General features: G+C 40.8%; 1 protein-coding gene across 1 annotated transcript; it reads left to right on the top strand.

The window, feature by feature from the left end:
- Window positions 1-11,073: 11,073 nt before the first annotated feature.
- LOC126469709 (tyrosine-protein kinase transmembrane receptor Ror2) lies at window positions 11,074-61,664 on the top strand. The gene is made up of 8 exons (XM_050096894.1): window positions 11,074-11,207; window positions 27,421-27,591; window positions 39,217-39,416; window positions 50,400-50,676; window positions 55,532-55,774; window positions 56,968-57,161; window positions 59,559-59,714; window positions 60,420-61,664. Exons 2-8 carry the CDS (start codon window positions 27,513-27,515, stop codon window positions 61,272-61,274), a joined length of 2,004 nt encoding a protein of 667 aa, XP_049952851.1. The 5' UTR covers window positions 11,074-11,207; window positions 27,421-27,512; the 3' UTR covers window positions 61,275-61,664.
- The last annotated feature ends 60,879 nt before the right edge of the window (window positions 61,665-122,543 follow it).

Below are 122,543 nucleotides of genomic sequence, written 5' to 3'. Positions count from 1 at the left end.
AATATAGGGGTCTATCTGACAGTCGTTCATGAAAAATAACTGATCTGTACTTTTATCCAGTCACTTGGTACACTACGATAAGCTGTTATTAGAATAGGAACATGTTCTTTTGTATAATCTGTTTAGTATCTCACAGGTGTCTCACCTGATCCAGAGGCCTTGCCATTGTTAAGCTTTCTGTTTGGAACAGTCACACTCCGCAAGCCACCCAACGGTGTGTGGCGGAGGGCACTTTACGTGCCACGGTCATTACCTCCCTTTCCTGTTCCAGTCGCGTATGGTTCGTGGGAAGAACGACTGCCGGAAAGCCTCCGTGCACGCTCGAATCTCTCTAATTTTACATTCGTGCCCTCCTCGGGAGTTATAAGTAGGGGGAAGCAATATATTCGATAACTCATCCAGAAACGCACCCTCTCGAAACCTGGACAGCAAGCTACACCGCGATGCAGAGCGCCTCTCTCGCAGAGTCTGCCACTTGAGTTTGCTACACATCTCCGTAACGCTGTCACGCTTACCAAATAACCCTGTGACGAAACGCGCCGCTCTTCTTTGGATCTTCTATATCTCCTCTGTCAACCCGACCTGGTACAGATCCCACACTGATGAGCAATACTCAAGTATAGGGCGAACGAGTGTTTTGTAAGCCACCTCCTTTGTTGATGGGCTACATTTTCTAAGGACTCCCCAATGAATCTCAACCTGGCACCCGCCTTACCAACAATTAATTTTATATGATCATTCCACTTCAAATCGTTCCGTACGCATACTCCCAGATATTTTACAGAAGTAACTGCTACTGGTGTTTGTTCCACTGTCATATAATCACACAATAAAGGATCCTTCTTTCTATGTATTCGCAATACATTACATTTGTCTATATTAAGGGTCAGTTGCCACTCCGTGCACCAAGTGCCTATCCGCCGCAGATCTTCCTGTATTTCGCTGCAATTTTATAATGCTGCAGCTTCTCTGTATACTACAGCATCATCCGCAAAAAGTCGCATGGAACTTCCGACACTATCTACTAGGTCATTTATATACATTGTGAAAAGCAATGGTCCCATAACACTCCACTGTGGCACGCCAGAGGTTCAAAAAATGGCTCTGAGCACTATGGGACTCAACTGCTGAGGTCATTAGTCCCCTAGAACTTAGAACTAGTTAAACCTAACTAACCTAAGGACATCACAAACATCCATGCCCGAGGCAGGATTCGAACCTGCGACCGTAGCGGTCACGCGGTTCCAGACTGCAGCGCCTTTAACCGCACGGCCACTTCGGCCGGCACGCCAGAGGTTACTTTAACGTCTGTAGACGTCTCTCCATTGAGGACAACATGCTGTGTTATGTTTGCTAAAAACTCTTCAATCCCACCACACAGCTGGTCTGATATTCCGTAGGCTCTTACTTTGTTTATCAGGCGACAGTCCTGGCTCTCAGCAGCCTTGCCAGCACGCACTACACATAACAGGTGCTAACTGAGTGCAAAGCAATTCGTGGCCTAACAGCTTCCACTGTGTGCACCTTACTGCTTGTTCTCTCGTGTTACCGTTTAACTCAGACAATTCTGCATGCCCATCAGCCTTCAGAAACTGCACCTTTAAAGACAAATGACCATCTATTTTCTCCATGATGTCTGCACACAATAACAGTGTAGAGTCCACTCAGCACACCGTGCTGCAGACTGTAGCTCGTGATGACGTCGCTGCTGGGGCGTCCTCTCCACAAATGGCAGCCATTGACGTTTTGATGACCACTGCTGTCACCAAAATCTTCTGACACCAAAATGTATGGGTGCAAGAAATCAAGAAATCACTTCTTATCCACAGATGGCGGTTGCCATTGTTGTAGCGGCCACTTCTGATACCAAAATGTATAGGTCAGGGTGTGACGCCCTATGTTGGCAGGTGAACTGGGCTGCTGGCAAGTCGGGATGGAGTGCCATTCCCGCGCATGCACGCTGATACAGTGGTGGTTGCTGCTGATGTTGAACAGCAAACTGTCACTAAAACATCCCTAGTAAAGGCAGTCTTTAATTCATGACAGTTACAGAAACGAAGTTGTAGCTGGAGAGGGAGTTGGTTCCCGCTGTGATATAGTCTGCCTCAGTTGCTGGAGTCAGGGATTGCCCACCAGGGAGGTTGTGCTTGTTGGTGGCGGCGCCTGCTCCTGTCAGTACAGCCATAGAGAGCTGATGTAAGGCAGTACATCAGAGACAACAGATGACAGGCGCGGGCCTGGCTGCTTGGTCACTCCCATAGCACAAACGTACTGCACACCAGAACAAGCAGCGTTAAACCAATGTTCCAGCATGACTGGAGATTATACCATGTGCCCACTCTGGGCGATGGACAGTGACAATGCAGGCCTGAATGGGCCAGTGGACAGCGACAGTGTATCTGGGCAGCTAACTGACCCAAGCTCAAACCCACATTCCTGTAGGGAGGTGGCCCTCAACAGAAGGTAGTCACCCAGAAGGTGATTCATCTGTGCAAAGTGACCAAGTTGACTGCACACAGCAGTGGCTGGCTACTTCATCTTGAACTGCTGCAAGCGTTCTTCTTCGCACAGTTATCGACTGATGTCAACTGCGTCTCTCAGTATACATACACTCTTGGATACCAATCAGTACAATGAGCATACTGAGATTGAGGTCCTAAATTAAGAGGCATATATGTTAGCTAGGATGGCTAATGTTCCTCCAATGGCAGTACCTCAGCCCAGAAATAATAACAGGTGGGAGCTCTGGGTGTACCTGTTAAACAACAATAACTTCGTCCAGACTTGTTTTCCTGTTCAGTCAGCTCTTCCAGACGCCCTGACATAGCTGTAAGTTGACCCAACTTCGGCTTTCATTGTGATTCTGACACTTCCTCGTGTAACCTGTATCTACTTTAAGCAGAAAACCACCCTACCAGCAGAGTTTCTAAGACTCCAGTTGCGAATAGACTGGGTTGATATTGGGAAATAGCATTCAAATTAATAAACAGCTAAAGTAGAGTAAGGAGAATCGGAGAATATTGTATTTTTATGTCAATCCATGAAACATGTGTACTGTCAAGCATCGGATCAACAGATTGATGTCGTAGGAGAAGAAGCTACTATCAGCCCAATGACCAGGTGCTATGGAGCAAGGGAGCATATTCAGGACAGCGGCCGGCTGGAAAGTTTGGTTCCGTGTTGGTAGCATCTCCAATGTGTTTTCCTGCCGGTATAGTGAGGACTGTGTCAAATTTAGTACTGTGGTTACAGTGATAATAGCTGGGAGGCGAAAAGTAGTTGCCACTATATCACAGATTTACCTTTAAACAATGACATGCTACTTTGCAATTCCAGCCTCATCATTCCTTTGGCTCTTCCCCGCTCGTATCAATTTATAATCACTATCTTAGGTGCAAACATAGAGTAAATCCAATGCATGTCGGCCCTTTGGAAGTAAGGGTGCGGGGCCAGGGCATCCTTTTGACGTCCTCCTGCGTTCCTTTCTCTAAGAATAACTGCATTTCACATGTTTTCATGTGGGTCTGGACCATTCTCATTAGGTGTATAGTAACACTTCCCTCCGGCATCAACATAACTCATCAGCCGAGGTCAACATCCAACTTCCCCTTTCCTTGGAGATCAGCATTACTTCCTGCGTCTTAACCTGTGTGTAGTTGCCCAAAGCTTCCCATTTTCCTGGACAGGGGTGCACGGTAAAATATTTGCAATGTACATCAACACTCATTACTGGAATTGCAACTAGCATATGAAGTCGGACTCGGTCTATGGTAATTTCTACCGTCACCATATGGTAGAATAACAAAAAGTTCCGCTCTTTTGGTTTCTCTGCATGCTGCAGGCTTGCTATAAGATCTTTCTGGAAGTTCTGCAGGCGACCCAAAAACTGTAGAGAAGGTAGCAGTGTAGTACCCAATTGCCCATGTACTGCTGTTACTTCCAATATTGCATCCCCTATCCTATTCACTAGTGATCTTAGGGGCCTTGCTAGTAAAATGCTATTATCTAGAGGCTCAGACGAGTCTGTATCCCAATATGATTGCTTTAATATACGATGTTAGTTCTTTAGTCAATGTCAGCAACATTTGAGTTTTATACCCCTGCTCAAAGGTTGTTATTTGTGTAGTATTCCATACTGTAACAGCTCTATTCCTATTTGATATTTCTTGCACTTGTCCCAGCATGTCATCCAATTTCCAGGCATCGTCAATATTTGTAGTTCCAAAGTCTCTTTAATAATTTCCCATCTGCATCTAACCATCCCAAGTTTTTCAGGCAACAATATGTTCGGCACTAGATCTGTCACTTGGTGACTGTTCCCATAGTCAGTCATACAAGAGACGGGACCTTTGGCATTCTCCTCATATATCCTTCAATATTCCCTTACTCATGGCCTCGAGATGTAATTCAGCGAATGTCTCCTCCAGCCTCTGCACCTCATTCCCTGCTTCTCATGCATTGCAAGTCAACCTCAGTATCTAATGGTGGCTAATTAATACAACGTCCTCCTGCCCGAAGAGCAGTACTCCTCCTTTGAGTTGCTGGTACTGTAGTGCATCCACAACTTCTCCATTGCAGAGGTGTTGAGTTACCAGAATTGTCACACATATTACAGTTGTCCTCATTTGTAATGCAACCTGGGAGGAAGGAAAACCCATCACTCTGCTTCTCCCTCTTGAAAAACTGGACGCCTCTGGCCCATTATCACATACCAAAAATGATACATCTCGTCCTACTACGTTGACATACCTCTGTTCCAGTCATGCATTGTAATACCTGCCCCATTACAAGGAAACATCAACATGAAAATACGAACCTCCCTATACCAACAAAACATGGCAACCCAAAAAATAAGACAATGATAAGAATATAACAAAATTTACCACAAAGCTTCACCATATATTCTGAAAGCCTCATCACTTACTGGCATGGTCTAAGTGTGTAAGGTACCTCACGTGCAGCCTACTCGCGAACTTCTGATTTCAAAAATGTTCAAATGTGTGTTAAATCTTATGAGACTTAACTGCTAAGGTCATCAGTCCCTAAGCTTAAACACTACTTAACCTAAATTATCCTAAGGATAAACACACACACCCATGCCCGAGCGAGGACTCGAACCTCTGCCAGGACCAGCTGCACAGTCCATGACTGCAGCGCCTTAGACCACTCAATGATTTCTTTCTTCATTTATTGCCCCCAATCTGATTTGCAGGTAGCGACGTTGGCACTTGTTGAAAAGCACCTTGAGCACCCTTGAGTTGTAAACAGCAATGACACAGGGTAGATAAATGCCTCAGTTGTTGTGGTGACTGTTTACATAATAGCTTAACAATTTATTGATGGTATGGTGAACACGCTCAGTCCTCCCTTTAGCTTTTGGGTGAAAGGGACTATTTTTTATTTTCCAGATTCGCACTAGTTGACACAGATGTTTCATTGATTTGTATATGAAATTGGTGTCCATATCAGTAATCATTGTGTGGGATATGCCAGACTCCAATAACCAGTTATTCGTCATTGCTTGTGCTACTGTATACACATGCTGATTTGAAATGTCAATCACCACAACATCAGAACATAACACGAAATACGATAGTTAACATGTATTGGTTACCAAATGGTGTTTGGTTAAATGAACCCAAGATGTCCATCACTACCAGTTCAAATGGCCTGGATGCCTCTACAGCCTTTGAGGTGACATTTGCTGATGGCTCATATCGGCATGTTGTACATGTGGCACACAGTTCCTCAAATAAAGTCAGTGTCCTATCTTTGCATCATCCATCAATATCATTCACCTATCCTACGATCTGTTATTCTCTATCCTCCATGTCCTGATAACACATGGCCCTGAACTTCCTTTAATGCATCTTCTCTTAGTGCTGCAGGCACCACAATGTGTGGCCAAAGCTTAGTTGTCCTACATAGCAACCCATCATATACAGCAAAGTGTAGCTGTTTTTTAACAGCTTACTGTCCTCATCAGCAGTTTAAGCCTTCTGTCATTCTACAAGGCTCCATCCAAGCACTCATACGACGCTAATCTTTCTGTTTAGCCCATCTGCATTGCCATTCTACTTGCCCAGTTTTTGGACTACCTCAGAGTCGAATTTGCTTCATTTCAATGGCCACTGAGTCAACCAGTTCAATGGCTCATTTAACCCGAATAGTCATTTTGACACTGCATGAACAGTTAAGACTCTGAATTTTCTGCAGTATGGGTAACACCTCAAGTGTGTGACACTGCGTATTAAGCTCAACATTTCGTTTTCTGTGGTTAAGTAATTTTTCGTGGCTTTATTTAATTGTCTTGATGCCGACACTATTGGGTGCTCTTTCCCATTCACTTCATGAGTTACAACTTATCCTATAACCTGGTTGCCTGTCTCACAGGACAGGGTAAATTCTTCTTCATTATTTGGAAATATTAATACAGAGCTAGTCATTAGTGCCTCATTTTATTTTTTTAATGTGCCTTGATATTCAGCCATCCATTGGACTCTTGCGCCCTTCTTTGACAAATGTCTCAATGGACTTGCAATGTCAGCAAATCCCTTGAAAAATTTTCTATAATGGCTAAATATCCCTAAAGCTGTCTGTATCTGCTTCACAGTCTGCTTTGATGGGAAATGATGAACTGCATGTATCAATATTGGGGTTAGTCTTTACCCTGACTGGGCTAATCACATGACCCAGATGCATACCATATGTGGGAGAGCTTCTGAGAAGTTTGGAAGGTAGGAGACGAGGTACTGTCGGAATTAAAGCTGTGAGGACCAGGTGTGAGTCATGCTTGGGTAGCTCAGTTGGAGAGCACTTGCCCGCGAAAGGCAAAGGTCCCGAGTTCGAGTCCCGGTTCGGCACACAGTTTAATCTGCCAGGAAGTTTCATATCAGTGCACACTCCCTGCAGAGTGAAAATTTCATCTCCAATGTTGCCCAGTGCTCCAGTGCCACTGAGGTTATATGTCATCTTTTGTGTTTTATTTTCATCTTGTGTACATTAAACTACTCTTTGGTGTCATCAAACAGAACATCTGCTTATCGTACAGTCTCCATGTTACTCTTCCCACTAGCGAACAATGTTGTGTCGTCTGCAAACTGTATAATGTGCCAATCTGAATTTATGTCATTAACAAAGAACAGAAACACCATGGGACATAGTATGTATGTTTATGACACACTGTGTTCCAGGGTACCTTCGCACAAAACTGTGTCTTCGATTGTTAGAACTTGATGTCTGTTAAATGTGATTCAAGGATTACCAGGGCAGATCCCTCTGTTTTGCAGAACTTTAATTTAGTAAGTAGGGCCTTATGTGAGATGCAGCTAAAGGCCTTACCTACATCACACAGCTCCAGTGCTTTAGACTCTCTTTCTTCAAAAGCTTGATTTATCTTTACCCACAGTTGTTGTTGTTGTTGTTGTTGTTCCCTTAACGTACTGTGCACCATGAAGGACGCTGCTGTCTTCCAGATAAGCTTAAAGTTGGCGTTTCACTGTGTATTCTGTCATATTAGTCAAACTGGACCAACACTGGAGTTATGGAGCTGGATCTGTGCAGTGAGACTTCATTGTGGACTCCTTTTTAGGAAGTCTGGGAATCCACCAGCAGATAGGAATTTATTAATTACCTGAGTTAGTGTTTGAGCAGTTTCATTATATTAACATGTTCAGAAAAGTTAAAAAGACATGGCGTAAGAATTTGGGCTCATTGTTGATTTCTACTTTTTTACAATGTCATTTGTGTGTACCATCTTACACTTCTGCATACTTCACTGGTTGCAACGTTTCACAGAAACTGCAGGATCTGTTTGTAAGTCATGTAATTCAGTTAGAGTTCTTTCTACCATCCTAATAAAATATTGATTAAATTCATCTGGACCACACGTATTAGAGCCAGAAGTGGGTTTTTATGGTGATCATTGACCAGATTCCACACTGTCTTGCAAGGACTGTGAGATTTTTACATGAATTTAACATTTTTTTTCTTCTTTGTTTGTTCCATCTCCTTCCTGTAGCCTCTCTTAGCCAGAAGGTAATTTCAACAAAGTGCATTCTTAAGGTCAGTACCTATAGCTGCTTTTACCTAATCATTCAGTATCTGAACAATGCATTTGCTGTTTGCCAGTCTTGTGGTGTACCATGACTTTTTCTTGACAACTTTTTTCAGTCCTTTTGATTTGCCTATAGGATTTTTCTTATCTTTCAGTTAGACAAGTTTATCATTTTGAACTTAACATGTTACTGCACCTCTCAACCACAGTTTTATTTCACATATGACCCATCATGATACAAAGAAATGGCAAAAGCCTCAATATGTCGTACAAATCTATAGGAGCAGAATTTCATTTCTCATTAAACGTTGTACGACTGTGTACTATAAATCTGATGTTTCCAAGAGTTGTATCTCCATTACATTTATTTCATTCAGCCATATAAAATTTGTCAATTGCAGCAATAAAAAACGTGAACATCAGTACTTACACATCATGAAATTTGACATTTGCTAACAGCTATAACAACATGCCTGTAGATAAAAACGTCAAAGCTCTGTGAAGTATAAGTGTAAAATGTAAATGTCGTGTGACTAGGGCCTCCTGTCGGGCAGACCGTCCGCTGGGTGCAAGTCTTTCGATTTGACGCCGCTTCGGCGACTTGCGCGTCGATGGGGATAAAATGATGATGTTTAGGATAACACAACACCCAGTCCCTGAGCGGAGAAAGTCTCCGACCCATCCGGGAATCGAATCCGGACACTTAGGATTGACATTCAGTCGCGCTGACCACTCAGCTACTGGGGGCAGACAAGTATAAGTGTGGTATTGCACATTTGACAGCCATACAAGGTAACCTACACTAATCAGCTAATAAAGTATGACCGCTACCCACAGCGACGTTGGACGCCACCTGGTGGTGTTGCAGGCACATGACACTGCAACAGAAGTATGTAAGTAGAGCAGACATACACGGGGGATCATCCTAGTGAAGAAAATGGCTCAAATGGCTCTGAGCACTATGGGACTCAACTGCTGAGGTCATAAGTCCCCTAGAACTTAGAACTAATTAAACCTAACTAACCTAAGGACAACACACACATCCATACCCGAGGCAGGATTCGAACCTGCGACCGTAGCGGTCGCGCGGTTCCAGACTGCAGCGCCAGAACCGCTCCGTCACCAGCGGCCGGCTGCCTAGTGAAGATATTGGCTGCAAATGGGGAAATCCACTGAGATAAGGGACTTTGATAAAGGGCAGATTATTATTACACGGAGTCTGTGAACGAGTATTTCGAAAACGGCGAAGCTGGTCGAATGTTTATGTGCTACTGTCGTGAGCGTCTATGGAAAGAGGTGGATGAACAGTGAAACTACCACTAGGTGCTAAATGGCAGGATGTCCATGGCTCTTCACATAACTTGGGGTTCAAAGGCTTATCTGCTTTGTAAGGTACGATAGATGTTAATCTGTGGCATCTCTGAAGAAAGAGCACAATTCCGGTGTAAGCACAAGTGTTACGGAGCATATCGTTCATCGTACATTGTTGAACATGGGGCTCCACAGCAGATTGCTCGTACGTGTTCACATGTTGAGCCAACTACATCGTCAGTTACTATCACAGTGGGCATGGGACCATGTGGATTCTATCGTCGATCAATGGAAATGCGTCGGCTCTTCGTGTGAATCACATTTTTGGTACGCCAAGTCCAAGGTCGTCTCCACAAATACCGTCAAGAGGTGATTGGGGGTTCGAATAGTGCAGTGTGCCACAGATGCAGGTTGAAGGGAGCAGTATTATGCTATAGCAGACATTCTCCTGTGCTAGCATGGGACTTGTGGTGGTAATCGAAGACATGCTGACAGCTGCAAACCGCCTGCATCTCTTCATGCTTGATGTTTTCCCTGGAGCTAATCTTTCAGCATTATAATTGTCCGTGTCTTGGAGCCAGAGCTGTGCTACAGTGGTTTGAGGAGTTTTTGTAGTGAACCCATGATGTTTCGGCAACCAAATTCGCCTGATATAAATCCTATGGAACCCATGTGGGTCGCTATGTGCCCAATCACCACGTACGCATATCAGCATACAGTTATTTGTGCGAATTACATGACCTGCTGGTAGACATCTAATGCCACATACCTCCACGAACCTACCAACAAACAGTCGGATCCCTGATACGCAGAATCAGGGATGTATTTTGTTCCAAAGACGGACAGACAAGGTATTAAGCAGGTGGTCATAATGGCTTGGCTCATCAGTGTAGAAGAATTAGCACTAGTGATTTATTCGCCAAATGATCCTTTTACAATGGTATAAGATCCGCCAGCGTAATACAAGGAAAACATAGGTATTAAACGCGCAAACAAAGTTGACACTCGGCGCGGTGGCTGATAGGAACGACTGTAAATGGAAAATGCATTTACGGTCGCTCCCATCGGCCACCGCGACGATTGCCAACTTTGTTTGCGCGTATGTGATATATATAACAGAAGGAATATAAACGGTAGGCCTGCGTATGTTTAATGTGGAGAGGACAGATTGTTGGCCGTAGCCTTGTTGAAGGAACCATCTCGGAATTTGCTTTAAGTGATTTAGGAAAATCGCAGAAAAGGAAAGCAGGATAGCCGGACTGAGCAAATCCTTCTGAATCTGAGGCCGGTGTACAATATACTGAACAATAAAAACGTTTATTAAATAAGTCAAGATGGATATGTTATTGGATTTTTGACTGGATTGAAGGCATTACGCGGCAAAAAGCTGCAGTACATTTCACATAGAGAGTAATAACTTCTGCCAGATAAAAATATGAACAATTTAGTCCCCAGAATTGCAAAATGGATGTCAAAAATTTTTATTCCGACACGAAATGTATATTTTGTCTTGTTGCCGCTACATAGTTCATTGTCTTTAAAACTGACTGTAGGCTCAAGATGAATATGTCACAGAAAAACAATATTTTTTCTGGAGGGTTAGTTGCTTCTCTTTCGCCAGACAACATTAACAAACAACAAACACCAATTTCACTCACTGATCCTACGCTTTTGTGTGTATGACGATGCAAAGATATTACGTGACACAATAGTTCGGGCGTGTTTGCGGTGGAGAAGTGGGTACATTGAAGTGTGGATGATGTTGTTTGTGGTTTTAGGATATAGCGGTGAGACGGTAGCAACATGAAGTGCATCACAACAAAAATGAAAAATAAGTATGGTGTGTAATGCGTTGTTTACAACCACATAATTGAAAGTTCTATAATACACGAGCCTGTAGTGTCAGTAATTTAGTGATATGCTGTCTGCGATGTATATTAAAACAAAGTAGTCTGATTTCATTATTTAGTTGCAGTAAAAACGATGTATTTGAATATGTGCTGTTAATTATTTATAGACTTATAGAAACCTAGGTTTCAGCCCAACTTTTCATACACAAAGCAGAAGACTGAACTGATGGTCAAGAATAAGTGTGACGCATACAAAATGTGACAATGTCTCACCTTTATTTATTTCGTGTTGCTTTATTCGGCTTGTAATATCGTCACGAGATGGCAGAGACCTGTGCCCATGTAATTTTTTTCCTACGATATTTGTTGTCACTGCTCACACGACAATAACACGAAGAAACACATCGATTATTAAGGGGGAAAACCTACCTAGTAAGTAATAGGCGTAGTCTCTTCAAATTGCTGAAACGTCAAGATCATTTAGTACAAAGGAATGAGACAACATGCATGATAACGAATTTCTGCTCAACAGAGTTTTAAATAAAGTTCTAAAGATATGACTTAGAAATAGCATGACTGGAAGTGTGTTAAAAAAACTCGAATTTTTATGTGAGATCGAGACAAGGTGCAAGTGGTTTTTGGTTACAGGTATGCAGAAAATGGAACTACACATTCAGTTGGTCACATGCCGTTGGCAGTGGAACGCATTAGAAAGAAACTGGTACTTTAGGCTTTAGTGTGAAACGTACATAACAATCGAAGTGCTTATTTATAAAATGAATGAGGTTCGAAGCTATGTATATTTTGAGTTAAAAACGAACACTGTGGTAGTATATACATAATTGGTAATGCATAAACACAAACGTAAACTCATATGCTGAAGAAAGTTTACATAAACCTCAATGTACGAATGTCACTTTGAACAAAACAAGTTGCTCTGGCGAAAATGGGTACTTTAAAGATTAGACAAATCAATGGGGGCCTTCAGTACATATTTATAGTTCTTAAAGTGTTTATTAAAAACAGCAAATAATGTTAGTAAATAGTCCCTATTCTTACAGTACACGGTTTATATTTGTGTCATTTATTTAAAAATATGATGATTGTGATTTACACTAATTATTCTAGGGAGTCATAATTATAAACAATGTAAAGACTTGTTAAGGAATTAGTTATTAACGTTCATGAACAGACATTCAGCTTCCAGACAACCGTTATAGACATAAATCCATTTGCTTTATGGAACTATGCCCTTTATATAGTCATTCATATACAATGTATCCACAATTGGTATAACTGATTTGGTACTGGTGGACTACATTTTGCTTTGTAATTATATGCATGTATGCAACTCTATTTCATGAATATATTACAGGCAAGATGTTGGGCTCATGGAAGAAACATGGAATGATAAGAAACATTTATTTTATAATGCTACTTTTTTTGCATGATAAATATTTTTCCAAGAGGTATGTCCTAAAGGGAAATCCAGTTAGTGGCTACTGGGTGCCAGCCTGGTTAGTGCACACATTTGAGTGTTACTTTCTGACAGACTTTACTAAGAAAGCAAATGTATTGTTCTGTACAAGCTGCTCAGTGTATTGATTTCCTTTTTTCTCATCAGACATGTGTGACAATGGTATATGGCCATGAACATGTCAATATACACTTTGAATTTTTGTGTGAAGGAAAGTCGAGTTGAAATATAAAATACCACTGTGGAAGTAAATATGATGCCTGTGATAACAAAAAAGCTGTTTAAAAATATACTTCTTTTGCAAAATTCAATAAAGGACACGGAATCAAGAATGTATCTACCGTGGCCTGTGACTAGGAACTGATGTGAAGTTTGGCTTAAACGATTTGAGAAAACCAGAGTGACAAATCAGATACATAATCCTGAATTGTCTTCACATGAACAGTTTTCCCTGCAGTTTAATTGTTTTTTTATTGAGTTTCATTTACCATAATGGAATTAAATCAGCCAGAATTATTTCCACATATGTTTGAAGGGGGCTTGATTTAATAACTTTTTGTTTGTTTGTACCACCCTGCTGATACATAACCTGTTGTCTAGTTACATTTCAAGAAATTTTAGGGTTATCCTTTTATATTAAATCGTGCAGTCCAAAACACAGTTAAGTAAGTGTATCTGATTTACTTTATACATGTTTGAGTGTGCTTCAGTCAGTATGTTTTACAACAAAGAGATAAAGTTTCAGTCGTAAATCTTTAAGGCAAATGCAAGACGCAAATGATTGCCTGCTCAATCCAAGCTTGAACTCTGTATTTGTAATGACCACACCAAGTACAGTATGTTAGACCCTAATTTTTCCTTCATTTTTCTTCACACAATTCAAATGCTACAATACAAAACCTTATTACATATCACTATTGCTGCTATATACATTAGATTTAGCAAAGTTCTGTTGAACTGCACCTCACAGAAGATATTGTAATAGGTGGAAAAATTGGTTGCATGATACCGAGCATGGTGGTGCAGTGGTTAGCTCACTGGACATCCATTCAGTAGGATTATGGCTCAAATCCCTGTCCAGCCATCCAAATTTAGGTTTCCGACGATTTCCCTAAATTGCTCCAGGCAAATGTTGAGATGATTCCCTCGAAAAGGCTTAGCTTATTTCCTTCTCCATCCTTGAAACTACTCAAGCATGTTCTCCCTCTCTAACGACCTGGAAGTCGATGGGACATTAAACCCTAATCTTCTTTCTTCCCCCTCCACCGTGTTTCTTTTTCTTTCTTTTTTTCTCAATAGTTTGGTGCTGTTGTGTGGCAACAGCAGAAGTGCATCATCATTGAAATTACCTGTCCAAATGCAAATAATACTCATATGGAAAAATGATCATATGGCGTTGTTGGCCGGGAGACCCCATTCGGGTAGTTCGGCCGCCGTATTGCAAGTCCTTTTTAGCTGACGCCACTTTGGCGACTTGCGAGTCAATGATGAAGGAGGACACACAACATTCAGTCCCCTGTCGCGAATAGAACCCGGTCCCCCTCCGTGGTAGGCGGTAATGCTACCGCTATGCTACGGAGGCGGACAATACTCATATAAATTGTATTTGATCATGCAGTGGCTATCAAGGTAATGAGCGTTGTGGCAAAAATTATTTATTCTTGGCCTTCTCTCCAGCTGAGTATTATTTCACCACCCAACATTAGTAGTTTACAGTTATGTTTAACATGAGCCATAGGATAACTGCACTCTACTCCTCATTCATTCATACTTACTTTTTTCATGGTCACTTTTGTGTTCCAACAAAATATACATCACAATAGGAACATGTTGTGAGAGAGAGAGAGAGAGAGAGAGAGAGAGAGAGAGAGAGAGAGAGAGAGAGAGAGAGAGAGAGAGAGAGAGAGAGAGAGGGGGGGGGGGGGGGAGGGAGGGAGAGAGAGAGAGAGAGAGAGAGAGAGAGAGAGAGCGCTACTGGATGGATTATGGCGTACATTGAATCTTGATTCACTTAAGTGTGATTTTTAAAGTTATTTTGATTAAAATTTATCACAATTTCCATCATATTTTTAGTATTTCAGAACTGTGGATAAGTAACTTTGTCTAATTTTTAGAAAATCATTGTAATTTTTGAAGTATACTGTGTGAAAACATATTTCATTTATTTATCTGATGGGTGTGAACCCTATAATTCTCATCTGAGAACAGTTACCTATTTAGTATTCATACAAATCTTGAAGTAGAGGAATAAGGCATTACACACTTAAATATCTCCAATTAAAACTGTTGCAGATCACCTCACTGGGTTCAGAGGTTGGTATACCCCAGAAGACATGGTCGTCTGTCAACGTGGCTTCGTACATGCACACACCTTTGGTGGTTTTGTAAATTGTTAGAGCTGCAATTCTCTATACAGGTAGAATGGCCACTGGACTGCGTTAGTGTCATTCGTGTCTAGTGATGTTACTAGGCTTGGTAGGGTGTATGAAATGTCAGACGTTGAGTGATTACTGTGAAGGACAAGGAAGTGCCACATACTTGTCTGGGATAGTGTTACCAGCACCTGACAGAGTTTTAAAGGGGCCTCATTGTGGGACTCTATTTGGCTGGCTGGTTGAATCATGCAGTATCCAGTTTTGTGGGGCATTCGTATGTGATAATAGCCCCATGTTAGACAGGCGTATTTGTCATCAAGGCTCTGCTCAACCATGTCTGACTACAGAACGGAGATAGCCGTATTGTGCACCAAGCATATTATAGCTTCTTCACATCTCTGCCTCCCATCAAAGAATGAGTAGTGGAGTCTCTGAACATTCTGTTTCACTCCACATCATTGATCGAAGACTAGCAACAGCCAGACCAGGGAGTTACTGCCCCAGGCAAAGGCTGCTGTTAACACAACACAAATGACTGTATTTGGAGTGGTGCTATGACCGCGAAACATGGATTGCTGATTAATGGCGTTGCATTGTGTTCAGCAGTGAATTGTGGTTCTATACTACCCTGTAAAACCTCCGTCAGTAAGTAAGACACCATTCTTACAACATTTTGGAGAGTTACAGCAGTGTTACTCCCAGTAAAACGGCCATCAGGTATGAATTAAGGTAACGACTGGTAATGATTGAAGGGAATCTGACGGCACCATGATATGTCGCAGACATCCTGTGCCCTCATGTATTACCTCTCATATAACAGTATCATTGTCCCTGTTTTTCAACAGGACAGTGCTCGTCCCCACAGGGCACATGGCTCCATGAACTGTCTGCATGATGAGCTATTTTCATGGCCAGCAAGACTCCCAGCTCTGTCCCCGATAGAACAAGTGAGAGAGTAACTAGGATGTCAACTCCATCCCAGTGCTAGTATCCAGAATGCTGAGGAATACTTACACAGTGGTGGGCCAGATTGCCTCAAGATAGGATATACTGGCTTTATGAGACACTTCCCAAACACATTAGTGCATGCTTCTTGGCCACAGAGGGTGCAATGTCATATTGATAAGTGGGCTCATACTGCCAAGTTATTAATAAACTTCAGTCAATTTTATAATCACTGAAATAACATCACATACCCCTTTAACACATGTGGTTTCATTTTGTTTCCTCCTCCCCATCTGAATGCTTTACTTTTTTTCTTTCAGGCAGTGTGTGTTGATATATTGATTTGTTTGGTTGTGAGACTAGTTCTTAATATTTTTGTAATATTGTAATCAAGCTCAGTTACCATATATTTGTTCAGTATGAGGCTTCTAAGCATGGGGATTCCATATTTATGTCTTCAGAGGCAAGAAGACAGAATTCAACTGAAATCCTTGAATAACACAAAAGATAATAAATTTAATTCATGGGAGAAATGGAAGTATGCAGCAGGCACTAGATAATACAGATAGTAAAATATGAGACTGGTAGAAAGTAGGAATGACAGGGTAATAAATGCAAAGCTGTTAAACCATCCTTGTCTAAAAGAAAAATATATGCTGTGTGTAGGAAAATCAAAGAATCCTTTGGCGATAAGAAAAGCAGCTGCACCAGCAGTGTCGTGCTAGTACTGAGAAAAAGAAGAGAAGCCTAAAATACAGGATCTAGGAGGGCCATGTGAAGACAATATTATGGAAGTGGATGAAGAGATGGATAAGTGGAAACTGCAAGAAGAATATGACAGTACGTAAATGTCTGGGTCTAAACAAGGCACATGCTGTAGGTGAAATTTACACAAAATTATTAAGATCTTTGAGAGAACCGACCATTTATCTTGACTGTAGCCTTGTACGGAAGTGAAACAGTATAGACAAGAAGATAATAAAGTTTTTAAGTGTGCTACTATAGAAGAATGCTGAAGAATCTGATATGGGTAGATCATATAACTACTGAGGTAGTATTGAATAGAATTGTGTGTGTGGGGGGGGGGGGGGGGGAGATTTGTGGCACAGCTTGACTAGAAGAAGGGATTGGTTGTCAAAAGCATGTAGATTGCAGTATTTATTCGGAGATAAAGAGGCTTGCACAGGATAGAGTAGCAGGGAGAGCTATATCAAAACATTCTTCGCACTGAAGACAGCAGCAGCAACTGTAATGAACACAGTAAATCCACTTCGTAATTTATAATGAAATGAGTGGAAACAAATTCCCTTAATATAGCTAAGAATGAGGCATTACGTATTTATATGACTTCTTCATCTAACAGGAGGATTTGTACTTGATATGTGGGGCAACCACAGCTCTAGTATTGCATTTCAAATGATAATACCACAACAGCTATTGCAGTTTAATCAGTTGAAATGTAACTGAGTGTGTTTTATTTTGTAGTGGGAAGTCATACCTTTGTTACAGCAAATGTTATGTGAATATGTGATGGCCTCTGAGCTGGTGCTAAACAGGTATAGTGGAACTTTTAGTGATAAAATGAAAAGGGTTGACACCCATGATGTATTCGGCCTTGATGTGCAACTAATCATGCTACTTTTCTCTGTATCTTCTTAATACTCTTATTTGTAAGCATATCATTTGTGGACTGTGTTCTTAAAACTGGGATGCTCAAAGTGTTTGCTTGAGAGCCGAAGTGTTATTCTTCAGAAATTTGACAGAAAATCTCTGGACTATCACCATTGCAATGTGACTCTTAGTTAAAATACTGTCTTACCAATGATACACATCATTGTCAATTCTAGCCCATATTTCCCAGTTTTTCATTGCTAAATCTCTTGATCTGATTTTTTTAATGGTCACATGGCAGCCATATTCAATCATGAAATGGTGATTTTGATGACTCCTTGGTGTTGTTTTGCTTATATTGCAGTATAGTATATTGGTTTGTGTTTATACGGTATTGCATAGAAGATTTAAGATACACGTTTGAGGTAATCATGCCAGCTTTATGCTTCATAATTAATATTAACATTCATAATTCATTAATATTTACAATTTTGTACATAAATACTCATCAGCCATGAGTTATTCTTCCCACAAACATTTCATTTTTAAATAGTTTTTATGCTTTGTGCAAGGGACCTTTTTTATAGTTGACAGGAGTGATGTGGTTGGAAAAACAAATGTCAAAAATGTATCTCATGCAAGTGTTCATCGCCAATTCCATTTACCTAGAGCTCTCATATGAAAGTCCTTGATGATTAGCATCACCATGGTTGATTCTGTAAGTTTCTGTTTAAGTTCAGTGTATGAGTAATTAATGCTAGTGACTTCTGTTTCAAAATAACTGTTTCCATTTGCCTATATTTACCTCATGTTACTCCCCTCCCCTTCGGGATCAAATTAAGTGATGTCATTCATATTTCACGATGACACACTGTGACTGTCTTTAACAAAGTGCTACAGACAGGTAATTTGCTGTGAACAACAGCAATTCTGAGATGCTTTGTAGTATTTTCTCCTGTAGCAATTTGTCAATTATGTAGCTGAGGATAAAACTGCCTTATCAATTTTTAACACCAGAAACACTCCTTGAGATATGTGAGAGATTTCTCCCATGTCATCATCTTGTCAGTTTGAAAGAACTAAGTGGTTGTGCTTCACCAATCAGTTCAGGTAACTAAATAATGAACATCACAGAATTACGGTATAAACATATGGTGTGTTCTTATGCAACCACTGAATTAATTATTTGTTCGTTCTGCCGGCCGAAGTGGCCGTGCGGTTAAAGGCGCTGCAGTCTGGAACCGCAAGACCGCTACGGTCGCAGGTTCGAATCCTGCCTCGGGCATGGATGTTTGTGTTGTCCTTAGGTTAGTTAGGTTTAACTAGTTCTAAGTTCTAGGGGACTAATGACCTCAGAAGTTGAGTCCCATAGTGCTCAGAGCCATTTGAACCATTTGTTCGTTCTAAGTGTAGTGATTTATTTTTACAAGGATCATGTCACCTTAATACAAGGAAAATGCAAATGGTATGTACAGGATGATTGTAATTAGTCTTTTACTATTTTAGAGCCCCCCCCCCCCCCCCCCCCCCCATCCATGACAAATGAATGATTGTAGGACAATGAAACTTTGTGGAAACATTTGTAATGACATACAGAAGAGAAATAATGAATAAACCATTGAAATAAACAAATTTTAACTTCCACATGAGAGGATTACATTTGTTAATTGCATATCATGATTACATTCCAGGTTACAAACGCTGCTCAGTGTGATGACCATCTACATCCATGATAGTGTGGAAACACACTAGAGATACCATTTCACAGTTACTCACAGCACTGTTTGAATGCTGAACCATGGAATGTTCAGCTATTGTGACACAGCATGTGCACTGCTTAAAGATCACATGCGTCAATCATTCTCAGCCAGGGGAACACTAACTTTTTCAACAGTTAGTGGCACTCCCAGAAGCTATTCTCAAATTTCCAGTTAATTTGAACTTCCAAATCACGTTGTTCAACCCCGGTGCAGAAAGACGACCTTTCTGTTTTCCTCCTGGGACAGCAGCAGCACTATAGCTGTTGTTTTGATGAAGCAGCTTTACGAGTAAAGCCTTGACCCCCTTGCCCAGACCACTGTTGACCATCTGCAACTATAATTAACACTTATGCTTGTCCTTCAACCCTTTGTCACCATACCAGTACCAGTGCCTAGTGGCAAGTCATGACACTAATATTACTAAGAAGAGACAGCCTGCAAAATGCAGGCTGGGCGTCATTCCTATAACGTTGGGTACCCATACAATGAATAGTTTTCTGCCTACACTGGCTCAAGTAGTAAAATTTTAATTATAACCACATATATATTCATACACACACATTTAATGAGCAGAATACAGATAGTTAGATGTGGGCTTCTTGAGGGAATCATCCTGGAATTGCTTGAAGTGATTTGGGGAAACCTGAATCAAGATGACGGGACAGAGCATGAGTCTCCCTCCTCAATCTGAGGTTAGTGTCTTAACAAATACCCTACCTCATTCAGTTATATGTAACACACAGTTGTCCTTTTTTTGTTCACACTTGGATTAAATTATCTTAGTTACATGAAAACTTATAATACACTATTCACTTTGTATCTCCACACTGAACACACCACAAGCAGCTGCAGATGACTTTAGGACCATGACTGTGCAGTTGCACCTTTGATATGTCTCCATGTCTTCCCTTCTGCCAATCTAAAAGACTAACCAATATCACTTCATGATAGGTTGAGATGCTGAACTCAGAAAAATGGTGAGAAATTAGTATTAACAGCAGCATCCACTTTTTGCTAATAATAATACTCTGTTACTTTATTATTATTATTATTATTATTATTATGTATTAACATCCCTGCTTATTCTTTAATTGTGTTGTATGCATTATTTAAGTGGTATGGTTTGACTGCCAATTTAACTAAAGGACATTAAGTATCTCATCTCTTTGGGTAAATTATTATGCAATTTTAATACCTGATAGAAAATGCTGTGTAGTTCCTCCTCCTCATCCTCCTCCCCCCCTTTTTTTGATAAATGTAGATCCAAACTGACTCTAGTTCCTTAATTGTGTACAGAACTATTTGTGAAAATTTTCTAATATATTTGCTGATGCCTACAACAGATTGGTAGTTGAACTGACTTAGCAAGTAACAATGCCATCTTTTAAAACTATTTTCTTACAGTGACTCCAAATACTATTTTTTGTAGTCTTCTGTTATGAACCTTTTCTGGTGTTTGAAAATTGTGCTATCATCTGTGCATCTGGTCCCTAGAAAAGAATCCTGTAGTTAAGAACTGAGTGTTCGTAGGAATAGTATATAATGACTGAAAGTCTATGTCTGGTACCTTCATCAGTTCTCCATCCTATATTACTTCTTATTTTTATTATTCATTCCTTAATCCAACTGTCTTTTGTCCATAAGTAACTGCTGAAAGTATTTTTTATGTAGTACATATGTAACAGGCATATATGATTTTAATTTCCAATTTTTACAGCAATAATCTGCGTTTTGCAGCCTTATATTACTCTTGTCACTTTTCTACTTCATCTGCATGCCTGTGTCTTCTGTTCCTTATATCTTTCTCATACTCCGGATTGTCCACTCTTCACCTGTAATTTTTAGTCACTGTTTCTCCTGGCAGCCTCTAACCTTTTCCCGGTCCCTGCCTTTCTGCCTTGTTGCCAGCAACCTCTCCTGCCTATTCCTGCATGGTCACACCATCACAGTCTTTTGTAACCGCCTTCCTATCTGCTGCCCCCCCCCCCCCCCCCCTTTTCCACATGCGCTCTCTCTCTCTCTCTCTCTCTCTCTCTCTCTCTCTCTCTCACACACACACCACTATTTTCTTGCCTCCACCATGGCCAAGATTGCTTCAGTACATATGATTTTAACGACATTTATTTGTCTGTGTTTATCTCTTACCTAATGTTAAAAGGTGTTACATGCCCTATCTCTGGAGCTTGCTAGTAATTGTTTTCTCTCCATATTCACACTGTAATTTATTCTTACTTTTCTATATACACAACTACTCTGTAGCAGCAGAATTTCGTACTATCCTTCATTTATAAGAATGTGTAGCATAGTTTCTGAATCGATGTGGAAGTAGGATACTCTGTCTGCTCTGTAGCATTAAGCAACTTAGCAGTAAAACTTAAGGGGCCAGGAATTGCATCCTACTGGGAATTATTTTAATCCTGTATAAAGTTATACAGGTCAGTATCTAAAGTATGCAAGAATTATGTTCCTACTAAAGAAAGATAATGCAGAAAATACGATAACTGCAGCCCATTTCCTGTACTCTCATCTGTCTAGAAAGTAATAGAATCAAGTATGAAAGACAGACTAATTAGTTACTGCAATAAATGCAATGTTTTTAATGAAAAGGAGTTTGGCTACCGGTCTAGCAGAAGTAGGATTGGCTATGACACAGTTTACAAATGTACAAGAATTTATGAAAGTAGAGCTTGAAGCTTTCAGCTGGGATGACTGGTTACAGTTACATTTTTAGATCTAACCAAGGCTTTTGACTGTATTGAGCATAAAATAATAAACAAACTGAGGTACTAGAAAGAAGAGAATAGCCAATGAGTGGTTCTAGTCATACTTGCGAAATACGGTGCAAAAGATTGTCTCTTTAAACGTAAATAATAAATCTACAAACTGTCTAGCAAAGGCAGGAATGGATATTGATTGTTAGGTTATATGGATTTAACAAACAGGATACTACTGAAGAATATGTCATCAATATGTTATGTCCTTAGGGCCCATTCATCATCGTGTAACAGCCACTGGCTTGTAGTGATGTGGAATTCCTAACTAGACTCAATTCTTATCTATGGGATTCTGTTCTTGGGATCAAATACATAAAAGTGGAACACAGTTTTCAAACTGCATAGAAGAATAATAACTAAAAGTAGTAGTCAGGCTCATTGGAAGGATTTGAAAGAAAAAAAAATTAAAAACATCATTTTCTGTCGTAGATTATGATTGTATAAGTATTTTCCCAAGGAAATGAAAAAGAGACCTAAAATGCATTCATTTAGAAAGGAATTCAGAACAGTTGCATACTACACTGATAAGGCTTACTTATTAATTCCAAGTAGAGCTTAATAATAAAATAAAAGATGGTTACTAGCACGTAACTCTAATATCTATCCTTTTTATTCAACATCTCACTCATCAATAGCAGGTGCTGACTCAGTTTGTCAGACTGGTGTAAGGGGAGACATGGAGATGTAATAGAGCTATGGTCCTAAAGTCAACTGCAAGTATGTGAAGTTGTGTGCAGTGAAAAGTTTTAAAAGACAAAATGACAGTGCATTTGTTAAAACATTGGCCTCGGAGTCTTTTGAGAGGTTGGAGGTTCTTACTCTGCCTGGCCATCATTGTTTAGTTTCTCTATAGTTTTCCTAAATCATTTAATATAAATGCCAGGCTAGATCCTTCATCGAGGCCATATTTCTGTCTATATGGCTTGTGTTTTTCGTATATTCAGCTGACACAGCCTGTATCATTGTAAAATAATCCGTGGACAAACAAGTTAATCATATTGACACTGAGTGGTATAAGTTACACAACTCTACAGACAGGAATAAACATTTAAGTTAAATGAAAGTTCTGCTTTTACACTCATAGTGTGCTGCATATGTGATGTTGCAGTGTTTTGTAAGTGTATGCCAGAGACACCCCTCTTAACAAGCATTCTGGCCAGAAAATGTTGTGGTATAGCTAGTAGTGGCCTCCTCCAGTTAATATTTTTCAGTTTTCTGTAATTTCTGTTGTTTAACCCTTTCAGTTACAAATTCATTTTTTTTCTAAAAAAAATGCCTTTGCTATCCTGCTATCCAGTTCTTTGAATTAAATTATGATTTTTCAGATTTGTAAAATATTTGAAGATGCCCCCCAAGAGGGGATCAATGCATCCCCAAATGAGGACATTGTGTTCGAGTGGGTGAAGACTAAGGCAAAAAGTCAAAGTATTTTATTTGATGAAAATACATAAATTACACTAAGCTTACTTAATGATTATACAAATAAACTATGATTTAACTTGTGAAGAATGATAGTGAAAGAAACATTTTTTTTTCTATACAGAGGGAAGTTAATGTTACATTTTACACAATAACATTTGGTTTTGCCTTTGCAATCCAGTTTCTTCCACGTGTCAAATGATTTTTTGTCACTGACCACTGGAAGATGCCCAGTGTTGTCCAAACAAACATCACCTTCTGGACAAACTTCCGTATTGGCTCGTTTTGATGTACTTGCAGATGGCATTGGACTCTCACTAGTGGGACACCCCTTTATCCTGGCAGCTGGCTTATCTATTTTTGTCAGTACTTTGGCCATGCTTGCCCTAAAGTGAAGCAAATCAAGGGTCTTATTTTTAGGAACACCTAACTGTGATGCATTTTTCTTGTACTCAATCCATGCATTTACACATGCGATACCATTGCATGGGTAGACATGCAAATTGTCCACTTTCATGATCCGATGAATGTGCAGCAAATTGTGATCAGAATATCCATCTTGTTGACCCCTCCCATATGTTGATTGTAAATGTCAATAACTTATGGCCGGTCAATTGTAACATATTTCTTTTCAGTTTTATCCCATCTTTTACACACACATTTGTTTCCAGTTCCCACAAACTTCGGTGCCATTACCAATGGCTTGTTGTCTTACCATTGTTTTACTATAACTTATGTACCCGCAGCTCCCAGTAATATCTAATCCTGGGGTATCTCAAATTTCCCATCAGAACGTGAATTCCTATAAGCAAAAGAATTCTTTTTCTGTCGTAGGAGCAAAATTACCTACACTTCTGTAAACTACGGAAATATTTGCACATTCCACACATTTGTGCACAAGAACATTAGTGACATTTTTGTTAAAAAAATTGGTAGGGACTCTCAAGGTTATTCACTGCCTCAGAATAACATTTGTACCATTCGATAAAAGGAGATATATAAGTGACTCCTCTTTTCCTCCACCGAATATCTTTATTAGGTGTTAATTGTCCAAAATTATGATGCCACTCTAGATCAACAATGTCCATCACTGCATAATATCTATTTCAGGGTGGTCTTGTTCATTGTCATTGTTTTACGCTCCAATGATAAGGGATCTCCAGAACCTATAATGAAAAATGCTATTACAAAAGTAAAAACTCATAAAAAAGCTTACATCTGAGTAGCCCAGATGAAAAGGCAGTTAAATTCATTATATGTTGATATTGAGGTGGACACACGGTCATATAGATTTTTTGAGCACCTACATGATGGCCGTTTGGATGGGACTAGTGTTTTGTTATTATCTCAGTGTCACTTATCAGTCAGTTAGCAGGCTTTGCGTCTAGGCTACTGAGCTTACAATATACAGTATGATATAAAATGTGTAACACTATCTCCATCATTGTCCTCTTATTCAAAATTATCGCCAGGATCGTCGGATAGATCATCAATTTCAGGTGAATTGAGCTCGATAACTACTTCTTCCGTAAGTGGCCTTCATCTATGTTGGACTCGGGGCAATGTACTAAATTTCTATGGTATTACAACCTTCCAATCACAGTGTCCTTATTTGGAGACATTTATAAAGCTATAAATATGTCACTTACCTTTCATTCTGAAAGACACCTTTAGTTTTCACCTTCAAGAATGCACCTTTCTACGCACAAATAATTTATTTACCTAAACTCAGAAGATATGAACTGGCTGATTGGAGGCACAAAGATTACTGGAAGTGGCCGTATGACTGTGCACATTCATTTTTGTTTTGTAGTACCACACATAGACAGGAGACATTGACATTGTTCTCAAATAAACTCTCTGCTTGTGACAATATGAGGACAACAGCCACAAATGATAAAATTTAACAAATTTTTATACACTAAGCATTTATTTAGTATGTCCTTATATGAGGACACCATGACCGAAAGGTTTAATGAAATGCTCAACTGTGTTGTTGTTAAGGTCTTCAGTCCAAAGACTGATGACATACATCTCTATGAACAAAAATAAATAAATAAATAAAATAAATAATTACCAGTAGAGAAGATCAAAAATTTTTGGCCAAACTTACAGTCAAAAATACATTTACTGCAGCTGTGATTTTTGCACATTCTATTTGAGATACTGTTGTTAATCACAGTTTGTAATTAACAGGAAATAAAGTATGAAACTTCCAGGTAGATTAAAACTGTGTGCCAGATCAGGACTTGAACCTGGGACCTTTGCCTTTTTCGGGCGAGTGTTCTACTGATTGAGCTATCTGAGCATTACTTATTAGCTGCACTCACTGTTCTACTTCTGCCAGTACCTCATCTCTTACATTCCAAACTTACGGAAGTTGCTCTGCATAGCTTGTGGGACTAGCATTCCAATAAGAAGGGATATTGCAGAAACATAACTTAGCCAAAGCCTGGGGGGATTGTTTCCAGAAGAAATTTGTCTCTCCAGCATAGTGTGTGCTTATTTGGAAGTTCCTGTCAGATTAAAACTGTACCAGACCGGATTTGAACCTTGGCGTATCATGGGCAAGTGCTCAACCAAGTGAGCTATCCAAGCATGACTCTCAACCCACAGTCACAGCTTTAATTCCAGTTGCACCTCATCTATCTTTGAAACTTCACAGAAGGTGTCCTGCATATCATGAGACACTAACACACCCAGATGAAAGGAACTTCTGCAAAGTTTGGAATGTAGGAGATGAGGTATTGGTGGAAGTAAAGCTGTGAGAGGTTGAGTTATGTGGGGATTGCTCAGTTGGTAGCAAACTTTCCCATGAAAGGCAAAGGTGCCAGGTGCTAGTCCCAGTCCAGCATGCAGTTTTAATTTGCCAGGCAGTTTCAAATGAGCGCGCACTCCACTGCAGAGCGAACATTCACTCTGGGTGTAGAATATGGTTCGTAGGTATTGCTTTGAATAGTCAACAGTATATTGTGTTATGTGTAATTTTCATGAATAAATAAATCGAATATGAAAACACAAAAATGAGCTGATATTGTGTGACAGTATAAAATTTTGGTACTATTGTATGAGAGGCTGCAGTTTGGTTCACTCAATCATTAAACAATGTGCAGTAAATTGTCTAGATTTTGTAATGTCAACAAACTACTATGATGAAATTATAAGACAGAATTACTGGCCAGTACTTACTTTCAGCAGGTAAAATAATCAGTACTGCCGGGAGACACACATAAAAGTGTAGTAAATTATCCAACTATATAACAGCATTGGCTTACTGTCTAAATATAGTCATCTCATTCTAGGGTTGCCTAAATATTCCTGCTACACTGTGTTTGTGTCAGAGTTTCTGAGCTTTTTTCTCTCATTGAACCATCAACCTCCAGCAGTGGTAGTCAACCTGGGCCCTACTGCCCTCTAGTCGGTTTCCATCTTTCATGGTAGGCAGTAGGGGTTTCAAAAACATTTTCATTAGATTAAAAAAAAAAAAAAAACTGACTTAAGTGTCTGGTAAGTAACATTATTATAGGCTTTAACTTGCTGGAACTCTACTTTATAATTTTTAGAAAGTAAAGTTACTTGCTTACTTTATAAATCACCAATACTGTGAAGCCAGTCAGCAGTTAGCAAATTTTAGTATTAACAGAGATACAAAAGTGAGCAGTAGGTAAAAAAGATTGACTACCCCTGGTCTACAGTGATGAACGAGATAGTGGTTAATTTTCTGCTTATAGTAATGATCAGCTTGGGAAAAAAATCCAGGTGTTAATTTGTGAGATCCTGTTACTAAACATGATTAGATATTTTCCTCGTCCTCCCTTTTTAATAGTAATTTTTTTCACTAGGTATTCTTGCTGGGAAATGACAACAGCATAAGTAGCCATGAACTGGCATATCTAATGTGTGACATGCTGTCTGATGAGGAAGCTGCTATTGAATGATGGCACCATTTCCATTGTTACTTGCAGTATGGCTATATGCACAACTGGAACTGCCAAGCAGTGTACTGTGTGCTGGTAAGTAATATTCAGCCGAAATTGGTTAATTAAGAGACTAAATGGAATTCAGTGTAATTGTGTCACAAAATTCCTAAAGCTTGTTTGTTGCCATCTCGTAGTCAGCACTCATAGTAATTATCTACTGCCAATATATTGTGAGGCTAAGTTGCTTACAGACATTGAAGAAGGAAATTGACAGTTGTTAATTTTTAGAGTCACATGAATTTTTTCTCATGAGAAATAATTGGATTTTTTAAAAGTGTCTGAGTAAATTACATGTATCACAACCTGTATTTAAGTCCCAACACTTGGATTTTTTTGCTGTTTTTTTTTAAATCATCTCATGCTAGTTGTCATCATTGCAGTACTGGTGTTTCTTATAAAAGGTTAATCCCTCTGACATAAAACATCATTGTCTATGTTGTTCTTTCAGTGCACTACAGTGGTCTGCTGGACTGGGGCTCTCAGTATGGATTTCTTGTCTGTTGCTACCCTGTCTCCCTGTACATTCACATTATGAGATGGCACTGGACTCATTTGGGAGGATCAGGGCTCAAATCATATCCAATCATCTAGATTTAGGTTTTCTCTGGTTTCCTTAGTCAGTTAAGACAAATGCTGGATAACAGAGACACAGTAGATTTCATTCACCATCATGTCTGATTAAGCTCTTGCTCAATCTTTAATGATACCATTGTCTGTGGGACTTTAAACCCCAGTCTTTCCTCTTTCCTCCCATTTTCAGTCCCTTTCTCTTTCAAGCAGCAAAGGGAAATATAAGGGATTAAACCTGTGTTTTATTGGTCAGGAATGACTACCACATTCCCTATCAATTTTGTAAGTGTTGTGATTTTTTCTACCTTTACTAGTATTAGAAACATGGGTATTTACAGAAAACTAAATAGACTTCACTTGACAGAACAAAATGAATGAAGGCAGCCCACCTCTCTGATGAAGAAGCAACTTTGAGGGTGTGTGGTTTCATAAAAAGTAGTGACGAGTGTCACTCAACTTTCACACTTCTGTACTTACTTCTAAGAGGCCACAGTCAGCACATCTACATCTACACAATTATTCTGTTTGGCAGAGGGTTCATAGAACCACTTTCTCTACCTTTCTACTTCCAAATAGTACAGGGAAAAATGAATACCAAATCTTTCCATTCAAACTCTGATTTCTATATTTTATTAAGATCCTCATTTCTTCTTTTGTAGGGGAGAGTCAACAAAATAATTTTATATTTGGAGGACAAAACACGCCACCTCGATTATCATATCTGTGACACTCTTTCTCTGATTTTGCTATAACACAGGATGAGCTGTTCTTCTTTACTCTTATTTGATGTCCTCTGTGTTAAGGATTCCATGTCATGCAGCTATACTCCAGAAGAGGATGAAAAAGTGTATTGTAGGCAGTCTCCATAATAGATTTACTGCACCTTGTAAGTGTTCTGCCAATAAAGCAGTCTATGGTTCACTTTTGCAACAACATTTTTTGTGTGATGGTTTCAGTTCAAGTTGTTAGCAGTTATAATCCCTAGGTATGTATATGAATCAACAACTTTAAAATTCATGAGATTTATTGTATAATGGAAGTGTAACAAATTTTTTTATTGCATTTGGTGTGGAGTACCTAACACGCACTGTTGCTCATATCATCATCAGCAGTAGCAGAAGCATAATACACTCCTGGAAATGGAAAAAAGAACACATTGACACCGGTGTGTCAGACCCACCATACTTGCTCCGGACACTGCGAGAGGGCTGTACAAGCAATGATCACATGCACGGCACAGCGGACACACCAGGAACCGCGGTGTTGGCCGTCGAATGGCGCTAGCTGCGCAGCATTTGTGCACCGCCGCCGTCAGTGTCAGCCAGTTTGCCGTGGCATACGGAGCTCCATCGCAGTCTTTAACACTGGTAGCATGCCGCGACAGCGTGGACGTGAACCGTATGTGCAGTTGACGGACTTTGAGCGAGGGCGTATAGTGGGCATGCGGGAGGCCGGGTGGACGTACCGCCGAATTGCTCAACACGTGGGGCGTGAGGTCTCCACAGTACATCGATGTTGTCGCCAGTGGTCGGCGGAAGGTGCACGTGCCCCTCGACCTGGGACCGGACCGCAGCGACGCACGGATGCACGCCAAGACCGTAGGATCCTACGCAGTGCCGTAGGGGACCGCACCGCCACTTCCCAGCAAATTAGGGACACTGTTGCTCCTGGGGTATCGGCGAGGACCATTCGCAACCGTCTCCATGAAGCTGGGCTACGGTCCCGCACACCGTTAGGCCGTCTTCCGCTCACGCCCTAACATCGTGCAGCCCGCCTCCAGTGGTGTCGCGACAGGCATGAATGGAGGGACGAATGGAGACGTGTCGTCTTCAGCGATGAGAGTCGCTTCTGCCTTGGTGCCAATGATGGTCGTATGCGTGTTTGGCGCCGTGCAGGTGAGCGCCACAATCAGGACTGCATACGACCGAGGCACACAGGGCCAACACCCGGCATCATGGTGTGGGGAGCGATCTCCTACACTGGCCGTACACCACTGGTGATCGTCGAGGGGACACTGAATAGTGCACGGTACATCCAAACCGTCATCGAACCCATCGTTCTACCATTCCTAGACCGGCAAGGGAACTTGCTGTTCCAACAGGACAATGCACGTCCGCATGTATCCCGTGCCACCCAACGTGCTCTAGAAGGTGTAAGTCAACTACCCTGGCCAGCAAGATCTCCGGATCTGTCCCCCATTGAGCATGTTTGGGACTGGATGAAGCGTCGTCTCACGCGGTCTGCACGTCCAGCACGAACGCTGGTCCAACTGAGGCACCAGGTGGAAATGGCATGGCAAGCCGTTCCACAGGACTACATCCAGCATCTCTATGATCGTCTCCATGGGAGAATAGCAGCCTGCATTGCTGCGAAAGGTGGATATACACTGTACTAGTGCCGACATTGTGCATGCTCTGTTGCCTGTGTTTATGTGCCTGTGGTTCTGTCAGTGTGATCATGTGATGTATCTGACCCCTGGAATGTGTCAATAAAGTTTCCCCTTCCTGGGACAATGAATTCACGGTGTTCTTATTTCAATTTCCAGGAGTGTATTTGCTATTTGTAAGTGTATGTTTTATTGTTTTATTGTTTATTGTCTTTTCTTTTAATAATATCTGTGTAAGTTAAGAGTGTATTTTACCAGGTTGTGGCACTGACAAAAGTATCTGACTGAATAAAAATTGAATAAATAACATTGGTTAGTTCACTAAAATTGTGAAAATTGCAAGTCTGGCCAAGGATTGTGTGAATGAATCTGAATTCAGAAGCTGTGCAGAGCACAGTAAGTGACAAAGATTGCAAATACAGTGGCCCAGCAGCATCTCCCTCTTGTGACACTGGAAAGGTCATTCTTACCCCAAGGTCATTGGTAGAAGCACCATCGTACAAGGTGGGAATGTGAAAGCAAGTAGCATTATACATTGGCCATGTCAAATAGTGCACTATCAGTTTGTGACTGAGTTTGCACAAGGCAGAATTATGGTTTTCTGGAGAATTTGTTTGTCATAGCATGATATTTTGGCTTGTAAAGGGCATTTTTCTTTTCTTTTTAATAAGGTCTGTGTAAGTTAACAAATTTTACAAGGCTGTGTAACTGACAGAAATGTCTGATTGAATAAAAAATAAATCACTTTGGTCAATTCACTAAAATTGTGAAAATTGCAATCCCACCAAGGACTCTGTGCTGAGCATTTGGAACCTGTGTCATACAGAGTGACAACCAACTGCAACTTAAGCATGAGATAATTGTGTTCTTGTGGAGTTATCATAAGAGACCATGCAGCTTTGTTCATAGTGATCACTGAATTGTGGAGCACAGCAGTGGCAATCTGGCCTGCTGTGTCGAAAGTTTGACAATGCTTCGAGTGAGTTGAACTTCTAGCACACCTACTGTTGGGCTGGCCTCCATTGTCTAGAAACCATAAGTGCTTTGACTGCAGTTGGCATGTAAATGTTGTTGATTTTCTTCTGAGTGGCAGAAGTTTTCAGATGAGTCCCACTTCTTACTGTCTTACATTAATGGTCACATAATGTGTCGAGTGCTACCATGATGACTACATTCTAACAGTCTACACTGTTGACAAACGTAGCAGACAGTGTCGGATTTGACGTTCAATCTAGATACTTATTACTTGAGAGCACTCTAAACGGAGACTATTTTAGGACAGATTTAAAACGAACAGTAGTACCCTTCTTCCAGTCAACTTAACATGCCGTCTTTCAAAATGAGAATGTCAGACCAGATGTGTCGAGTAATATGCCAACCATCTCCTGCTTTGTTGACCTGCACATTTTCCTGGAATTTCACCCATCAAACGTGTCGGGGGTATCTCCGGTCAACAGGTTGTTCAACAAGATTGTCTGCTGTTGGTGTTTTTGTGGAGTCACATAGAGACTGTGTTCTCATATTTTCTTGTAAATACAAAATTTGTTTTAATTCTGAAAACTAACATAAGACATGTAGTGGGATGTGTAGGCTAAGATCTGCAACCCTTAACAAATATTTAGATACCGTGTGATGTCCATATTAAAATAATAGGTGTTTACTTTGATGGTGATGCATTTTATTTCAGCACTTTCTTGGTGGAAATTATTTTCATAAGAGCTCGGCACTCTTCCAAACTTCTTCATTTAATAGACTGGATTTCTCACATGACACTTTTCAGTGTTGCTATTTATATTTGGTATTGAGCAATGTGGCACACCGGTTATGACACTGGCCTTGCATTTGAGAGGTCCATCGCTTAAATCCATCTCTGGCCATCCAGATGTAGCTTTCCCGTGGTTTCCCTTAGTTGCTTAAGGCAAATGTTATGATGTTTTCTTTGAAAAGGACACAGCCAATTTCCTTCCACGTCATTATCCATTCTGAGCGTGTGATCCTGTTACTTGTACTCTTTAATGATTTCATTGTTGTTGGGATATTAAATGCTAATATTTTTCTCTGTTCCACTATGTTTAGCTTTTAAATGCACACCATCCACAGTAAACGAATGAATTCTAAATTTTCTTGTTGCTCTTCAGTGTTGAAACTAGTTCCTCTCATGTAAATGAATTAAAAAATGGTTGTAAATACGGGTTTCAAATTTATCTTCTGAGGAAGTTGAGTGTTACCTTCAGTCATACTTACTATGTTTCAAAGTTGAAGAGTAGCAGTATGATTTGATTAGGTCTCCAGTCTCTAATAGAATGGCAGGATGATTTGTCTGCCATGTTGTAAGAGAGTAAGAGTCCTCAACAATTAAAGATAATGAAGTGTTTGAATGTTAAGGCCAATATCTGCAGTTACATTGTTCATTATGAACAGATTATAACTGCTGCAAGTCCCTTGCTCACATCCAATCAAGTGGTAGACAAATTCCTGTGGTAACTGGTAGGGTGAACACTTGCACTTTTTTAGGATGAAGTCAGTTAAGAGGTATGCCTGCACAAGTAAGGTTCTGTTATTGGTGGAAGTTGATTCAGTGTTAGGGGAATGTTTAGCAAAAGACTAAGTGAGCTGTTCAATCAAAATATGAGAAGAATTACTTTTTCCTAAGATTAGTGTGTGAAGCTCAGTCCATTAATGTATTGTATTACCATCTCTTTTGCAGTTGTTATTTTCCATATCAAATACAAATTCATTAGGGAAAACCCACATTACAAAGAAGCTATATGGCTGGCTAGTAATTACCTCCAGGGAGCAAAATTCCAGTGCTGCTGACAGACACACAATAATGGTAGAAAAAATTTATACCTAATTTTTGGAACTTCATTTGGTAAGGAGGAAAGAGGGATAGGTTTCAAAGGGTTGGGAAGGAGGTGCATGTCAGCAAGACTCCAGGATGAGAGGAACCCACATGATGTGAGGACAAGAGGAGACAAAGATGAAGGAAGAGGAGTCAGAGCGAGTTGGAGGTCAATGATGATACACTAGTAAGCAGTGCACCAGCTTTTGTCAAGGGTTAATAGAACAACAGGATGACAAGAAGAATTATTGCAAGGAATAGAAATAAGACATGGAATGAATAGTGTGGTATGAACAGTGTGATTAAGAACCAAGAGGAAAGTGTTGCCCAGAGGGGAGGGGGGATAGTTTGTGATAGGTTGCAGAGTGTGCAGGTGCAAAGTACTTCCTTTACTCACAAATACACCTTGTGATTCCATTCTTATTCCAGTTGATGCAATTAAGATCATCAGCTAAGAGGAGTGTTATCATTTTATTTTTCTGGAGTTAGCTGTGACATTTTGATGCGATGACCAAACAACGGGCACTTGAATACCAAATGTAATACTTTTCTACATAACTTCAGCTTCCTTCCATTAAAATACTCCGAATAGAAATACAGTAGTGATAGTCAACCCATATGGATGACTTGTGGCATAATGTGTTGGAAATGTTACTTGCGTTATAAGATGAAGTGCAGTCACAGTCGATTTTCTGCATTTCCCTGCAGGTAATCTTAGTGTTGAAGAAGATCAGGCCATAACCATGCATGAAATAAAAGTGACTTGTGGGGAGGGGACTGGGGCTCTCGCAACGAAATTTAACACTCTTATGTCATGTGGAAGAAGTATCAGGGCAAACAGAAGATTCTTAAGAGATTGTGTACTTACTGCAGAAAAATGAAAAGTTAGTTATCCACTACAGGTGCACAGAACATTTAACAACTATTTCTTGACATTAGTTTCCAAGTTGAATCAAAATTTTATTGTATTGCTGGATTCTTCTGTCACTGCTTTGTAGAATAATTGTGTATAAATCAACAATAAAAGTTTATTGGTACCAGCAAGTGCACAGAACTTTCATAAGCTGGCATTTCAAGACAGTTATGCCACTAAAGCTACAGGATGCAAAAAATCAATTTTTAAATCATTGCATTGTATAAAGAAATATCTACTCATTTGAAGATAAGTACATAATACACCATTGCTGTAGAAAGTGATCTGTTGATTTGTCTTGAAGGCATGTTCAGTTTCCATACAAATAAAAATACTTTTTAGTAAAGCCATGTGATTTTCTTACTGCCATTGCATTTGAAAGCTTTTGAGAAGCTACATACGTATTATTGCCAAACTTACAAGTTAGACATCTGGAAAACATCAACGAAAAAAGTTAGTTATTATGTAATATATGAGAGCAGTTGCAGTACTAAGTGAAAAATTGAGAACACTATGTGTATTTTTTTGACCAAGTAAAAGTATTTGTGTGGTCAGACCACACCATACACATACATAATTTGTAATATTATGCAATTAGGATAAAAGTTCAATACTGTTTCCTTTCACATCTAGAAAGTAATTTTTCAAAGTAAGAAACAGGAATCAAATTTTAATATGATCAGGGTGATGTAAAAAGACAAGGGGCAGGCTACTACATGAACCTGTCTCTTGTCCACAGCAGTGACCTGCCTCTAAATATCACCAGACATGAAAAGTGAGAGTGATTGAAGACTTAGATTTGTTGGAAGAGTCATGGTAAAGTACAGTGCAACTGTACAGGAAACCAGTTGCAAAGTATTGTTCCATTGTTTGGATCCTCATCAAGTAGGCATGACAATAGGCATGAAAAATTCAGACACATGTTGCTGGGATCATAACATAACCCATAAAAAGTGTAAAAAAATGCTTAGAAACTTTGATGGGAATCCTTGGAAGAAAGTTGATGTAGTTCTCACAAAACCCAACTGGGTAAATTTAGAGAACCAGTATTCAAAGGATACTGTGTTACCTTTATGCTTCTATCATTGTATATCTCACAAAGGGATCATGAGAATAAAATAAGAGAAATTAAGGCATGTGCAGAGGCATGTATACACTCATTCTTCCATGACTCAGTACACAAATGGAATAGGATAGGATTCGATAATATGGGTATGAAGTAATCTGAGCCATGCAGTGTACCATAGCTTGTGGATAATACGTGATGGCATAACACAGATTTCTCAAATAGAATTTGAGGAGCTTCCTTGTAATACACACCTTTATTCTGTACAGGAGTTCTTACATCAGTTTTGAGACATTTGATGCACTCAGATGCATGTACTGTCACAACACACTTTTTTTAAATGGATTTCTTATAAAAAAAAACCTAAGAAATTAAATTAAAAGATACACATTACTCCTTAGTTAATCACTCCACAGGGCTTTGATATGGATTTATGAAGTCTAGTAAAAATAGTGTTTAATTGAGATAGAAATGGTGAAAATTAAGTCTTACTCTCATGACAGTTACTAAAGACAAACAAAGTGTCTTCAAGTTAAGTAGTAAAGCACCTAAAGTGCTGTTTTCCGTAGGCCTATTCCACTTTTTGTGTTGCAGTTTTGTAATGAATATTGGAATTTCGGATTTCGGAGTGGTCTCTCTCTCTCTCTCTCTCTCTCTCTCTCTCTCTCTCTCTCTCTCACACACACACACACACACACACACACACACACCTAAACTCTCTGGGCTACTCAGTGATTTCTACCAATGATTTTCTAAATCAGTCACCCTATAAAATTTACATTGTTCAGTATAAAACTCCAAGTAGTGATCTAGGGTAAGATTCATTTCATTGGGTTCCAGAGTGCTGTAAGCCACGCAACAGCTATGCTCAGTTGAGAAAATTGTTCATAATGTTCATGAAACTATTCTCCTATTACTAAGCCAGGGGAAGCGTCACATGGTATTTTATGGAGATCAGGTAAGTGATAAAAATACCTGATAGATTTGGACATTATGCTGTGAAAAGTGCTTTTTGTGTGGATACCATTGCTTTTAGTGTGACACTAGCAGCTTGTATACGAGTGGGAGTTGGTAATCTGTGAATTATGAGACTTTAAACTCTCCAGTGTATTACCTGCATCAAGACAATCTGTGTGAGAGATGCCCTTGTTGTGAGAGAAGCTTTGACTTATTTGGAGGTGTGTTCTCCGTTGGAATAGCAGTTTCAAGAGCTTCAACTCATACTGTCTTAGTGATGTGTTGCATTCAGCTTAAACCCTACCTCACCTCTGTAATAGAGTATATAAATATTCCCTATTCTATATTGTATTCGATGGCTGTATCTAGATCACAGCATTGTATGTTACTTGACCCAGAGCTGTAGTTTCATCATCAACACTTGGCAAATTCTTTTAATTCCTTTGTCCTGTTATTTTGTACAGCTGAGTGAGCTTGATAGTTTCAGACCACAGTGGTATGATTTTGTAGGGCTCCTCTGAATTTCAATTATAAAGTGATGATGTAATAATTCACATCATGAGGCATGTATTTATATCATTAATGATCAGTGCCATGTTTTCTGAATACTAAGAAATGCCAATGTAGAATGTTATAAACATTCTACATCTTTATTCTACATGTCTACATATTTATCCCTCAACATTGTCACCCTGGTAATGAACATGTTTCTCCCAACAAGGGACCAGTTTGTTGATATCATCATTGTAGAATGTTAGACCCTGTTGATGGAGTCACAAACTCACTTTTGTTTAGGAAACGGATAAATCAGTTGGGGCCAAGGTGGGAAGTCCTGTATGGAGGGTGATTGATGACAGTGAACCCAAGGCATCAGATTGTTGGAGATGTTGCAGCACTCCTGTGTGTGGTCTGACATTGTCATGCTGAATATGAGGGTGCTCCTTGTGCTGATGAACTTTTCGAATTTGAAACTTTATTACAGCATGCTGTTCCCAAGCACTGACATAATTACAGTACACACTGCCATGTTACACACTACAGTTCAGAGCCTTCAAGTAGCTGAGGGTTGCAACTTGTATCAGTGGACTGGGGAAGTTGACTGAGTAATATGCAGGACATGCGACACCTGAACCAATACTGAGAAAAAAATAAAAAAATTGGAGGCATAACTTTTCACCATGCTCTTAAACATTAGAAGTAGTTTTGGATCTGACCACCTCCCCTACATATACACATATTTCAGCATGGTGCTGCATGTTTGTGAATGTTTCTGCCAGAGTACTGGGTGTGACTGCCTGTATTTCTGACAGATGTTCTCATTTAATAACTGTGAACTTGGAGGGATATAGACCTGCTTTCTTAGCAGCTCTTTGACTTGTGCTACATGTCCAGATGCCTATGATAAACAGCAAAGAGATTTCGTAGGCAACACCGACAATTGTGCCTTTACCTCACCCACACTTTCTTCCAATAACTGTTGTCAACTCCTGCTGTGCAGATCTAACAATGTTCCTTTTCTCTCCAGCTTCATCACCAAGTATTGAATGCATTGTTTAGATGGTGTATGGCGACTACAAAACATTCTCTGACATGTCTGAAGGAACCACTTATTCAATACTGTTTCACGAGAAACACACACTCTTCCACAGAGTATCGATACATCATCAGACTGAAACAACACTATCAGACTGAAACAACACTGGAAGAAGTAAGTCATGCACAATACTGTGAGCACACTGAAACATGAGCCCCACACACTGCTCATGGAACATCATTGTTGCCACATTTCACAGATGCTGTCACGGCTACAAGTTACGTTAGTTAGAACATCCACCATGAAATCCAAGCAGTTATGCCCAATACCCTGGCAGCAACATTCACAAACATGAACCACCATGTTGAACTGTGTATACAGGTAGGAGTAGGGGGAGGGGGGAGGATACGTCATTTCTCAACCATGAAAACAATGTCACGTACAAATTTGATTTCATATCCTCTTTTATTAATATCCTTGTAACACTTTTGCTGGGGCCCCTTACAAGTGGAACACTATCAGCTAGACACATCACATGCAATGAACACCATCCTCATATGTGCTAAGCCCTTACCAACACAACTTTAGCACAGTACCTCATGATCTATGAAAAGAGAAAGGTTACATCCACAGTGTCATCCTTATGAGACTTTGTGATAGAAGGAGTTGACACATATTCATACAGCACATAAGCTTTCAGTAAAGACTTAAGCTTACAGCTGAGTAAAATCTGGATCTGCAGACATTAGAATGCAAGAAAGAAAATGACAGTATGCCCTTTGGAGAGTATTGGAGCTACCAATTTCAGTTCATATCCTAGCCACATTGACACCTGGGAGTAGCTTTGGTGTCTGCATACATGCAGATGGCCCTGGTAGCGGCATTCTATTAGTAGTATTCTGATGCATCTGGAAACAACTTGACAAAAGGACAACTGTAGAGTGGACAAAGGTAGTTTCTACTTGCCAGCAACAACCACCTGATGATGTTGAGCAGTTGCCTTGAGTGAATATTGTGGAATTTATATAAAATGAGCTGGTGGCAGACCTGGAGCCATTTATTCAACATGTCCCTGGGGACTGCCTGAAGTGTCACGGCAGTAGAGCTTTATCAAAGTTTTCAACCATTAGATAATACCGTGTTATTTTTAAGGTAATTTACTAGCATCTCAGTACCATCTCCAGTAAATTGAAATTAATGCAGTTAAATCAAAGAGCACTGTTGGAATAGGAAGATACTTGGACACATTTCATCAATTTGTACCCACAGTCAAACCTATTTTTTTATTATATTAATCCTTTAATGCAGCTAGTAATAATTATGACTGAAATCCAGATATCTTTTTTTTATTGAATTAGTTGTTTAATATACATTTTACCCTTTTTTCCAGGTGACGTAGGACCAGTTCTTCCACCTTCTGGCTTCTGTACTACATACAATGGGACTGTTTGCAAGAAATATCTTAGTGGCTCAGTTTGGTACAATCAGTCAAATGATAACATGGGAAACTGGTTAAATGAGCATATTGTGCAGGGTTTGTGGCAGGAAATGATTGAAGGCTTTAAAGAACCTTGCAGAAGTGCTGCTGAGGTAAGATTCTTAGGACATATATCAGATGTCCATAAGTTTATGTATGTACAACTAGTTTTTTGTCCACTGCCTCACCCGTGTACACATATGTTAAATATATTTCATGCACGTATAACATATTTCACACATAAACACGTAATTTCATCTGTATCTGTTGCAAATTTCCCTCTGCAGTTTCTTCAGAATTCTGAAGAAACTTGTAATTCTGCCAAGAAACACTGCTGTCGGTAGTGACTGTCAGATTATCTGCTGTTTTACTGCATGCAGTGGGAGAGGATGTTAAATGTATCTTCGATATTTAGCTGTGTGGCATAAAGTTTGGCCTCAAAAGGGTGGCAATGTTTTTTACTATGTTCAGTGTTTGTTCTCACTATGTGGTTGATGCAGTGAACAACCAAATAAGAGAGATAGCACTTCATAGTTTTAAAGTATTCCAAGTCAACTAATTGCAGAAAAAAATTACAATAGATTGTTTTTTGCATGTTTCTACATGTCAGCCCTCCTCATTACCACCCCCTCCCCTTGCTACCTCTATGGTAGAAGGGGCATTTACTCTCACAATATTTTCATTCTAACAAGAAGTCAGCTATTTACCAAATTTGGTTGAAATTTCTCCAGATGTTCATGAGGTATGCTTTTTTTTGTCACCCCTCTCCACGCAAACCCTCAGCCATAGGAGTGTTTGGGAGGGGGGGAAGGGTGCTAGCCAAATATCGAAGGTAAACATTGGCTGATTGTTGTGACAAGTGAGGCCATGGTGGTCCGTGACAGGCCTTAAATCTGCTGCAAGTGTTTTGCCACCTGACCTGGCACTGGCGTTGTATCCTTGTGTGCTGCACCTAGTCACCTTGCTGGACATATGGGCAATTATATTTATTGATTTATGCATACAGTGATACTTCGAGATCCCTGCCCCCCCCCTCCCCCCCTATTTGAATCAGTCCGTAGGGGAGAATCATCCTGGCTGTTGTGTGGGAGAATGAGGTGTATGTGGCACATCCTGCAGGGAAGTCATGGATGTGGTTTGGTATGCTGCTACTGGTAGAGTAATAGAGTAGTGGCTCCTGCTTCTGGTGCTGGAGGGGCAGGAGATCAGCAGTGGTTTGAATTCACAACTTACTGCTGGTTCCGAAGAAGGCTGTGGGTCTGACATCAGACCAGGCACAGACTGTGGGGTTTCCTACGCATTGTCCAGACCCATAGAAGTGGTTAACAATGGCTGGAGAATTGGAAATGCCAGGTGCCCATTGCCTCGTATATTGCTCTGGAGCTGGAACTTACATCTGCTGTTGTTGGTCTTTGGTGTGGGGAAAGTGGGCCCTAGTGGGACTGGTGCAGGAGTCACAATGTATGAGAACCTCCAGAATCATCTCTTGACACTGACGGTCATCTCAGTTCAATAACAGATCACTTTTGAAAAGATGAAAGGTATGGCATCATGAAAAGAAACAATGCAATTCAACAGAGGCTGCCAAATGAAGGACCTGTGGCCAGCCGGTTTATATGAACTGACATACCTGTCTGAAGATTGGATCCTGACATGTGGCTGCTGTGACATATCTGGAAGTGATGGGAAGCTCTTCCACAGACTGTTCAAATTGTGAATTAATGTGAAAGCAGACAGCTTGTTGTTTATCAAATTCCTCATCAGCACCCCTAAGGAATGGTGGTAGTGCATCTTCATTTGCATGCTGGGCTGATGTATCATCATGAGTAGTGGGAATTTAATAAGAAAAGAGCCTGGGATTCTAACCTCATAGATGTCCAGTCAAGCAGTTTTGACTGTGGACCAAATACAGACAATGGCTTATAATCTGTGACCGGATGAAATTGTTTGCCATACAGGAAAATGTTTAACTTCTGTATACCAAAGATAATTGTGAGTGTCTCCTTCTGTATCTCAGAAAAGTTTTCTTGTGTTATAGTGGGTATATTGGAGGTGAACATAATATATGCCAAACAATGCAGCTGGTAATTATGCAATAAAATGACCCTGACACCATGTGGTGATGTATCCATGACCTACACAAGAGGTAAATGTGGCTGATACAGTGTCAGGCAAGAAGTGGTGTGGAAACATTGCTACAACTTACAAAATATGATCTATGATGCCTAACTGTGTGATTTTTCCATACAATATTGAGGGAACACTAAATGAGCAGACACCACATGAATTTTTGTATTAAAATGTTCATGTACAAGCAAGTGATGGGTGGTGAGGGGCAGTGTTAATGATCTTGTAAGGGAGCCAGTTTTTGCACAAGATAATAGAGCTGTAGGTTTGTAAATAATAGAAATTCTTACTATTGCTCAGGGCACTTAATGTCACTTGCTTGGAAATAGAGTGGTAAACAGTCTTGTTACACTTCCCAGTCCTCTTGAGCTTCATTGAGTGGCTGAGAAGTAGGGATTGCTGGAAACAATTGTGACATGTCAGATCCATCAACTTCTGCTCAAGATCATGCTGCTGCTCGAGCTGCTGTTTCCAAAGTTTGAAAAACTGCTGGTGCATCGTGATCGAAACACTCAGCAGAACTGTCTGGCAAGTCCAATTGCAACACGTTTGGTTGCAGTATTAAAAGATCCCTGTGACCACTCTTGTAAGCATGCTTCAACAACACATATTTTACTAAGCACAAATTATCTTCAAATAAACCATAGTCAGTAATAGTTACTAACTTCTAGAAATACACAAAATGAATAAAACTTATGTATATGGATAGGCCACTACCTCTCGACCAATGCGGTAGTTTGTGAATGGAAGTTTGTGAATCACTCGTACATTAGTGCAGGAGAATGTTGTTTGTGGGGTTTGCCTGGGAAGCACTCAAATCCAAACAAGCTCTTAGTTCATTCACTGAAAACACAGTTGCCAGTTGAATGATGTGCAGAAACAGTACTGCAGCACTAATAAAATATTGATGATGATGTAGTTACATATGTTATCTGTATTACTAAATTGGTACCCTAGAACCCAGTATGAGTTGCAGATTGCCTGTATAATGGCTCCCAGAGACAACAAAAATTGGGTTATCACTATTTCACGTGATTATTGACTGAATTTAAAAAATTAAAATGCCGTAATAATCCATTCATTAAGAGGTATAATCTTACATTAATAGTTTAACACAATAAGGTATCATAGTTAGAAACTGTTTGTCTCCGGGTAGCACAACTAACTGCAGAACACCTGAATTATATTCATCCGATATTTGAGAATGAGAGCACTAAATAACTTCCAACAAACTTCGCAATAACATCAAACCTTCATGAAACTTTTTCTTGCTGAGACACCCTCCCCCCTACACACACACACACACACACACACACACACACACACACACACACACACACACAAACAAAATTATGAATGGCAGAAACTTTTATCACTTGGTACATTTTCGATGTTGCTGCAGTCAGACTTCAGCATCAGCCATGGCATTTTAATTTATAAATTATTTACTACCAACTTTTATGAGAAACAGATTTTCCTGACAGTATCCACCTATGCCACGTAATGTACCTGCAAAATTATGTCATTGTACAATACATAGTACACAAGACAGTGTCATAAACATTGAGATGCCTGAAAAACTAGCTTTCGCTTAAAATGGAGTGCAAATTACCCAGACTGTATTCATCCAGTGTGCCAGTGGCCTTGCCACAGTAGTAACAGCAGTTCCTGTCAGATCACCAGAGTTAAGCCTGTCAAGTTTGGCTAGCACTTGGATGGGTGACTGTCCAGTCTGCCAAGTGCTGCTGGCAATTGGGGTGGACTCAGTCCCTGTGAGACAAAGTGAGGAGCTACTTGATTGAGAAGTAGAAACTCTGGTCTTGTAAACTGACTACGTCCTGCCAGTCAGTCAGTACCATTGTGCCTTCCAAGGCCTGCGCGGACCAGGTTTAGTTAGTTTTAGTATTCATTCAGTGTCTTGTAATGAGCGCACGTCACAACTTCCAACAAACTTGAAGAATAATTTCAAACCTTTCCTAAACATTTTCTCACTTAGCTTTTTTGTAATGTAATCAGCTATTTGAAGCAGTCTTTATGCATGGAAGTTCAAGTCTTGAAAGAATATGGGTTTTTTTTCGTGTTATAATAAGATAGTATTGTAATAGGATATAGTGTAGTGCTTTTCCTAAGCTAATTAACTATTGTACTACCCATTGACCCCCCCCCCCCCCCCCCCCACCGCTGTCCCCCACACACCTGTCTCTGGAAATGCCCACCACCTCTAGAAAAATAAGCTGTTTTGTAGTTGACAGTATTTTCTGTTCAGGATAAAATTTTCACTCTGGAGCGAAGTGTGAGCTGATGCAGAACTTTGTATGAGTGCTAGCCTTGCAAGGTACACAGGAGAGCTTATGTGAATTTGGGAAGATAGGAGAAGAGACTGATGGAAGTAAAGCTGTGAGAACGATTTGTAAGTCATGCTTGGGTAGGCAGAGCACTTGCCATCAAAAGGCAAAGGTTCCGAGCTCAAGTCTGTCCAGCACACAATTTTAATCTGCCAGGAAGTTTCGATGTTTTTTGTAGTTTACAATGTTTTCTGTTTCTGATAAGCTTAGGATGCCATTTTTTATCTCCATTTGTAGGAATAATTATCTGAAACTTGGTATTTAACCTGACATTAATCAAGAATGCACTTTATAGGTTTCATTTGTGTTTATATACTGTGTGTAAATTTTCCATGATTGATTCTTCAAATAGTCGCACATTACTAGATGATGATGCACTGCATTCAATACTGGTAAGGTCATTACGGTGTTGTGTATAGATTGCTTTCATGTTTAGATGCAGTGTCGGGTACATATAGGGTACATGACAAAGATCTAATCCAGTGATTACCAAGCTACTGGGTATGGCATGCATAGTGGTTACCTTCTATTAAAACAAAACAAAAAAATTAGTAACAAACAATTACATTTATCTTTTCTTTCAAACAAAGAAGATACCGTTGATCTGGATTGAATTTCGCCCAATGTTGGTGTTACGCCAGATGTGGTTGATGACAGTGAAACTGCAGTCATATTTGTAGCATTTTGTGAAATGATCAGGTGAGCTGAATGACATCAGCCATAGACAAAATAACCCTTTGTTGCTGCACTGTGATTGTATCCTTAACTATCATATGCAGAGTAAGCCTTGGCTCGTGTATCTCGACACCTCCTTTACAGTCTCTCAGACTTCACAAGATATACTTGGCTGCAGTATGAAGTGGTTCCTGGTTAGTGACAGACATGAATGCACCAGTGGTCCATCAACTGGCAGAGGGGAGGCAGATACTCCAAAGGCAAAAATGAGAAGGTATAGTGAGAACTATTTATTGCTAGGTGTGACGAAAACTACTATCAATAATGAAGAACGTCTGCAGTATGTAATATGTTTAAACATTTTATTTGTTGATAGTATGAAGCCTATGTCTTGAAGCCAAACAGCCTGAATTAATGGGAAAACTGAAAGAATTTTTTTATCAGGAAACTAAATGTTTTTTATTGTCTACCCAGAAAAACTTTGCTAAAACAGTGAATGTGACAAGTCTCTCTTAGCCTCTTACCAGATTTTGCAGAGAATTGCTAAGTGCAAGGAACTATTCACAGCTGCAGAAAATCTGGTTTTACCAGTAGTGATTGATACAGTGTCAACAACATTTGATCACTCATTTGCTCCTATTTCTAATGACACAGTGCATAGAATAATTTTTGACATTTGGCTAGTTACTTGAGCAGTTAATCAATAAATTGCAGAACAACAAGTGGTTGAAGTGACGTGATATTCATAAAGATACTCCTTTGATTGCTTATGTTCGTTTCATTAATGAGTTAACATTCGGGAGGTATTGCTTTTCTGTCAACCAGTACTGAAAACACCTACAGTTCAAAGCCTTTTTGACATTATCAATATTGTTTTTAATCAAAATGGGATATCATGGAACACGTGAATAGGAGTATGTACAGATGGAGCTCTCTCAGTGTCTGGAACTCATGGTAGATTCCAAACAAAAGTTAAATCTGTGGCTCTTGATGGAGAATGGACTCACTGCATTATACTTTTTATGGTGCTTTTTAAAGTGCTGTGTGAGGAGATGGGTGCTGAACAACACACTCAGTTGCTCTCTCTCTGTCTCTCTCTCTCTCTCTCTCTCTCTCTCTCTCTCTCTCTCTCTCTTTCTTTCTTTTCCTTTTTTTTAAGTAATAGTTAATGGCTTTCAAGAGGTAAAGAACTACACAGAACGTTTGAACTGAGGAATGAGGTAGCCTGTTTCTTAAAGGAGAAAAGTCACTCTCTGGCAGACTGTTTCAGCAACGGAGATTTTCTATTGAAAATGGCTTACCTCACTGACATTTTTTGAGAAACTAGATATTCTGAAGGCAATCAGGCAACTGCAGTGTCTTGGAATGAAAAAGTGAAGGCATTCATAAGGAAATTAGCACTGTGGCAAAACTGAATGGAAAGTGGCATGCTAGACATGTTCTCCACTGTAGTGTCACTCTTAAAGGACACAGATAATCCCATACTTCCATTGGAGATAAAAGCCTGACTACTTCGTCATCTTGCTACACGAAAAGTTCACTTCAAAAAGTATTTCAGTGGTGACTTTGATAAATTTAATTGGATTAAAAATCCATTCAAAAATGCTCTTGGACCATTGTGTCTAAATATAAAAGAGCAAGAACAATGTATTGATCTCACTTTTGATATTTCACTAAAGAGTAATTTAATGAAGTTGGAGTTTTGGATACATATTAGCAAGGAATTCCCAACACGAAGCCAAAATTCAGTGAAGATCCTGACTCCATTTGCAACAATGTACTTGCACGAGACTGGCCGTTCAGCTTTGGTGGCTGTGAAATCAAATTACCATTCAAAGCTAAATACAAGCAACGAACTTTGATTGGTTGTTTCTGCTATTACACCCGTTTTGAGAAACTTCCTTGTCAAAAGCAAGTTCATCCATCACATTGAACTTCGTGATTTAAATTTTTAATGCTCTTGTAGTCCTTGTTTGCTGAATTGTAGATATTGTTCATTTCATAGTTTTTGAATACGTGAAAATGTGAAGAAGATAAAAAAAAACTTCATATTTTTGTTATAATAATTTGTGTAGTTTTGGTTTCTGTTGCATAAAATCCTTCTACATTGAATTTGGTAAAACAAGGAATAAATATTAAAATGATTATTTTTTGTTAATAATATAGACTGGAGGGGGGTGGGTCAGATACTATTTTTTCTTCATAATGGGGACCCAGAGGAAAAAAGTTTGAGAACCACTGATCCAGAGTGAAATCTACTGAGTTTCAGTCATATTATAATTCTTATTATTAATGTATTTCTGTGACCATCTTAAGATGGTTAATTTCAAAAATTATCTTTGTAGATTTGAAAGAATTATTCCAAGTCATTAAAACAGCCTCTCTCATTCAAAGAGAAGAAGAGCATGAAAAGTTCAATGCAGTGGTGGCCACTGTCTCTTTCTGGTGCATATTGGGTATTTTGTGCTAGTTTATTTGGCGTATATGCAGTTGGCTAAAGTTTACTGTGTCCGTTTCTGTATTCAAGTGTGGTTGTTGTTGTTGTTGTTGTTGTTCTTGTTGTGGTGGTGGTGGTGGTCTTCAGTCCAGAGACTGGTTTGATGGAGTTCTACATGCTACTCTATCCTGTGCAAGCTTCTTCATCTCCCAGTACCTACTGCAATCTACATTCTTCTGAATCTGTTTAGTATATTCATCTCTTGGTCTCCCTCTACGAGTTTTACCCTCCACTCTGCCCTCCAATACTAAATTGGCGATCCCTTGATGCGTCAGAATATGTCCTACCACCCATTTTTATTTAGAGTACTATCTGAGTACATGGCATTGCCCAGGAATGTTTATTTCTTCCAATCTTCTATTAGTCCATCTTCTCCCTCCCTCTCTCTGTGTCCATTTCCTCCTTCCCTTCCTCTGTCAATTTCTTCTGCTCCCCTCCTCCCCCCCCCCCTCCCCTCTGGCCATCTGCTCCTCCCCAGTCTTTGTCCATCTCCTCTCTCTCTCTCTCTCTCTCTCTCTCTCTCTTTCTCTTTCTCTCATCCTCTCCCCTTCTCTGTTTCAACATTACCACCCCCACCCCAATAGGAGGTGGGTGGTTTCTACCCCTGCAGTGTTTCTTTCAAGATTGTAACTAATATAAGAATCAAATTTAGTTGAAATTATTCCAGGGGCTTAAGACAAACATTTTATCCATGGTTATGCTTGTGTACACACTGTCAAATATATTTCACATACATTTAACGTATTTCACTCATATTTCAACTGTATCTCTAGTGAATTTCGCTCTGTAGTTCATTTTCATGTAGCTCAGTATTTTATGACATTGTATCTCTTCAGCTATTTCATACAATGGCATAATTGTGCAAGTATATCCAGTAGTATATGTGGCTACTCGCTGCCAAATGTATTGTGAATAGAGTAAAGAAGTAATAAGAAGTCTGTTCAAAAAATTTTGACACTTTTCCACAGTTTTTCTATGCTTACCTTTTGCGTACTGTGCATGGTATCCTTCGAAATACTTTCCTCTGCAATTGATACACCACTCCCAACACTGTTTACACTTCCAGAAGCAGTCTTGGTATGCCTATTGCTGGATTGCATGAAGTGCTGTTTGCAGATTTTCTTTTATGTTGTGTATCATTGCAAATCTAGAGATGAGGCAGCACAGTGATTTCATTTTTTATACAATAGTCACACACACCAAGAAGGATGAATGTGCAGGTGCATTATCGTGATGCAAGAGACACATTTCAGGCCATTTCCGTCTCACTTTGTCTCACAACATGTCCCGATAGTACCATCGATTAACAGTTTGTCCTTGAGCCACGAATTCATGATGAACCAATCCTTCAAAGTCAAAGAAAACCATCAGCGTGACTTTGACATTTAATTTCACGAGCTTTTGTTGGTCTTTGAGAACCTTTCCAGACCCATTGTGAAGAACCTTGGTCTCAACATCATAACCGTAGAGCCACGTATCATTACCAGTTATGATTCTCTTAAGGAACATCTCATTCTCATTTGTGCAATCCAAAATCTCTTCACAGATTGTAAAGTAACGGTCTTTCTGGTCTTGAGTCATGAGCCATTGGGCGAACTTGGCAGCAACACAATGCATTCCAAGATGCTGTGTCAGGATTTCATGACATGATCCAACTGAAATGTTACACTCTTCTGCAATCTTTCGGACAGTCAGTCTTCGACTGGCATGCACAATTTCATTGACAATGCTGACATGAGCATTGTCGGTAGAAGTCCAAGGGTGTCCTGAATGAGGGTTATCTTTAAATTCCATCCAGCCATTTTTAAACCATGTGAACCATTCGTAACACAGAGTATGGCTTAAGCACTCATCACCATTGGCTTCCTGCATCATTTGATGTGTCCCTGTAAATGTTTTCTTGAGTTTCACGCAAAATATAATGCAGATGCATTGCTCCTCTAACTATGTCATCTCGTAATTCTTAAACTGTATGACACAACATTCTACTCAATAAAACTCTGAAGAATAACTAACAGACATACAACAATGAAACTTCCAGCAGTTACACATTAAGCACAGGTGTGTGCAGGGATACCAACCGCATTTTAAGCCAACTTACCATTGGCATGAAACTACGAACGTTCCCGAATTTTTTGAACAGACCTCAGAAATTAAAATGTTGTGCACAATGTGGCAGATTTCACATATCTCAGTGTTTATGACGTCGTCGTACAATAATATATTTTTGTAGGTACTTTCAGTGGCATATGTAGATACTGTTGGCGAAATGTGTCACAAAAGCAATTAGTTGTAAAGAAGTAATAAAGTAAAATGTCATGCTTCATGCAGCAGCTTTACTGCATGAACATTGAAAAATGTAGTAAGTCATAATCTTTTTTCCTTTCACATTTTTATGGGGATTATCAATGAGAAGACATTTCGTAAAGGTTTGAAATTATGTGTAACGTTTCTCTTGTTCTCTAATACTGGATGAATAAACTATGGGTATTCACATGCCATGGGATAAAGTAATTTTTTCAGCCCCATCCCTTTACATGTGTACCAAGTTTGGTGGAAATCAGCCCAGTGGTTTAGGAGGAGATATGGTACATACATACATACATACTTACATCCATTTTTATAATATATGGTGATTACAAAATTTGGCTCAGACAGTGCTGTGAGATCCACTTTGAATGCAAAAAAATGCCTGTAATACTTAAATAAATCTGTCATTCACATGCTAAACAAGAATGTGTATACAAGTAAACAGCAGAATGTGTTAGATCAAGGAGCACACTGCAAAGAAATGAAGTGGCTAATAGCTGAATAATTGGTGGAACATTGAAACACTATCAATTTAAAATTCCACCATCTCGTCTTCCCCTTGTCACAAAACTGCATGCGTGCCCCCCCCCCCCCCCCCCACACACACACACTCTCTCTTACTTTCTGTCACTGTGTGTGTGTGTGTGTGTGTGTGCGTGCGTGTGTGCGTGCGTACGTGCGTGCGTGGGTGTGTGTTGTCTATATCTATCTGCTGTTCAGTATTTTATAGATTTTTCATCGATTTTTGTTATAATAATGGCTTCAGTGAAGTTACGACTTCTTACAGGTAACACAATTTTAGATCAGTCCTTCGAATTTAGTTGCATTAAACAGTATGCCGGCTGGTGTGGCCTTGTGGTTCCAAGTGCTTCAGTCTGGAACCGCGCGACCGCTACGGTCGCAGGTTTGAATCCTGCCTTGGGCATGGATGTGTGTGATGTTCTTAGGTTAGTTAGGTTTAAGTAGTTCTAAGTTCTAGGTGACTGATGACCTCAGATGTTTAGTCCCATAGTGCTCAGAGCCATTTGAACCATTTTGAACCAAACAGTACTGAACATCTGAGAACAGCAAAACTATTTATAAACTGTGCTTTTGTTTGACCTGTATTTGAGATTCTTACTGTTGCTTGTTACTGTCTTCAGAAATTGCTGTGTACATACGCATTCCCACAATGTGGGTTGCGGGATGGGTATCCAGTGACACTTCCTCTGTGTCAAGAAGATTGCGTGGCTGTGCGGCAACTCTTCTGCTACAATGAGTGGGCACTTATCGAAGATATGAAACAGCGAGGCATCTATTTCAAGTCACGTAGACATTTCACACTGCCAGACTGTGAAGCATTACCAGTGTACAAGAACTCGACCACACCTGTATGTTCCTATGCACACCTCACAGAAATGAAGACTGATGAAATTACTTGTAAGCAAATAATTTTTAATTCAGTGATAAGTAATAATCTGTTTCCAAACTGAAGTAACAGTGGTTCTGTCATTGCAGTTTGGTGACAAGTTGTTATAAGCAGAGTGAGCAATTACTAATCTACAGGTCATCTTCAAGCTTGTGTACTGTTTCTTAATTATATTTCTCACAAAAAGCCCTGCAGCATGAGCAGATGATTTGTTTTTACACTTGGAATAATGAGTCTGTAGTGAATGGACTGAGTTCCTAAACATTTTTTAAGGAACAGTTGTAGGGAGAATTACCAGGTTTTCATATCATATATGCGCAATATTTCGATAACCCAGTGAGTTGTCGTCATCAGGTGCGTTGATGGACTGATGCTAGGAGGCTGGAACCGAAGAATCACTTCGTACACTTGTGTTATTGTGTATTAAAAATCCCATGACTTTGCACACACAGGCCAAAGATCCTACTGTAAAATAAACCTATAATCAATTGATTACAAAGTTACAACTATTTTAGTCACTGTTTTTAAGATAATCACTATTTTTTAAAAGTAATCAATGAAGTTGACATTGCTGGCTAAGTTGTGATTAATTTTCAGCTCAGATCCAATCTGAAGCGCACAAATTATGGTTGATTTTTATTTTTATCTGGTATGCTGTTGATTGTAGTGATAAAAAGTGTATCCATTTATGCTCTGATGTCATGTGATGGATGTAAGTTAATGCAATAAATCTTGATAGACCTAGCAATTCTGCCAGCTGTGATGGTGCAGGTTCTGCTATATTTCAGAGTTAACTGGTTATCAGCTTTGGGAAGTTGACCTCTGTTCATTAAGTAACTGATGGTATAGAACTTGAACAAAATTTGGTTCTGTATTTAGAATACAGACATAACCAGGACAGGCATTTACTCTATACTGCTGCTGTACAGAGAGGGATGCTACAGTTCTTTGTTAGTTCTGATGTGCTGTGAACAAGCTTTGTCCAATACTTACAGTGATTTTTGCATTGCAAGTGTAAAGCCCCGTGCTTTTTGAGAAGAAAGCCAGTGTCCTTGATAGAGGCACTCACTAATGAACATTTTTTTAAAGAAAGAAATCAGAATATGTCTACATCTACATCTACATTGATACTCCGCAAGCCACCCAACGGTGTGTGGCGGAGGGCACTTTACGTGCCACTGTCATTACCTCCCTTTCCTGTTCCAGTCGCGTATGGTTCGCGGGAAGAACGACTGTCTGAAAGCCTCCGTGCGCGCTCTAATCTCTCTAATTTTACATTCGTGATCTCCTCGGGAGGTATAAGTAGGGGGAAGCAATATATTCGATACCTCATCCAGAAACGCACCACCGAGCGAGGTGGCGCAGTGGTTAGCACACTGGACTCGCATTCGGGAGGACGACGGTTCAATCCCGTCTCCAGCCATCCTGATTTAGGTTTTCCGTGATTTCCCTAAATCGTTTCAGGCAAATGCCGGGATGGTTCCTGTGAAAGGGCACGGCCGATTTCCTTCCCAATCCTTCCCTAACCCGAGCTTGCGCTCCGTCTCTAATGACCTCGTTGTCGACGGGACGTTAAACACTAACAACCAACCAACCAGAAACGCACCCTCTCGAAACCTGGACAGCAAGCTACACCGCGATGCAGAGCGCCTCTCTTGCAGAGTCTGCCACTTGAGTTTATTAAACATCTCCGTAACGCTATCACGGTTACCAAATAATATGAAGAAACAGAGGAGAATATCTCAGTTCTCTTTCATTACATTTAATGTCACATAATTAGAAAATGTTCAGTTATCACTTAATTTTCTCAGTAACAGAGATTCAGATTGAGTGCAGCACATCTAAAAGCAGAAGTGTTGAGTTGTCAATACATGTATGCTGAAAGAAAGATCTAGAGTAAAAACACACATACTGTATTTTGGCTGGTGGATTGGTTGGGGGGGGGGGGGGGGGAAATGGAGTGTCAGATGGCATGGCTTGAAGGAGAGGGGCTGGGGATGGGTGGCTAGCGGCTCCGAGGGAGGCAGCCAGTTTGCTGGCTAGGAATGCAAGAGCTAGAGGTGGCGGGTATATGAGCTACACATTATTTGATTGTAGAGGTCAGTGGGGAGTGGCACATAAGACTACATGGGGATGTGAACCGAGAGACGGTGACAGGACGGAGGAGGGGGAACTGTTGGGTGGAGGGTGCGGGGCAGTGGGTTAACCGAGACTGAAGTCATGATGATTGCGGGAGCGGAGGAAAGTGGTGGTGGTTGGAAGGTTCCAGATAGCCTAGGTTGTGAAGCAGCTGCAGGAGCATTCCAGACACAACATCCATAAATTGTCCAACCTTTTGACAACTCACTTCTGCCTTGGGGCACCACTATCCATCAACACCCATTCTATTCACAGTGAACACCCCATTAACCCCTTACAGCCATACCCTGCCTAGCTCACATCTTCAATTTACCATTTCCTCCGAGACTCACAACACCCCACAAAACCCAGAATCCAAGCAAACCCAAAACGCTGTTGTTAACCTTTCCACTAAAACTTCAGCCCCACAGTAGTTCAGTCCTGTCCAAACATCCCACTTTTAGCTCCACAACCACTTTTAACCGTGTCAGAGTTGTCTAAGACCTACTCTCCTTTTCCTGATCCCTAAAGTGAAAACAAAACACTTCTTTGCCACCAATTCCTCCAATCAAAGCCAACCTAATCCTAACACTGAATAATCACCCTCTGGTCACCTTGCAGGAATTCCTTACCTTAACCTTGGCCTTACAATTCTTCCCCAGGTTCCTACCTGAGAACACTAACCTTTCATCAGAAAAAGGACTGCCCTATGCAGCCTTGAAAGCAGATCGTGACCTAAGCATTCTCCCTGCAGACAAAGGCTTCACCACTGTTGTGATGAGTCGCAGTGACCACTTAACGGAACGTATTCGCCAACTGTGTGACCTCTCCACCTACGAGCTCTGCCATTCCAGAAGTCCACCACAACCTCCAGTCCTTACTGAAATCCGTAGGCCCTTCCAAGAACTTCTCCCGAGTCCATCTCCTTCCTCACCCTAACAATACACCACGCACCCGTGTTCTACGTGCTCTCCCCAAAATTCGGAAACCCAACAATACTGGATGCCCTATGTAACTGGCCATTGGGTTCTCACTGAAAGAATTTCTGTTGTCATTGACCAGCACCTCCATCCAATTGCCTGAAGCCTAGCCTCCCACACCAAAGGTACTAACCACTTCCTTCACAGACGTTCTACCATCCCCCACCCCTTTACCTCCTGGGTCCCTTCTCATCACTGTTTCAATCCCCACTCATCACTGTTGAATGCAACCTCCCTATACACCAAAATCCCTCATGCCTATAATCTTGTCACTATTGAACACTACCTCTCCCAATGTCCTTCAGACTCCAAACCCACCACCTCATTCCTTATACACTTTACTAACTATATCCTGACTCACAACTACTTTTCCTGTGAAGAGAAGGTGTACAAAGCCACAGCACAGCCATGGGCACCTGCATGGCACCCTTCAGTGCCAACCTGTTTATGGACCATCTAGAGGAAACACTCCCAGGCCCTTAGTCTGGTTCAGGTTCATTGATTATATCTTCATGATCTTGACTCAGAGCCAAGACACCCTATCCACATTCCTTCACAACCTCAACACTTTCTCTTCCATTCGCTTCACCTGGTCCTCTTCTACCCAGGGCGCCATCCGAACCTCTGCCCACATTAAATCTATTAACACCAACAGTACTTGCATCTCAACAGTTGCCATACCTTCCACACCAAAAAATTTCTGCCCCACAGCCCAGTCACACGTGGATGCCTTTCACATAGAGAGAGTATCCCCCGAAACCTAGTCCACAGACAGATTTCCCATGCCATATCCTTACACACCCCAAATCCTTCCACCACCCCCAAGAATAAGCTACAAAGGAGTAAGGAGTGTCCCCTCATCATCCAGTATCACCGTGGACTGTAACAACTGAACCATATCCTTCTCCCACCTCCCTCTCACTCTACCCACCCCACGCAACACTTAACCCTGCCACTAACAGTCCACCCGCCAAAATACAGCAATGGCACTGTTAATCCAGACAGTATTCTGTTGGGGGCATAGGTGCTCGTGCATGCATGTGTGTGTGGGTGTGGGGGGGGGGGGGGTGTGGAGTAATTACTCTAAAAGAACTTTCCTACAACACAAATATGGTACATCCGATTAACAGAGAATTTTTCACATGCACACAAGCTCTGTAGACACAGTTATTAGTTTTAGGTTGTCTTGTATAGATTACAGCAGAGCTGTCATTTATTTTAGATGATGATATACACATCAAGTTATGTGTTTTGAGAATGACATTCTTGAAGGTTTTTTATGAAGTAGTTCTTTCAAAAGCAAGAGGTCACATTTAATAGGTCTCCCTCTGTTCCTCACAGCTGATTAACAGGCTTGTTAATAGGATGCAACAACTAAACTGCTCATGTAGTCCCTATTGCCTTTTTCACCACAACCTAATCTGAAAGTAAGAATGCACATGATGTGTCTTATCATTTCACGTACAAATTACAAACTAGTGTGGATGACTATATTTATAATGACCACTTTACAGTTTGCCATCAGACACATTTAAAGGGCAAATATGCATGTCTGACAATACCAGACTAGCTATCAGTAAACAGAAACAAGTTCATGTTCATTCTTCTTTGACTTCATTGTTGTAAATAAGTATTTTCACAGTACTGGATATTTAGTTCATGTAAAAAGTCCTGAAAGTTAGTTTAACATGTAAACAGTCTTATGTGTTGCACAAATATAATTATGATGCTTATACTGTACCTATGCTGAGTGCAAATCTTGTTACAGATGACTGTATACGTGGAAGAGGACGTTTCTATCAGGGAACTGTGAATGTTACAAAGGATGGCCTAGCTTGTCAAAGGTGGGACTCTCAAGTACCACACACACATAACAGGCCTCCTGATGTTTTTCCAGAGGTTCAGAATGCAGAAAATTACTGCCGCAATGCTGGTGGAGAGGAACCGTCACCGTGGTGTTACACAATGAACCAGACGGTCCGCTGGCAGCGTTGTGAAATACCTGTCTGTGGTTAGTTTCTTTCTGAAATGTACATTTTAGTTGTAAACTCAAAAACTTCATCCAAATGTTGGTACATGTGAAAGGGCAGTAACCATTAGCAGATAACGTATTGTGAACTTACCATTTATGTGGAAAAGGAAAAGGGAGAAAAGTTTATATGCTATACAGTGAGCCACTAAATGTTAGAGGTTTGAGTCAAAAGTGCTCACTGCCAGCACATTATTAGGAACTTAACATGACACGGTTGTAAAACAGTGGATTTCCGATTTTATATCTTGACGCAACTGTTCTTGTTGAGGTTTTCACTGGTTAAGTACAAATAAAGGAATGATTCATAACACCATACTTATGAGGTTCATTGAACTTCAGTTATAATTTCTTGTTACTATGATTTAGATTCCACATTACACTTTAAATTCGCCTATAACAGGCTGGATATGTCAGTTCACAGGTTGAAGGGAGCCAAGGAAATACTATCGCCAGCAGGATTACGATAAATAGAGCATTTTGGTGTTTAAACCAATGTTCAGACTGAGGACAACTTTACTTTCTGTTCCTTCCAGAAATGTGGAGTGACTGAATTTATGCCTCTGTATGAACTGTGATAAATGTAATCTATATCATCACTTATAAGTAAGAGAGAGTTACAGATTATGGCAATCAACTATTTTGTGGGAGAAACAGAGCATGATTCCCAGCCTGGCTACCCAATAGCCCTATAGTAAGTATTCTGTGAATTCTTTACATAAATTCTGGGAAATGCTGAAATTGATCCCTCAAGGAGGTGATGGCCAATTCCTCCTAAAACTGTGTCCAGCTGAGCTAATGCTTAGCCCTTAATGACTTTGAGGATGCTGTGGCATTAAATTTCATCCTGCTTTTCCCGTTAAGTTTTTCCGTGGTCAGTATTGGAGTTGTGTGTATATGTCTAAAAACTTCATTCCTCAATCAAACTGTAATTTTGTAAGTAGATTCTTGTAAGATAATCTGTTGCTTATTTTGAGTATTTTTTTTACTATAAATCCTGATTTCTATGATAATATGTACTCTCAGTATATTATTGTGCGCCCAAATTATTCTGTCATTGTCACCCAGTTCCTCCTCTAGTTGTTCTGTACAGCATTAGCAGTTTTCTACAAAACAAGATGAATATTGCAAATAAATGAAATTTATTAATGCCATGTGGTGTTTGCTGATTTCAGATAATGACACAGTAAGAGAAGAGATCGACGACGAACCTGCCATTGTGGTAATGGAAGAATTCTTCACACCTGTCTTCATTCTTTTGTTGTCGGCAGTGGGTTTAGTTGGACTGATTATTATTCTGCTACTTTTTCTGCTCTGTCATCGCCTTTACAAGCACCGTGTTGGTTACAATCCTACAGCAACTCGAGATGTGAGATATGTCTTTACATAATTAAATTTCTTTTGATGTCATTTCTTTATACACTGCCAGAAAAAAAAAATAGTGCACCTGAAAAGACTATGTCGATTTTGATCCGATGACGACATATGCCACCTGGGGGATAGTAGGTTTACCGATAATGGTTTCAACATTGTCTGCCAACAGGTAGCTCAGTGGCATAGTTACCAGAGCACAGTCTGTGTCGATTCTTTAATAGGGAATGCTCACAGCCAGAAGGCTCAGTGTGGTGCAAACATGTGAAACAAGCAGGCAACCACACTATAGAGACGCACTCATGTGTCTTATGGCCAACTTAACAAGTTTGAAAGGGGTCAGCTTGTCACCTTTCAAGTGGCAGGATGGTACTTTCAGAGAAGTGCCACACGTGTTGGACATGTTGCGTCAGTTGTGCAACGATGCTGGTATCAGTGGTCGCATAATCATTCTCACATCTGTAGACAAGGTTCTGGACATTCATGCAGTACAACCACTTGCCATGGTTGTCATAATGTATGGGCAGCAGTGGCAGATTGTACAGGTACCACAGCACAAGTAAGAGGGCTTGTTAGTCCAGATGTGTCAACACGAACTGTTGCTAACCTTTATTAGCAATGGAATTACAGGCGCACACACACTTCTAGCCCATCTTCCACTCACACCACAGCATCGACATGTACGGCTTGCCTGGTGCTGTCAGAGAATCACTTGGAAGATGGAATGGCACGCCGTGGTCTTCAGTGATGAAAGCAGATTGTACCCGACGGCTTGACTGGTGCTGTCAGAGAATCACTTGGAAGATGGAATGGCACGCCGTGGTCTTCAGTGATGAAAGCAGATTGTACCTGCACGTGAGTGTTGGTCGTTCGTGTTTACAACATAGACTGGTGAGTGCATCTCCTAGAATATGTTCGTCACAAGACACACTGGTTCCAGCCCCAGGACTTGTGTTATATGCTACAACTCTTGTTTGCCTTTGGTGTTCCTGGAGGGGCAATAACCAGTGTTTGGTAGGTTCAGAGTGTTGTTTGACCTATTCTTTTGCCGTTCTTGTAACAGGAAGGTGTGTGTCATTCCAACAGAATAATGCTCTTCACACTGCCTGTGAAACTCAACATGCTCTGCAAGATGTGCAGCAAGATCCCTGGCCAGCACAATCTCCAGATTTGTCTTCAATCAAGCACATGCAAGATAGGATGTGATGAGAAGTGACTCGTCAACCCACAACCCTTATAGAACTACATGAACAGGTCAAGCAGGCATGGCATAATGTATATCAGGACAGTATTTGCCACCTGTACGATTGACTGGGTGCCTATATGTCAACACCTGCATTGCTGCCCATGGAGGCTTCACCATCCACTAATACGGGTGTTTCAGCATGGGTTGATGTCTGATACCTCATAACTGCTTGTGCTATTGATCTGTAAATGTAATTGTTTCATGTACTTTTGTACTGTTGCAACAATAAATCTTGAGTGATTTTATTTTTCTGGCAGTGTATATTCTGTGCCAGTGCTTATAATCATCATGTCTTTTACAATACCTTCTACACTTATTATTTATTATTATGATTATTACCTAAAACAGAATTTCAAAAATTTTAAACTAGCTTTTTTAGTGGAAGATGCAGTCAGGAAGTACAGACTGCATGGTGTATGGAAGTATGTTGAACATATTATGAAATATTTTTCAGCAGTGGGTGTATACTTATCAATGTATTTGTTATGAGTGCTATTCACAAAGTAACATCCATTTTGTGTAGCATGGGAAGTATGGATTGGGGGGGGGGGGGGGGGGGGGCGGCGGGCAAAACAGTCACTATGCTGACTTATGCAGTGTGTTGTAGAGCTGTTATGGTGAGAAAGCCACATGTGCTTCTCATTTGCCTACGGTAACCATTCAAAATTAGAGCTACAATGCAAAATCTCCGAAATGTTAAATCAGTTCTGTAATTTGGTTTTCAGTGGCAGAAAATTTCATAGCAGTTGCGCAAAATCTGAGGCTTTAATGCGTTGTATGTTACGGGTGTAGTTTATTTAAGAGTGGAAGGACGAATGATGAGGATGATGTACGGCCACACTTTTCTCAGCTAACATGAAAATTGTTGCATCAAGTCAAACACAACATTTTTGAACATCTGCCATACAGCCTAGACATGGTTCTAAGTTATTTTTGCATGAAAAAGTGGCTGGGCTTCCAACACTTTGTCTCCGCCGAAGAACATTAAGTTGATGTGATAGTCTGGTTACAATCTAAGGCAGCAGACTTCTGTTTTATCAACTTGTTAAGGGATGCAATAAATGTTTGACTCTGGATGGTGACTGTGTAGAGATTCCTTTGTGAGATGTGATCAAATCAAACTTTCCTAAAATTGGTGTTGTGTTGCAGGAAGTGAACATAGATCTGGACAAGTTACCTAGCAACATGGCATATCATAGAACAGGAGCACAACTCAACCCAAAACTGGAGAAACTGGAATTCTCGAGAAACGATATAATTTACATAAGAGATTTAGGCCAGGGAGCATTTGGAAGAGTTTTTCAGGTAATCATATTTTTCTGAGACATTCACTATTACAGTCTAATCCTCGTAGCTGAAGAAACAATTGGAACTTGACAGAACTTATTCTACTGTGTGCACCCATTTCATGTAGTTCTTGACTCCTTGTAATTTGTGAGTTTTCTGTAGCTTCTGGAGCACATTATTTTATTTGCATTGCATTACATCAGAATAAATGAAGATCTGAGATGCTAAGCTCTTGAAGATATGCATATACATGTTGTCAGCACCTGATAATAGATGCAAAACATGTTTCATTTCTTCTGTTGGTAGTTCTCTGTTAGCAAGGTGAGGCTACCATCTCTTGTTTCCTGTGTAGTCACTCCAAATGGCCAACAGAAAATGTCCACAGATGTTATAGTTAATCTCTCAATGACATTATCGTAGTTATCTTAATATGTATGTGTAATACAAAAGTTGTGGCTATGTTAGTTTTTTTAAATGAATTTACGTTGCATAAATATGTGGACTCCATCTGTGGCCATCCCTTCGTGCATCACAGATATTATAAAGTAATGCTTTCTTTAGATTTTTGTATAGCTATCAGCACATGATTACCCCTGTTAAGATCATTCTGCTGTATGATAGTAAGAGTAAAAAATATTAGTCATGCAGCAGGAAATTATTCTAGCAGATTTACACTGTTTCTTGTGGAGGTAGTAACAATGCTTCTCTCATATGATGTTTCAGGCCAAAGCTCCAGGGTTGGTGAAAGGAGAAGAATTCACATTAGTTGCAGTGAAGATGCTCAAAGATGAGGCATCTGAAGATTTACAAGTAGACTTTGAGCGTGAGGCGTGCTTGTTGGCAGAATTTGACCATCCAAACATAGTTAAGCTCCTCGGAGTGTGTGCCATCGGACGTCCTATGTGTCTTTTATTTGAGTACATGGGTCGTGGAGACTTGAATGAGTTTTTGCGTTCATGTTCTCCTAGTAATTACATTGTCAGAAGTTCTGAAGGTGATGGGGATATGTTTAGAGATGTGCAACTGACTCACGTTGACTTAGTCAATATTGCTCGACAAGTGGCAGCTGGAATGGTTTACCTTTCAGATCGAAAATTTGTGCACCGAGATCTCGCCACACGTAACTGTCTTATAGATGACAGCATGGTGGTGAAAATTGCAGACTTTGGATTGTCTCAAAAAATTTACTTACAAGACTACTATAAAGGTGATGAACACGATGCTATTCCTGTACGGTGGATGCCACTTGAAAGTATCCTTTACAATAAATACACAGTTGAGTCAGATGTTTGGGCATTTGGAGTTTGTCTGTGGGAGATATTTTCATTTGCCCTTCAACCATACTACGGAATGACACATGAAGAGGTAGTGAAGTACATTAAAGAAGGTAATGTGTTACAGTGTCCAGACAACACACCAAAGTCCGTGTATGAACTTATGAAACTCTGCTGGAATCGCAAACCACCAGCGAGACCTGGTTTCCGGACGATCTATCAAACTTTGGAAACTATTCAAGACGAAGTGGAAAGGGCACAGAATTGTCGGACAAGTTCGTTTCCACAGAGAGTCCATGTCTGATGGTTCCTTCAGAATGCAAGGAGGCATTTTTCAGTCTTTCAGTGTTTGGACTTCTTCTGTGGCCTCTGCTCTTGTAGTGAGACAGTCTGCTGAATGTGTGTTAAGTATTTGGCAGATATGTTGAATTTTGCATAGTTTTATTTAAATGTGCTCATATCAGTTGTATGTCCTCTAGTCACTCTGACCTGTTTACCATTAACTTAAAAAGGTAAGCACTTGTTTATATGTGGTGGTGTTTGTAACAATTTGTGTCATGTATCTGCATGGTGAAGTTTTGAATGGCTTTTTTATACACTGTATTTATTCCACAATCATGCATTTGTAAAATGTTTGTGTACATACTTAAGAGGGCAAATGTGATTGTAAGGTACTAAAAGTTGCAGAAATGTATTGATTTATAAATTTTTTATTCTTAATAGAATTGTGTACATTTTTAATTTAATATTTTTGTATGTCATGTAGTGCAAGTTTTAAATACATTTGGTTTAGAGACACTCTTAAACTTGAGTAACATGTAATAGCTCTCTTCTCTTGTTGCTTTCCTTCTGCTGATTGCACTTAGTAATCAGAAGAGTGTTGTGAAGGAAAAAGCAATAGTTGCCAGTTTTATCACATCAACTGCGTAACTTACATATCCTCACAGAATGCAGGATTTACAGTCGACACTGTTTTAGTAATTAAAAAACACATACCTAGTGTTTGAGGTAATGTAATGGTAAAACAATGATTATTCTAATCAGCTTAGCTGTGAAATTGGTTTCAACTCCCTATGCATATATTTTATTTCCCATAATTGTGTCTGATGGAAGCCAGATTGTTTTGCAAACCAGTAGTGCAGATGATACTTTTACAGATAAGATTTTCATGCATTGTCAGCAAATTTGATTGTTTCAGAGCTGTGTTACAGCCTATAATATTTTCACCACAAATAACCAAGCATTGTAAAGCTGCAAGCCTCAGCAAATGCTTCTCTATAGGGAACTTCCTGTTGGTATTGTGTGAAAGAAAATAACTTATGGGATTTCGGTCACGTAGTGTCAGATGTATGTATTTATGTAGGTGGTTTCTGTATTGTGCATGTATGTTAGTTAGTCTTTGTTCTGTCCTCCCCTATTGTACACAGTCTGGGTTGCTGTTTGATCAACAATTTAATGTTTATAATGGTGACATCATAACTCAGATTTTCAAGCATTGTCAGCAAATTTATGATTGTTTCAGAGCTGTGTTATAGCCTATAATATTTTTACCACAAATAACCAGGCATTGTAAAGCTGCAAGTAAAGGTACCTGAGGTATGGTGCCCCTCCAGTAACAGCATCATATAGAGCACTGAATCTTGCTTAATATTGTGTAGTACTGACAATATGTGGATGCAGGCTGAGCTGCAAAGCCGGAAACTGTAGAATGTGTATCTGAGAGACTGTGTGCTGTCCGTTAGGTTTACTGTCACGATAAGGATCTTCTAGTGACACACACATGCATGTTTCTGAGTGATAAATGCCTTTTAGTTTAGAAAAAAACTGATTAGGCCACAGATATTGACAAAATGAGATGTTGGCGACAATGCTTGACAAATTAAGTCAAGTAAATACTTGAAATTTGTTTTGAATGATGCTGAAAGACACATATAGGGGAATCTATGAGTAACAGTGTTGGAATGGGCAGTGTAAGTTGTCTGTGTTGTGATATGTTACAAACGACTGGTTTGGTGGAACTGAAAGCACAAGCTGGCAAATTGATACAGACTACACCTGGTAATTGATTAGCTGAACATAAGTGGAAGAGAGGAAAGCACTTTAATGGTTAGCTTCTTTTCAGGTAAGACTTCAGTTAGAACTATTTGATGTGATCTGTTCTGCCATGACTGTCAACTAGAGGGGAGGGGGGAGAGAGAGAGAGAGAGAGAGAGAGAGAGAGAGAGAGAGAGAGAAGGGGAGAGTGAGTGAGTTTAAGTCCAGTCTATATTCCACGCTGATGCCATATGCCTGTTGGAGACAGTCACGGCAAAGCAACTCATGACATAATGCTCTCGGAGATCATGAGCCACTGCCATCAGTTATACAGTAAATTACAGTAGTGCATACAACTGAAATCCATTTTGCCAGAGGCATGTTTCAAAGCTGGAGTGAATGAACTAATGTTCTTATGTGACATTTTTAAATGGGCAAGAAAGGTGTTCTTGCTGAATAGATGAAGGACATTTACCAATGCAATTGCAATACCACCAGATATTCTTATGAAAGTGCACAGCAATGTGGTACAGGAAAATCAGTGGGTCAACATTCCATTGCTAAAAACTTCCTAGAAATATTTGGGACAAACTTTGCATTAGGACTTGCATATTAGAGAGCATTGCACTAGGCAGATACGTTTATTCTTCAACTTGGATCAAAGAGACATTCTGTTGAAAATTGATGAGCAATGTCTGCATACAAAAATCTAAAGCTGTGAAAGCTATGGACAGAACTGGATACTCAGCACCAAAAAAAGAATCAAGATCGGATCTGTCATCAAGAAATATTGTGACCTTCTATTTTAAGATGTTCAAGGATTTTGTTTGTTGAATGAGATTTTCACTCTGCAGTGGAGTGTGCACTGATATGAAACTTCCTGGCAGATTAAAACTGTGTGCCGTACCGAGACTCGAAGGCATGGGTCACGAGTTCGAGGCTCGGTACGGCACACAGTTTTAATCTGCCAGGAAGTTTCATTTTGTTTGTTGATTAGCATTAAAAGGCAAGTCAACAACAAGAAAATATTTTTTTGGTCTCTTGGGCACATTAGCTGCTAAAAGTCATAATAAGAGACATAGAATGCACAAGTATCGGTCCACAAAATTAATTTGATAATGATAAATATAAGGAATCGGGATTACGAAGACATTTGTGTACTTTTATATCTTCCCCAAACTCAAACTGAAATTACATTTTGAAGCTTTCGTAGCCAGTCCAAGAACTCTACAGATAATCTCATTTCAAGAAGTGAGGTGAGATTGTAAGGTACCTAGTTGGTTGCAGAAATGACCAAGTTGTTAGAACACACTGTGTTCACATCACTACAAGAGTCATCATAGGTTGATCATCATCTTCATTGCAAGCTCCTATCACTTAGTATTGCCATGTGAGCAACACTGTTCTAGAATGAGGCAGTGCCACTTACTTATGGACTGACCCAGATAAAACACTGTGCTAGGTCCTCTTAATTGCGTTGTGCCAATGTTTCCCCTAAAAGGGTTCGAGGTAAGCCACAAAATACGACAGATACAGTCTGCCCATGAGGGGAGTGGCAGCCACATTCACCTCTGAAACAGTGTGGTTGTCATTTGCAGATTCACTGATGGAAATACAAAATGTTGCACTGTGAAGCACCAGTACAATATTTATAATAATATGTCTATTGCAGACAAATAGCCATACAAGTTCAAAGAACTATTGAAGTAATACACGAAATTATAAATTTTACATATTGTGGTTTGCATAGTTAGTTATTTATTATGTCCTTTTGGTATAGAGTTCTATATGGTAACGTTTGCACATTCGATGACTCAGTTTACACTCGCACATTGTGTTGGTTCATGATATGACGTCACTGCGGATCAGGTGGTGGAAACCATGAATTGCCATTCTTGCGATCATGTGTGTCATCTTGAAGTTTTCCTTTGCCCATGTTTGGTTCTTCTTTCTTTCCATCACAGTATTGAGCTTATGATTTGTGTCCCTATGTTGTTCTCACTTAGAGTTCCCTCTAGTTTTTTTTTGTCACTAGTTTTCTTTAAATACTACATAAAACTTTTCTCTCTCTTGAAGGTAGCCGGCCATGGCGGCCGAGCGGTTCTAGGCGCTTCAGTCCGGAACCGCGTGACTGCTACGGTCGCAGGTTCGAATCCTGCCTCGGACATAGATGTGTGTGATGTCCTTAGGTTAGTTAGGTTTAAGTAGTTGTAAGTTCTAGGGGACTGATGACCTCTGATGTTCAGTCCCAAAGTGCTCAGAGCCATTCTCGTCAAGGTACTCCCATACGCTATTTAACAGGAGCTCTTTAGCAGGAACTGCCAGATACTATGATCGTGTGTGTGTGTGTGTGTGTGTGTGTGTGCGCGCGCGCGTGTGTGTATGTTGTCTACTTTTGACAGAGGCCTTGTTGGCCGAAAGCTAACTTTATGACAGTCTTTTTGTTGTGCCTTTCTGCGACTCAGCATCTCTGCTATAAGGTGAGTAGCAACTAACCTTTTCACTATATTGTTATCTTTGTAAATATTTTGAAAGGTAAATATTCTAATGTTATGCGTCTGTATTTGTTAGGGTTCTTGAGGTCTCCTTTCCTTTTATGTAGCATTTTATTAATTGTCACCACTGTTCTGAAATGGAGGCTGCTTTTATGCACTCATTCTAGAGTTTCGTCCACATTGACATTAGAATTTGGGCTGTGTCTTTTAAATATTCACTATACAGTCTGTCAGGGCCTGCAACTTTTTTGTTCTTGGTGCTGTTAATGGCATCGTTGACTTTTTCTGTGGCCGACAGTACTCATTCCGTAGTTGTATGTGGCAATGTCTCCTGTTTGCCATTTAGTCCTTCCTTGTACATTATGTTGTCAGATAGTGCCTCCCACTTTTTCATATTGATGTAGTGTTTTTTGTATCTTTTCTAGGGCATATATGTGTTGAGTCCTCATTGCCAAATGTGGGGTCTTGCCCACTAGTCGCGCATAGGTTGCCTAAAGGATGCTGCATTCTCGGAATGCTATACAACAATGGAAGCAAATAACGTTAATAGCTTTATTTCAATAAAGCTGATTGGCAATACTTAACTTTGTATTTAGAACAAGTGTCACAAGCGATGGGCGAGGTGCAAATAGTAATGTTTTCCGCTATACACAAAGTCCAAACAAGCCATGGACATGGGTCACTAATAACTGATATTGTAGCACTCTCGGCTAGGCCGTGCTAATACTCCACCAACGTCTGGCCGAGGCTGGCAGGAGCAGTGCTTATATTCACTTCTTGCAGAGGTCGCTCCTGTCATCGTGTGGTCCTTGTCAGCAGGCTATCGGCTGACATCGCATCACCACCTTCTCTGGTCTTGCATTCTTCCTCTTCGTTCCGGCACTTGTGGTTACGCCAGAATAATATGGGACTCTTGTGGCTTCCCAGAATGTTCACTTCTCTTCTTTACTTTTATAGTTTTCCTATAGATATATAGTTTTTTGGCAGAAGTCCAGAGGAATGTAAAGTTCTCTGTGCACCGTTTCAGTTGGTGTACGCGTTCTAGTACATCTTTTTTTAGCCTGTAATTTTTTTGCTCTTCTTTTGTTCCTGGGACTGCTGGTTTGTCTTAGAAATTTTCCTAACACTTATGTTGTTTCCTCTAATTGCGTGTTGTCTATTAGCATTTTAATTTCTTTTATATTATCTGATTTTGCTTCCATTTTCCCAATGTCTGTTGTTCTCAAAGGTGCTTTTTACTCCATTTCTTGTGTTTTGTTTTCCTATTCTCGTTGGATATGTTTCCGAAGTGGTGTGTGATTTGCTGTCCTGAGAGGTGCTCCATTATCACTGATTGTTCCTCTTATGGATGCCTTGTGTATTGTGCTTTTACCGTTGTGGGAGATACATTTTGGAATTGTTTAATAGGATAAAGACTTCTTCCTACAAATTCTCCACTACTGTTTTTTGCTTTGGAGTTTTGTATAACCATTCTGCAGTTTAATAATTAATAGTTTATCGTGTTTACCCAGAGCGATCAGTTGGACTATTTCATCTATTATATCGATGGCTGTTGTTTTATTGGTGTTAATTCCGGCTTCATGAGGACAGTTATTTCTCCTATGGGTCTTCCTCTGTTGCCTTGTTTTCCTTGAAGATGAGTGCAATAAAATTACGGTCGTTGCCAGTATTTGGTTAGAAATGTTTGTGTTAGGATTGCTATGTCATATCCCAGTATAAAGTCTCAGGGAGCCATGTCCATTGTACTTTTTAGGCCTTCTGTATTCCAGAGGAGGTTTTTTAAGGGTCCTACTACTTCCACTTTTTTTTACATTTTTTTGGGCAGTATGTTGAAGGGATACCCTCTGTTTTCTTTGGCAGGGAAGTGTGGGGGGCGGGGGGTGGAGAAAAGCAAAAGCAACTGATAGTGATCCCTGCTGGCTAGAATTCACCTTTATTCACCAGTTCTAAGGTTTGAAAGGGGATTTCTACTTTAAAAGACATGTTATTGTTGTTGTTTGCCAGTTGTTCACATTTCACATCTTATTTCATTCTCTTCTTATTGGAAAACTGTTTTATTGAATCTGGTGTTATCTCGGGTTTCAGCCGCGTCATTTGGTCCAGCACCAGTCAAGGTCTCATGCTGCTTAGCTGGTATCCTCCATATTCTACGGGTAATTGTAGTTCAGTGTTTTTCGTTTACATTTGTTTCTGTTTCTTGATCGTGTGTCATATCTCTTGTTGTAGGTGCTTCATCTTCATTCATGTGAAACACACTTTCTCTTTCCCTCTCCATGGTGTTGCGTCTTTGTCGTAGTTTTGACGTTTTTCGTATTTTCAATTTCGTCCTTTATCTTTACACGGTGAAATCCCTCATCATGATGCCTATGTTTTGCGTGAATTTTTCTATAATTTTTGCTTGTGATACTGTGTTGTGGTCAAGAGGCCAGTTGTCGTAGGTGTAGGTTTTCCAGCTAGGAGTCAGGATTTGATGGTCGCTACTCTCAGTTTCTCGTATTGAATCAACAGATCATGCCACTTGTCCCACAACGCTGTAGTCCTCTCCCTCTCTTTGTGGGTTGCTAACCTCACTTTTTAAGATTGCATTGTCTATTCTTTGCACTTTTTCTACTCACATCCAGTTTTATTATACTGAAGCATTCCTTCAAGGTACTCACTGCTTTTAAGTTGTCGTCTTTCATCTCTTACTTGAAGTACCCTCTGATACCCACTATATTTATCAAACTTCGTAGGGGACATTTAACATGTTTGTCTGCTTCATCCGCTTCAAATTTTTGGACATGTTTATCACAAGTGAGTGTTAGATGATTTAACTTTCATTACATTTGGAACTGATAGCGCTCATCAACCTCAGTATGAATTGTGAGGCCCTTGGACCTAAATACACCTCTGTATCCATTGTGGTATGGAAGCAAATGGCCTCCGAATATCATCTTGACGAATTCTTGATATCTTACTATCACATCCCAGACATGATCTATGGGTGACAAAGCAAGCGACTGGCCGGGCCAGTCGAGCCTCTGTACATTCCTCGAAATGTTTGTGATATGAATTGCAGTATGAGGGTCTTGTATTAGCCTACTGCTATATGCCATTTATACACTTGTCATGAAAGGGGAAAAGGGGTGGGGGGTCTTACCATTCTTGCCCCATCCTGCCAAGCAATCACCCTCCTTTCAACAATTACCAAATCATTTATGTTGTCATATCCAGTGGCTCCCCCCACCATGATTTCAGGAGTTGAAAAGATATATGTCTCAAGAATTGCTGCTTCCTGAGACTTTTCAACACGTCATGTGTGGACATTTTATCATCGAACTGATGCCAACAAACAGGAGGAATACTCATAGCTGAACATCATAGACTGTCACTCTCTGTCTCAGTTGACAGTGGTTCCATCCCATGCAGGTCAGCAGTAAACAACTGGTGGCTACTTAAGATCTCAATCCAGTTTCCAGTAACCAGTTCCAAAAAGTTTGTGGTGATACTCTGTCTGGATTTCAGTTGTTTTCTATTCATCAGACCTAGTCAAACAAAGCTACAATCTTCTCATGGTGTGGTCCTGGAAGGTCCTATGCCTACTCTTCTTGGCTCACTGTTACCCAGAGTGCATCTATCACCAGTTGTTCTGCAGTCATTGCACTATAACCAATCGTCTGCGCAATCTATTTGTATGGTGCTTCTATGTTCCCTATGCTAACGATTTGACCCTTCCCAGTGTCTGGAAGATGGTGATATGATGCAAGTGCACATTCTCTGTGCCTGTTGTGTTGCCATCTCCACCTGAAACATTACAGTTTTAATCAACACATCCCACAGGCATGGAAATATTGAAGTAGTCATTTGGTAGCATTCAGTCAAGGTGTTCATGATGTGTCCCCTCCCTCCCTTTCTTTTCATTTCAGTCAGTATATTTTGCAGTGGATTGTTATCACTTGTGAATGCTTCACTTTCCATATTTCTTCGTGTAAGCATTATACAGGCATAATATATACAGAGTGAATCCAAACTCCTTCAACAGAATTGCAGAGGTTGTTAATGGATATCTTCTGATTATTCTGGCATAAGGTCTCTGTGTATCATTACTTAATAATTGTGTTTTGTTTAATTTTTTATTCCCACTTGTCTTTTTATCTGTACTGCACTGAAAATAACTGCACAGCAGTGCAAGTGTTGGTGGTATATGCTTGTGTTTAGTTTGAACAATGTCATTTAGGACAGTTTGTTTCTTATTTAGTGCAACTTCTCCTGTTCTTTGTTAAGCAAGCCTGGTTACATCCTTTCCTACATCATATCTACAACAGTTCTGGATAAGGTAGTCCTTGACTTTCCTTTTTATTAATAAAAGAAATATCTCACTTAGGGCTGGTACAGTGGCAATGTTTTAACCCTCTGCATTTTTAAGGGAAACACAGCTTATTTAGTAGTTTTATTTCCTTATTCACTGGTATTGTTGGATGTGTTCCACACTTACATGTGTAGTATGCAAGTCACTTATGGTGTGTGACAGAGGATAAATTATACAATGTTATCATTATTCTTTCTTCCTTTGAATTCATTGGTAGTGCATATACATTTCCGTATGAGCCTCAAACACTAATTTCATTGCAGTAGCCAGTAACTGGTTTGTTATTTTACAACTACTTGTATTCTTTTTCAATGTTATGTTCACTCGTGTTAGAAATTCAAAGGTATGTCTTTCATAATGTGCAATGCTTTTGATTCAGTGCCTTTCATTAGAGGTAGCAGAATATACCTGTGGTATTCTCACTGTGATCAACCAAAACTGTGATCATCTTACTATATTACCTTTATTTAATCTTTGGATTAACATCCAATCTTTGTATCAAATGTTGGTTATTTGAGTCACAGGCCTGCTTGGTTGGTGACAGCTCAAGTAGAATCGTCAGGACTGATCTTGCCAAGGGTCATACTAGTGCGTGGCCTCACTGTCAGCTGGTGAAGGACTTATATCCAGTGTGCATGTGTGCTCATAGTGGGATTGATGTTCTTTAGAATTATGAAAAAAGTATAAGAAAATGTTGGCTATCAGAGAGCTGTTGCTGTTTTCTCTGGTTTTTGTACAATAAACAAACTCTACTATCACTCTGTTTTTATTGCAATTTATTATGAGAGAGAGGTTGTTAATCTACGGAAACACACTTTATAGCTGTTTTTCATATAACTATCAGTGAAAGTATTTGGCTGATCATCCTCTGAATGGTCACCCAAAGATGGCCAACTAATCTCAAGGCAGATAAAGGCATTGGTAAGCGTTTACGCAGATGACCATCTCTGCCAGATATGGCTGACTACTGGATCAATTTCAATGAAATGGGATCAGTTGGACATAGTCGATCTAACTGTATGTGGAGGCATGAGTGAGTGGTCAGGATGTGGGCATCCAGTTCAGGGTAGTCATATGAGTAATACAAAAGAACCCCGAAGGGTTTATTTCAGGAAAAGGGGTGCCTAGTGAAGTGGTCGCTGAGATCAAAATGTAGCATATGGCTCGGGAGAGTGGGAGAGGAACATGTTTGCTGTTCAGGCGCCAGCAAGCAAGTCTACTGTGAACTCATGTCCGAGGCACCGTATGACCCTCCTATTCTACCCACTGACCAAGGAGGATTAACAGAGTCCACGGAAGGGTCCCTTGTTCAGTGTTCCTTACTGTGAGAACATTAATGGATCAGTGTCTCACACTGACGGCGTGAGAGACTGGACAGTCAGCCTAGCATCCATACTTGTAGCAAATAATTATGAAGTATGAATAAAAAATTTTAAAAAATCTACTGTCTTTACCCTCTCCAGGTTTGTTGTCGCCATACACAAACGCACCTGTTCCTGTCTTTCTTTCATATCTGATGAGTTATTAGGGATGCTGAGAATCTTACAAGTTCTGAGAATGAGAATGGGCTGTGGTGATACAAGCATGACAAGGGGTATTGCCACCATGACATGTAAAGGAAATAATTGTAAAAACTTGAAAAAACATAGGAATGGAAGGTAAGTGAAGTTAGTTTGCAAGTTAGTAAGAAACATAGTGTAGTATGATCAGCAAACATAATATAAAGTGTGAAACTTCCTGGCAGATTAAAACTGTGTGCCCGACCGAGACTCGAACTCGGGACCTTTGCCTTTCGCGGGCAAGTGCTCTACCAACTGAGCTACCGAAGCACGACTCACGTCCGGTACTCACAGCTTTACTTCTGCCAGTACCTCGTCTCCTACCTTCCAAACTTTACAGAAGCTCTCCTGCGAAACATGCAGAACTAGCACTCCTGAAAGAAAGGATATTGCGGAGACATGGCTTAGCCACAGCCTGGGGGATGTTTCTCATTCTGGAAACATCCCCCAGGCTGTGGCTAAGCCATGTCTCCGCAATATCCTTTCTTTCAGGAGTGCTAGTTCTGCATGTTTCGCAGGAGAGCTTCTGTGAAGTTTGGAAGGTAGGAGACGAGGTACTGGCAGAAGTAAAGCTGTGAGTACCGGACGTGAGTCGTGCTTCGGTAGCTCAGTTGGTAGAGCACTTGCCCGCGAAAGGCAAAGGTCCCGAGTTCGAGTCTCGGTCGGGCACACAGTTTTAATCTGCCAGGAAGTTTCATATCAGCGCACACTCCGCTGCAGAGTGAAAATCTCATTCTATAATATAAAGTGTGTTTGTAGGACTGTCAAAAAGATTTCTAGTAATTGTACTCGAATACAAACTTGAGAAGAACTTCAAGAATGTGACCACGCAGTGTAATCCTAGTAATTTTCTGTGGCCCAAAGTTTATATGACACTGGGAAGAACTTCATCAGCAAACTCTTTAGGCTGCAGCTTTTATCATCTATGAGAAAATTAAGTGTCGTTATAATTGTTCTTGGGATAGTGTAACACTGTTCAATATCTTGGGTGAACAGTAATATAATCAGTGTATTAATAATTCTCTCAAGGTCACTATTTCTAGGTTTTGCTTGTGACTAAGACAAATGGAACATTTACATATCAATCGCACTTCATAACAAGGCTAGATGTGGAAAAATGCCGCCCTCACTCCCTTTACCATGATCCCCAATGTGTGTTGCTAGAAATCTATAGTCAGTTCATAAAATATTTTGTAGCTAAACAAGTGTGCAACTTGATTCCAGTGTTAAAAACAGACCAGGATGGTACTGTTTCTCCAAAATCCTATCATTTCATAATTGCCTGCTGAACAGCAAGACTAAATTGTCCACAGTTTTAATCATAACGTTTTCCATCAGTTGCACCATTTCTCTGCAAGCATTCTTTCTTGTGACTTCTCTCGTTATTTATGTAAGAAAAGGTAGTTCTTGCCTTCTTATGGGACTACTTCTTCCACTGGTATATTGGTTTCCCAATGCACTATTAATATTTTCTTGATTAACACTGAGGAAATGGGACAAGTTTTGAGGGAGGAAGAAGTACGCATCAGGATGTATTATATAACAAATCAGTGAGGTCAGATATTTAAGACCAAATCCCAACAATACTCACGTTTGTGAGTTTCAGTTATGATACGAGGAGCTCGGCGCGAATTGGACACCACATTATTAGGTAAATGACTTCAACATTATTCAACACCTGTATACCTGGGTGTCACTCTCAACTGTACAATGTCCTTCAAGAAATATTGCCATAACACCAGGCTGAAGGTCAGTGGAAGGAAGAATACTTTGAGAAAGATCACAGACACTACAGGGGATGCTAGTCCTCACCGTTGAGAACCTATGCTCTTGCTTTGTTTGTGTCTGCTGCATAGTACACCTTCTGTGTAGAGTGCATCTGCTCACACCAAGCAGGCAACGAGGCTGGTTGAATCTTGTCAGGATGTATGAAGCCAACTCCAGTCGACAAACTCTTCTCGATTGTTGGAATAGCTCCTCAGACTGTCAGAAGAGTTGATATGGAGGGGACAAAACAGATCACAATACCCATCATCCACTGCATGATTAAGCAGTAGTCTGTCAATTGAAATCTAGAAACAGCTTCATTGCTAGGACTCAACCACTGGAGGGAAAACCTAAGTCTAAGTATGTCACCAGATGGAAGAGTAAGGTGTCACTGGATATGTCTTCAAAGGAATGGCTAGGCTCAGGAAATGATCTACCTTATCCTTTTCAGAGATCACTCATTTGTTGTAGTGTGGAAATCCCTGTTGCAAGACCAACATGGAAAAAATGGGACATCCTTTCAGCTAATGGAAACGTGTCCTGCGATAGTTAAACACCACAAGATCCAGGTCACTTGCTCATATGCCCTCTACTAGAACAACCTTGCACAACACAGGACTTGATCAAAGCAAACAACAAGGCCATCAGAATTAATGCATTCTATAAATGCTGACCAGAACAGAAATGAATGAACAATGTTATGTATGGAAGATGGATAAAAGCTAAATAATTAAATCAAAGTAGTTTCTGTCTTTTCATTTGTGAAGGTCAAAGAAGCTTGAGATCCTCTTCCCAGTTCACTATTCCAGTTACTACTTGTAGGGACTTTAGTCCTGCTGAATTACGTCACTCGACAAGTGAATTGTTTTCAAGAAATGAGAAAAAACATTTTTCGCCGTTTTTGCACTGAGCGTATTTCTGAGCAAAATTTGAGGTAAAAAAGTTGATTTTTGTTATCAGCATACCAAGAAAATGCAAATGATCAGATTTTCAGATATTCTCCAAAGCTTTCCACTGACATCACAGACTGTCAGTACCATTTCATACAGTGCGCTGTATCTTCAATCATGAATGGGCCAATAGAGCTTGTGTGCACTGTTCAGCCTGTCGACATTGCGTCAAAGGGTTATTTCAAGTTCAGAATGTGCATGCCCTGTCATTTTATAGCTGGAAATGCTATCATCATGGGAAATTGGCCACTGAATTGGCATAAACCATAACATCACATAAACATTCAGCTTAAAGAGAGACAAAACATAGAATATCTCCCTGATTATGGTGAACTACTGTTAACAACACCAGCTTTTAACCAATATGTACAAATTAATGGTATGTAAGTGCCCTGCAGGGAATACCACAGAATTGTGCGCATACTTTTTGGAGGCAACTGGAAGGGCTGTTTCAATCCAGACAGTATGCAATCATCTCCACACAATCAGTTGGACCTCTAGGCAAATAGTGGATCAAGACAGGTTCTGTGACAAAGGGTCCATTGTTTCACTCTATGTAAGCAAACAGATCACTTGGGCCTATTTTGTTTAGGATGTAATTAATGGGCAATAACTGTCATTATAATTCTAATTAATGGTCAGTAACTGTCATTATGATTACCATAGTCCATAGGCAAGATGATGGCAGAGTGATGCAGTTGTATTCAAATTTACCTAGGTTTTAGTTAATGATCAAATGGTTTTAGTGTAAAGTGATAACTGTCATCATAAAGATGATAATTTGTGACCCAAAAATGCCATCTCCCCACCCCCACTGGTGCAATGTGCTCCTATAAAGAGCAGCAACAGCAGCACAAAATTCAGGTGATATTCGCAAATTCGCAGCAGAGTATGGCACCCAATGTTATTTGCTTCGTTCCCACAAATTCCCCGCTTAGTATCATACCCAAAGGTATTTTCTCCAACATACACCCTGTGTACTGTTTCATGGCTAATTTTACAGATTTTTCAAGAAGACACACACAAATACTCTTATTATGAAGACACACTTAAATATGGGGTTGCAAATACCACCGCCATACATGCACTGCAGGCACCTCAGTGTATGTCACTATTTATAGTTTTGGGGTAATTTTACCAATTTTTCAAAATGACACACGTAAACACTTTACTGTGAATGTTAAAAAATTTATCCAAAGTACCTTTGGTAAGTACACCACTGCTAGGTACTGTTTTACTGATTCCCCCCCCCCCCCAGTATTCCACAAATAGCAAATTTTCTCATGAAGTCATATGTAAAAAAATAGGGATCAAACCGGCACCTCATCATGATAATTTAAGAAAGTATGCAGATTTACAGCATTAAACAGTTTTTATTTAAATACAAATATGAACAAGGCATATATTTTGTTTAAATGAACTTATTGCCCATACATTTAGTGCGTGGCATAACTGTCAGGTCCCAAACACTCTATAATTATACCGGACTCGTAAAAATTAATGGTGGACTCACCTTTACGCACAAAGGTATACACACCGCTAATATCCTGCACTTGCGAAGCTCGCACTTGGCTGGGGGGTATGTCATGTTTCTGCACCACTCTGCAGGCACCTAGTGTGTAGACATCACTTCCAGCTCAGAACTGCTGCACGTTTCTGCCCTAGCTCCACATTTTTAAGGGCAAGCAAATTGCCAGAATGGTATGTGAACGATTGCAAAGTCTATATTGAAACATGCCAACACAGCGCAGTTCCCCAGAACACATCGATGAGTACTGCAGTTGTGCTGGTTATAGTTTCTGCCATGCATCCAGATTGTCCAGAAGTTCTAAAACACAACACCTCAGGAAACGCACCTGAAACAACAGAACCAAAAAATCTTCCTTCTGGCAGAATCACACATGCGTGACAGTGCCTGAGACAACAGCCCTCTGTGTGTAAGTGGCCTCCCACTGCCGAATTGCAAAACTAAATCACGCATGTGCAACCTATATTCTACAGACTGTATGTGATCAAATTTTCGTGGACACATGATGATGATGATGATGATGATGATGATGATAACAACACCAAAACTATTGTAGCATTGTAGAAACAAGCTCCTATTCCTAAGAGTGGCACATGTTATTGACATACTCTTTCCCGTAGCTAGGACAACAAATATTTTCCAGTCTCATGGTATCTGCTGTTTACAATAGTAACGATGAACAAATAAGTGTTGCTGCTACATCTGTGTTGTAATGGATCTCTCCATCTGTTTATAGCCAATAAGTTGCATTATATTCAGAGACAACTGCCAGTCCATGCACTTTTTTTATGGCAGTTAATGTTTCTGGCGATGATGAAGAGGATACATGGTCTTGTTTTAGGAGTAATACTTAACGTATATTTACATTCAGGTCTACTTCCAGCCCATGTACCGATCACACCACAGGTCTTTCTGTGATCGGCTATAAACTACTTATAGACAAATGCATCATCCCACATCTACATCTAATCAAATACCCTGAAAACTGCGGTACACTTCATAGTGGAGAGTACAACATTATGGTATTATCACTCCTGTAAAATAAAGATTTAGGTCCTGTAATGCCAACTGTCTAGGGCATGGGTTTCCAACAATGGTGTTTGCTGTGTTTTCCTCACTGATTAAATATATCTTTTGTCACCCCTCCCCCAAAGGTTTGGAAAAGGTTATTATTTCTTTGTGAAAGACTCTTTCACATTAGCTCCAAATTCTAGGTGGAGTTACTTCATGGAACATATGTGGTAAGAAGTAATATATTGCTCACGACTGAAGAACTAGTTCCTACATCAATCATCTATCCTATGTAAGTCTTCCTGTAAATCACTACTGGTGCTGCAGCCATCCTATATAGATAAGAGCCTACATCCAAACACACATTCCACTAGCCGCTGTACAATGGACGGAGGGTCTACGTGATTGCAATATTATCGATCACTGTTTAATAAATGGTAGGTGGGATGTACACTGTGTGTATCTGGTATGCATACTGTCCACCAGAGAGATGATAGAAAATCCAGATATGGAATACCCAGGATGGTTTCATATGTCCTCACATTGTAAATGCTACTGTATGCTTTTTATGTGCTGTGTGATATTCTCAGAGATTTTTATCGTGAACAACATAATCATTCCATTAGCTACAAAACCATCTCGATCCACAACCTGTCGCTGTCTGTGTAAGACTAATATCACAGTGAGGAAAAAGTAAACTGCTAAAACCTCTGCAAATTGCTACACGCTATTATACCTAAAGACACATACACCACAAGCCACTGTACACCGCATCCTGGGAGGTACACTGTATTTAATATGATGTATAACACAATTGCCAGTGCAATGTGTATTTCACACTGAAGATGGAACTTTGATGATGCTGTGATTATCTGAAAAATGTGTTTTTTGAGCCACTCCTTCATGGATGATACTGCTTTTCCCCATATTCTTGGCTTTAACACTTCCTCAACCAAAAATTCAGCCATCAATACATAGTTGTACAATGTAACAGTATTATTGCCTCTCTTTTCTATTCCAATCTAATACATTTATTGGGAAACAAATTGATTGTCTATATGTCTCTTTAAGTACATTAATCTCCTTTATGAGCGCTACACCAGATATAGTTTCTTTGAATGACGAGGGTAAATGTTTTGTGGATTACTATTTGTCAAACAGAGATGCAATAATTACTGTAAAGGATGCTGCAAATATTAAACCTCAATCCGATCTTCAGAAATCAGCAGCAGAACACTGTGTTACTGTGGGAGCTTCCGACAATGTTCAATGTGAAATCTTCTTCCAGAAAGAAATGGGACTACCATTTCTTCCATGCAGAGATATTGCTGCTTGCATTAAATGTGGACCTTCCCTTCCCTCCCCTCATGTGCTAGAGACCTGTTTCCGCTAAACTAAGAACATTTTTGATGAAAACTGATTTTGTAGGTAATACTATTATTTTATTATATATTTCTTTACACATTATTAATATGCACTGTAGAAAATAAACCACTGTAAGTAAATTTTTTTTCCTATGGCAACCACACTTAGGTCTGCTCATAATGTGGTATACCTCATTACACCATGATCTTACCACTGTTTGTCTATGTATGCAGTCTTTCATGGTGTTAAAAATCATCATTTTATCCCCACCAGAGTACTGTCATTAAGATCTGTGCTACACATTTCCATATCATTAGGTAACAAGTGTTTTGTGATGTGAGAATAGTACATCATCAGACTAGCTTTCAGTTTGGTAGCCTCCCAACCCAACCCCCCCCCCCCTCCCTCCCCTTATTCCAGGCTGATGAAGACTACCATGATTGATAGACAGCAGCTATGGTAGGGAGGGACTGCATGTATGTAATCCCATCAGTTCACCTAGTCGTCAGTGCAATGTTGCTGTTCACAAGAATGTTTTATTTGACCATGTGCGGTTTCCAGCATATCAGTCTTGGCATTTCATCAGATATTGAGTCAGATGGTAATTGAGATAGAGAATGTATTGCATCATAGGAAGGTTCAGCTGACAGAAGTAGAGTGGACAAGCTTGCATGACAGATCATATATTGGGAGCCAACTAATCAACAAGTAAATGACGGACCAATTCAATGTCGATGTTTTCTCCAGCAGAACCAACACCACCAGCAATGGCAGCCATCTTTGTGCCCCAACTGTAACTGTGTTTGGTGGCACAGCACTTGAGCTCTTGGATCAGATGATGATGATGATGATGATGCGTAAATAAAGGGGGTTGGAGAGATATAGTCATAAGCCATGCTCAAATAGTTTTAAGATACAGCAACTTTAAAGTTTCACAGAAGTATAAAAATCTTGAAGACAAAATAGACACTTCCTTTTTGCATTTAATTATACTTTAATGCATTGGAAACCTTGTGTAAAATACACAATTTTCTTTCTGTTACATAATATTAATTTGAGAGTCATTTTAATTATGATGTGGTCGAAAATGGCTTACGACTGTGTCACCCTGACAATAATTTAGAACAAAAATACGTTTTTAAGGTTTTATTTTGAAAATTATATAACAACTAGTAATTTTTAACAATTTTTGCACTTCAACATACACATATACATAACAGACAAGTCAGTCTAATACTTTGTTTTACACTGTAAATGTGAAATCAAGGAAGTTCTCCTACGTCGTCATTGTTCACATAATTCCCAGCACATGACCGAAGAAAGCTTTCATATGCTGCAGGAATGTATGCCATAAGAGACAGTATGTCATCAATCTTTTTCTGATTAATTTTAGGTGGCTTTGTATATTTTATTGGCAGCTGAAATAGATCTGGTTCAGCAGATCTTCCTTTCCTCTTGCTACATAGATCCATTGACGTGAAGGTTCCTATATCTCAGTAGCAGTGCTTCACACTTAGCATGAAGGGATCTTTATACTCAAACGTAAATTGAGTTGCTTCACTAAAATGAATGGGCTCTCCAATTCTGAATAGAGTGGGTATTGAGATTAATGACTTCAGATCGTCCAAGCTTCTGAAGTCTTATCTTTGCATTTTCGTCACAATGTAATTTTTTTGGACTGTAAGATTTGTCTACTTCTGCCCATTCACCATGTATATACTATTGGACATCTGTTTCTCGGATAGATTTTGATGCGACCAAAATCACGATCGCAAGGAAGGCTAGTATGATCTACCATGGGGAAATAAAGCTGCACAGATCTTTTGGTGGCAACGAGAGTCCTTTCCAGGGCAATAAGAGACCAGTTCTTTGCCTGGCCCTTACAGTTATCTGTGATTATGTGGAGAATTTTAGCTTGAGTGTTAGTTATCTCCAAGTATTTTAATAAACCGCTTCCAACTTCATCTGAACCCCTTCCTCCATTCTTCTCACTCCACAGAAACATGATCCCTTATTTGACCCCCAATTGTGGATACCATAGTTATACATCCATATTTTTCTCTTGCAGCATGCTGGGCCAACAGTTAGTTTTGGCATGGGAAACGTTTGTTGCATGTCCACTGCTGTTACGTGGTGCTCTTTCACATTCCCTTTAGCCAGAGAAGTTAAAGACACGGTCATATTTTGCCTGCTATCAGCCTTTCTTAGATGCAACTCATGTAGTTTTTACCTTTGTGTAATTTCTTCTGCACATAATTCTGGGTTACTCGTTGCTGTTAGAAAGGCATCACATGTTGTAGAGGTGTTGCTTTTTGGCAGGTTGAACCCTATGTTAATTTTGGACTTAAAAATTGCCCTGAATTTGCTTTGTGATACAGTACAGACACCCTTTCCCTTTCAGTATTCAGAGTATTTGTCCCAAAATAAAGATGCAGTTGTGAGATCACATCCAAAATATACTTTGTTGGGGTTCTCCTGCCTGCTATAGTGACTGTTATATTTTGGTATGGCATTGTTGAGGAAGTCTCTGAGACCTTGCACAGCTTTGTCTTGATAGTTATGTGGATGATTGCCATGTCTGCCCAAAAGAAAAGAGCACATTAAGAGTACATTACTTTGTGTTATTATTATACTTTAACATTATTTTATTTGGTTAAAATGGATACCTTATAGTGAAATGTAATATACAAACCTCTTCCATCTTCTCTTGGAACTGCGTGACCCAACTTCATTTGCTGTTGCAAATTCCTCACTCTTCTGATTCTATATGCCATGAACCCTGAGGAAAGCTTACTTGCAAATCATGACTTCCATTTCATTTACTTTCACATTATATGAAAATGTCACAGCTCTAGATGAAATTTGCTTTGTAGTCTTTTTTGGATAGCTGTGAAAGAAAGAAATGTGAAACAAAACAAGGAAAAGTAAATTTGTGACAATTGGTCCATTTGTGTTTAAAAAAAGTGAAACGAACCTTTGCTCTTTTGGTACAATTTTCAAACAACACATTAGGTAAGTATTCTGGGCATTAAAGTTTCCTATGTCCCAAAACGAGTGGAAAATATTTTGTTCTTCTCCGAGTAGTTTCGTATAGCATTTATTTGAACAACTACGGGGACTTCCCAAAGGTGCTGTCTGAACAATCTGCTGCACCACATTACGTCGACATTTGGCCTTAGTTTTTTTTTCACTGATCAATGTTACGCTTTCTTTTTCTCGGAGAGCTTGGTTTCTGGGGTGATACTTCATTTGCACTACTTATTTCAAGCTGTAATATGAATAGAAAAATAGTCACAGAACGTCCATGAGATATAGTCACAAGCCACACAAATCATTATATGTTGCTGAAATGGCATTGATGATAAAAATATTCTTACAAGTTTGTAGCCATGAAAACTATAACATTAACACAATCATATATCAAATTATATCATTAACACAATCAGTGGTCATTACAATTAGCATCTAAAGGTTTCTCATTAACACCAAAGACGACAACCAACAGTGAAAGCAATGTTATGAGAAACAAAGTCACAAGCCATTGAACAATAATCACCAGTAAAAAATATTTCTGTATACTTAACAAAACATCTTCTGAGCTAGTACTGTTGATTGATGGACACCAAGATTCATCACCATCACTGTCAAAAGGATCAGAATCCTCATTTACACTACTGTCACTGCCATATACACCTAGAATGTGCAAAGCACCTTCAGATGTACGTGAGCATTCAGCCATTTACCTATCTTAAAATCATGATCATGAACTTTACATTCTGATACACACTTCACAATATTGTCGAAAAGCATTTTAACACTAACTCACCATTGACTTAGTCTACTCATTGCAGCATATACCACATTCTTTAAACCATGTATGTTCACAACACTTTGATGCTTTAGAAATTTGCTCTGTAATGACTCGTGAGCTGTTAATTTTGACATAGGGCACCAAACACAATGAGTACTAATGCACTGACTATGCTGGTGTTGAAGGCAGGAGTTCAGAGACAGAATGTGCTATACTTAGCTTCAGTTTGCTGCACAGCTTCTCCCACTCTGTTTGAACAAGACTTGTCTTCGTACCTCACCATACAGTCTCAATTTCCACTATAACTCTGAAGTCATTGTTGGTTGCTATTCCAACATTAACATGCGTATACCCGTTGGTGGTCAGATGATAACTACTGGTGAACAGGAACATTGCTTTGACACCTAAATACTAACTACATGGGTGGACAGCTGGGTGTATACGTATATGCCCCACCACCATCAGCTGCTGTCTGTCTGTCATGAGAGTTCACATCTCTTTGTATTATGTGGCTGATCTCTGAAGGAAACCCATCGTGTTGTTGCTGTTAGGATTATACAGGTTGGTATACTCCAATGGAATATTTAACAGAAAAAAGCTCAGGGGAAGATGACATATTTCTCTAAAAACATAAGGGTGGATTATGGTATGTATGGAGGTATATAGACAATAATTGTTTAGTCCATTAGCGTGTGAGAGTGGGATACAAAGGTAACTGATGACTCTGGTGCAATGTACTTTGCACCATGCACTGTACAGCAGCTTGCTTAGGGCACACACTGAGTGTGAGTCATTTACAAAATATAGTATTTGGAAAAGTTCCCACATTGACGTTTGTGCAATACCTGCAGTAGCACACACTAAGGAACACCACAAGTGCATACACTAGGTATGTGGATTCTGACTAATAACAAGACAACTCAACATCACAGGTTGTGTTCAAAATTACCACATGCAGTGGCAACACATGCTTCTAGTATGTTATGAAATGACTGCTACACATGTGCTAGCATTTCAGTGGAAATGTAAGAGCAGGCTATAGTAATATGTCACTGCATACAGTTGGGTGTAGTTGGTATGTCCTTGTAGACAGCGTCTGTCAGCTTTACCCACAGAAAAAAGTCTACAGGCGTCAAATCAGGGAATGAGTCAGCCGAGGTACAGGTCCTCTGTGTCCAGTCCAGAGATTTGGAAACAACTCGTGAATACATGTGGTAGTACTTCATGCACTATGGGCTGGATAGCCATCGTGTTGGTACCACAGGTTACTCCTAGTCTGCAGAGGAATATCATCTAGCATCTGTGGAAGATGGTTGTTAGGAGGCTACAATACTTGGGCACGTTCAGTGTTTTGCCTATGAAAAATGGGCCTATGAGCTGATGGTTCACTATTCCACACCACATTCACACCCCATGGATGCTGATTTTCTACCTGATGAAGCCAATGGGGACTGTCAATAGACCATTAGTACATGTTTAATCACCTTATCTGATCATGATTGGTAAATGTGGCTTCATCACTAAATAAGATACATGATACATCTGGAGTACTACAAGGAACCCCCACTTGTACCAAATTTCCAGAAATGTCTCAGTTTAGCCAGTTAGTCCATAGATGGTGGTGTAAGGGGCATACAATATAACTGGCCACACTTTCCCGCCCGAGTTTTATGATGATTAAGCCAGTCTGTCCTTGAACTGACTTAGTGAGCCACCGCACAGGAATTCTTCCTTCCTATTATGTAGAGATGCTCTCATAGTTTTATGTCCCCTTGGAGAGCCATAGCAGTGCCATTGGATTCTGAAAGTGCAATACTATGTTTTATGTAATAAAGTGGGAAGAAGTTTTTTGTGCAAATAATTTTTACATGGGGTGCCATTAGGGTGCATCTATTTAAGAAACACCATAAAATGAACTTGTTCACACTGATTATAAGTTAACTATTAACAGTACAAGAGTATGGTCTACTGCATGACTAGATTAAAAGGCATCCTGTCAATGACTGCTGACTGCGATGCACAGTCTGTAACTTGAGCATACAATCGGTATAGGTAGCATAAGATCATATATCTTTGGTTATACCAAAGTTGTTCATTTATTTATTAATATCAACGTTTCCTGGGATTGTAATATTACTAAGAGATAGTATTTATGACCTGTAGACTCATCCTACTGCCTGAGTGGCAAAATGCATCTTTTGTTAGCAAATATTTATTAATAACAATTACTTGATTTGCGGCAGAATAAATGTACTTTCTCTGTGTATCTCTTTGCTGACATCACAGACAATTGGTGCATCATTACCCCATCCCACTGGCTCTGAAAGTGATCCACCGTCAAATTTGTCTCCATTACATCAATCCATTACAAAGATTTGGGACCACCATATCACTGACCTCCAATAAAATTCCTTGAACATTTACCTTTAATTACACTTGATTCTTTAGTTTTCACTTTTTTGTCCTATATTACCTATAACTGTAACTCCTTGTAACAGCAATACTAGTAACTCTCTACCTCTTATTTGGCCATAGAGCCCCTCTGCTACAGCACAGAACTTGCTACCTGTATTAGTGACAGCAGTTGCTTTAATTCCATTAATTTCCACATCTACAACCAGTTGGTATTCCTCTTCACTATCTATTTCACCTTCTTCAGAAAGAAATTCTCTATATTTCAGCACTTTCCCTTATCAACCCCTTCATAGTCAATGGTCCGTCACTTAGCTGAGCTTGTGTTCAGACCTCACACAAACTCCTTTCCAGTTTTCCCTTTCCTGGTCTCCCCTTTTGTGGTTTCTTTCTGCCTTGTCATCATTATGTCTTTCATTTTGTTCTTGATATCGCCTGTTACTGTGATTATTATTACCTCCTCAGTTCCAAACTCCTCTACCACGTCTGTTGAACCCATTGCCATGGCTCTCGTCATCTCTCCCATTCTGATTTCTGTTGTGTTCCCTCTGCTCATTATGGTTTCTGCTTTGTTCCCTCCAATAACCACTTTCTCTTGATCTCCAAATTACTCCTCTCCAGCCATTACTGGATGTTTCTTCCCCTGAAATTGAATCCATCTTGTCTAAAGCTTGTAAAATACCTTCCATTTTCTTTTTGGATATCCTGATTAATTTTTTGTGAAAACTCACTGGTACTTTGACCAATACTACAGCAATAAGGCCTAAGTGGGTTATCTAAATACAAGTTCTTTATGCAGAAACTTTGAAAGTAATCTTTATAGCTATCATACCCACTGCCCAAGGAATTTCTCCCCTGGAAGATGCTGTTCCTAACACTGCACTGAGTACTGTTGGACCAGCACTTGTCTAAGAATTTTTTAAATAAATTTGTCATATGTCTGATATGATTCGCCAGCTCCATTCCCCATGACAGAGCCTCTTCTTCCATTCTACTTGTAACACATCCTGTTTTCCTCCTCCCATCCCATTTTTCTAGTAATAGGCATTGGAACTGTTCCACAAAAGCTTTAGGATGAAGTTTCCTTTTTGCGAAAAATTATATAAAGCACAAACTTTTAAATAGTGATCTTCATTTGTATCGTTTCCACTGTTGTTTACAGCAATACTATCTTTTAATTTCGAATCTGATTTCTTTTCAATCCTTTCAGCAAAGATATCAGTGCTTCTGTCAGTAAAATCACTGACCTCTTTCTGAATACTAGCTACCTTTGTGAATATCTCTTTAGTATTTGTTTCTACTGAAGATATTCTATTGGATAAAGCTGAGACCAATGCATTGCATTTTTAAGTCTCCCTACCAAAATTATGATCTAAAATTTTAACATTCTGTTGTAATTCTTTAATAAATTTACTGTGAATTATTATGGCTGCTTCCCCAGTGGTGACTCTTTTTTACAAGTTTTGAGCCACTACCCACTGCTCATTGATTATATTCTCAATTTTTCATCTACGATTTTGAAATTTTTGTTAGTAGACTGGGTTCTTGTTAATTTCTTTCATAATTTTTATCAACTGTTGTTTTGTGTCTTTAGCACTTTACCCTATTCTCTTATTAGTTGCTTTGAGCTTTTGGTTATTTTCTTCTAGTTCCTTGTTAGTTTCCATAGCAGTTTCTTCTATTTTGTTGTTTGACGTTTCCAGTTTTTGGTTTAGTTGTTCAGTTTCCCTAGCACTTTTGTCTAGTTTACTCATCATAGCTAAAAATATGGCTTGCATGTTAAATTCTGAACCATTCACTTTGATAGGTTCATTTCCTGTTGTCATACTTCCTTTAGCCATTGTTTAAGTGTCTGACTCAGCAGCATTTTCTGTGGTATCTAAAGTATTTAATGGGACTTCCTGTCCTCGTTACCTACAATATTTTCATCCTGACTACAGGGCCTTCTTTTGATTTTGCAAGCGGAAATACATAATGTGTCTCCGACAAGTCAGAGGTCTCCATCTTGCTAATATTTGGTTCACTCATTTTACTTTTAGTTGTCCTACCACTCCTAAGTAACATTAACTATGTATAGCACTATTCTATCACTTTAACTTACTTTGAAAATTTTACATTTTACTAGACGCTGTAACGCTCCACTGCCTCACCCTGCATCGAACTCCGAACCTCAGTTGAGCACCTCCAGCACACCCCCTCTTTGCTTCTGGGCTGCACTGAGTTGCTGTTCACGTGATGCCATCATGTCGTGTTGTTTCCTCTGGTTAAAAAGCTTGCCTTGCCATGCTGGACATCGCTATCTTCTTTCTCCTGCTAAGACCTCATTCACTATTTTTCACTCACGAAGTGACACAAATTGTATTCTTTGGTATGCAAAACTTATCACTTTATGTGACACACTTTCTGCATTACTTGACCCACATAGTTTTAAGTTACACATTGCAATCACTTCTGACAGTTATTATTCACTTCCCATTTCTTTTCTTGTCACATTTTTCATTGAAATTGCACATTCTATTTTGCCCATAAATTTGCAATAAACAGTTTCTTCCATCAAAAATTATTTTTCTACAGTCATATTTCACTCACAAGATGCCAAGTGCAAGGCGCATCCACTGCATGTTGTCCAAATTTGCGAGAAATTCATCTCTGCATGGGGATGCCAAATGCAAAAACCCCGCACTCGTGCTAAACCTCTTGAAATATCTCAGTTTAGCCAGTGAATCCATAGATGGTGGTGTAAGGAGTATACAGTATAACCGGTCATGATTTTCCACCCAAGTTTTATGATAATTAAGCCAGTCTGTCCTTGGGCTGCGGTAGTGAGCCACCAAATTCTTCCTGCCTGTTATTTGGAGATGCTCTCATAGTTTTATGTCCGTTTGCAGAGCAGTAGCAGTGCCATCAGATTCTGAAAGTGCAATACTATGTTTTATGTAATTAATCAGGAAGAAGTTTTCTGTGCAAATAATTTTTACACGGGATACCATTATGATGCACCTATTTAAGAAACACCATAAAATGAACTTGTTCACACTGATTATAAGTTAACTACTAATGGTACATGAGCACGGTCTGCTGCATGCTAGATCAAAAGGCATCCTATCGACGACTGCTGACTATGGTGCACAGCCTGTAACTTGAGCATACAATTGGTATAGTCTGTATAAGATCGTATATCTTTGGTTATGCCAAAGCTATTCATTTATTTATTAATATCAACGTTTCCTGGGATTGTAAAATTACTGAAAAATAGTATTTATGACCTGTAAACTCCTTCTAATGTCTGAGTGGCAAAACGTAACTTTCATTAGCAAATATTTATTAATAGCAATTACTTGATTCACGACAGAATAAATGTACTTTCCCTTTGTATCTCTTTGCTGACTCTACGAGTAATTTCTGCATCGTCAACTCATCTCACTAGCTCTGAAAGTGCCATATGGCCAACCGCCTCTGCTGGCCACTGTGGGAACCTACCGCTTGCTCCTTACTCCGTATGTACTGGAGCACTGATACATTGACTTAATGTACATGAAATAGAAAACCTGGAAATAAAGTAAAACACACTATTATCTGCAAATAAGGGGTACCTTACAGTGTTCTGTCTTAATGTACAGAAGTTAATATGATTCTCAAATAGTTTCCAGGCAGCTCTTGATGGAGAAAGATGTGATCGGGATTGAACCTATGTCAGTGGAGAATGCTTAGCACACTTGGCTGACACACGCCACTTCCTTGTGCAATTGCACGAAAGCTAAGGTGTGGATTAACTACAACAGCAGCAAGAACATTAATTTACCCATCTCCTGTCATGACTTGTTTCCTCCTGTTACGTTGTTGAGGTACTACACTACCACTTTCACATAACTGGTTGAAGAGGCACCGGCAAGTATATTTGGAAAAGTGGTATTATCCATTAAGGAGTGGCTGCCCACACACACAGCTCACAGAATTATTACAACAAGAAAAGCATTCTCTCCATCTGCTATTCATGAATGAAGCAAGGCAGGAGGTGGGGCTGATGGCAGCAGCAAAAGTTCCATTTTTGGTGCGGCATAAACGTTGCACTGGCAGATGCATTATACATCATATTAAATATGGTATATCACAGAGCAACCAGTGTACAATAGCTTGTGGAGTAAGTGTGTTTATCTATAGGAGGGTGTAGCAATTTGTAATGTTTTCAATGTTTCTTTTTTTTCCTCACTGAGATATGATAGAAGGTTGTAGTGATTTGTAAAGGTTTCAGCAGTTCATTTTTTCCTTGCTGAGATATCAGTCTTACATAGCCGGTGACAGGTTAGGGATCAAGGTGGTTGTGTGTGTAATGGAATGGTGGTGTTGCTCATGACAGAAATCACCAGGAACACCACAAAGCACTTAAAATGCTTACAATAGCATTTATAATGCAGATCCACAAGAGACCATAATGGGGATTCCATATATGGATGTTCTAACAACTCAACTTACTGTGTTTAAATAGACATACAGATCCATTACAATACTGAAGTAGCACCAAAGCTTATTCTATCATTGTTACTGGTGAAACAGCAAGTACCATGAGTGACTGGAAAATGTTTGTTTCCCTTGTTACTGAGAGAGTATATTAATAATTATAAAAACAACATGCATCACTCTTAGCAGGGGTAGCCTGTTTCTCTGATGTACAGTATTATTATTATTATTATTATTATTATTATTATTAGGTGTCCAAAAAAACTATTGATCAGATAGTGTTTGTAGAATATAGACTGTATGTTGCAAATTGCGCTATGCCTGCATTAGTTTCGTTATTCCTCTTGCAGTTCGTTTAAATAAATACAGCTACTTGGTACATCCAGTCACTGGACACTTCAGTTGGCTTGAAGAGAGAAGTCTATGCGATGGTGGGCAGTGGAAGGTCGATTATAGACAGAAGGTTGTTGTTTCAGGCGCTGCCCCACATGTGTATGTCCAACGGAGGGGAGGTTTTTTGCTTTTCTTATTTCGGGCATGAGCATTGCCTCAGGCGCAGGGTTATAGTGTTGTGTGGCAGAAACTATAAGCAGCACATTGTGGCCGTACTCTTTGGTGTAGACTGATGACCTCGCAGTTGGGTCTCTTCCCACAAACAACCCAACACTCTTTGGTGCGCTCCGGGCATTCTATGCTGTGTGGTGTTTGTTTAAATGTAGACACTGCAGTTTTTCACGTACTATTCCACCTACTATTGCATCCTCTAAAAATTGTGGAGTAAGGGCAGAAACGCAGAACAGTTGAGAGCTGGAAGTGACTTTCATTAGCTAGGGGCCAGCAGAGTCGTGCATAAACATGGCGCTTCCCCAGCCGAGAGTGGCTTTATCAGTGTGGGATATTAGCATGGAGGTAGATTTTTACCTCCATGGATATTAGCGTTGCGTATACCTTTCTCTGTAGTAGCGCTCCCGCTGTTATTTTTTACAAGTCCATTGTAATTGTGTGTTAGAGGACTGATAGTTACATCAAACACTAAAAGTGCACGGAATAAGTTCGTTTAACTGAAATGTAGGCTCGGTGTGTATTTATTGTTAAAGAAAAATTGTTTTACGTTGTAGATCTGCATAATTTCTTGAACTATCATAATGTGGTGATTGCTTGATGCCTATTTTTTTATGTGTGTCTTCCTGAAAAAGTTGCAATTTGTGGAATACTGGAAAAATCGATAAAACTGGACATTGCAGTGATGTGTTGTTTTAAACATTCACAATGTGGTATTTACGTGTGTCTTCTCGAAAAGTCGGTAAAATTACCACAAAATTGTAAATAGCGTCATACATTTAGGTGCCAGTTGGGCATATATGAGTAGCCGAGATGCGAAAGCCGCTAAATGCTTTTTCTTTTTTCAATTTTGAGTTGAGCACACTACCGCATGAAACACACAAAAACATCCCACATTCTTTGGATTGCATCTTAATAATTAGTTATTTCACGTTTCTGTTCACCCGATTTATGCACGATTCATCAGATTAAAAAAAAAAAAAAACTACAAAAAAATGGTTCAAATGGCTCTGAGCACTATGGGACTCAACTGCTGTGGTCATTAGTCCCCTAGAACTTAGAACTACTTAAACCTAACTAACCTAAGGACATCACACACACCCATGCCAGAGACAGGATTCGAACCTGCGACCGTAGCAGCAGCGCGGCTCCGGACTGGAGCGCCTAGAACCGCACGGCCACCGCGACCGGAAAAAAAAAAACAAGCTTTTTTTTTTACTTTCATTATGGTTCCTTCGTTCAGACATTAATTATGTTCATGAAACACACGATAACATCTCACGTTGTTGGGATTACAGCTTAATACGAGGGCAGTTCAATAAGTAATGCAACACATTTTTTTCTGAAACAGTGGTTGTTTTATTCAGCATTGAAATACACCAGGTTATTCCCCAATCTTTTAGCTACACAACACTATTTTTCAACGTAATCTCCATTCAATGCTACGGCATTACGCCACCTTGAAATGAGGGCCTGTATGCCTGCACGGTACCATTCCACTGGTCGATGTCGGAGCCAACGTCGTACTGCATCAATAACTTCTTCATCATCCGCGTAGTGCCTCCCACGGATTGCTTCCTTCATTGGGCCAAACATATTGAAATCCGACGGTGTGAGATCGGGGCTGTAGGGTGCATGAGGAAGAACAGTCCACTGAAGTTTTGTGAGCTCCTCTCGGGTGCGAAGACTTGTGTGAGGTCTTGCGTTGTCATGAAGAAGGAGAAGTTCGTTCAGATTTATGTGCCTACGAACACGCTAAAGTCGTTTCTTCAATTTCTGAAGAGTAGCACAATACACTTCAGAGTTGAACGTTTGACCATGGGGAAGGACATCGAACAGAATAACCCCTTCAGCGTCCCAGAAGACTGTAACCATGACTTTACTGGCTGAGGGTATGGCTTTAAACTTTTTCTTGGTAGGGGAGTGGGTGTGGCGCCACTCCATTGATTGCCGTTTTGTTTCAGGTTCGAAGTGATGAATCCATGTTTCATCGCCTGTAACAATCTTTGGCAAGAAATTGTCACCCTCAGCTACATGACGAGCAAGCAATTCCGCACAGATGGTTCTCCTTTGCTCTTTATGGTGTTCGGTTAGACAACGAGGGACCCAGCGGGAACAAACCTTTGAATATCCCAACTGGTGAACAACTGTGACAGCACTACCAACAGATGTCAAGTTGAGCACTGAGTTGTTTGATGGTGATCCGTCGATCATCTCGAACGAGTGTGTTCGCACGCTCCGCCATTGCAGGAGTCACAGCTGTGCACGGCCGGCCCGCACGCGGGAGATCAGACAGTCTTGCTTGACCTTGCGGCGATGATGACACACGCTTTGCCCAACGACTCACCGTGCTTTTGTCCACTGCCAGATCACCGTAGACATTCTGCAAGCGCCTATGAATATCTGAGATGCCTTGGTTTTCCGCCAAAAGAAACTCGATCACTGCCCGTTGTTTGCAACGCACATCTGTTACAGACGCCATTTTAACAGCTCCGTACAGCGCTGCCACCTGTCGGAAGTCAGTGAAACTATACGAGACGAAGCGGGAATGTTTGAAAATATTCCACAAGAAATTTCCGGTTTTTTCAACCAAAATTGGCCGAGAAAAAAAATGTGTTGCATTACTTATTGAACTGCCCTCGTAATTAATTAAACTGGGATGAGCATACCACACAATTCCTGTCACTTCATTTGTAAACGTTATCGGAAACAACTGCAAAGATCGATATACATACTCATGTAGTCGATTTAGGTTATTTACGTCACGATGACTTAGCGTTACGTCACTATGACATAGGGTTCCCCTCACCTAGTGTGAGATGAATGGTACCCTATGTCCGGATACAAGGAACGCCAACCGACATCAGACTTACACATTCGAAGTTACCTTTCAGTTAGTTACGATTCCAAGGGATCTTTTTTTATTCTGAGGTAGGCTGGCTGCGCTGTAGCGAACGCGTACGCGACAATGAAGCTTTCCTGGCGATGCGTTGTCGAAATAAACACCGGTAAGCACAGTTCAGCTGATCAGTAGGCTGTTTGTTAACGTATTCGCGTAAGTGTTTTGAAGAAAATAAGTTATTTTATGGACATTTTAAATGCAAAAGATGGTACAAATGAAGTGGGGATAATTGAAACAGTAAGAATTCTGCAAGAAGTCGAATCCATTGTTGTAGCTGCAAATGGTCAGAAAGAAACCGAGGGCGACGATCCCTCCCGGAAAAAGAAGAGGCGTTCTGATCAGTGGAAAAGAAATGTTTCCAAAACAGAAAAGTAAGGACATGAAAAAGCATTTTAAAGCAATGTTATGCAATGAATACTGTGTTGACACTAATTGTTATGACATACATTCAAGGATTAGTGAAAGTTATTGATAACTGGCATTTCCAAATTCAGAAAGCCAAAAAAATTGTGTTCACAAAAAGCAAAAACAAGAATATTTGTCTAGTTCTTTTTATTACTTTCTAAAATTTTGTCGCTGTTTTACTGAGATGCAATTTGGAGCTTATTTTATTTTCTATAATATCTTGTTATGTCAAACACTCGATGGTGTATATTTTTTTAAAAAAACTCTTATGTTGAACATTCATATCCATTCTCATTTTGACAGTCAGTTTTTCGTTGTAAAATAGAGTCACCTTCGTATTTTTATACACCAGTTTTGTACAATTTTCAGACTTATCTTTGAAATAAAACATATTCTGTTTATATTCACAATTATTAAATTCCACCTTTCTGTCATTACGAACATATCACTGAATAGCGGATTTTCCAACCGAATGCGAAGTAGCTGCATGAAAAATGTGAAGCAATCGAAAAAGAAATGATTGTTGGAAGGACTGACCCAGCTTATACAAAAGTGAAAACAACCTTAGACAAAATTAAAAGCAAGGATGGTAACATTAAGAATGCAATGGTAATTTCGCTGTTAAATACAGAGGACAGAGCAGATACGTGGAAAGAGTGCAATGAAGGCCTGTGTGAGGAGAAAGACTCGTCTGATGACGTGATCGAATAGAGGAGATAGGGGATCCTATGTTAGAATCAGAATTTAAAAGAGCTTTGGAAGACTTAATGGGATAGATAACATTCAATCACAATTTCTAAAATCATTGGGAGAAGTGGCAACAAAACGACTATCCACATTAGTGTGTAGACTGTATGAGTCTGGCGAGATATCATCAGATGGCAGGAAAAACATCATCCACACAATTCCGAACCGAGAAGTGCGAGAATCGTCGCATAATCAGCATAACAGCTCACGAATACAAGTTGCTGACAAGAATAATATACAGAAGAATGGAAAAGAAAAATTGAGAATGTGTTAAATGACCATCAGTTTGGCTTTAGGAAAGGTAAAGGCGTCAGAGAGGAAATTCTGACGTTGCCATTGATGATGGAAGCAAGACTAAAGAAAAATCAAGACAGGTTCATAGGACCTGTCGACCTGGAAAAAGCATTCAACAATGTCAAATGGTGCAAGATTTTCGAAATTCTGAGAAAAATATTGGTAAGACATAGGGAAATGCAGGTAATATACGTTATGTACAAGAGGCAAGAGGGAATAATAAGAGTGGAAGACCAAGAAAGAAGTATTCAGAATAAAAAGGGTGTAAGAGAGGGATGTAGTTTTTCGGCCCTACTGTTCGACCTATATATTGAAAAAGCAATGATGGAAACAAAGGAAAGTTTCAAGAGTGGAATTAAAATTAAAAGGTGAAAGGATATCGATTGTAAGATTCGCTTATGACATGGCTATCCCTAATGAAAGTGAAGAAGAATTAAAGGATTGAACAGTCAGATGAATACAGGATATGGATTGAGAGTAAACTGAAGACAGAGGAAAGTAATGAGAAGTAGCAGAAATGAAAACAGGGAGAAACACATCAGGATTGGTGATCATCAAATACATTAAGTTAAGGAATTCTGCTACCTAAGCAGCAAAATACACTGAGGTGACAAAAGTCAGGAGAAACCTCTTTGTGTCAGACCTCCTTTTGCTGAGCGTAGTACAGCAGCTAGACGTGACATGGACTCAAAAAGTCGTTGGAAGTCCCCTGCAGAAATATTGAGCCATGCTGCCTCTATAGCTGTCCATAATTTCGAAAGTGTTTCCATTGCAGCATTTTGTGCACAAACTAACCTCTCAATTATTTCCTATAAATTTTCGATGGTATTCATGTTGAACGATCTGGGTTGCCAGCTCATTCATTCAAACTGTCTTGAATCCTCTTCGAAGCAGTCGCAAATATTGTGGCCCGGTGACATGGTGCCTTGTTATCCATAAAAATTCCATCGTTATTTGGGAACATGAAATCCATGAATGGCTACAAATGATCTCCAAGTAGCTGAAGGTAACCATTTCCAGTTGATGAGCTGTTTAGTTGGACAAGATGACTTTGTCCATGTAAACACTGCCCACACCATTATGAAGCCATCATCACACAGTGCTTTGTTGATAAGTTGGGTCCATGGCTTAGTGGGATCTGCGTCACACTCAAACCCTACCATCAGCTCTTACCAACTTAAATTAAAACTCACCTGACTTGACCACGGTTTTCCAGTTGTCTAGGGTCCAACCAATATTGTCACAAGCCCACGAGAGGTGCTGCAGGCGTTGTCGTGTTGTTAGCGAAGGTACTTGCGTATGTCATCTGCTGCCATAGCGCAATAACTCCAAATTTCACCACACTGTGCTAACAGATACGTTTGTTGTATGTCCAACATAGATTATTGCAGCCATTTCACACAGTGTTGCTTGTCTGTCGTCACTGACAACTCTACTGTAACTACACTGCTCTCGGTTGATAAGTGAACGCCGTTGGTTGCTATGTTGTCTGTGGTGAGGGGTAATGCCTGACATCTGGCATTCTCAGAACACTCTTGACACTATAGATTTCGGAATATTGAATTACCTAACGACTATCAAAATGGAATGTCTATTTCCAACAACCACTCTGCATTCAATGTATATTACTTCCTGTTGTATGGCCATAATCAAGTTGGAAACATTTGTGCATGAATCACCTGAGGACAAATGAGAGCTTCGCCAAAGCACGGCCCCTTTTATACCTTGTGCATAAGATACTACTGCCTCCTGTATCTGTGCATCTCACTATCCCATGACGTTTGTCACCTAATTGTAACCCATGCTGGATGGAGCAAGGAGGACATAAATAGCAGGCTAGAACTGGCAAAAACGGGCATTCCTGCCCAAGAGAAGTCTACCGGTATCAAACATAGGCCTTAATTTGAGGAAGAATAGACGTATGGTAGTGAAACAAGGATAGTGGGAAAACTGGAACAGAAGAGAATCGAAGCATCTGAGACACAATGCAAAGACAAATGTCGAAAATTAGGTGGACTGATACGGCAAGGAATGACGAGACTCTCTGTAGAATCGGCAAGGAAGGGAATATGTGGTAAACACTGAAAAGAAGAAGGGACAGGACATCTATTAAGACATCATGGAATAACTTTCATGATGCTAGAGGGAGAGGTGTAGAGGGTAATAACTGTAGAGCAAGACAGAGACTAGAATACACCCAGCAAGTAACTGAATACTTAGGTTGCAAGTGCTACTCTGAGATGAAGAGGCTGGCATATGAGAGGAATTTGTGGTGGGCCATGGGCCACAACAAACCAGTCATAAGACTGATAACTCAAAAAAAGACAGTTGTCAGACACCTGGGTAAACATGAACGCAAGTATGCTGTTTGGCTGCCATGTTGGCTATAAGTTATTGTAATTATAATGACAGTTACAGACCACAAACTATAATTAAAATAACATGCATTGTCCAAAATTAGATCCTAAATAAACAAAAGAAAGGTCAAAGGGAGCAGTTTGTTTACATAAAGGGAGACACAGAAACAGGCTGGTTTGTTTACTTACGAGAACAATACACCCTTTATCACAGAACTCGCCTTGCTCCACTACTTATGTGTGCATTATCAATAGCAGTGCATAATCTCCCCTCCAGCACAGTGCTGTGCGAAGAATATGGACAAGGGGACACCAGGAACGAAAGCTGGAATAATGAGGTTGCTTTCTCATCATTGATCAGTGCAGGATTTGTCTCATTCCTGATTATCACCATAGAAGAGTGTGAAGGCAGCCAGGTACCAATGGATACCTCAGACATTAATTACTAGGGGTTTAGCAGAGCTGTGGGTCAATCATGTTTTGGGCCAGAACTGTGTACAGATTTTGGACACCTCTCATTGTTATCAAGTGAAACTTGAGGTCTGCTCAATAATGGGACAGGACACTCTAACATATTTTCCGGACATACAGTAATCATTCTGGCAATGAATTCATCTTTCAAGATGCTAATGTGAGAGCACATCACACTCACCTTGTAGACACCTCCCTCCAGAAGAAAGGAATCAAACGAATGTAATAGCATATGGTATTTGGAGACATGAACCTGATTCAGCTTGCTCAGGACTAGTTGAAACTTGCAGCTCATATTCTTAGGAATCTAACTCACAAGCTGGATGACCTCAGGAATGTCACTGTTGGAGAGTGGTACAGACCTGTACATCGTCGTCTCAACCCAGGGACACTGAGAGCCACTACTGGACCTGGGGCACGATGTTTCATTGTGAATGGGCACAGAGAGAGGAAGGTTGTTGCACCCAGGTTACGACGACAATGTACAAGAGGTCGAGTGGTCAGGACTTGTGAGTAGGCATCCAGGGCTGCTGTTAAATGACAGAAGAGAAAATTAGGTAAAATAAAGAGAATACATTTCCATGTATGGTATACGAGGGGCACGCTAGTAGGGGGACAACAGGGGTGTGGCCCCACTCTTCATTGTTCCCAAATTTATTCAAGATGGCGGATCCAAGATGACTGTGATAGATACGGAAATGTCTCAACGACGTCATTGCGGGAAGTTCAAATTTTGGCACGAAAATAGGTCAATTGGACTACTTCCACTAACCTAAATCACTCCCCTCCCCAGTCCACTCAACTCCCCCAGAAAATGGCGGGAAGTTCAAATTCCATCAGGACAGCGCAACACTCCATGGCTATCTCTACTAACCTAAGAAAATGGTGCGAAAATAGGTCAATTGGGCTACCTCCACTAACCTAAACCCCTCCTCTGCCCCCTCCCCTCCCCCAGAAAACGGCTGGAAGTTCAAATTCCATCAGGAGAACGTAACACACCATGGCTACCTCTACTAACCTAACAGAATGGCGGGAAAGTAGGTCACTTGGCCTACCTCCACTGGCCTAAGTCATCCGACTACCACCTCTTCCTAGGAATTGGCGGGAAAAGGACTCAGCCTCTGCTGGATAGGATGGACTTAAGTCTTTATTTTCAGTCTTTATTTAAACAATTAGAGGCAGTACCACCATCCAGTGTGTTCACCACGAGGTCCAGAGTCCAACTGACCTAGTACGGAGTACCACCACCAGAGGGCACTGTCGTCTGTCCCATGACATAATCCAAGATGGCGGTCTGGAGTGGAAAAATGGCCAGAAAAGGACTCAACCTGTTCTGGGCTGCTAGAGAGAGAAATAAGTGTACTTTACCTATTTTTGAAAAAATTTAATTAGGGGTGCATTTGAAATAGTATAGTTATTACACTGATACAAAACACTCTGTCTGACATGCCTGGGGTCACAATACACAATTTACAGACCTGCAAACTACTCATACATAACGCAGTACACTGATGTACAGACACACAAACAACTAGTAAATTACCGAAATAACGCAGTACACAGCATACACACCTGCAAACTACTCGTAAATCACCTAAATAATGCACTACACTGATGTGCAAACAAGCAAACAACTCCTAAATTACCGAAATAATGTAGTACACAGCATTCAGACATGCAAGCAATTCGTAAATTGTCTAAAGTTAATGCACATGTAACGCTATGCAAACGCCCAAACAGCTGAAAATAATGCAGTACACAAACACTCACTGCAAATAAAAAACGATTTCGAACTATCATCATCCACGATGTATCAGGGGCTCCAACGTATGCACGTGTCAACACCACTGTGAGCCACCGCTGCTGCCAACGGCACCCACCAGGTGAAAGTCACGTATACAGTTAGGGTTCTTCGAGTGTTATACTGATGTCACAGAACTCTAACAGGCACCCACTCCGCCCACCGATCCCTGTCCACTGGACCACACAGGACCCTACCTCACTCGCTCCCAGGGGTCAGGATGCACCGGCGGCCCCCACAAAGTGATGATGCGGTTGTCAGCTGCCAAGCCACGCACAGATGTCTGTTCAGGTACCCGCAAGCATGAGGCGGCAGCATCCCTTTCATTCTTGACACCTGACAAATTCCTGTCGAAATACGTGTTCACCTAGGCATCGTTGCTGGCGCAATGACGCATAGCTGCTGTGCGGGTCCAGCACCGACAAAGATGTTTGCATAGCAGCTGAAAGGTTCTCAATGTTATACTGATGTCACATGTCCATGTAAATAACAGGCAAGTCCCCCCTCTGGATGCGCTATAGAAATCTGTTCTAGAATAACGACTGCTTTCTCCCTAAGAATCCTAATGAGACAGCCTGTTCGTCACTGAATTTACTCGTCAAACCGCTGCTGCTGCCGGTGTAGGAGCACTGTTCGCCATTGTCTTCTGCAGATGAGACTTTCAGTGGCTAAAGTATTTTGTACAGATTGCTATTTTGCATTGCCAGTTAAACCATGCAAAATTGGCATACAGATCGTCAAATATATAAAGACTCTCACTCAATTACACTGCTCTGCCACTGAGGGCAGAAGATTCAACATTAGAGCGTGAAACCAATCTCCAACCTGACAATATATCACCACGTACTGTGTCGATGTAGTAAGCATAGAATTCGTATCCTACACCACACAAAATTGCCCCTTTTGCATCATTCATATAGCTATCGACCACCAGACACTCGTACATATACTAAGAAGACAGACAACACCATATATACTCCTCACAGCACTAGATTTTTCCCTTAGCCGATGGTCACAAGTCACTTGATTCGGACAAGTGACCAAAGCGGACCGAAGTCACCCCCAGTCAGAGAATCATTCTAGGAAAAACGGCCACATACATATTTTATGACTCTACTTACAATTAAATATCACGATCACGGTCTCAGTTGAACGATATTCGACTATGAGCAAAGTATCCGAAATACACCCAGCTGACGGGTGCGGGTCTGGAAATAGATATATCTGTACCATCCTTATGACTTGACACACCCTGCCCTTTGCTATCAAAACATTCCATGTCAAATCCATACGTTCCTTACACCTGGACATAGTCGTTTCCATTGCACATGTTGGAACACAAACACATACTTTATAAGCTTGATGCTCAAGGCGAACCTATCACACATCCCCTACTACTCAATATAATACTTTGCCAATAACTGATTGCAGGCAATACGAAATGATAATGAGAGAAAATCAGCGATGGGTGGAAATTTCTCATAAGTTTCTCATGCGAGTGCGACCAGTGTGTCTTTGAAAAATAGACGTAATCGTCTTACAAACCGCCAGATGTTAGAAAACACGACCATATTACTATCACAAGCGGTCATGGTTCTACAGGTGCACACAAGTATCCGTGTTAAAAGCTATACTGACTTTATAAACTGAGGTATGACGTTACCTCCAAAAGAATTGGTTTTTACAAACAAATACTGCAACACTGTTACACATAGCCCACAATCCAGCCTCGTGATAAAATTGCTGAATATTGAAAGTGATTTGGCTAATTAACGTGGCATGAAACCACTATTTGCAAACTCCCTCATGCCAGGGCCAGATATTTCTCCAGTATTTGTAATGTATTGTGTCTTGACACCATGTCAGAGGTTCCGTGATATATCCACTGGATTATAGCCAAAGATTGATTGAGAAGGATCACAAACAATAGATGGTGTACTGACTGAGGTCGTAAGAAATGTACACGGGCTTTCCAGATCTCTAGTGTTCCGCTATCCGCTAGAAATGCTTTCTGGGATTTGGAATCAAGTCTTTTCATTCAATCACATACCTGCATTGGATCCTATGAAGAAGTCCTTAAATGATTACAGCCACTAGTAAATGATATTTCCGGCACTCTCATATCTCGAAACGAGTCACCTGTCTCGAATCTATCTACTACAGTAAAATTTTAGACAGCCCCTATGAATCTCGCCACTACTACCATCCCTGCAACTACGTCAAGTCATAAGAATGGTACAGATATTTCTATTTCCAGAGCCACACCCATCAGCAGGGTGTATTTCTGATAATTCGCTCATTGTCGAATGTCGTTCAACTGAGATTGTGATCGTAATATTTAATTGCAAGAACAGTGATAAAATATATGTCTGGCCGTTTTCCTAGAATGATTCTCTGACTGGGGGTGCGTACTGTGCAGCCCCAGTGGCCTGTGGTGGAAATGATTCACATTTCTGACTAACGGTAGGAGCTGTCTGAATGGAGAGGCCTGTTGGGGTGTAGGACTTTAGCTGACTTAACTACACTCCTGGAAATAGAAAAAAGAACACATTGACACCGGTGTGTCAGACCCACCATACTTGCTCCGGACACTGCGAGAGGGCTGTACAAGCAATGATCACACGCACGGCACAGCGGACACACCAGGAACCGAGGTGTTGGCCGTCGAATGGCGCTAGCTGCGCAGCATTTGTGCACCGCCGCCGTCAGTGTCAGCCAGTTTGCCGTGGCATACGGAGCTCCATCGCAGTCTTTAACACTGGTAGCATGCCGCGACAGCGTGGACGTGAACCGTATGTGCAGTTGACGGACTTTGAGCGAGGGCGTATAGTGGGCTTGCGGGAGGCCGGGTGGACGTACCGCCGAATTGCTCAACACGTGGGGCGTGAGGTCTCCACAGTACATCGATGTTGTCGCCAGTGGTCGGCGGAAGGTGCACGTGCCCGTCGACCTGGGACCAGACCGCAGCGACGCACGGATGCACGCCAAGACCGTAGGATCCTACGCAGTGCCGTAGGGGACCGCACCGCCACTTCCCAGCAAATTAGGGACACTGTTGCTCCTGGGGTATCGGCAAGGACCATTCGCAACCGTCTCCATGAAGCTGGGCTACGGTCCCGCACACCGTTAGGCCGTCTTCCGCTCACGCCCCAACATCGTGCAGCCTGCCTCCAGTGGTGTCGCGACAGGCGTGAATGGAGGGACGAATGGAGACGTGTCGTCTTCAGCGATGAGAGTCGCTTCTGCCTTGGTGCCAATGATGGTCGTATGCGTGTTTGGCGCCGTGCAGGTGAGAGCCACAATCAGGACTGCATACGACCGAGGCACACAGGGCCAACACCCGGCATCATGGTGTGGGGAGCGATCTCCTACACTGGCCGTACACCACTGGTGATCGTCGAGGGGACACTGAATAGTGCACGGTACATCCAAACCGTCATCGAACCCATCGTTCTACCATTCCTAGACCGGCAAGGGAACTTGCTGTTCCAACAGGACAATGCACGTCCGCATGTATCCCGTGCCACCCAACGTGCTCTAGAAGGTGTAAGTCAACTACCCTGGCCAGCAAGATCTCCGGATCTGTCCCCCATTGAGCATGTTTGGGACTGGATGAAGCGTCGTCTCACGCGGTCTGCACGTCCAGCACGAACGCTGGTCCAACTGAGGCGCCAGGTGGAAATGGCATGGCAAGCCGTTCCACAGGACTACATCCAGCATCTCTACGATCGTCTCCATGGGAGAATAGCAGCCTGCATTGCTGCGAAAGGTGGATATACACTGTACTAGTGCCGACATTGTGCATGCTCTGTTGCCTGTGTCTATGTGCCTGTGGTTCTGTCAGTGTGATCATGTGATGTATCTGACCCCAGGAATGTGTCAATAAAGTTTCCCCTTCCTGGGACAATGAATTCACGGTGTTCTTATTTCAATTTCCAGGAGTGTATTTAGAAATCAGATGCACCAGAAGAAATCGCACAAAGTGTTCGAATGTAGAGCATAAAGGTTATACACTAAGGTGACAAAAGTTGTGGGAGACGTCCTGATATCACGTCGGACCTCGTTTCGCCTAGCGTAGCGCAGCAGCTCGACGTGGCGTGGACTCAACAAGTCGTTGCAAGTCCCCTGCTGAAATATTGAGCCACACTGCCTCTATAGCCGCCCATAATTGCAAAAGTGTTGCCGGCGCAAGATTTTGTGCACGAACGGACCTCTCGATTATGTCCCATAAATGTTCCATGGGATTCATATTGGGCGATATGATTGATCATATCATTCGCTTGAACTGTCCAGAATGTTCTCCGAAACAATCGTGAACAATTGTGGCCTGGTGACATGGTGCATTGTCATCCGTAAAAATCCCATCATTATTTGGGAACATGATGTGCATGAATGGCTGCAGATGGTCTCCAAGTAGCCAAACATAACCATATCCAGTCGACGATCTGTTTAATTGGACCAGAGGACTCAGTCCATTCAATGTGAACCCAGACCTCACCACTATGGAGCCACCGCAGATTGCACAGTGCCTTGTTTACAACTTGGTTTCGTGACTTCGTGGGGTCTGTGCCACACTCGAACCCTACCATCAGCTCTTACCAACTGAAATCGGGACTCACCTGACTAGACCACGGTTTTCCAGTCATCTGGGGTCCTACCAATATGGTCACGATCCCAGGAAAGGTGCTGCAAGCGATATTGTTCTGTTAGCAAAGGTACTTGCGTCAGTCGTCTGCTGACATAGCGCATTAACACCAAATTTCGCCACATTGTGCTAACGGATACGTCCGTCGTATGTCCCACATTGATTTCTGCTGGTTATTTCACGAAGTGTTGCTTGTACATTGGCACTGACAACTCTATCCAAACGCCGCGGCTCTCGGTCGTTAAGTGAAGGCCATCAGCCACTCTGTTGTCTGTGGTGATAGGTAATACCTTAAATTTGGTATTCTCGGCACACTCTTGACACTGTGGATCTCGGAATATTGAATTCCCTAACGATTTAGAAAATGGAATGTCCCATGTGTCTAGCTCTCACTACCATTCCGCGCTCGGAGTCTGTTAATTCCCGTCGTGCGACCACAATGACGTCGGAAACTTTTCACATGAATCACCTGAGTATGAGTACAAGTGACAGCTCCGCTAGTCTTTTTTTTTTTTTTTTTTGGCACTTTTCATTCTCACCTCTGAGGGAGTATGGCGCGCTGTTTGAGAGCATGCTGGCGTCCCTTTTCAGCCATAGGGATATTCGCTTTATACCTCGTGTACGCGATACTATCGCCATCTGTATGTGTGCATATCGATAGCTCACGACTTTTTGTCCCCTCAGTGTATGCAGGTGTATCAGAATAATTGTTCCTAGTTTTCTGATGTCATAGAGGCAGCATATTCCGCAAAATCTCAGTAAACATTAATAAAATTTATGATGTAAGACACTTTGACAATACAGTGTGTGACCGTGGCACAGCTGAGTAACTATAATTTAATGACATCAAAGGAAAATTCTGTAAATACTCTGACCACTCATTGCTATACACAATTTTTTTGCACTTTTACCGATTTCACTCCACTTTTCAAGACTGCCAACCAAAGACGCATGTAAGTATTAACTGCGAAAACAAAGCTGACACGCGGCGCGCTGGCTGATGGGAGCGGCTGTAAATGGGAAAAGCCTTTGCAGTCGCTGCCATCAGCCACCGCGCCGAGTGTCAACTTTGCGCATACAATATGGTTTATAACAACCAGCACGGTGTGATATATTGACAAATACACTCACATCTCATGATAAACAAATACCACATTGCTACACATACACACCTAGATTACGAGGAACTTTGCCTTGCATCAGTAGCGTGTGACGTCACTATAGTACACATGAATAGCTATGGAAAAATTCGAGTATGTACCCTTACAGCACATCGCGAAATGCTCACTGTAAGCAAATACTGTCACTGGTATAAAAAAGATGTAGTCCATGAGGGTTATGACTCATTTGTATGCAACAACGACAGTGATAAGTATCAGTGCATTAAAACCATAACATCACTATAAGACTGGTTGTGGTGTCACCGCCAGACACCACACTTGCTAGGTGGTAGCTTTAAACCGGCCGCGGTCCATTAGTACATGTCGGACCCGCGTGTCGCCACTGTCAGGGACCGCAGACCGAGCGCCACCACAAGGTAGGTCTCGAGAGACTGACGAGCACTCGCCCCAGTTGTACGGACGACGTAGCTAGCGATGCACACTGTCGAAGCCTCGCTCATTTGCAGAGCAGATAGTTAGAATACCCTTCAGATAAGTCAATGGCTACGACCTAGCAAGGCGCCAGTAGCCTTACATAGCTTGTATCTAAAGAGTCTCACTTGTCTCATCAAGAGCGATGTACCACAAGGATGGATTAAAGTTAAGTATTCCAGAAGCTACGTACTTTTCTTTATAGCATTCATTACTTATCCTGTTTCAGACCTCACGCCCATCTGCGCGGCTTAGCGCGTGCCTTTCGGCTTCCTCTCATTGTGTCTAGGCTGTCTTGTCTAGAAACAACACTGGTCATAGTTGATTAGTGAATAACAACCAGAAAATCCTAAGTACATACACGTCCCAACCACCCAAATGAGACTGAGCAATCCATCATGAATAAAAACCACCCATTTCTTGTTCTTCTTAACCATTTGCTATTACATCACAACACTTTCAAATCTACTACTATACACCAACGAGATGTTAGAAATATGTAGACCGCAGTCTGATATACTTTGATGATGTATATGTTCGAGAATTAATGATGAATGGACGTACTGCACAGTCATCTATCTACATTCGCAATGGTACTCGCGAAGTAGAGAAGGGATGGTTTATGGATGATACTGAAACTGGAAAGCATGCTGTTGCATCATTGGCCCATGTCGAAATTACTGTAAATTTGCTAACATTGTTTGCACTATCAACTGTGATGCTTATTATTACAGTACATCGACGGTGTCTTTTCCATCCCATATGTCCACTGGTATGCTGTTGATTACCACATAATGACTGACTGACATCGCTTGTTGGAGATGGAGAAAGAGTCTTGGTGGAAGCTATCGCCTTCTGGGGTGGCTAGCACCGAAACAGTGATCACGTACATGACTGCAATACGAGTAATCAATCGAAATGGAACACAGAGTCATCAGCTATCCTGTCACTGTGACAGAAGTTTAAATGTAAAGGTCGTCAATCACCTTCGGCAGCAGTTTGGAAATGCTCCATAACACTGCAAAACTCTTCCAGTTTCCTTATGTTATTTAAAATCATCCAGTGTGTGTGTGTGTGTGTGTGTGTGTGTGTGTGTGTGTTCAAAAATGGTTTAAATGGCTCTGAGCGCTATGCGACTTAACTTCTGAGGTCATCAGTCGCTTAGAACTTAGAACTAATTAAACCTAACTAACCTAAGGACATCACACACATCCATGCCCGAGGCAGGATTCGAACCTGTGTGTGTGTGTGTGTGTGTGTGTGTGTGTGTGTGTTGTGGTAGCAGCAGCAACAACATGATTTACACTGAGCGACCTCTAGTTTTCTGTGAGAGGCGATGGATCAGTACGTGTTAAAGTCAGTTTAGAACCTGACACAGACCTCGAAGTCATAGTGGTAAAAATAAATGGATGGCACTGTACAAAGCGTGTTACAGCAGAAAAAAAAACAACGTTTCAAACAATGACTCAGGGAGACTCTCTTGCGATTGACACTATAGGCTGTTGTAGGATATGGTCATCCTCATAGTACGGGCCTTGACACTTTATATCGGTCTGTGCAAGCATCTTCGATCACTGGTCACCTGCTCCAATGGGTCAATACCTTTAAATTTAATAGGATTGCCACATGGGCTCGGTGGCAGCACGCAGACAGTATTTGTTTTCGGTATATGGGAAGAGAGAGACGTGGTAAAAATCTTGTCGAGTACTCTACTGGATGAAGTTAGCAGAGCTTTTATAGTTTGTAAATTTTCTCTATTGGATGGTATGGAATAACGATGGTGATAGACGTGAATGGACCCTGCTTCGGACTGCAGTACCTGTATGATGTTAAGTCTTCCCAATTTCCCCAATAAGAAACACCACCGCAACTGTTCGTACTGTATTTATACCACCTCGTGTTGCAGGAGCGGGTTTCCATTGGCACTGACCTTAAACATCATACACTGTTGGAGGAGCTACCACAACATGCTCCCATTTCCATCGAATGGTCAAAACACGATTCTGTCGCACTAACTCAGCTTAGCCAGTTTCTACACAACTTGCAGAATGTGGTAGATACACGTTATGTAAGTATCCGGACAATTGGCTGGAAATGACTTACAAGTTCGTGGCGCCCTCCATCAGTAATGCAGGAATTCAGTATGGTGTTGGTGACAGCTTCCACTCTCGCAGGCGTACGTTCAATCAGGTGCTGGAAGGTTTCTTGGGGAATGCTGCACTGAAGAGAGGTATCGACGTCGGTCGGTGAGGCCTGGCACGAAGTCGGCGTTCCAAAAAATCCCAGAAGTGTTCTATAGGATTCAGGTCAGGATTCTGCGCAGGCCAGTCCATTACAGGGATATTATTGTCGTGTAGCCACTACGCCACAGGTCGTGCATTATGAACAAGTGTTCGATCGTGTTGAAAGATGCAATCGCCGTCCCCGAATTGCTCTTCAACAGTGGGAAGCAATAAGGTGCTTAAAACATCAATGTTGTCCTCTGCTGTAATGGTGCCACGCAAAACAACAAGGAGTGGAAGCCCCCTCCATGAAAAACACGACCACACCATAACAGCACCAACTTCGAATTTTACTGTTGGTACTACACATACGGGCACATGACGTTCACCGGGCATTCGCTATACCCACACCCTGCCATCGGATCGCCACATTGTGTACCGTGATTCGTCATTCCACACAACATTTTTCCACCGGTGAATCGTCCAATGTTTACGCTCCTTACACCAAGCGAGGTGTCGTTTGGCATTTACCAGCGTCATGTGTGGCTTAAGAACAGCCGCTCGACCATGAAATCCAGGTTTTCTCACCTCCCGCCTAACTGTGACAGTACTTGTAGTGGATCCTGATGCAGTTTGGAATTCCTGTGTGATGGTCTGGATAGATGTCTATCTATTACACATTACGACCCTCTTCAACTGTCGGCAGCCTCTGTCAGTCAACAGCGAGGTTGGCCTGTACGCTTTTGTGCTGTTCACGTTTCCACTTCACTATCACATCGGGAACAATGGACCTAGGGATGTTTAGGAGTGTGGAAATCTCGCGTACGGATGTATGGCACAAGTGACACCCAATCACCTGACCATGTTCGTAGTCCGTGAGATCTGCGGAGTGCCCCATTCTGCTCTCTCATGATGTCTAATGGCTTCTGAAGTCTCTTATATGGAGTACCTGGCAGCAGGTGGCACCACAATTTACCTGATATGAAAAACGTATGTTTCTGTGGGTGTCCAGATACTTCTTATCACATAGTGTAGCTCTCTCCAACTTCTGCTCAGTTCTCACTTACATTCAAACGATCACATGTGCAAAGCTGCAGGGTGGCAGCACAGAGTCTGAGGGGCATTTGCAAGATGCATAGGGAGTATCTAAAATTTTACTGTAGCAGATAGGTTGGAAAAAGGTGACTCGTTTCGAGATAGGAGAGTGCCAGAAATACGATTCACTAGTGGCTGTAATCATTAAAGGACTTCTCCATAAGATCCAACGCAGGTATGTCACTGAGTGGAAAGACTTGATTCCAAATTACAGACATCATTTCTACCGGAAAGCGTAGAACTAGAGATCAGAGAAGCTAGTGTACAATTCTTATGACCTCGATCAGCATACAATCTACTGCTTGTGACCCATCTCAATCAACCACCGCCTATAACCCAGTGGACATATCGCCGAACCTTTGACGTGGCATCATGACAGAATGCATTACAAATACTGGAGAAATATCTAGCTGTGGCATGAGGGAGTTTCAAATACCGGCTTCATACCGCATTCCTTAGCCGAATCACTTTCTAAATCTGGTGATTTTAGTACGAGCTTAAACCCGTCGGCGACGTGTAACCGCACACTCCGGCGATCACCGTTTATATTCAGTGTCGCGGTATTTGTGTGGATAAACTACTTCATTCCGAGATAATACCATACCTCGATTTATAAGGTTTGTATAGTTTTTGACATGGATATCGTTAGCAATATTTGTGAGCACCTGTAGAACAAAGACCGCTTGTGACAGTAACATAGTTGTTGCAATCGTATTTTTAACATCTGGCGGCTTGTAAGATGGTTAATCTTTCTAAGACACTGTGGTACCACTCGCAAGAGAAACTTATGAGACATGTCCACTCATCGCTGATTTTTGTTCAGTATTGTTTCATATCGCCAGCAATCAGTTATTGGCAAAGTATTATGCTTACAAGGGAACCTCCCCATCGCACCCCCATCAGATTTAGTTATAAGTTGGCACAGTGGATAGGCCTTGATAAACTGAACACAGATCAATCGAGAAAACAGGAAGAAGTTGTGTGGAACTGTGAAAAAATAAGCAAAATATACGAACTGAGTAGTCCATGGGCCACATAGGCAACATCATGGAGAATGTGAGCTCAGGAGCGCCGTGGTCTCGTGATAGCGTGAGCAACTAGAGAACGAGAGGTCCTTGGTTCAAGTCTTCCCTCTACCGAGAATTTTACTTTCTTTACTTTTGCCTAGTTATCTGTCGGTTCGTTCATTGACGTCTCTGTTCACTGTAATAAGTTTAGTGTCTGTGTTTTGCGACCGCATCGCAAAACCGTGCGATTAGTAGACGAAAGGACGTGCCTCTCCAATGGGAACCGAAAACATTTGATCGCAAGGTCATAGGTCAACCGATTCCTCCACAGGAAAACACATCTGATATATTCTATACGACATGTGCGTCACATGACAGGAATATGTTGTCGATCCACCTAACTTGTACACTTGGCGAATGGGTAAAAAGATTCTTCTACCTTGCCCGATTTAGGTCTTCTTGTGGATTTGATAATGACTCCCAAAAAAGTGATGAAAACATAAGAGTTTGTCACATAAACTGAAAAATAAAGAAATTAAACTTTTCACTCGATGGAAGATTTGAACTAAGGACTCTCGTTCCGCAGCTGCTCACGTTACCACGAGACCACGGCGCTCCTGATCCCTTAGTGTCCTTGATATTGCCTATCTCTACTCAGTTTGTATATTTTGCTTATTTTTTCACAGTTCCACACAACTTCTTCCTGTTTTCTCAATTGATCTGTGTTCAGTTTTCAAGGCCTATCCACTGTGCCAACTTATAACTAAATCTGAGGGGGGTGCGATGGGAAGGTTCCCTTGTTAGTAGTAGGGGATGCGTGATAGGTTTGCCTTGAGAATCAGGATTATAAAGTATGTGTGTGTGTGTTCTGACATGTTGAAAGAAAGTGACTATGTCCTAGCGTAAGGAAGGTATGGCTATGACGTGGAATACTGTGATAGCCAAGGCAAAAATATGTCAAGTCATAAGAATGGTACAGATATTTCTATTTCCAGAGCCACAGCCGTCATCAGGGCGCATTAACGATATTTCACTCATTGTCGAATGTCGTCCAATTGAGACGGCGATGGTAATTTTCAATTGTAAGTACAGTGATAAAATATATATGTTGCCTTTTGCTAGGACGATGCTGCCTGGGGGTCCGTAGCGGGCGGCGGCGGTGGGTTGTGGCGGGATTGATTCACGTTTCCAGCTAACGACAGGAGCTGTCCGAATGGAAATGGAAATGAGCGTATGATGTCAGTGGCCGGGAGTTACCAGGTGGGAAGTTTGGCCAGCAAGTGCAAGTCTTATTGAGTGGGACGCCACATTGAGCAATTTGCGCGTCGACAATGAGGATGAAATTATGATGAAGACAGCACAACACCTAGTCCCTGAGGGAAGAAAATCTCCTGCCCCATCCAGAAATCAAACCCGAGCCCCCGTGCGTGGCATTCCGAATGGAAAGGCCTGTTGGGATGCAGGAATGTACCTGACCTAACCGTCTCGTCCTCTAGACGTCCGAATAGCGAACTAATACTCAGTATGCATTGGACAGTCTTCGTGATCGCATGTATTCCCCATGTAAATCTGAGAAGATTCAATATGCACGTGTGTTTGCGCTGGACAATTACTCCCTCCCATGTAAATTGTCTGGTTCACTGCTTCTGCACATTACCCATCTTCATTTGGTTGAGAAAACATCGATTGTACGAGGTGCATTCAAGTTCTAAGGCCTCCGATATTTTTTTCTTATTAACTACTCACTCGAAATCGATGAAACTGGCGTTACTTCTCGACGTAATCGCCCTGCAGACGTACACATTTTTCACAACGATGACGCCATAATTCCGTGGCAGCGGCGAAGGCTTCTTTAGGAGTCTGTTTCGACCACTGGAAAATCGCTGAGGCAATAGCATCACGGCTGGTGAATGTGCGGCCACGGAGAGTGTCTTTCATTGTTGGAAAAAGCCAAAAGTCACTAGGAGCCAGGTCAGGTGAGTAGGGAGCATGAGGAATCACTTCAAAGTTGTTATCACGAAGAAACTGTTGCGTAACGTTAGCTCGATGTGCGGGTGCGTTGTCTTGGTGAAACAGCACACGCGCAGCCCTTCCCAGACGTTTTTGTTGCAGTGCAGGAAGAAACTTGTTCTTCAAAACATTTTCGTAGGATTCACCTGTTACCGTAGTGCCCTTTGGAACGCAATGGGTAAGGATTACGCCCTCGCTGTCCCAGAACATGGACACCATATTTTTTCAGCACTGGCGGTTACCCGAAATTTTTTTGGTGGCGGTGAATCTGTGTGCTTCCATTGAGCTGACTGGCGCTTTGTTTCTGGATTGAAAAATGGCATCCACGTCTCATCCATTGTCACAATCGATGAAAAGAAAGTCCAATTCGTGCTGTCGTTGCGCGTCAACATTGCTTGGCAACATGCCACACGGGCAGCCATGTGATCGTCCGTCAGCATTCGTGGCACCCACCTGGATGACACTTTTCGCATTTTCAGGTCGTCATGCAGGATTGTGTGCACAGAACCCACAGAAATGCCAACTCTGGAGGCGATCTGTTCAACAGTTATTCGGCGATCCCACAAAATAATTCTCTCCACTTTCTCGATCATGTCGTCAGACCGGCTTGTGCGAGCCTGAGGTTGTTTCGGTTTGTTGTCACACGATGTTCTGCCTTCATTAAACTGTCGCACCCACAAACACACTTTCGACACGTCCATAACTCCATCACCACATGCCTCCTTCAACTGTCGATGAATTTAAATTGGTTTCACACCACACAAATTCAGAAAACGAATGATTGCACGCTGTTCAAGTAAGGAAAACGTCGCCATTTTAAGTATTTAAAACAGTTCTCATTCTCGCCGCTGGCGGTAAAATTCCATCTGCCGTACAGTGCTGCCATCTCTGGGACGTATTGACAATGAATGCGGCCTCATTTTAAAACAATGCGCATGTTTCTATCTCTTTCCAGTCCGGAGAAAAAAAATCGGAGGCCTTAGAACTTGAATGCACCTCGTAGTGTGTGTTGTGTACATCTAGCAGACACGTGTGCATCTGGAAGACACGTTTGCTCGTTCTCTAGACATCAGAAACACCTTAGTTGACTTTGTAAATTATATGGATGATTTGGAATCTGTTATATCACCGACATTAGTATTCGCGAATAGAAATGTCAGTTTCCCCTGTTTTTTTTCTCACGTTTTCATGTAAACGTCTTCACAGACAAGAAAAGTTTCTAGTAACTCAGTGGTTTACAGCACGCTCCATCTCGCTAAAGTTTAGGGTTTCTAGATAAATAATTTCTGGTCTACATCTTCGGAATTAAACGGCACAAGCGATACTGCTATGCATGTGATATTGTTATGTGCTGGATATCGAGAAGCATCACGTAAATTGTATGATATTCTGGCAACCCATGTGAAATTACATATGTTCTTCTAAACCCAGAGTCTGGAGATGTAAGTAGAAAGCAAGCAAGTAAGCAGGTTGGAGCCACAAACAGTAACGCCTTTGTGCTGAGGGGATCCCAACCTAGACTTTGTACAACAGTTCAAAGAGAGAGTTTGGTCTGCTGAGAGTGCTCTGGTCATGTGTCGGGCCTGTGGGTGTGTGGGGGCAGATGACTTGTGACCATCAGGTGCAGTAGATGACTGCTGATCTCGCGGTAAATATCTAGTGCTGCGAGGAGTATATATGGTGATCGGCTTATGCGGTCTGTCTTGGCACTATATGTACGAGTGTCTGACAGTCTATAGCTATATGCATGATGTAGAACGGGCGGTTTTGTATGGCATAGGATACGGATTGTGTGTTTATTACATCGACATGGTACGTGGTGATATATTTACAGGTTGGAGAACAGTTTCATGCTGTAATATTCAAGCTTCTGTCCGCAGTGGCAGAGCAGTGTAATTGAGCAAGTGTCTTTCCGTATTTGACGATCTGTAGATCACTATTGCATGGTTTAGCTGTCAGTGCAATATGGCGACCTGTACAAAATAGTTTTGCTGTTGAAAGTCTTGTCTGCAGAAAAAAATGGCGAATATTGCTCCCGCACCAGCAGCAGCAGTTTGGTGGGTAAATTCAGTAAGAGCCAATCAGAATGCTTAAATTATTCACAAGACAACCTTTGTGCTGGGGCGTAGGAGCCTCTACACAGCAGTGAGAACGTTTACCGTTTTGGAGACGTTTGTTGACAGCATGACGTCACGATTTCCAGGAAGGGTAACATGTGATGGACGGAGTGCCTCGTTAGGACCATCAGGAGGAATGCATTCGGCGTTATTCTGGGCTATTTTCGTCCTGTCAGGACAAGAATTTCCATGCAGACAAGCTGAGACATCTTGAAAACTCCTACAACAACAAAAAAAGCCACCGTTAACTATTTCTGCGACACAATACGATTTCCGTGAGGGGCTCTGCTGTTAGGAGGATCAGGAAGAATGCATTTGGTGTTATTCTGGACTATTTTCATTAACAGTTTCTGAAAACATTGCAAAAGATATCAATAGTGCGTCCAGAGGAAGACCTGGTTGTTATTTACATAGACACGAGGCATCAGTATTACACTGACAGCCTTTTAGTTACGCCTGCATGGGTGAGTCACTATGCAGTCATCTCTCACTTGGCAATTAGGTCTCCGCTGAACCCAGAGTCTCAAAGCTATGCATCATCGATGGTAAACACGTGCGTGGCTAGATGCATCTCTGATGTCCTGTTAGGATCGCTAGGAAGAATGCATCCTATGCTACCCTCGAAAGCGTTGCAAAATATCTCTATAGCGCGTCCAGAGGGAGACTTCGCTCTTATTTACTTACCATGTATTGTCAGTATTACATTGAGAACATTTTAGCTGCACTTGCGATGGTGACTCGCTCTGAAATTAGGTCTTCGCTGGACTGCGTCGCACCAGCGACGGTGGTTAGGTGAACACATGCATGACTGGAGGCATCTCGCAGGCGGAACCGACATGCTCGCACTACCTGCACATGAGCGCCTTGGGGCCTCTATAGGGGACAGTTCGCTGATACGTCGCAGTTGAATTTCTTAACGATAGTTCGAAAGCATTTATACATGTGATGTGTGTTTGTGCACTGAATTATATCGCCAATTTTATGTGTAGTGAACGTGTCTGTTGCATTATTTTGTAATCATGTCTGTGGGCTGTGTTATGCATTATTTCAACAGTTTACAACCAGTGAGCGTGTTTGCATAGAGTTTTACAAGCATTATTTTGTCAATTTACGAGTTGTTTCCATATCTGTACCGCAGTGTACTGCATTATTTAGACGATATACGAGTAGTTTGTAGGTCTGCAGGCTATGCAATGCATTATTTCAACAGTTTGCAATTAGCAAGCGTGTTTGCAGAGCATTATACATGCATTATTTTGACAGTATGCGAGTTGTTTGCGTAGCTGCACAACATGTATTGCATTATTTCGATAATTTACGAGTAGTTTGCAGGTCTGTAGGTTCTTTATTGTGATCCCAAGGACATCAATGTGAATGTTTCGTATCAGTATAATAGGTATACTATGTGAAATCCGTCGCTAAAGAAATTGTTCCAAAATATATAAAGTACACTCCATCCTCTCTCCAGCAGCTGGACACAGATGGAGTCCTTTTACCACCATTTTTCCCCAGACCGCCATTGGACGACAGCGCCCTCCAGTGGCAGTACTGTGTACTAGGTCAGTTGGACTGAGGACCTCGTGGTGAACACGAACTGTTTAAATAACACAAACTGTTTAAATAAACACTGGATGCAAAATAAAGGCTTACGTCCATCCTATCCAGCAGCCCAGCACAGGCTGAGTCCTTTTCCCGTCCATTCCAAGGAAGAGGTTGTGGTCAGATGATTTAGGTTAGTGGACGTAGCCCAAAAGACCTATTTTTCACTGAGCGGGGTGGCGCAGTGGTTAGACACTGCACTCGCATTCGGGAGGATGACGGTTCAATCCCGCGTCCGGCCATCCTGATTTAGGTTTTCCGTGATTTCCCTAAATCACTCCAGGCAAATGCCGGGATGGTTCCTCTGAAAGGGCACGGCCGACTTCCTTCCCAATCCTTCCCTAATCCGATGAGACCGATGACCATGTTGTCTGGTCTCCTTCCCCAAACCAACCACCAAACCTATTTTTCCGCCATATTCTTAGGTTAGTGGAGGTAGCCCAAGTGCCCTTTCCCAGCGGGGTCAGGGATTTTCTCTGCCTCGTGATGACTGGGTGTTGTGTGCTGTCCTTAGGTTAATTAGGTTTAAGTAGTTCTAAGTTCTAGGGGACTGATGACCATAGATGTTAAGTCCCATAGTGCTCACAAGAGAACCTCCCCATCGCACCCCCCTCAGATTTAGTTATAAGTTGGCACAGTGGATAGGCCTTGAAAAATTGATCACAGATCAATCGAGAAAACAGGAAGAAGTTATGTGGAACTATGAAAAAATAAGCAGAATATACAAACTGAGTAGTCCATGCGCAAAATAGGCAACATCATGGGTAATGTAAAGAGAGGAGCGCCGTGGTCCCGTCGTTAGCGTGAGCAGCTGCGGAACGAGAGGTCCTTGGTTCAAGTCTTCCCTCCTGTGAAAAGTTTAATTTTTTATTTTCAGACAATTATCAAAGTTCAGGCACTCACACATAATCAAATTCGCTCTCCAATATTCCAGGACATGTTCAGATTTCCTTGGACATATACAGGATTTGATGGTCTACACACGGACAAATTTGAAAACGTTAAAAACGTATGTTCTGACAGGGGAAAACTGTGCGACTGTGAAACTGTTGCATTCATTTGTTGCAGTTTATGTGACAAAATCTTATGTTTTCATCACTTTTTTGGGAGTGATTATCACATCCACAAGGAAACCTAAATCGGGCAAGGTAGAACAACCTTTTTACCCATTCGCCAAGTGTACAAGTTACGTGGGTCGACAACATACTCCTGTCATGTGACGCACATGCCGTCACCATTGTCGTATAAAATGTATCAGACGTGCTTTCCTGCGGAGGAATCGGTTGACCTATGACCTTGCGATCAAATGTTTTCGGTTCCCATTGGAGAGGCACGTCCTTTCGTCTACTAATCGCACGGTTTTGCGGTGCGGTCGCAAAACACAGACGATAAACTTATTACAGTGAACAGAGACGTCAATGAACGAACGGACAGATCATAACTAAAAAAAAAAAAAAAAAGTCACTTGAGGGAAGACTTGAACCAAGGACCTCTCGTTCCACAGCCGCTCTCGCTAACCACGGGACCACAGCGCTCCTGTGTTCACGTTAATCATGGTGTTGCCTATATTGCACATGGACTACTCAGTTTGTATTTTTTTTTCATAGTTCCACACAACTTCTTCCTGTTTTCTCGATTGATGTGTGTTCAGTTTTTCAAGGCCTATCCACTGTGCCAACTTATAACTAAATCTGAGGGGGGTGCGATGGGGAGGTTCCCTTGTCAGAGCCATTTGAACCATTTGACCCAAGTGCCCTTTTCCCCCATGAAAATTCGCATTTCCCGCCGTTTTCTGGGGGAGGGGAAGGGGAGGGGGTCAGGTTAGTGGAGGTAGCCCAATTGACCTATTATCCCGCCAAAATATTAACTTCCCACTTCAGCACATAAACTTTCGTAACTTCAGCACATAAAACATCATTATGACCTTCCTTCAAAAATAATTCACCAATATCCACTGATACACACACAAATTCATCAACAGCTAAGCCGCCCTTCTTAACCTCCTTAACAACTTTCGCCGTCACATTATCACTTGAAACATCATCACCTTCATCACTATAATCGTTACCGCTGGTTAGTACCTCTTTAAAATTTCCTATACCATCTAACTCCACCAAATTCAGCTCCACCTCACCTCATTTGGCACATAGAATCTTTCATTGTATTAACATTCACACACTCTTTCGTCACAATTCATAAAAAATCATTTAGCCCTAAATCGTCGTCATCGCCTTTATCATTATCTTCCATTGTCTTAGGATTTCGTCTTTTACATACGATCTGATTTGCAAATTTACCTATTTGATTCTCATCTGTTAATAATTTCATTTCAAAATTCTTACACCTTTCTGCCGATGTATTAACACCTTTCACATTACCATTTACTTGCGTCCTATTCATCGCCGGTTTATTTTGTCATCTCCGGACCTGAGATGCGGCGAAACTTAGTTTCCCGATCTTCCATTACGCTGGTTCATTTCGTCAAGTCTACTTTCTTGGTGTCGCTCCCTGTCACGAAAGCATCCATTCCCATTACCCTTTTGAATTTTATCATTGGATGTGTTCCTGCTACCGTTTCCCCTATCAAAACTGCTGTTTGCGTTCCGTTGATAACTTCCCAGGTGTCTTTCATAGCAGTTACTCGGACTGTAGCTATGATTTCCACTCTGAAAACTATTTGTCTGCTTACTTTGCGGTTTAAATTTCAACGCCCATTCTAAATTTTCTACAAAGTCCAAAAATCCGTCTATTGAATTGGTAGGACTGTGCACTAGATCACACCACAAATTTTCCGGTAACCACCTTTTCAACGTCGAAATTTCAGTAATGGACGTTTAACGTGCATTAATCTCGCAAGTTCACGTTTACAAAATTCTAGCGTCGACCCATTCGCGTATTTAAATGTTGGCCCGTACAGAAACTCATTTTGGAGTCGCGTTTGCTTCGCTTAACTCCAGAACTTGTTCAGGGAACTGCTTTGAGATATTTCGTAGGTAGTGACCGTATCACTGTGTATCTTCGCCCACGATTGCAGCTCACCTTCCAAATGTCTTTTCAGGAATTTTATCTTCGCCTCGTTGGACATTCCCCTTATAAAACCACGCTTGCATTCTGCTAGAAAATTTACTGGGTGATATTTCCTGTGGTCTGCAAAAAATTTGACCAATCTCGAGTTCATCTACGGAACACTGATCATTGTAGAGGTTTGATGTGCAGCTAAAAAATTCATTTCGCTTTTTATTTAATTGATTCGCTTTTGAACTTCACTATTTTCAATTTTAATGCCAGATTCTACTTATTCCTTTATTATATCTTCTTCTTTCTCCCCTTTGCCAATTCGAACGGATAAGTTGCAAATATCCTCTGTCGTCTCAGCCATTAGAGCATCTTGCCTATCCATACAATTTCTTACGTTCCCTCCCAGATCTGCCTGCAACTTCTCCACCTTATCACTGAAATTTTCCTCCGCTTGATCTACCTTAGAGTCAAGTCTCCCAACTTCATCATAAATTTCCCCACTTCATCTCGAATGGTTTTTAATTTTCTGTCTATCAATTCCTCGATTCCACTAGCCATTTTACCTACTTCGTCTTCACAACCGAAGCTATTTCGGATTCAACCCAATCAATTTTCAAATTTGCGTCAACCATATCGGTTTTAGCAGAGTCAATTTTTAAATTTACGTTACCCATATCGGTTCTAACAGAATCTATTTTGGATCCCATATAGGTTTTAACAGAATCAATTTTGGACCCCAAGCCTCTTATCATTTGCATTAATTGCGGCATCATGTCTCCCCCAAATTCATCTCTCTTGCCTGATTTCGGACTATTTGCCCTACTAAATTCACCGTCGATCACGCTCTTCCGCTCCGACTTCGGGCTAAGCGGCTCGCTGGTATTTTCGGACCCACACAAACTGGCCGACTGCTTAATGTTAGCGGCGTCTATTATTGGCAATTGAACTGCAGAATCGTACATAATCTCGCTATCAGCGCAGGTACTTATCTTTGTCGTGCTGGATCCTTCTGCCATGGTATTGCTGCCGATGTTGCAGTTGAAGCCGACGCTGAAGATCTCCTTGTGATGTCGCCTCTTCTTCCGCGTTACTTATTTATCACTCCCAACCACTGCTAAATTCGGTGTACACAACTGTTGCAAGATTCGTGGCTCAGAGCCCCCACGCAAACTGCCTAAACTGCCACAGCCTTGGCACCTATATCACAGATTGTCGCTAACTGCAAGAATTACAATTGTAATTTCACAAGTATTAAAGAAACGTAACGTCCAGTCCTGAACCGATCTCACAGTTAACTTTTTCGAGAGGTTCTGCCTATCAAAGTTCAGATAATACTTTTGGAAACACTTTGCAGAATTCAGATCCAATTCCAAACTTTCCAGAGTTCATATTCCGCAACTAACACTTACCCAAATCCAATCTTGTTTCAAAACTTTGCAAGATTCTTATCCCTCAACTAACACTTTCCAAGTTCATATCCCAGACGAGCCCCCAATTGCGAGCTAACATCCCAAAGATGTTCGGGCTCACATGCCGTTCCTCTTCGTCGAAATGTCTTGGCTCAAACTCGTCTAGGGGTTGAACCGCACGTGTCGCATTACTCGCCCTAAATTAGACACTTGTGACCCTTCGGTTAAATTGGATGGCTGAAGGCAAGTTTCAGAAATACAAAGTTAACATAACATTTAATAACAGTAATAATAATATCGGGAACTAAATAAACAACCCATAAATGATGTAGGCCACTCAAATGCAATTTGGTTAGAATAATGTTTATTCAAAAAGCAAACTAATAGCGAAAGTGGTCCTATTTAGAGTTACTGTTACACTCTAGCGCATATCCATTTGACACGGTTCGATCATTCACAGCCTCATCGCAAAATACAAGCTATCTACACGGAAAGTTAGAGTTCACACCAGGCGGCGGCTGCTCACCGCTCAGAGACTAAGTCCCACAATACCACACAACGCGAAATTTTCTAAGTCGTTTCACATCCTAGCTGCCTAAAGACCGACCTTCCGCTTTCGCGTCTGCATCCGAACTGTTTTCTTTGGTGTCTAGACCAGCACTGTCCCTCTGCCCGTCCCCGGCCGCGTTTCCCGCGTGCAGAACATACTTGCTAAACTGACTAGTGCAGTTCCCTTTCCTGAAGCCATCCATCTGATTGGCTACAGGTTATTCTACATTATTCCACATTTTAACATATTTAAATAATCGAAGCTTGACCGCTTTCACGTTCTAAATAAAGTAACAATAATATCCATTACATAATAAACGTTAAATTCTTTTACATAAAACCAATACAATTTCCCTCTTACCTTTGAATGCCACGGCCAGTAGCCTTGCACCAACGTGCTTTCAGATAAATAAATAAAGAACAAAAGTATGCGCTAAACTTTACAACAAATATTCTATTACCTAATGATTCAATATGGTGTCATGTTGTCATCGTTTAATGTGTTTTGTGTGGAGGAAATGATGATTTGATGCATAACTGAAAATACTGATAATTTAAATTTACTATATCTTTTAAACAAATAAAGTTACCGAGTCGACATTTACAACGTTTGTCATTTTAATGATGCGCTTCTATATGAAATGTCGATCGTTAAGATCGACCAAAGCGTTCAGATTTTAGCATTCAGGTCTTGGTTACAAAACTCGTTAATTTCATTTTAACAGTAAATAATAAAATATTATATATATGGTCAATATTCAACTTTTATTGGGATCACCATGAAAATTTATGAAGCATGGCAGATTACAACTACTGTGGCTTGATTCCCTGCATTATTACAGAATTAAATAGTTTTCATAAATGTTTCCCTTTAAGGCTGATCTTAGGTCCACCATATTTAACACTCCTACGTCTCCTTGGACACAAACGGCTTCTACTAGGCCTCCCTATGACGTAGGTTCTCGTCTGTCTCACTCACACAATGCAGCACTTAGGCTGCAATAGACACTAGACGCCCCGTGAGTTTCCCCATCTCTTGGTGAATCTGCACCCTTGGTGCCACGCGGTCCTGGACGACAGGGTTCGTTTCACAATTACTGTAGGCTGACTCTTTCGGCCATTTATTTAAATGAGAGCACAATGAGCCATCTTGAATAACTTTGGCAACAGTGCAACGAGGGGTGGCGCCGGCCTTGTCCCACTACTTACGGTCATGAGCCTAGGAGAGGCACTGCAGTCGGTGTCAGTCGGTTAGCAAAGGCACTTGCTTCGGTCATCTGTTGCCGTAGTCCATTAACGGCAAATTTCGTCGCATGTCCCACATTGATTTCTGTCGTTATTTCATGAAGTGTTGCTGGTCTGTTAGCACTGATAACTCTATGCAACCACCTCTCCCCCTGATTGTTAAGGTAAGGCAGCCGACCCCCATCTTGTCTGTGGTGAGAGGTTACACCTGAGATTTGCTATTCTCAGGACACTCTTTACACTGAGGCTCTCGGAATATTGAATTCCCTAATGATTTCCGAAAGGAAATCTCCCATGCGTCTAGCTCCAACTACCATTCTGCGTTAAAAGTCTGTTCATTCACACTGTGCGGCCATAATCACATCGCAACCCTTTTCACATGAATTACCTGATGAGAAATGACAGCTCCGCTAATGCACTGCCGTTTTATACGTTGTATACGCGATGCCATCTGTATATATGCATGTGCTATCCCATAACTTTTGACACTTCAGTGTACAGGTATAAACTATGCAATTGATCTTGTCTTCGAGGACAGAAAAGCTTTGTGTCCATATACATTAATTTCTAGGTATTTCAGCAAATGGACATGTCACCCATACCACAGTGCTGGCAGTGTGTTTTTATTTTTTGGCGGCCTGATACTGTTGGAGTTAAATCATATATATGCCAGTGAGCGTGTCTGTGAGATGATGGAGTCACTCAAACAGCCTTTATGTTTAATATGCCCTGAAATTTCATCCAATTATTGTCTTTGTCATCTGTTTGTGCTGAAAGACCTATGTAAACGCCATGTTAAGCAATTACTGCAGCTCATTATTTTAACAAAAATAAGCCAATCTTCTGTGTTAAAGAATTTCCACAATGCCGTATTTAACAACATATAGATTCCTGCTTGTATCTACTGCAAGTACCCTGATGATGATCACATCTCTCTATCATTACTTACAATTTCGTTGATTCTTCCTCAGCAATCCTAAGACATACACGGAACCCAGATAATTAGTACATTGGGACTAATTCTTACCAAGCCTCTTTCCTGCACTATTAGTGTGTGACGTAGCTGTAAGTGTATTTTACACCTTTAAAATGCTGGATATCAAGATTAATCTTGAAACCACTTTCCTGTTTCTCATGCAGTGTTTTTCTATATCGTTAGAAAGTAAGAGCTGCAACAATGGCCCATCAACGATAGTATCATTGAAGACAAAGCACAAAGTAGTTAATATCGAAGTCACTTAGTATAAAACCTTACAATGCACCACGTAAGTATCTAGACACATACTACTGGACATTTATAGAAGGAGTGCAGTCCAGTTGAAATGCCTCTTATTTTGGCTTTAACAACTACTTACTGAAAATCTTCTAGCCAGGTGCATTTGGGGACTTTAATTCTACCTCTTATTTCCTGCATAACACCACTCGTTAAACATTACGCACCTTCTGGGGTGTACACTGCCAGTTCTCCCGCTCTACATCAGTAGTGTCATGGTGAAAGCCTAACCACCACGATGGGATCACTAAATATGCATTTTTTTTAGGTATACATTGGTCAACTATGATCGTTGTATTACATGTCCGAAGAAACAGGCACTTTGGCGACTACAGCTGTTATTAAATACATGAAATGTATTTGCAGTTGCGAATATGGACAACCATTAGCTGTATAATGGAATGACAACAGTAAAAATTTGTGCTAGACCGGGACTCGAACCCAGATTTCCTGTTTATCGCGAGCGGTCGCCTTACTATTTAGCTATTTTTTTAAATGTCATTTTGCACGTTGTTG

This window comes from Schistocerca serialis, chromosome 3, assembly GCF_023864345.2.
Source record: "Schistocerca serialis cubense isolate TAMUIC-IGC-003099 chromosome 3, iqSchSeri2.2, whole genome shotgun sequence".
Classification (NCBI taxonomy): Eukaryota; Metazoa; Arthropoda; class Insecta; order Orthoptera; family Acrididae; genus Schistocerca; species Schistocerca serialis.
This window is presented reverse-complemented; position numbering and strand designations above follow the sequence as displayed.

Excerpts from the sequence above, each read along its gene's own strand:
- LOC126469709 (XM_050096894.1), top strand. The coding sequence starts at position 27,513 with ATGATGGCACCATTTCCATTGTTACTTGCAGTATGGCTATATGCACAA. Across the intron at positions 55,775-56,967 it reads TTGTGAAATACCTGTCTGTG|ATAATGACACAGTAAGAGAA; the intron begins GTTAGTTTCTTT and ends TGCTGATTTCAG. Across the intron at positions 59,715-60,419 it reads CATTTGGAAGAGTTTTTCAG|GCCAAAGCTCCAGGGTTGGT; the intron begins GTAATCATATTT and ends ATGATGTTTCAG.